We start from the raw sequence: 144,179 nt of genomic DNA, 5'->3' as shown, positions 1-144,179 counted from the left end.
TTTCGCGTATTCATGCCCAAGGAGAAAAAGGTATCCCAGAGACACCGCCCTGTTTACACAGTTCACTTTGATTCGATTTGCATTTCTGAGTAAAAAAATACGCAAATACGCGCGGTTGAACTAACAAACACAAAAAAAAAAAAAAAAAAAAGAGTGCATCGAAGGGAGGGAGCACGAAAACAGCGCTCTTACGATAAAAGTCGTCTCAGTAATTACGAGACGCAAACCAGCGATCTCGAGTGCAGAGCTCAAAGAGAGCCTTGGCTGAATGGAAAAAAAGGCAAGTGCCACAAGTGGCGCACTTCCAAGCTGACAGTCACAATGCTCAAGTTTTCTCTCTTCCCTTTGGCATGCGTTTGCTCGAAAAAAAAGTCCCGTGTGGGGCAAGGCTCGTCTTCCGCAAGACGTTAGAGCTTCTTTATCACGTTTTATCGGCTGTACTGACAAGAGTTGCATGACGCGTGAAAAAACAATCGTGGCTACCGTCGAGCTTCGATTTCATCTTACCTCGACAATCAACGCGTTTCTATTTTTTTTAATCCATTTATTTTTTTTATCACTACCATTGTTATTTTCGTTTTACTAATCGGTGATAAAAGTTTTTCATTAAAACTATTTTATGTTCATTGAACACTGAATGATAAATTTCACAAAATACAGGTCAATGGACACCCGGAGGATGAATTAATGAACAAATTAAACAAAAAAAAAAAAAAAAAAAAAAAAACGTAAAATATGGAGCACAGCAACCAGTCATGCGTACAGAACGCCATGTACGTATACGTACGCACACGCGATAAAAAACATTCTAATTTAATTAAATTTCCGGCATGATTTCAAGCGTGCGTGAAATTCGTCTTTCGCGTACCTCCTGCCCTCGGTATTAATGTCGGGTCTTTTCTCAGCAGCTACGCCCGTACAAGCGAGACGCGCGCTCCAAAGAAGGCGCACAAAGCCCGGCTGTTTTCGCGAGCGAGTGTTTTTCACGCGGTAATGAAAATCATCGGCTCCTCGCGTGTGTTGCACAAATCTCGTCTCGCAATCACTTGAGAGCAGAGGGCACGCCTCGTTTAAAAAATGAACCGACTGGCTCAACAATATTTTTTTACTCCACGTATATCGGTGGCAGAACCACGGCTCGCACGAGCGAACTGTGCTTCAACAATGGCCTTTTCTCTCAGCCGTTGGTAAATTTTTTCCATTGACTCGGCATTGAGAAATACCAGTGAATCAATGCGTGCGCGCTTCGCAAATCTATTTTAATAAATACAGGCCGCGCGACAAAGTTCCGGAGAATAAGTAGTACGAGTCGGCGTGCAGTCAGACACGCGTGGGAATCGAGCAGGGGGCGGCTCAACGAGAACGCGGGTGGGTGGTTTTTTTTTCAAGGGAGCCCGCAGTTGTGCGTCACCGAAGGATACTTTGGAACTTTGGTGTCGACGCCGTCAAGGGGAAATTCGACGCGAAGCCGCTGCGTCACAGCACGTCTCGTACAAGCAAGTGCTTCGAGTTGTAAGAGCATTAGTTTGGGTTACGGATTTCGATAGACCCTCCAGTCGTTCTCGTTCGATAGTTAACCTGTTTTGGCAATTAATTTCATGCTGCGCGCGTCAGTGGGATCAATTTTATTCGAAGAGAGGGTAGGGTTTAAAATCCCACAAACTTGTTCAATCACTTTAGGCCGGGCCTCGATTGGGATTCGGAGGAAAAACACGAAAGCAGCACGCGACAGAGGCTTCACGAGAGCCAAGTCTGGACGCTGGAGAATATATTTTTCAATTTGAATTTCAAAGCAGCCCGGGAGATTAGTTGCCCGCACGAGAGATAACGGACGAGAGCGGCGAAAATTTTTCAAGCCGCCACGCGTAATCCGTGGACATGAACGATTAATCGTCACGGGCGATTGCAACGCAACGAAGCGGTAAAACAAATCAGGCGTAATGACTCGAGCTGCTTTAGCTCTGGAAAACAGTCTCGCGGTGCGAAAAGTTCGAGCCAACCGAGGGGGGGAAACGTAAAAGGATGCTTCTCCAACCACCTCGAGATCGATGTGCGAGTTTTCTAGCAGAGTGACGCGGCAGGCAGGAAGGGATTCTTTCTGCATATCACGTGTACAATGGTATCACGCGTGGGGTGCGAGTGCGGTGCGTATACTTTTTTTTTGCCCTCCATCCCCTCGCTTTTTTTTTCTCGCCCGTCATTGTTTGGCCGTTGCGGGCGAGAACAGTTGTGCACACAACCTTTCAAGGATACTCCCGATAATGGCTATTTCATTGTTGTCTCTGGAGTAATGGAAAAAAAACAAAAGGAACAAAAAGCCAACAATATTTTACACTCTTGGTCTAAATATACTTTTCACTGTATGGAGCGAACATTAAATTATTACTGTCAATTGACGGCAATCTTATTTCTCTCCCTTTTTTCCGACCGAATGGAGATGGATAGTAATTTCTAAGGTCCCTCGAGGGACTCGGCCTCGGCACTTGACGAAGAAACGGGAGTAATCACCCGAGAAACATTGATAATTTTTCCAAAGAGCACTAAATAACGGAAAAGAGAAGAGAGCGAACCTCTTGAAACTCTGGCCCCTTTTTCGACTCTCAGTCATTTCTTGCACTCGAAAAAGAATCTCAGCCGAAAGATAACGGAGGCACAAAAGCGTAAAGAAATAGCGAGTGCAGGGGAAATCTATACACGAGGTAATGCAACAGGATAAAAAAGAGGATGGTAGGAATACAAACGAGAAAAAGTCAACGATGACAACTATAACTTTTGCACGTGAATCCTTGCGCTTCCCAAGGACTGCACTCATTCGTACTGACACACAGTTCATCCAATGATCACCGCACCACAGGGATTCGCAGAATGCCAATTGTCTCCTCGACAAAGGACTCTGTTTCTCATGGCACTCCCGCAGAAGCTCGCGTACGTACGAGTGTACACGCAAGTTGTTTTTTCCATAGACGGCGCATTCGCTGAAAAGGTGCTCTCTCTCTCTCTATGCATTCAAAACTCGGCGCTCTACCTCTCGTGCCTTTCATCTGGGCTTTCACAGACGTCATCAAGGGAAACGCGGAATAAGCTCGCCGTGCCCGCCCGTCAAATGGCTAAGCCCGCTCTTCTCCGGTGATGCGCCCTCTTAATTACTTGAGGAGCAGTTCGAGCCACAGGACGTGCTGGAGCCAGCATTCGTGACATCATCAGCCAAGCTTCATTTAACGGGGAAGTCGAGTCAATGAGAGGCTTCCTCCTGACATCAAACTACTGCGCCCCTCTGAAAAATCAAGAGCCTCCTCTCTACATAGCGGAGGGTTAGTACCATTGCGTACTTGAACATTGAGGCGCATGTACTTACTTACTGACTCTGTACAGTCGACACTGCGTCCATCATCAATCACGTTTCGCACGTCCGGTCAAATCAACAAAACCACGAGCAATCCGGTGTATTAATAAACCAAGCGCTCTTTGTCCCGTGGCATTCGCCAGATGCGAGTGTGTGCACAAAGCGCGGATTATTTAGTTTCAAAGTTGTTTCACGAGCCTGGAGTTTCAGCCAACTGCCAGCCACGGCGCTTCCCGATAAAATTTACAGTTCTCGGGGATAGCGTAAGAGAGCTGCTTTCCTTTCAGCGATGAGAGATAGAGCTGGGATAATTACTGGGCTATTTGGGTTACGTTGGTTTTTTTTTTTTCTTTACCTTCGGTCGCCAGTCCACGTTTCGACCAGGAAGTTGGTTAAGAGGCGTTTAATCAGCCAACCGTTGGTTCCCTTTGCTTTCGATGGCTGAGTATTTCGTTGACAGAGACATAACTAGCGTATATAGCAGAGGTCTGGTACATTTTTTTTAAGTTTGTATAATTTGTGCACTCCTCGAATAATCTGTTGCATTTTGCAAATTATTGGTAGTTTTTGAAAAATAGAATTCGTCGTAGCTCCGTAGTAGTTTGTATTTTTTGAAAATTGAAATTTAAATGTACATTTGTAATGAACCGTGCATTAAAAGATAAATTAAATTAAGTTTATTTCTCATTTTGCAGATCTAAAGGTATTTCAAACGGTTTTACATCGAATTCTAAAATTTTGTTTTTGACAATTTGTGGTTAATTTTATCAAAATGCTCGTTGGATTTTTTTTTGTACGTGATAAATTTTTCATGACTAATTGCGTTTATAAATTATAATTCGATACAGTTTAGTATATAAGTTGTTAAGGTAATTGAAATTATTCAACGGGAAAGTAAAAAAATGCGAGAGATAATGCAAAATCTAATTACGTCGTATGTAATAATTTATGATCAATTTTTGTAATTTCGATGAATAATATAATACATGATGATTCGTATTATGTATACTGTACTACATTATTGAGTAATCAGTCGATTAAACTTTCAAAAACATAGGAAAATTTGTTGGCAAGTTGATTAAATGATAAAAAATGGAGACAATGTAACTTCACAATGGAGTCACCAAAACCCGTATGAATGACCATTATTAGCTATGCAAAGCTCAATTTATTTAAGTAAAAATCGCTCTCCAACGGTATCGAGTGACAAAGTCAACACTGTTTTTCATCAGTGTCAGTATTTGCATCGTAATTGAGTCCTTTGAAGACCGCACCATCAGAAAAATAGCCCGACAATTACGAAATCGAGAGAAATTATTTTTAAATTTAATTTCTTATTTTTATCCTTCCGTATTAAACCTTTCCTTAACTATTCGAGCATAACAAAGCGTAATTCATATATAAAGGAGTATAGGCTCTGTTTATAACAACATCAGATAAACAATAAACAGGTTGTACAGCGTCTTGTTTCAGTTAACATGAAAATTGTGGAAAAGCTTCGTGATTAATCGGAACAATGCATTCGTTCACGTAACGTTAGCCATTCAGACGTTGATGCTCTTCTCAAAGCTCAAACAATAACGAGTTCACCCGAGGGAAAAGAAAGATCTAGAGTAAAAAAAAAAAAAATATATACGTGGATGCAGTACACCACTGCCTGTATACTCATCCAAACTCTACAGCGTTACGGTCGTTTTCCTCTTGCTGGCTTTCAGTATTTCAGTATACCTATTTTCCATTTTAATTATGATCGAAATTTGATGAAAAAACAAAAAAAAATAAATAAATAAAAGATTACATTCCGTTTTGTTAAAGTATTCGAAAACACATTTTTTCGATGAGGTAGATGTCACTTAAAAAAGTCGGATTTTTTGAAATACGAAACTTCGAAAAAAAATAATTTAATGAAAATTACCAGCTGCGTCATCGAAAATACCTCACGTTTTCATGCGTATCGAGTGTGTAATCACCTACTTGACGAAATAAAAAATTACCAAGTACTCGCTTGATCGTAGTAGAGATGAAAATTCTCATACTCCCCTGAATCGTTCCGATGATAAAAACGCGTGGGCTCGAATCTACGGGATCTAGGAGAAAATAAAAACAAGCTCACCAGAGCCGCGATTGAACCCGAGATTATCATTGGCACCCCGTGACAAGTGTCACCGATAGGAAGGCGGAGAGACAATAGGGCGTAGGAAAAAAAATAGACAGTAAAAGCTTAGGAAGGAGAGCACGGAACGTCGCCCCACTGTAGGAAAGCACGTAAAAAATTAACGAAGCGTCGTCCATCCGCTGGGACGCGCAGTTCCATTGTCCTCAAGTTCGGAAGAAAGAAACAGAGGGATAAGAATCTTTCAAGCTCGCGATACCTGTGCTCGGGATTTTCACCTTCTTTTTTCTACCCCGAGAGAGCGCGCGTCACCGATGCGTTACCAGTAACTGCCTTGGCTCAGCGGCCCGTACAGCTGTAGAAAAAGAGCTCCTCGTGAAACGATTCGTCTTGGCTACGGTGTGTATTGACTTGTTGAAAGCAAAAACAATGTTCCGACCTGGTTGCTTCCTTTGATGTATCACTGCGTTAGATAAATGGAAACACTGCAATCGTGTTTTTTTTTTGAAGTTGCCAAAACGTATCGTCTTGCGTTGAGCCACGATTTCTCCACCAGAGGCACCCTCATCCTTATGGAAGAGCGAAAAGCGCAATAACCCAAGAATTTCTATTTCGCCAGTGACAGTAAAAACAATAGACGCCCTGTAACAAAATGCTAAATAAAAAAAACTTGTACTCATCAAATGTTTTTTTTTTGTAATGAAATTTTGCTTCGTGACGTAATGTCAGTTGATCAAAAAACTTTTTGGCAGCAGCTGATTGAGGAAAAGGACAAAGCTCGCAAGTTCGAAAAAACACATCAGTTTTTTACGTGGTACGGGTATGTCGCGTGGACACAACTACGCTTATTGCTCTGGTGATAAATGTTTATCTGTCGAGCCTCCACTGCCACTAGTTGAATTTCGAAGAAATACGTTTCATCTTATTTTTTGCATTTAAAAATGCAACGCTTCGAACGTCAGGTTTTCAGACGAAAACCCATTATTTTTCTCCGTTTGCAAGTTGAAAGAGCGAAAGAAAAATAAAACTATACACACACTAACAAAGCGGGATGAAGAAAAGGCAAAAAAAAAAAAAAAAAACCGTAAAAACTGACTCGTTAGGCGCCGTAACGTCTCGCAAAATGTGCCGCTCAACCCAAAGCTCTCCCGCACCAACGAGTACACGCGGCTTGTCGCTCTCACCCCTTCCCTTAGGATGGAAGGATGAATGGATGGATTACACAGTGCAAAGGCACGACAGAAGCCAAGCTAAACATGCCCCTACTTAGTGGATGACGTAGATCGCGCGGAGCCTCGAAATCAATCCACCATATACTACCCCTCATCTCTGCCAATGTAACGGTCCCGACGCCCGAGTTTGCCAGCTCTAGTTGTGCGCGCAGTTCATTAGGGAATTTATTGAAATCTGTAGCTTTGGACATGTTCGGTCGAGCGTTTGGGATCGGCGCGTGATTATGTTACTCGAGGAGAGGTGGTACATGGATACATTATACCGACGAACCCGAGCTCGGGGGTGTCGTGGGTCGGGGATCGAGGGGGCCCACTTGAAATTCGGTATGCGCGCGCGAGACCTTGTTACGCGCGATAAGACGGATCGGTTCTTTGAGAGTCGGGGCTTTACGGCCCACTGGTAACCAAATGCCGCTTGGTACCAGAGGGGGGGATAAGGGTGACTCGGTGAAGGCGACGTTTCCTGGATATCTCCTGGAGATGCCTATCTGATGATGTATATTCGTGCACGGGCTTAGGATGGGTTGTTTTGTGCACCGGCCCTAGGGCTGGATGCACTTTTGTGTCACTTACCGGAAAATTTATTCCATCGAAGTAGATTTTTTTCTCCTTTGGGGCTCGTGCTTTCTTTTCTTCGTTTCTTTTACTTTTAGGCGAGGGAGAAAGTTCGAACGAAGGGGACGCAAGTTTACATGCAGGACTGATTTTTCGTGATTTCGTTGCTATCAAGGATTTTTCCCGCTTCCATTCCCTCTAGTCTCAGTTTCACGTAAATGATACTCGTTTTTCTGGTTCATCGGAGCAAATCTCTGGATTTCATCTAGTTGGCCTATCCATGTGACAATGCTGTTGAACAAAACTCGCTGTTTTTTTTTTTTTTTTTTTTTTTTTGTAATCAACTGATGGTACATAAAAATGCAGTAACATGAGAGAATATTGTTTTTTGCTGTCAAATTATTAAAATAATTTTTTGCCACGTTCCACTTCTTCAACTATTAAGTATAAGTTCATAGTAGTGAGTAGAGCCAAAATTTCCATGTCATGCTGCATATATATGTTTTTGAAAATTTTTCCTCGACATTTGTGACTTATACAAAATTTTCCCTCGCGCATCTTCATTTGAATATTTAAAATTTTTCTTCCCGCCAAATCATTGTGATCACTCACGCTGCGTTTTCATTTGGAATAGAAAAACGGGAGGGTAAAGGAGGGGAGAGTTGGCATGCATTTTTTATAAATCACGCAGTGGAAGGAAGCGAAATAACAAGACCTGGTACGAATTTTACACAGTCGCATACATTCCGAGGAATTAAAAAAAAAAATAATAATAATAATAAGGAATGCACTGTAGGAATAGTAATTTATGGTAATCCAAGCACTGAAAATAAAGAGTAGAAACTGAAAAACTAAAACACATTGTTGATCACCACGAAATGAGAGTAAATAATTGTTTTGAAAAAATACGAAAAATACCCAAGATAAAAGCACTAGGGCCATAAGTTTTGCACTTACCCCCACCGCAGTATTTCACGGGATGGGGTGGAGCTCGTTGCAAGCATTTACCGAAAATTTCGAGCAGACGAAGAGAGTCCAGTCCAATTTTCGGTACGTAATAAAAGGAAAGAGGAAAGGGTCACTCATCTCCCGCGGCGAGTCCAGTACACGTATACAACTGCAAGTACACGGCCGGGTGACTCGGGCGTATATGTATATAATTCCCGGCGCATATTCGCGTGTCAGGTCTCGAGGCGGAGACCCTAACGCGGGGCTCGACTTATTACTCCTGGCTGAAGCGGGGGTAATCGTTGGCCGGGGCTAAACGAGCGACCCGTTAACCGCGCACGTACATACAAATCCCAAAGAAGGTATGACCCACTCGCGCGACTAATTTGCATAAATAACACGGACCAGCGTGCAGCTGGTGAAACTTGGCGCTCGTCTCCTCGAAACTGTATAAATGGCACAGGTGTACGCGCGTGTACGTCCGATACTTCGTTGTCGTTCATTGAACTCAAGGGACGCACAACCAACCAAGCGTAGATGCAGGTATGCATTGGCGCTACCCTCGAGCGAAACCTGGTAGGTCGTTTTTTTTTTCCCTCTCCTCTTGCCAGGAGCAATTTCAAAGAGGCGAGCTTCCAGAGTGAATACAGTTTCAGTGGTAGATCACACGTACACCCGAGCGAGGGGGAGCAAAAGAGCCGCTCTTGGCTCATTGATCGCGACGGGGCAGGTTAAATCAGAGGGGAATCTATTCATGATGGGTACTCCACGAAATTGTCTCTCTTTTTCGCGACTCCTTTTTTCGACAGCTGATACACCCGTACAACGTGTTTGCTCTACATTCGCAGTTTCGGGTCGCACCGCTTGACCGACGGACAGAGTAATCCTTCGGGGAAGGTATTGAGCGCCACGCGTGTTGGGTGGCAAATTACACAAGAGGCCGGGGAAAAACAAGCGTAAAAGGCTCATCATCGACAACGAGTCGAGGTAATATTTTCCTCTTCCTGAAAAGCACCCACGCACGATACTCTCGATCCACCCGTAGCGAGAGGACCGCCCCTCGTGTATCATCCTGCCACAACGGCAAGGCATTCGTCTTCATCTTGTACCTCCGATAACTCATCACACGCCCCAGACGGAGAGCCAGCCAGTATAGGTACGCAAGCACTCAGTGACACATAATACATAGCAGCACACGTTTTATCGGATCATTAGTTGTACGCGCTCATTACCACCACTCGTTCTCTCTCTCTCTCTGTCTTTCTGTGGAGCCGAGGTGAGTATGACGAGGGATTGGATGCCTGTCAGGGAGAAACTGCCGTTTGGCGTCAGCATCGCGCAAAATCTCGTACCCCCGGACCATTGCTCGATACTACTTCTGCAGATCACGTTTTGTTTGTTTGGTTGTTTGGCACCAGAGTCCCCTCGAAATTAATTATGCCGCTCATGCCTCTCGAGCTTTCTTTTGCCGAGTTCGAAGCGTGAGAATTGGGAGTGCAAAGAAGAGCTTAATGAATAATATTTTCGAGGGGGCGAGTAGGACGGAGGGGATTGGATGTAATTAACACGGGGGCGCGTGCTAGGCGTGTAACTAGGTTGTCGCGACGCGCCAGGGGCATGATATTCTTTTTGACGCGTGCCCCGAGTTTTTGAAAGTAGTTATCCGGACGCTGTGCGTTATATTATGCTTCCTCTTGGAGCTTTTTTGCAGGACACGAGTTTTGCGTGCATACGTGCACACACGTGCGCGGATATTTTGGTACGGAAAAAGTTTTTAATTCAAAGGAATTCTCGTGCGAGCGACCAGGGAACTTTTAACGGGGAGTATCGTGTTTCGTATGCGCATTTTTGCTTTAAATACCTAATGGGCGCAGGCTACAAGTGTTGCTAAAAATGAGAGCCCTCTGGGACGCTTTTTTGCTCTCCCCCCGTTTTTTTTTTTTTTTTTTTTTTTTTTCTACACTCGTACCGTACACATTTATACTCGGTACTTCTTGTTTTTTTTTTTTTTTTTTTTTTTTTTTTGTAATCGTAGGTATGTTTAATGACCTACTTGTTAATTAATTTGTATTTTCGTTTCTACGGTACAAAGTGTTTGGAATAAATATTCTTCATTATTTGCTAATACACGCTTTGTTTTCAATCAATGTCCACCGGTCGATCGACTCCTACAAGCTAAGCTCTGGCACAATAGTGAAAAAACACATATTGGCAATTAACGAGCAATATCTGTAGTGAAAGCACTTTCTCTTTGAAGTTGCTACTTTTCATCGGTACTAATTGCTTATTCAAAGGGGAAAAAGTAGAATGGCACTGGCAACGACAAATATACATTTCAATCAGAGCCTCGCTGGTAGAGGAAAACAGAGCCGTGATTTTGTTTGCTTCACGCAGTCAAATTACGATTCCTCAATAGCGAAGCTTATCGGAGCCTCCAAGTTGCCGAGAGCAAATTCGTGACGATAAACTTAATGGTTTACACTACTGGCTCTCTTTCCCTACCTCTTCCACGTGAGCGTTTCTCGTGCTAAATTTTCCGATCCGACTTTCCAGCCGGAACTACCATCTCGTATTTTCTTCAACCTAGTCTGCTCGTACGGAAGACGAGCAATCGCTCGCGCGTTCGATTCGTCTTAATAAAGGTTTGTTTGTTTTGCGTGTGTTTCGCGCTAGAGGCAAGGCTTACATACGGTAACGTTGATGTTGGTTGATTTCGTTTTTTCAAAACTTTTTCCAAACATTTTCCAGCAAAGCTTCTTTACTGACAATAAAAATATTACTTTCGAGCGCAATACCAATAAAAATAGCTATGATGAGATCTACGCTCATAATTTCTTTGAGTTCACGAGCAAATCCATTGATTGACAAAAATAATATAAATCAAATGACAAGTAATAAACAGAACGGAAATATCGTGTGGATTTAAAATCAAATTCGTACGAATTCAATCACGCTTCTTACAACTTTACAATATTTTTACGAGTTCATTTAAAAAAGGAAGTTTTTTAATGCTGTGATTAGTGCTAACGTAGTTGTGACATTACCATTTTTTCAAAAACTTTTACCTCGTTAGCTTCATTTTTTCCCACAACGACGACGACGTGGTCACACAATTGAGAAAATTATGCCAATTACTAGGCACTAGCTAATTGAGCAGCCGTAATATTATAACGTGTGATTCGTTTCATTGGACAAAAAAGCGTAATACGGGAGCAAATGACTATTTCCTCCGAAAAAGCAATTTTTCTAAAATAATTGTCGACGAAAAAGGAGAAAAAGCCACTTTGCTTTTACCATACCCCACGCCAATAAATTGACTGCTCTTTTGCATTCTCGTGACAGTTACTTTATTATACTTTCGTGTAAACGAGCTTGTCATCTTTCACCGAGATCAATCGAGCGAGTCCCAGTAGTTCAAGTCAACGCTTAGTCGGACAACGTAACGATCCCTATTCTCGGCTCTTGAGCTCCATGGAGAGTCAACGTGGGTGCGCGATCGCTTTTTTTTGCACGACAAACACTGAAAGGACCTTCATTTATCTTCATTGAGAGGCTTATACGTGAATTCTTTTTTTTTCGGGACCGGCACATTACGGATAAATATGACCCTACCGAGGGGTCTACTTTATTTTTACAATATTCGTTCTAATAATGCTTTTGTGGTTATCTATTTCTCACTTGATCCTTATTACTTGAGCTGTTAAAATTAGATCGGGCAGCACAAAGAACGTTCGTTATTAAAAACTTTATTTTTGAAAATTTCTGTATTCATTCTTCGGTTATGATACGTAGGTCTCGGACTTGAATGAATGTACCCATCCTACAAGGCTAATGAGAGTTTAATACTTGCAGAAAATAATATAAAGTGAGTAAGCTCGCAAATCATGACTTTTCGCTACTTGAAAAGCTACCCTCTAATTCTACATCTTCCAATTAAACTTAAATTTTCCTGTGCATAATTTTATACATTACCTGAAAGCAAGTGATTGAGCTCCCATTGAGATTTAGCCTCGTACCCACACAGATTTCTTACCGTATTTTCTTTGCACCTTGGCCCATAGCTTTTTATCATTTTGAATCATGGGAAGGCTACATTCGCTGATTTACTATCTTCGATCGAACTACATACGTGCACCTCGAAATGCACTGTTTTTATCGCACCCTTGGAGTTCTCATATTTACGACGGAGATTACAAGTCGAGGACGTTGGCGTAGCTCAAATTTTTTATCCACACGTACTGTACCGTGTATAGCTGTTCAACACGTGCCTTCTCTTTCTCGTTGATGGGATTGCCCCCCCCCTACCGTGGCCTAAAAGATAAAACCGATGTAAGCAATTGTTTACGCCCTTACCCCACAACAAGTACAAGCCTTTCGCTTGTTTTTTTTTTTTTTTTTCATTTAATTGTAGGTCATCCACCCTACGAGTGACCTTTTACCTAATTACTTGGCACTCGTAAAAGATCAGTTAAGAATATCCGAGCCTAATTGACCAACGAGAACTTTGACACGCTGGCGATTAATATAATTCACCCTTACCACACTTTTAATCGATATTGCATGACGAAGCTCAACCCATCCCTGCGATGCACGTACCGCTGTTGACAAGAGAAACAAGGGAGGACAAAGGGAACGGCCGGTCAGATCGGATATTATCTGCCCCATCGAGGGACGTTGTCGAGTTTTTAATTAAAAAGCTCCGCTCGGCCAGCTGTACAGGGGGTGAGAGGGTGTACACACGTAGGTAGGCCAGCTTTTATCCTCTCGATGACGCAGTAATACACAAGAGGCCGAGGCCAAAGAGAAGCGTGCCAAGCTTAACTAGAAAAAGCATAACTACCGCTCTCGCTGTACACCGGAATGATCGTGAAAGCTCACGGTTGCACGCGGGAAGTTGGTTTTTCCGCCGATTTTCTCGCTTGTTTTTCGCATCGACGAAAGACTGGATCGCGCAAAATCTCGAGTTGAGTCGAGATATTTTTTTTTTCTCTATCGCCCGTAGCGCGGAAAAGTGACAATTTTTCACCAAAGACAGAGAAAGACCGTGGGACTAATTGAGCCACGAATACAAATCCTATTCTTTATACTTTTCCAACAATCTCAAGATCACCTCCTCTGACTGTACAGCAGATCTCCTTGTAACGCTTATTTTCGCAGAGCACCTTTTCCATTCCATCCGACCTTTCGATTATTTTTCGTCGACAAACCTGCGCTAAACAATTTCCCTCTCAATCTACATGAAAAAAAAACCCCTCCTTATCCTCCCAAGGGTCTGGAGGTGAAAAAGGGGGGATATATCTTGCAAACAGTAGCGTTCAGAAGAAAAATATAAAAACCGCGTCGACGAATGACGAACACGCCGAGCCCGGATCATTCGATATTGCCTCTTTTCCAAGGCATTTATGAGCTCCGTCTGTGCACTTGTTGTTTTATCAACGGCACGATCGATCGGACCTACTCTCCCTCTTTCCTTTCTTCCCTCAATATGTGTGCCACAGCCTAGCCAATAAACTGTCTACTCGAGGGCAGTCCCTTCGGCTTTAATTATAAGTTCTCGAAAGGAGCGTGAGCTGTTTGCCTAACTCTACAGCGGTCCGATAAATATAACCGAATTCAAGTGTGGGTGTTTGGCCGCGTGGGTTGAAGTGAAATAATCGACTTCATTAACGGAGTTCAATCGGTGATGGGTATGATCACCGCAAAGGAAAGAGATAAATTGCGTAACTATTTTTTTTCTTTTTTTTTATGGAAACACAATTTAGATAAATTAATGACCAAAGATGCGAGGCTCATAGTTTGAATTGTACTTGATCCGTTTTAGATGAAAGGCAAATATGCACCGCACTTATATGCATCATGATCAATCCATTTGAATGATGATATATAGCGTTACATCCTCTCGTCGTAATCACACCGAATAAGATAACCTTCCCTCATCCCCCTTTTACCACTGAGTTCCTATCTATGGATTACCTTCCATTTGCTTCTGTCAGTTTGGTTACCGGAAATTAACCACGACCCGCGGGTTCGATCTCATGCGTGTAGAACAGAGTTTTACGAGGAACCCAACACCGATTTGGTATTTGCACTCCAACGCTGACAATGATTTCCAACTGTGCGAGTTGATGAGCGACATTCAATATCAACTGACGCGGTCAATTTCGCATTGGATCTACAGCGATGCGTACGAGTGTCTTGGTTAATGAAATCTAATATTAATTTCGAGCTTTTAACAGGTACCGTTCTTATTTTAGGTTTGAAAAAAGTACAATTGTAGGGGTGAGTCTTTTGACTTTCGTGTATTATAGATAATCACAACTTGTTTTACCCAATTAAAATATTGAACAAACACACAACTACGAGGCTGAAAACTACAAGTTAATAACATTATACGTGTGGACGTAGTACCATCAATTTTTATGAACAATCGGGACAGTACTCTTTTTACTCAACAGTATAGAGATATAACTTTTCGTGTGTTTTCAAACAATCGTTTTGCTCAGTTGATGAGAGCGTGTTACCTTACACCCTGACGAAACTTGGAGTACATATTCATTGAGGGTTCATTTCAAAAACAAGTGCAAAATCATCCCTCCTTTAAGTCTACGATATGAACTTACTTATTACCCTTGAGCATTGATACATTATATCTTGGCGTAATACTCCCGAGCGCTAATCAGCCCGAGTGCGCCAATAGACGCAGAGAAGCTCCGAGCTTTAGTTTACCGATGCGTGCGTCTAAACCCTTCAAGCTCTGTCTAGTTCCTCCACCTCGTGGGATGAGGCACAATGGACGCTAAGACGCCCACTGGGATGCTTGTGTATGTATTGTACGTTTGTTTGTTCGTTTGCTCACGGATGGGATGATTACAGGGACTCGCTATATTTGCATGTGCAGAAAATAAATGACATAGACCAAGGCACTTGTTTTATCAGTTGAGTAGGTGGTGGCGATTACTACTGGTAATCGGTATTTAAAGACTGCTCGAATCATATACATTTTTTTTCAATATCAAAAACTAAGGGTAACAAAGTTTTTGAAGATATTGTTATCGTATTTTCATTGGTTAATTCGATAGAGTAACTCCCTTTTTCCGTCGCCATACAAAATTTGCCTGGCTCGTTGATTTCAATGAAAGATTCGTCAAACGGCCCGTCCAATCAAACAGCTACGAGCAACAATCAGAGGTAACGGCGGAAAAAGCCCGACTGATTGGACTAATAAAATTCCCGAGCGCGTACGTTTCGCCACCCGTTTTAATTCGGTCACAATAGTACAGTGGCTATCTCGTTACCAACGGGCTAGCTGCCGTTGCGAAAGGAACCACGAACGCGGGAAACCCCCCGTCCTCCTCTTCCCGCTGTTTCAATCGCGCGTGAGTAGCTCATGACTACCAATTTGACCTAGTGACTGGATATCACTCGTTGGTTTGTATTTACTACCACGAGGATACACACGCACGTCTAGGATCGAGAGTTACTGTTTTCTAAGTTGACGAAAAATGTGTTTCAAAGGCCGCGTTGTTCACCAAATCAAAAATACATGCACTCGATTTACCTTGCCTCATTTTACAGGCCGTATGCTGGGTATTAATTTTAGTGCCCCCTTTAACCCGAAGAGCAGTTACTTCGGAGGTGCATGAATTACCAGCGCAGTTCTCCATGTCTGTCCAAAATTATGCACATCCAATTCCCGACCCAAGACACGTAGCCCGTTTCTACTTGAGACGCGTGCGCGGCGAAGTCGCGTACAATCGAGTCGGCCGATTAGGAGCGATTATCGTGGTAACGGTGCGCGCTGCGGCTCTCTCGTTACCCCCCCCCCTTGTTCTTCTTCATTCTCCATCTAGCTTTTCCGCGCTAGAGGTGAAACATTTCGGGCTCATCAGCCGGATCCTTGTTGCGAATTTGGACTCATTAGATTTGCCCAGGGAATCGTGGGCAAGGGGGGGTGGGAGCTGTGGGGCGCCGAGTTCGCGCTTTAAGTGCGAAATTTTGTTACTCCATCCGGGCGACTCTTAACGCGCTTAGCTAATTGCAGAGGAGCCGGGTGCCGAGTTCTTGAATGGCAACCCAATCGAGTTGCCGCGGTCCGTGTGTTCGTGCAACGGGGTCGCCCCACGTGGATGGGTAAATTTTTTTTTCAAAGGGCTTTTTTTTGCAAACGTCATCCAAATCTTCCTCGGACGAGAGAATAGGAGTGAAAGCTGTGCCCAATGGTTGAGGTCATTTGGAACTTTCCACTTTTCGTTGACTCATTGAAGATTCATCCGAGTGCTGTAGAGAGTCGGGGCCACAGCTATGTTGAACCATCGGAAAACCTCCAAGGTGTCCAACTACTTGAATTATTTAGAGAGGTTCGAGAAATTTATGTAAGTTTGGTCTGAAAAAAAACTTGACGGCTACAAAACTTTTATTCTATAATGGCCCTGTTATAATATTCAGAAGAGATCACGACAAAGTAGCGGAAGGTCCTCGTTACGTCTGACCAAGCGTTGACTCGAACTACTAGGGTTTTTTACGTGCGCTTACAAACACATTATTTCGTAAATTGTAGGATTATTTTTTGGTTTAGAAGACACTGCCTTGGATGTTCTCAGCTGGTGAAACTTATTCATATGCGCTCAACAACCTGATGTAGTGTAGAATCAATAAAAAACGAAAAGTTACGGTACCCTCGAGGCGGGATGTAAAAATTGACGGCAGCAGGCTTTCTTTCCAGCGGAAACAAATTCTGAAAAACGGTAAATTTCAAAGGCAAACCAAACAGAGAGTCAAAAATATAGTCGTCCTGTGAGGATGGGGGGGGGGGAAGAATACGACCGTGAAAGCATAACGAAAAGAGCCAGGCTGCTGTAAGCAGTAGCGAGTCAACTTCGCCCCGCAGAAAAAAATGTGTAACGCTGAAAAGAAATTCCCAAAGACCCCTCGTATACCTTTGCATTGCAAATTCGGTTTCGTTTTATTATCCGTAGAGTCAGCTGTATTATTCGCACGGAGTTGTACATTTCACGGCCTCTGTGTGTGCCCCTCCCCCCAACTCAATGCACCGAAGCGCTGTTTTTTCTCGTTTCTCCGGTTTTACTGTTGCGGCTCGTAGCTTATTTTTTTTTTTTTTTTTTTTTTTTTTCAAGCAACTGTTTCACTCTTCCACTCGTGGTGCTTTGAAAATGAAAATCATCCAAGGCTACTGTGGGTTATTGGCTTTTATTTCCAGCTCTTTCGAAAGGAACGGAAATATCCCGCAAGAAATGAAAAATTTCATTAGTTTTTCATGAAATATCTAGTTTGAAAGGTTAGCTGCACGCAAACAGCACACGTATGTACAGTTGTACTGGAAAAAAAAAAAAAAAAAAAAGAGTAAAGGGTCACGTGAAAATATGAAATTTCCGAGGTAAAATAAAAAGGAGATGAAACAGCGCGTACCGACCGCCTTGCCACTGAGGGCGAGCCCACTTTGCCCGAAACATAAAAAATAAAGCAAAGCAGCAGCTAGACAGTGGCAACGACTGGGTGGCTTATGTGTGCAGGGGACAGCTTGCAGATTTAACGTTAAGACGAAACCCGGTTGCCACTCGGCTGGACAGCTTCGCCGAGCTGTGCTCATTAGCATGAAAACTTTAACGCAGAGGAAACCGCCATTGCAACCGCGTGCCTTGCATTTTCTCCGACACTGGCGCATACATTTTTTACAAACATTTTTCTCCCGCTGCATTCTTTTTCTTCGGGTGCAAAGGATATCTTTGACGAGCAAGCTGCCCATTCTCTGCTGAAAATGACCGTGTGGGATAGAGGGTGCCTATTTTTTTTTTTCTTTGCCCGTGTATTTTTACATTTTTCACAAGATCCATCATATTATATGCGCGTTTCCGTGAGTTTTTATCTCAAAAATGCATATAACTCCAATTGATTCTGGTCCCCTGTAACGTGTAAAGATTTATTTTTAGTTTGCCTGCACGAATGTTTCATAGCAAAGAGCCAACATTGAAATGCAGGTGGTGCAAACAACATATTTATAGCCATGCATTCGCAAATTTTTGATTATAAATTACAAATTGGGGTGGATCAAGATTTCTGGGTGGTACGCTTAGGGTACGCAATATAAATGTACATTAAATTATCATTGTATCGCCTATTTCGGGCGCTCTCATTTCATCAAAATTTGATGAGAATTCGTATTGAAATTTTATCCAATAACCCAACTTTGATGTCACTTTTCGCCGAATCATAATCCCCATCCTTCTGCATGTTTATAAAAAAGTTATACCCATCTCGAAGTGAACACAGAACCAGTGTCACTCTGAAAATTGTCTCCCGGAGAACTTTGAGACCTCAAGGTGCACACTGCCAACACGACGAGGCAGCATCGGAGTCTTGGTTTGTGCAGTTGGAAGGGCACCACTGCTCGTCCGACGGACGGATTTTCGTCGTACAAAATCAAACCGCGTCGATGGGAAATGGAAATTTCGACAACGTCAGAGCTGAGGAAGCCCATTGGCAAATCACCGGTTGAACCGAGAATCGAGTATGTGCACTACGTTGCAACGTACGAGTTGCCACTGATTTTCTCTCGGCTCAACAATTCAATTGACACAAGTTACACTTTACCACTGCCAGATGCACTTTACCATCCCGGTTATACTGTTACAAAAGAAGCACTCGTTTCAACGACTCGTCACATCCTTTCCAATGACCTATTGTAGGGTGTGTGGCCCTTCCTTTGGCAAACTGAGTGCTAACTGCACCCTCGCGTAAACAGCGTTAATCCGCATCTAAAAATAAACTCGTGCAACTTGAGGGCCACAGGATCAAAGGTACCCTGGTTTAATTAACAGGTTTCAATGACATCTCTACTGGGTTTACGTCTCCTTATTAATCAGTTTATTAACTTCTGTATGCCGATGAGGCAAAAAAATTTCATACCGTGCCAAACTCTATATCCCAAACATTTGCGATAAAAAAAAAAAAAAAAAAAAAAAAAAAAAAAAAAAAAAAGAAAGAACATTTATTCGGAAAGCTAGGACAAATTAACGAGGTGAAGTTTCAAACTAAACAACTGGCACAAAACGATTAGTGGGCAAAGGGTGTCGTTCGCCGAGAAGTGAGTCAAAAAACCCACGGGAAGGCGCGCTCTATGAACTCTTTGATCAGCGACTCAGCAGTGCCGCGTTTTTCTCGCTTCCTCTTTTTTTTTTTTTTTTTTTTTTTTTTTTTTTTCTTTGAGACTTTGGAGGAAAAAAAAAAGAGAGGGCTCAGGTCGGCGTTCGTAGTAGAGCCCAAGTGGGCGTAATTAAGGCAAAGCTCGCGCGCGTTTCCTCTGCCTCGGTTAAGTGCTAAGCAAGAGTCATGCTTCGGGATAAACGCTCGGCACGTTTAGCCGCGAGAAAGAGGGAGGCCGTTTGAAAAAGACGGGTCAAAAAGCATTGGAAGCTAGACGCGAGCCGATGCCGCGCACACGTGTGTCCTCGAGCGCGGTCCAAGGATATCGAATTCATGCCGCGCGCGAGTCTTGCCTTTTCTCTTCGACCCAGCTTTTGTTTTGTCCTGCCGTTTGTTTGACGCCGAGCGAACGCAGCGTAACTGGGCAACGAACCTATCGCCGACTTTCACGTGGAAACTCATTGGCTTCCCCGCGAGCGCGCCCCTTTTGTTCCGCAGTCTTGGCTTTTTTTTTACATCCATGCGCTTGGAAAATCTTTGTAACTTCCTCCTCATGTACGTTGATTGTTTTTTTCCTCTTCAATTTGATTAAACTTGTTTTTATTGTTTGTAAAAATATAACGGGGCGAGCAAAGGAAGAAAGCTGCTCGAGGGAGGATCGGAGGACAAGCGCGAGTCCGGGCGAGTTTCTCTTCAAACTCTAGCTGGGCATACGAGCTAAAAGGGAGATGGAAAAAAATTAACGAGCTCGGGCATTTTTTCGCCGGATAACGAGTTCATCGCGCGCATTATTACCCTCCCCCAACGAGCTAGCTTTGAGGATGCTTTCAGTCGGGGAATTTTTTTTTTTCCCCTTACCGTGGTACACTTCTTTGCATACGCTCTCGACTATTGCGCAACACCGCGCTCGTTCGTTAATCTCCATCGTCCAAAGAGGCGCACATCCGTAGTACGATAATACTCGTGCAAATGTAAATTTTTTCGACGCTGCGCGTGAGTGGCTTATTGTTTTTGGGGAAAAAAGTCATCGCTCAAAGTACCGAGACACGCGGTATATGTTTAAAAGGATGGAATTAACAAGTGGTCACCCAATGTGTGACACACCAGTCAGCCACGAAGGCGTTTCTGTAAAACTGCTCAGCCGTAAGAAAACAGCGATATAACGGCTTGCAGCGCGGCAACGCGGAAAGATCATTGAAAAAATGGCTCCCCCGCTCGTAAATTAACGCGTCGTCGGCGGAATCTTTAGGGCCCGAGGAAAAAATACGTCCCTTGCAACGTTGATACCCCACGTCATTGTACCCACGAGCGATACGCGCCCTTCCCCCTATATTTACTCTTCTTTCAAACCCTCTATATGCATTCAGCCACGAGTTTTTCGTATCGGCTCCCGTTCGACTTTCATCCCTTTGAGGATCGCGAACGTTCGCCCGGCGCATTTATGCACGAACGCACTCGCGAGATACGCGTCCGCGCGCGGGTGCATCCGTACGAGGGTGCGCGGATATGCTAAGCACCAAAGGCGTACGAGTTTTCACCCCCCGTGTGGCTGTGTTGATGCGTTTTTTCCTCTGTTTTTCCGAATTTTTTTTCCATTCCCGCGAAAATCGAGCGTGGGGTGGATTACCTTGGAGCGTATGGGGCTGGTGGGACAGATAATCATCGTGGGATCGACGGGGGAAATGCCTAAACTTCCGGATTGAATAAAAATATTATTGGCATCTGTAAATATTTTCAGACTAGCCCAGGAGCTCGAAAAATACGTTTGTACGCGTGGGTGGGTATCTATGATATCACTGTTACTTCAGCTTTTACTGATTTAATCCTTTTGCAGGTGCAACAGTACGCGGGTAGGTCGGTGGGTCGTTGAACCAGCCATGAGTAACAACCCACGCAGACTTGGGATGACTGATGGTGGTAGATACGTCTTTTGACAGTAAATGTCACAAAATCTCTTGGTACACGTGATTTACCAAGTTTTCATGTTTTTATAATATTGACTTTGAGCCCATCCTGCGTGGTAATCGCTGGTGTTAAAGTCATAAACAAAATTTATCAGCAAAAAAAAGTAGTATGTAGATGCTGTGAAAAATTTCTACTGTAAACGAAGAAACTATTGTGTTTATGAATGGCTAATTTTTGGTAAAATTTTGATAGCACCTTTAATCTATGTGTAACTCAAAGCTGACACGCCTCGAACTTTTAATACAACTTGGAAATATAATTATTTTTTTCCACAATAGTTACTTGTGCGGATGAAAAATGGGTAGCCAATTATAATGTTTCGAGGAAGTACTGAAATTAAAAGAGATTAAGCCAGTCAAGATTTGTGCATGACTCCAGAGTAGGGGATGACGGCAACTTAAAACCACCACTGCAACATCCAAAACCACGCCGATCTCTCTCTCTTTTTTTTATCCACCAAGACTTAAAAAAGTTCCACTTTGCAAACATTTATTCGAGCCAAATAAAGAAAGAAAGAAAGAATCCCACTTAAAGAGCGTAATAGCCCAAGTAAAGAAGATCGCGCTAATCAACAGTCCGCACGAAGAGTGCCATCATCCACGGAACTAAAGTATACTGAAACTGCTGATGGAATCCAACAGCCACCAAAGCCTACATACACCGCTGGCAAACTTTCGCTTTCCCTGTATCCCATTCCCCCACCTCCTGCCGTACCTATATACATCCGGTCGGCATTGGAGAAGTGACTCCCAGAACCACAAATGTCTACAATAGTCTGATTTCGCATCGTTCCCCCTTGGAAGGGGGGGCATACATACATATAAATGCAAATCGATGATTGAGGCTTAGCGCGTGCCTAGAAACGCGAGTTTGGTGCGGCGTGAGGCGTAGAGGTATAATCGTGAGTGCCGGAAACGCGGATCCCACGAGGACTATAAAGTATTTTTTTTCTCGAAAGGAAGTTTGTGTAATTAGCGAAATCGCAAGTGGAAACAAAGGTCCCTCGTCAAAACTGAATGAATGGCTTGCAGTCGAAAAAGTCCACGAAAGCAAGTTGACGACTGTACAAGCGGGAAGCATCGTGTTGTTTCGAATTTTCGCAACGTAGTGGATGCTCTTGTGGAACGAGTAACAAGTTTAACTTGACGTTGACGCCGTGAGTGGGAGGTGCTTGAACAATATCTGCTGTAGGGTGTATCGCCGTGGTGTAGGACCATTGACGGCTCATGAAAACTTTGTATACAGTGGATTTTTGAAGTTTCAAAATTGCTTGTTTGTTGGTGACTGTTGGTTTTTTCGAACAGTGTTTCAAAGTCACGTTAATTTGACATTTTGAAATTTTACGTGAATTCGAGTTTTTCTTTGTCCATTCTCAGCTCTCCTCGTTGTGGAATCGATGGATTTTGCAAAGTTGATTTCACCAGGAGCCAAAATTACGCTTCATTAACCGGTACTCATCGAAAATTTAGATCTAAAATTATCGAGGGTAATCGCGTTCAGATTCCGCTAAGATAACCAACACCAACCAGGGAAGAAGTTAAATTTACCAGCTCTATTTGTACCACCTCTAATTTTACTTGTCATCTCGGTTACTTTCGAGTACTCGTGTATGATTATAAAATTTTGCATATTTCACGTTACTTCGAATTATGTCAAGAGCCGCGTGCGACGCTTTTTAAGCAACAAATTGAGTTAATGAGAAAATTCTTTCCACCCGAGGTACTGAGCAGGCATTCCGTGTTTTTTTTTTTTCTTCTTTTTACATAGACCCACGTGATTTTATTCAAGCATCACCTCAATTTTTTAATTCGAATCAGATAATTTTCAGCCACACTTGGTCTAGTTGTTGTAGTCAGATAGACTCGGTAAACATACGAGATACGTTTATTAAAATTGCACACACATCTGAATTAAAATAAATAACGAGTACTAACGAGGTGCAAAATTATTAGTACAGACCAAAGGAGCGAGAGCACAAAGTGGGGGAGTGAAATGTTCGGGCTGCCATTGCAATTTGACGTACATGTAGTAGCGCTTACTATCAACGACACATGAATATTCGCACGTGATACGCATCTTCAATTTTCATCGTCTTGCACGAGCACGCTCTAACAACCAGTTAGGTTCCAGGCTATTGAGCCAAAACTATAAAATTACATTTTAAATGAATTAAACTCGCTCCCACTTTTTCATTATTCGAATTCACTGATGGATGTTATTAATAAAATGTAAATGTCGGGATCTGTCAAAATAATAATACGCGACGAAAATCGAGTTTCATGTACAGGAATAACCTTTGGAGCTCTTTGCCGATGACACAACGTAATTTAATTAATAATCATAATCCGTTACATATAATGAAAAAAAAAAAAAAAAAAAAAAAAAAAAAAAAAAAAAAAATTAAAAACCTTTTTATCCGTACTCATAGCCTACTGTGCACGTATCCAAACACAAACAGAGCGAGGTAAATCGTAATACCCGGAGAGCTTGTTTTCCATGCCACCAGGACACGAATATGTTTGCGCGCGGGATAATAAAATCCTGGAGCCTTATTTTCTTGATATAACTCATCCACGAGCAGCGACAACAGTAGGTACACACAGACCTCGAGTGTTTCGTATCTGCTTTGGCTCGCCGAGTAGGTGTGCTCCCAACCTTTTTCCTTTCATCCACTCGCTCCACTCAACGGGAAATGCACTCCGAGTCCGAAGGAGCGGTAGTTCCGGCTTTACGAGAGGGACATAACGAGAAATCGGCCCAACGAAGCCACGCGGCGATTCGATATCTCTTCTTCCGCTGCTCTTCCACTATTTTTTTTTTTTTTTTTTTACCTTCCCTTCTTCGACGCAACGACCACTGCTCGACGCTATGGACTCGGAAAGAAAAGTCTGAGAAAGGGACGGCGGAGGAAAAAAAGCTACTCGCTGAAATGTCCGATCCGAGGGGATGTCGAACAAATGAACATTGTTTTTCGGAGTGTCGCACTTGAATTATAAAAAAAAACGAAACAAAAAAAGGGGGGGGGGGCAAAAGTTGAGTAGCAATAGCCGGCAGTGTAGTAGTTGCAGCCTAGAGCTTAATTGTAGGTCGAGAGGGGCCCCCTGCGTATTACACATACACACGGGGGGTGGAGAGCACGTATACGTATACGAGTTATCATATGTACTCCAGAGCGAGGATGAAAATTACGTATCCGATGCACGTCTCCGGCAGTTATGGTCGAGCGCTTTGCAGCATTTGGCTTTTGAGAGTTACGTACGGGCACGCGTAGATGGAGTGCGCAAAGGATCTCCCTGGAACTCTCGTTGATAAATTGCACGTGCTGTGGCGAGAGGCACGCAAATTGATATGAGAAAGGGAGAGCGAAAGCAGCCGAGTTTCAAAACTCCTTCTCCCGCCTATAGCGCACCGCGTTTGGTTAATACAGCAGCAATGTACACGAGTTTGCTTTGCGAGAGCGGGGAGAGCTTGTGTATTTGCAGCAAACTTTTTTGTTTTGAATCCCAACGAGCTCAGCTTTTTCGTATGAACGGAGCATCGTTTGATAAAATCAGCATTGGTGAGTGTACGTACCTGTAACGCTTGGGTGTCTTTGCAGAGAAAACAGCAGTGGATAAGGTGCGTCTCCTTGTATTGCGGTCGAATCGAGTCTGAGCCACGGGGGATGCGAGTGGCTGAGAGAGGATGTCTTTGGGCCGAGCTTGGGGGTCGCGGCTATTCTTGACTTTGGTCACCGCCACGCTTGTCATAGCCAACAACAACTACCACCAGCAACACCACCACCGGTCCTCGTACTTCCACGGCGATGACGACGACCACACCCGCAAGCTGTCCAACAACATTACTCGTTTTCATGGTGAGTGTGATTTTCTTTTTTTTTTTTCTGTATATTTACTTGTTCATCGTGTCCTATTTTTTTAATGAATCGATCGATGGGCGCCTCTAGGCTACTGGCATTTCAGTACTCGCTGCGGTTGCGTTTCATCGAATCATTGAAGAATTTTTGCTTTCCATGTCCCTTATTTCATGTAATAGGAATGGCATTTGGGGTATTTCAATGTTGGATTCCTTTAATGTACGTGTTTTAACAATTTCATCGGTGATCGGTGTGCGCTTGATTGAAAATTAAAAATTCACTAGTGCCGAGCGTTAATTAAAAATTGATACATGATATTGTGCTTTTACATGGTATCATGTACATATTTACAGCAACCGAGATATCGGATACATTTTTATGTAAAAAAAAAAAAAGAAAAAAAAAAAGAGTTTGGTATCGATTTCTTGATTGGGTGTACAGAGTCAGGAAACTTTAGTTGCGTGTAGAAAAATACAGCAGGTACATAATTGGCAAAAAAGCTTTTTCCAACTGTTTCAAACTAAGATTTTTGCAACTTTTTGCGACGAAGGTTAAATTTTGATTTAATTTTATTTTCACTCCATTACTTATTTCGGGTGATGCTACGAATACCCAACAGCAACAAAAATTTCAAGCCTCAAATCATGAACATCTTGAATTAGCACCAAAAGGCCCGACGTTATTTTTTAAACTTTTTCCACGGTGCAGCAAAGTAATAATTGAAGTGGCTCACGGTAAGCTACTTAAAAAAAGGTAGGAAATAAGACGCAAAAAAAAAAAAAAAAAAAAAAAAAAAGAAAATGCAGTACCATTGGATTTCTTTTGGACACTGAAATTGAAACTCGTTGGCGGAGCCATCGATAAAGCAATACCGCCTGCGTATATGTACGTCAAGGCCCTTGCGACCCACGAGTAGCTAGTCTATAGAATATTCCAGGAGACTCGAGAGTCAATTTGCCCGACTGAAGGGCCTCTGCCGTGCGCTACCCTCCATCTCTCAATCAGAGCCCGGGCACGTGAATGTATAGACATATACTAATAGACCCCCAGGATGGTCTGGTAAAAACTGTATTCACGCCGTCTAGATGCGTCTCGTGGAAATAACGAACGTGTGCTCCATTGGAACGAATTAACAAGTAGATACTGTCGATTTACCTGATGGCAAAATTCTGTAGGGGAATCCCCCACTTGTGTGCTCAGCTGCGCCACAAGAATATGGTCACGAAGGGGAGCCCGAGAAATGGGGTAACGTTGAAGCACGTTCGGGGTAATTTGTAGTCGAGTCAACGAGACGGGCGATCGCGAACCTTTTACACGGGATCTTCACATTTATCGCAGGTTTAAGTAAGAAGCTCGCCAAATGTGACAAACCCGACGGAAAAAAAAAATCGGAGCGTGAATGAGCTCCGGAGAGGTGTAACTTTCGAGGGCTTTTTTTGCCCCTCCCTATCGGCACCTGGGAGGACAAAAACCACAAGTCAAACGAAGCGATCGATCAGCCGCTCCAGTTGGGGTCGTTTGGGAGGAGGTGACACGTCGGAAGGTAAGATAGAAAAAGCACGCGTGATCAGAGAATTGGAGCTGACGAAATGGGGGCTAATTGAAAAAGCGCGACGCGTCAACGCCCGGCACACGGAAAGAGTTATCGATCAGTCGTTAGCCAGAGAACGGAAGAAAAATCCCACCTATAGCGCTGTACGTACAAAAAAAAAAAAAAAAAAAAAAAAAAAAAAAATCCAAGTCAGAAGGAGGTTGAAACTTTATGAGCTGGAATAATGCATGCGCGTAATCCTTTGAGTGGAATAAAATTCCACGGGAATCCGGGGGGCTTTGAAAATAAAATTAGAATCGACAGCCCCGGTATTACCTTATACTGTGCCGTGCTCTTGCCATCGTAATCTGCTTATGCCCGCGTACGCGAGGTACGTAGGTTAGGTGCCTAATTTAAAGCTGATCCTTTGGTCTCTACTTGCTCAGCGTTTGAGGGGACACTCGAGATTTTTCCTTATAAACCTCATGCTTGCCCTTCCCGTCTCTGCGAGAGACTCTGCAGAAAAGAAAAAAACTCCGGCATCAAAGCTATTTTTGATTGCTTGTCAATATTGGTACTTTTCAATGGAAAAACAAAAAAGAAGAATTTATTGCATCGCCAGGGGCAAAAAAAAAAAAAAAAAAAAAGGAATAAGGCATCGATCCCAGCCAGCTGACAGTATCACCGTGGAGCTGACTTTAACGCCACGCAGCTTCGGTATCCAGGTTACATGCGCGGAGATACACACGTACACGGCGACAGTCTCATCGCGGCTCTTTGCGCGAATGAAATCGTAAAACTCGTCGCTGGGGCTTTCGCAGCCATCACTTTCTTTTTCCCTATCTTCTTTTTCCTTCGGCGGGCGGAAGCAATACTACGTGCCTACTGTTGAAAACGTGACTGGGACGTAGTACCTTGTAAAACCTTCTTTTTTTTTTTTTTTTTCTTGGTGCGGAGAAGGATAGGAACCACGGGAGGAGCGACGGCAAGATAGAGTATAATGATCCGCACTTATCTATCAACGTCGGTCTTTGGATCTTAGCGCGACGTTTTTCCTTCGAGTGTGTGGTGGGTGGTGATAAAAATGTTAATCTTGCGGAGAAGAGTTTCTTATTCGTCCAACTGTTCGGTAGCCGATTGTACTGTGATGAAAATTTGATAATCTCTATGTTCGTGGATTCTATACGCGTGCAGCAAATGTAAATTGTAAATTGTAAAAATTCTAGCCTGTTTTTTCTCTTTGAAATGTGCTTACGAGGAAGGAAAGAGAGTCTCATGGAGAACTGAAAAATAAACTCGTCCATCGGATGTTTTTCCATGGGCTAAAATAAACAGAGCAGGCAGCAATTGAGCTCCAAAATCAAACAGCTGGCTTCTGGTATAATTTATTGATACTTTTTTAAAATTTTAAAATAAAAAAATTTTTACATTGCTTCAGGGTTTTTTAAAATTTGAAAATAATTATAATAACGGTTCACATGGCGCAGCAAAAGATTGGACAATTAGTCGTAAGTTTTCGTTGAAACTTTGAGCTGAATTTAAGTCATCGGGCAAGTTTTCCTTCAACAAAGTTCCTCGCACATCAACGCCGTGTGGAAAATACCGACCTAAATTGAGACTTTTACCGAAAGATAGTTTTCAAATGAATCCTTTCTTATCTCTAATATCAATTTACTTACGAATATTCCGATCGTATTTGAAAATTCAGCTTCCACACGCATACCGGTCCATGTATGTATGAAAATAAAAATGCCAATGTAAGAAAATCTATGGGAACGGATGATGATCGAAAGGGAATTTCAAGCTTAGCTTTTCCATCGGAGTATTTTTATCCCGACCTAAATTTAAATTTTTCACGAGACGCGGGGTACCGAGTACCGACTCAACCCACGCTTAGCTCAGGCAGCAGGCTTGAGAGAGTAAGGATTACCAGAAATGTACGTACACGCCCACAAAACCAATGTATTACGAGCAAGTATAGTAAAGCTCAAGCTACGGTCGGACGACGCGTGCGAACATTTGCATTTTCTCGGTAAAACACAATAAATGAACGGGGCTCTGGTTTAATTTTTCTTGCATGTATCGTATAAAAAATTCAAAGCTTATGCAACCCCGGTTTGTTGTTACTGTTTAAGCCTCGGAGTTCCCGTAGACCTAATAGCAGAGTATCAATCAGCAAACCGATACCAGAAGCCCCTCCGACCAGAGCTGCTTTTTTCTCTTTTCAAATTACTCCCCTCGCCGTGCCTTCGCGAAAATACCAAGGCACGTTGCTCAGCTTTATTTACGCTCTCGAGGCTTGGCCTTAACAAATCTCTCCTGCCTGCTCCCGCAGGCGCAGCTCGGCCCCACGAAAACTTAGCTCTTGGAATTTATTTTCCGCTCCTTTCATCAATTTCACGAGAGACCCGTCCGATTTTGCTGAAACAATAAGGCTCGGGTCTTGGCCTTTTTTTCACAGTGAGCACCACCCAAAAGTCATCAATAGGGCGCTTGGCTAGTCAGCCACAAAAACAACGACGCTGGTAAAAAAAAAAAAAAAAAAAAAAAAAAACACGCGTTGTAAATCAGCTTCTAATGCATGGCTTTTTCCGTGTCTCTTTCACGCGCGACAGCACCCGAAGGGGGTTGGGGGTTAGGCTCGGCCGAAGCGCGTTTCAGATCCGCATAAACGTCACGCGCATTTACGCGCGACAGACAGCAGTTTATACACAATCCGGACGTCATGCTGGTTGGATGCGAAACGGCCACTCGACTCGCCTCCTCTTGTGAAATATGGCCGGTGCTCTTCGTGACAGCCCCGACTATGGGCAACCTGTGCGCACCGAGTTCGGACGGACGAGCGCTCAACTTTTTTTCGGGACCAAATGAACCTTGCGCGCTTTTACCTTTTTTTTTCCTATTGGATACTCTAGTAACACATCAATCTAAGCCCTAATGCTTGTTACATTATACCCCATTTGACGGGGTTTGTTGACTATGATTAAAAACAAAAAAAGTTTTATCGATCACCCAATGTCGTATAGAGCAAACGTGTCAAACCTTTCCCCCCCCCACGTAAATAACTCGATGAAAATTTTACGTCGACAAAAAGCCCGCGTTTATCGAAGCACCGCCAAAAATCGAGCCCCTATCGCGTGGCGTCGATCGATTGCACGGAGTAGCCAGACAAAAGCCGGAGAGCGGAGTCGCCAGTGACAATGGGCAGATCATAAAGCCGATCGCTACTAATTGGCCTGAAAGGAAGCAAATTTCGCGGTCGATGCGCAACACCCCGATCATCCGATGCATATTTCATTTTTTTCTTTTTAATTTAACGATCCAAAATTATCCCCGAGTACGCGTACGCGTCCGACTTTTTTAACGACTCACGAATATTTTCCCAATCAACTTTTCATCCGGCGAAGCGCTGATTATTCGTTCGATGGCTCATTACGTACTTTTCCAGCTTGAGCGGCAAAGGCAGTTTCGCGACACGCCAATAAAAGTTGGCATCGATAAAAGGGCACTAATCGGCCGTGCAAGTGACCACTTAAACTCCAACTCGGCGAGCGAGATGCTGGGTCGTCTCTAGAGATTTCTCGGGACACGTAGAGGCCGTCAGCCGTGCTGTCTTTCCCGCACAGGGGATATATAGATGCTAAAAGTCATAAGGGCGTCGTGCGCGGACCGCTAAAGCTTCACAGACATCAGGGCAAACGAAAGGCCGTGTACATTCGCGGCGAAAGGGGAGTCTTGAATTTTTCAAGCGGATGAAATCCCTCCGAGCCGGAATTATTGCGAAAGATCGAGTACGCGCGATGCGCCGGGAGTTGCCGTATTCAATTTAAAGTTCGCAAGCTCAGGGTGCATGACTGTGTCGGGCGTGGAAAAAGTGAGGCGATACAGGCAAGGGAAAAACCATTAGAAATTTGTGTGCATGATCGAGAGTGCGTATACGGTAGAGGGATACGTGGATAGAAGGCGGGTAGGTACGTATGGCGCGAGAAAAAGAAATCAAAGTCCTCAAAGAAAACATCAATTTATTTCTCTCTGCCCGTAGTGCGGTACAAACACGGCGTACCAACGACTCGCAGGGGGGGTCGGTGCTTTCATCCCCGAGCGATGGAGCTTATGGATCCTGCACCACGTATTTGCCGTTGGTTTTTTGTTTATCTCGTCGTGCGCGATCCGCGATACACATGCAAACTGTACTGTTCACCAATGCTCTCTTCAAATTTTGATGGGTCGAACTTAAGGATGTTCGGTAGAGATAGCGGGGGGGAACCAATTGCGGGGCAAGGGGGAAGTAGCGATGAGTGAAGACTTGGCATCGCCGCACAGGTCTCCAATGTGTGAGTGTTCATGTACATACAATTATATTCGTAGCTAATGTAAATAAAATTCTTGAATTTCTATGTGACTTGAAAAGTCTCATTGAAAGTGATATGTGAAATAATTAGGACAGACTCTAGTCTCTGCGATTACTACAAGCATGTGATTTTGTTTTCTCGTGTAAAAAAATTGTATTGTATAAAAATTACAAATTAAAAATTTTATAAAGAAAAATAAATATGTGTTATTATAATACGGTTATTAAGGTACGGGTGGAACCTATGTACATACACTCACACACATACATAAGCTTATGTTTTATACAGAAATACATAAATATCTACCATGATATTTAAATATTTACTGATTTACGTCCTGGAACATTTTGAATTTCCCGTTTCTTGCGACGTTGCCGTTGCGTTTCGTCGAACTATTATTTAATTTTTCTATTTATAAACTAATCAGACAATCATCGCGAAACTTTGTGTACATATAGTTAATAACATTATCTATGACATATAAAAAAATTCGAGACATTCATCACACCATTTTTTTTTAAACTGAGTTCTTATAAGTTTCCCCATAAACGACCGTGTTAAAATAACTGAACTTTGAAATTCAATATCTTGGAAACGAAACAGACGAACCTCTTGAAATTTTAACAGCTTCATTGTAACAACAATAAGAACGTCTGGTTAAAATTTCAAAAAGATTCATCACAGGATTCTATCTCTACCGAACGTCCTTAAAGCTGTTGTACCACAAGGAAGCTCTTTTGTACTGTTTCATCTGTAAGGACACGTACAGATCGCAATGACAGCAAGTAAGGCAACGTCATACTGCAATTTTACTCGCAATTCATAAAACGTTTATAAAAAACAACTTTAATCTAAAAAAAAAAACCAAATTAACTTTGTCAGTTTTGTTATTATTAACGAGCATATGTGGCATTGTTCCATTGCTATTTCACTGCTTCGATCGTATCTTGAACTGGACGAGTCTTACCGAAACCCATACTCTAACGACTAAATGGTGTATGAAAACATGTATTCAAAGTGATATTTTTCCGCATGAGAATCCCAACTTTTCAAGAAATTCGCGCATTATTTGAATACGTGAAAGGAAAACCTTGAGAGAAAAAAAAGCACCGCGAGTTAGGTGTTTGTATTAGACTTGCCACCGAAAAACTTCCCTTTCGAAAACAGCATCAGACAGAGCAATACCCGACTGATTAAGGCCGACGATCGAGCCTCACCTCATTAAAGAGCATCGAGAACTTTGCTCAGTCTCGATTGCTCAACACCAGCCACTGGCAGAGCACACGTGCAGCCTTCGCTCGAATGTAAAATTAAATACTCCTCAATTAGCATCCAACTGGATTTGCATCAATAGCACGCGCCTATGCACGTGCGCGCGCGTCACTGACTCTCAGTCGGGCCAAACTAATTAAAGTTCCGCCACCTGGATCTTGTCCCTTTCCCACCTACTGCTGTGTAAACACACGTGTTTCCGCGACTGTACACCTTTCAAAAACAGGACTGGCTGCCAATACGTTACTCCGCCTTTCAGTCCTTGCATTCCAAGTAAGTTCAAGTGATGGCAAATCGCACCTACCGAGAAATGCGTCTCGTGCTAGTGAGTATGTATAAATAGCCCATTTGCAAGGAGGGGGAGGAAAGTCTGTATCTCGTCAAACTCCATTACGCATACAATGACCCGCGACCAGGCCTCTCTCTCATTTGCTTCTTGTTCTTCCCCATCCTCTTATCGACGATTCGAGAGCAAAGTTTGCCCAGAGATAGAAAGGGAGACAGAGGTATAAAGTCCGTCCCTGATGTGAACTCGCGGGGGCACTGGTTGTACGCGCTCTCCGATAAATAACTCGGCTGCGTTTGGCGGATCGTTCTTTTCTCTTCACTGCCCACCTGACCCCCCCTAAGGAAAGAGGAATAACACGCGGGGAGAGGTTTCACAAGGCGCGGTCGGTTCACCATCAGTCTATTGGTCGGAGGCAACGGAGCCACCACCGAGTCGATGGGGAGGAAAAGTTTTAAGAGTTTTGGCTTTTGATGCCCCGCGCAGGACGGCAAAGCGGAAGGGAGAGAGAACATGGGCCAAGTTTCTCTGTACTTGTAGGCACTGGTGACAAAGTCCTCACGGCTTGACCGACTTATTCTCGGCCCTGGGCTTGTAAACTTCCGCAATTTTTAATCGCACGGAGAAAGATAAATGGGGCACGTCGGACGCAGGGATTTTGTTTAATGTCCACGCTTTGCTCCTTCCGGGACATCAGTCAAGCAAAGTCGAGGCTGCGGGAGTTGGAAATTGAAAATCACTGATTTATCATGGAAACGGTGGTACTGCCTTTAGCGAACTTACTTTTACGTCTTGTTGCGGGGTGTGGTGGACGGGTTTATTTATTTATTATCTCTAGGCTAAAATTTGGGAATATTCTGGTATCAGTTGGATTGAAATGCGAAATAATTATTAGTTCATAATGGTGTCATGGCATCGAAATGTCAGTAATTGAATGGCGTTGTTGAATTGATGGATATAGTATTTGGATCTTGTTAAAAATAACTACATGGGCATGACTGGTCGTTGTAAAACTTGCACGCGTACCTGGTCAGTTCAGCGACGAATAAGAAAAAGAGTTACTTTTTCCTCGTGAATTATATATAAGACAGTCTGTATTTCTAACCATAGCACGAATGGGAGAATAATATTATTTTTCAGCGTCTTTTGAAGAGCCATGTGCGAGAATTCCAGGAAAAGATGTCGAAAAATACTTTGACAATAATAACTTGTTAAAGAGTATATGAGAAATAATTTCTTTTCTTCGAAATTAACAAATAATCCTTGGTCTTTTTACTCTAAATTCACGTGGAAAGAGATACTTTTTATTTTAGCATAAATTTAAACGCACCTTGTACTTGACATAAGAGCTCTTTCTACGAGGAAAAAGTGAAACAAAGTGAAAATGAAAATGTCGAGAAATTCTAAATTAATGGTTTTTCATCAAGCATACAAATTTTAAGGTAGTGTTATAGGTAAACTATTAGGATATTACTCCTAAAAATATTATATTTATGCACAATAAATAAAAAAATGTTGAAAGCGTACTATTTTTAACGTACTTTTCTACGATCATGACTTTCTACATAAAACACTTTTAAAGCTCCTTTATGATTCAGTTACGAAACAAAGCTTCTGTAGCTCTATGATTCACGTGAGAATTCATTTTTGGTTAAATTCTTTTTTAGCGTAACATCCATATTCTTTGAATGAAATAAATGAAAGGATTGAACAAAATCTTTTTTAGAGAATAAATCATCTTTCATCTTCGGGCCGACTAAAACACTATTCACAATTTTTTTTTTAATCACCCCTACGATCAAAATAAATAAGTTATTTTTGAAATGCTCTGATCACATGTTTAACACGTTTTAACAACTTTTCTATGAAAAAATGCGACTAGAGGTTCACGCTTCGTTGATTATAAGTTAAAAGTAAACCACTCCACATACTTGGTCTTAAACTTACCTAAGAATCGTGTATGGGCCAACACATTATTTAGTAACGACGTCTAATTTGCATGAGGTCAACGTCTACCTAACGAAGGGGCGTTATGCAAAAGAAAAAAAAAAAATTCACAATCACGCTCTCAAATATTCTTTCAGAGGATACTCGATTCACAAGCACCCAGCCGCACTACTGCCCGCCTGAAGTATTTACGCTACGTACCGGATTACGACGAGTGGGGCTTGTTGCCTTTACTCGATTACCATGGCAATTTTAATTGCACGAGCAGAAATACTGCAACGTGCATGAAAATTTACAAAAAAAAATTCTTTGAAGCCATCACGTCGTTTGTAAAAAAATTTACAGAGTCTCGTATGCGCTGCTCTTTTGTATCCCAGCCTCGGAGAAAAGTTTTCGTCGTTGGCGTCAAGAATCCGAGGTAGGGGGATCAAAAGGCCGCGTCAGGGTGGTATTAACGCGTCGTCTCGTCTCTCCGTTGTCTTTTCCCACGAGAGACACGTGGGAGCAAACTTTTCGGCCCCGATGAATTTCCCCGCGAATGACCCATACTCACCTCGGCAAAAGGGCTTCGCAGAGAGTAGGCTGGCGAGTCGTACGTCCGAAAACTTTCTCCCCGCGAAATCCAAGCTATACGGGGTGCAAAGGTGGTTGCACCCCTACTATAGTTTTCGAGGCCCGCAGTGCTTATTATTCGTCGAAATTAACGGCCGAGCGTCTTGAGACCGCTACAACTTTTATTATTATTTGCACTTAGCGACGAGACGCTGGCGATGTTTTTGAGCACACCTTTGAATAATTCGAGCCAAACTTTCGACCGCATTCGCTCACTTTGGAAATTTAATTAAAAGTACCCCATTATAAAGCAGTGGGTGGAGCATTTTATATTAAGATTAGATTTTCCATTAAAGTTGATAACTCGCGAATGTATGAATTAACTTTCGAGTACAATCCAGATGAATAATTTACCCGCGAAATGGAGCCGCATTACTTCTACTGCTGAAAAAGTGAGTACCTATACGTTTGCAGGTTAAAATTGAATTTACTCGCGTTTAGCACTCCCGAAATCACTTTAGAAATAAAACATCTGAAAACCAGTAATTTACTTCCCGAGAGGTAATTTATCGAATCGGAACTCAATTATTCAAGCTGTAACCCACTCCGTTTGAAAAAAAACTGCATGAAGCGATTACAGGGTTAGCGACGCGTGGAGCCGTTGTTCGTGTTCGAGGCTGCATTTCCAATAAAACGCGTCGCGCGTCGTTAAAAAAGGATATAAAACAAAAGAGATCGGCTACAGTAGCCCCCACCCCCCTTTTTCCGTGCGATTTGTCGTCCGATTGAAAAACTTTCAACGCCACCGAGTCCCGGCCTTTGTGCGCATCCGGAAGAGAGGACGGACAAAGCAGCAGTAGTAGGGCGGCGTGTGACGGAAGTTTCGATGGTACTATTTGCCAGCCGGAATATCAAAGCGAAGAATATATTAGGCTGGTTGTGCAGCTTTGATCAGCCGTGCGTCCGTTCGCTGAAGTTGTTGTCCTCTACGGCTCGTTTAGAACCGAGGAAGCCGTCGTTGTGTTGCTCCGCTGCGATGGGCGTTCGTGCACGAAGCGTCCGGCCGCGTGTTGACTTTATTTTTTCGGCTCGAACTTTCCTCAAAATTGCTTCTATTGGAGTCAGGCTGCGAAGCGGAGGGGACTCGCTTCTTCAGTTGGCGCGAAAACTTTCCTGACGTCTGTATTTAATTAAAACTTGATTACCGTTGCCATTGTTGGTTTCGAAGTTTAAAAAATATGCTTCGCTAGCCGATGTTACAACATCTCATGAGTCGAAGCGGATGCGCTACGGACACGACAATGACGAGAAAAGATGACGTATTTAGCGTGCACTTATTTTTCTCTGGCGCGTTTCGCTTCCTCGATCTCTGCGGGAAAACTCAACCTCCATTCTTTTTCTTTCTTCTGCCAGAGACGCGAGACGAAGAACAGGCGATTCTTTTTTTTTTTTTTTTTTTTTTTCAGGAACACTTTTTTCAACTCCGCTCTTCTTACGTTTTACTTCTCTCTCGGCTAGCTCGACGGATAATTTTTGCATTCAATGCCGACGATTGGACCCATCGGGGCATGCACCAAAAGTTGGGCCTGGATTTTGAGTAATTTCCAAACAAAAGTTTTTTCCCGATTCTGTTGGCTCTTCTTGGGTGACTTTTCAACGCGATCGCACGAAATTCCAAAATTTAAAACCAAACGTAAAATTTTGCTTGTGCTGTAAAACACTTTTAAGTTCTTATGACAAATAGTCAGTAGAATAAGCTCGATTACATCGGGCATGACTTTTGGGTGCTAATTCGACAAAAGGGTTAAACATCAGAGAACGTTTCTTTAACATTTTTAAGCTCGTGTGAAATTTTAAGTAGAATAAACTTTATTTGGTCAGACATGACGATTGAGTACCATTCTGAAAAACATCAAAGTAAAAAAAAAAGAAAAAACGTTTGAATAGAAATCCATGTGATTATATTATTTTTTCGCCAATAACCGATATTTTCAAGCTCTTTTGAAATCTTCAGTAAAAAAACCTTAGTTTGGTCAGGCATGTCGATTATAGGCTATTTCAACGCTAGCAAAATATCAAAGTAAAAAAAAAAAGAAGAAGAAAAAATACGTTTTGATCCATAAACTCATACGAAATTTCCAGTAGAACAACCTTGATTTAAGTCAGACATGACCACGTAAAAATTGAGAAAATTAATCCAAATTAATAGCGCTAATATATTAATAATTACACGATAAATTTTCAGTGGAACAGCTTCGACTTTGTTGTAAACAACCATTATTATGCACTGTTTTGACGTTGGAAAAGCGCTAAGCCTGAAAATAGTTGACAAAAGTACAAGACGAATGGGAATAGTCGCGCACCGTTGCGCTTAACGTATGGTTTTCTTGCGACATGCACATTTATTACCATCACCCCCAAAGACAAACCTTAAACACCCCTGGCACTCGTGGAACACAAACGCAGAATATCATATGCAAGTGCGAATTTTCATTCACTTCTTTCCATGCCCCATCATCAGAACGCGATACGGAACAGATGATCCAACTCACTTGTTCGCGCTGTCGCCTCCTCTCTTGGGAAGACGCTTCTGAAAGGGATGGCGTGGAGTTGCGCGTCAGCTTGAACTTTTATTCCCCCGGACGCGCTCGGCGAGTGATGTACGGCCGAGAATTTCGCTCCATGGCATTTGTATTCGCGGCAAGGTTCAGGGAAAAGTTGAGTACGGCGCAACTGTGAAATATCGCCACTGATGGCCCGACTGATGGATTAATTATTTTTTTCACCCACACCTTATCTACTGTTTGCGCACTTCTCCTTGGTAGTGTCACTGGGGTGGGCGGATGTACGAACTGGAAGAGGAATTTTTCGATTACGACCACGTGCTCTCCTCCGGATTTCTCTTTGCGCTTCCTCGCGATGAGGTTGACCGACGGAAGCGAGACATCGAGTCTCTTGAGAAGTCCAGGAACAGCCATTCCATTGTCGGCGAGAAAAAGAGAATGGGGTTTTAATCGAGAAATCTTATAACAGCTCGCATTTATAAATTATAAATCACGCTTTTTAATACCAGTTTTGTGGCAGAGGAGGAATAAAAAGTAGGGCATTCCTTGTTTCTTCGAAAAATGAAGCAGCGTGACTGCGTATTTGTTCCTTTCGAGGAGGGGAATGGCAGGGGTCATTTTTCAGAGCTCCCAGTCACTGGTGCACGTGAAATAGGATTTATCAATTTTTTTTTTGTTTCGTGCACTTCCACACATCCCATCCAGCGATAAAGGGGAGGGTTGGCTGCGCAAAAATCCCAATGGCTTGTCGCTGGTTTACGGTTTTGCCGTAAAATGGGAATAGCAGGAAAATTCTTGACGCAAGAAGTAAGCTTGTTTGTATGGTATACCCACGTACGTAAGAAGGGTGCGTAGCTCACTGGTTCACGTATCACGTCTTAATGTTCCCTTGGCTTTTTTAATTGTATAAATAAGCTTTGTTTGTTGGTTACGAGTTTTGTTGTTTTTATTTATTTTACGATCCTACTTGGGATGTTTTGGCGTCCATTTCTCTATCCTAGCTCTAATAAATTTTGTCTCCCGTGGTATTATTTACATGAATGGTTATTTTCATCGTATTTTTGGAAAAGAAAAGAAAATAACGTACAGGAGACATGTAACTGCTTTACAGCAGTCCAACTGCACGTACAAATATATTTTCTAATTAGCGTAGAGTTCAAGATAAAAATTACCACTTACTCCATCTTCGAAAACCCAAATAATCCCAAAACCCCGGCCTCTGAACTTTTATCACCCGCACTTACCTACCTTCCCCTATTAATTGAGATTTTTTTCGTTCAAGTGCTGTGGGAACCTTCTCCCGCTCATAAATTATCTCGGATAATTCCGAAGATAAAATTTTCCAAAGATGCTCCCACTGCAGAGATAAATAAAGGAGAACGTGGAAGAGGGCGAGGGAAATGCTGGTGGCACATGATTATCTCTTCAGTCTGCCAATTACCACTAGTATTTCATGGCCGCTTTTAGATCCCTCAAGTCTGACCTTTTCTCGTGGATTTTCCAAAACTCTCTCGACAGATGAGTGACTTGCTTGCAGTGGGTCACTCGATCAATGCTAGATCAGTGTCTCGCAACTGCGCGATGTAACTTGAAAAATGGATACAGGATTTTTTTTTCAGCTCGGCATCTCGAAAAAAATATTTTTCCCTTTTGCGCTTTGAAAATCCACGCATCAAATTTTATTTCAACTTTTGACTCCTCAACTTTACAAATAATAAAATTTATTTGTTTCCCCTACCACGAATGAAACTTCCATTGTTGCCCCGCGGCAGAATTAACCGCCCCAAATGTCATCCATTAGCAGAGGTCAATATCAATAATGAGCAAAAATATTTGCCTTCCTCGGTTTTACAGTAAACGATGAATAGCCCGAAATCAAGCGGGGAAATAATAGAGGCGCACCACCGGCCTCCGCATGAAATGCTAACCGAGTATTGAGAATTCAGAGGCACGCCCGCCCACTCGCTTCGGTTGTAGGGGGGGGGAGCTACGCCTACTGTTTCGCATCGGTTATGACGCAGAGGGATTGCTCGGGTATTGCTCGTTTTATCGCTGTATGTACCATAACTTTGAATGCCACAGAGTTCAACCTAATCTCCAGATCTCGCGCTCAATAACTCCACCGTCGGAGTCACTTAATGGCGCCCTTGGTTGTCAATCGCAACACGCTTAATTCGATTGCTCGTCGCTCGCCCTCCGATTGCCGCGCCGTGGAAGTAAATTGCGTCGGGGTTTTTGTAATTACCGGAGTGCTAGCGAGGAGAATCGATTCGCAATCTCTATACGCGCCGGCTCCGTATATGTATTTGTGGTCGACAATTGGCCGGCGATTTGAAAGGGGTAAAAATACTGCATGGGCGGGAGAAAAGCGTGCTTGGAATACGTGAAAAATGCAGTACAACACCGCTCAAAATCTACGCGGCAATTTGGGGCCGTTACAGACGCCGGTTCGGACGGAGAAAGGAAAATTGCTGGGCGTGTACACTGAGCGTTGGGAAAAAAAAAAACTGACAATTGACGTCGGGATGTTTAATGTAGGTCAGCGTGTTTTGTTTTGAGGGTTGGGCGCATACACATACTCCGACGATCGAAGGCGGGGAGGAAGCAATAAAAAACGCCAAATGACGTTATTCGACAACGACGAGTCATGGTGGTATTTAGGAAAAAGTATCCAAAATCTACCGTTTCAAAGTTCACCTCAAGAGTAAAGAGAACAACAAAGTAAAGAGCGTGCAAAACAACACTCCCCAAAAAAGAGCTTAAGTTTCTTGGAAGAGACGACGACGGTGATGTGCTTATTCAATAAGAATCCAGCAGCACTTTAATGAGCTGTCTTTTATGCATTCTCCTCTTTTCTCAGTGTAAGTATAACTTCACGTTGTGAAAGCGTATAAAGTTTCTCCGCGTCTTCCGCGACTGTTGCTTTTTTGCGTGGTGGCTGAGGTAAAATTTTATGCCGTGAAATATCATCTAACACCGCTATAACCCCTCCAACGTTGTGCGTTGCCTTTTGTCTTTTGCATTAATATACCTACCTTGAAGAGATAATTTTGTAATGATATGCAAGTCGTGTTAATTAGTTGAATCGGAATTATATGCTTTCGAATAAACAGCTACGAATGTCATTTGCGTGTGGTAAGGAACAGTGAACCTTTGTACCACACTTGAATAACGTTTAACCTATGGTGGATGAGATTAAAGCCTCGCTTAACTAGTTTTATACATTATTTTACAGGTTTTTTTTTCTTTATTACTGAGATTCTACAGAATTCTTTATCTCGTATTTCTATGTTTCTTTGTATGGAAATATATGACTTGGAGCATTATTTAACAGTAATCTTTTCTTTTTATCCCAAGCATGAAGTATTACGAAATGCCATGAGTCTTCTGATACATCCATAAAACCTATCTGATTCAAGACTTGTCGTAAACTTTATTATTTATGCGATCTCCTCGTCGATTGTCGATTTCAGTAGTAAAACCTTGATACAGTCAGACATCTCCCGTACAGCCTTACAGGCGTGAAACAAATATTCAAAGCATAATAGGATATCATCGATCAATGACAATAGACATAAGAAAACGGAAAGCAAAGCAAGAAATACTCGGGTAACTGGTAAAGCAACTCGGTCAGAGAGCCATCTCGAAGAAACGAGTCTCAAACTGATTTCTCTCACCCAGCGAGCCACTCGTCCGCCCTTGTTCCGTCTCGCCCGGGCTCACGCCTCTCCTAGTTCTATTCATTACGTCCACGACAATCCCTTCCTTATCCCGTTCCTTTTTTTTCTCAGTGCCCCCTTTTCCCCAACCTTTTCTTCCTCCTCGCGCACGTGACCCCTCCGCCACCGCATATACAGTCCCGACCACAATCGAATCAGCAGCCCCGTAATCGGCCCCTTTTTGTGCTCCCCAGAGAAAAAAAAGGACACGACATGGGGACGATGGACGCACAACCTCGGCGCAAAAAGTCGTAATTACGTCACGGGACAACCGAGATCGTCGTCGCTTTGACGATAAAACTATCACAACCGTGTGTTGTTGCTCGGTACTGCTGATACCACGCATTCCAGGGCTGAAAATGCGACCGAGCGTCTTGAGCTCCTGTAGGGAAGGAAAGGCGAAATTACGGGCTGCCGGGCTGCATTTTTAGCGGGCCGCGTGTACCGATACTTTTCTCTCTCCTCTTTCTTTTTCCATCGGTCCGCTTCGAGAGACGCCAGAGTCCTGATTTCGCGCATTCGAGGATGCAGTTGAGCCTTTTTTCCGACGAAGCGTTGCACTACCCGTGGCTGAAGACGGCGAGAGAGAGAGAGAGAAAGAATTCGAGTGTTTACATTCGCAACAGATTGGATTCTTACTATTTTTTTCCCGCTTCATTAAACCCGATACCTTTCCCCTATTTCCTTTTCTTCTCCCCTTTTTTTCCGATTTCTTTCGAGTAAATTTAATTTCGATCCTCGTGAAAACTGACGGTACTCGTCTGCGCCGTTTGACTTTCTCTTCGATCAGTTTCATTGGATGGATGCGTTTAATCGGGGCGTTCGTGTAATACACAAGTCTCGCGTATGAAAAGGATGAAAAGCACCGAGAGGAAATGAGAAATCCTCGTGCCATTCGTTATGTTTAATTACACGTGAAATGAGAATCCGCGGGCTGGATAATTTCATCGAGATACAGCCCATAACTCTTTGGGATTTTATAAATGCTAATTGCGTAAGAAGTTTTCAGTTGTTGATTAAACTCTAACGAGAACGAATTACCTTTTTAATCAGCCCTGATGCGCAACTTTCTTATCTCCCGTTTTAAATGCATATCGTACACTACAATTAATCATCGGTTGATGTTATTCCACGAATAATAAAACTTCAATTAAAGTTTCCCACATCATCCGACCGATCGACGTACGAACTCATCTGCCGATGGGCAAACGAGCGTCAACTGAGCCCCAAAGTCTCGAAAACCATAATGAAAATCACGGGTTCGCTTGACTCTATCTATACTTACCGAGCAGGATAACAAAGTCTCGCCACATCGCCGCTGCATCGCCAATGACGTCAGGAGCTCGTACGATGATTGAAGAAAACGGAGCAGATAGGGCGGATTAAAGAGGAGGAGCGGGACGAAGTTTTGGAGGTTCGCGCGTGATTGATAGCCCGAAAGTTCTAGCTGCTGATACTCCGTGTCGTCTTGGCGTTTTGCTCCCGGGAAACTGAAGGGCCAAGACGCGCCTCGAGCGAAAACGATGACGACAACAGTGGGGAGTGTAATACGAGAGGCTTTGTCGAGAGTTTGGCCGATTTTTCCCCGCTTGGCCCGATCGGATTTGCCTCCCTTCCACAACGAATGCTCCATTTTGTCGCCAGCAAACGTTGTCAGCTCCGTTTTCGGTCTCGACCAAACGTTTTGTTGCGGAGCATTATGTTTGGCCGAGAATAACGGCACTTTGAGTGCAGCGCAGGTTAGGCTTTTGCTAAGTGCTCTAATGGATTGCTCTCGACTCGCTGCCAAATTTTAATGTTTGCTCCTGGGAAACGACGGGATGCGTGTGCGCCCGAGTGATGTATGCTTCGAACAATAAGTTAACATTCCGCACGGCTCACGAGAATACGTGCAGTTTAAAGCACGAGAGTTCAATGGTTTGATGATAAGTGGCGCCGATAAGTCCCTCTATTTTCACTCACGAATTTTAATACGCCTTAATATTTGGTCGATCAAACGGCCATGATATAACTTCTTGATTATTACATTTAACCCTATTTGAATATAATCCTCCATGGAGCCCTCAACTTTATCGTGCAAGGGCGAAAAAATGTTTTTTTTTCCTCCAACCGGTCGAAAGCTTCAGTATACACACATACACACCCGCATACGAAATAAAAGAAAATGACGGCAATGTTCATTCCTAGCATGGAGTCAAGGTACGCATCGAGTTTCACCTCTCAGAGTTATACTTTCGGAAATCACCTCGAAGCGCCACCATCACGACCCTCCATGAAATATGCATAAGAGCCGTTTGTCGTAAATAGGTGGCTCATTTTTTCGCGTCTTCCTCTTTCCATCCCCTCTACTCTCTCCTCCGTTATCCAGAGTGAGGAAGCCAACTTACTTTCCTTCGCCCCCTCCTCCACCGAAAAAAAGGCACGCCCTCGCACACTTAAACAACAGATAATGCACAATAGGGCCAGCCATGCATAATTCATGAGCACCTCTCACGATCGCCTCGATCTCTCTCACCAGCGCCTCCTCCTTACTTCCACTGAGCCGCGGCTGAATTGCTGCGCGCATAAATTTACCATCCCATTGACTTATTGTCCCCGGTGACGATCCTTAATTGAGAGATTTTGATCTAAATCGCTCGAGCGGAGCTACGGCCCTGGAAGCCGTTTGTTTACGACCGTAGGACCTTTTCTGCGTATACTTGTAGCTTATATTCGTATACAGTACAACGTGACCTGCCACGCTATGGATACTCCCCATTAGCGCCAATTCGGGCTGATAACTTTTTTAATCGGGATGCGTTTCGGTAAAGTGTATCACCCATCACCTGTATAATTTGCTCTCGCTTTGACGTTTAGACGTACTCTTAGGTCAAAGTTAAATTATGACAGGAGTGGCAAATCAAACTCAAGCGCCTCTGTATATGTTTCATGTGGTTTTCGTCATTTTTTTTTTTTAATCAAAAGTACGGAGCTTATCCCGTACATTTTAACTAAATTAGTCAACGATGCGTGATGAACAAAAATAAACAATGTAAACGAGCTCCTGTCGAAATTGTTGGAGCGAAAATCAACGCAACACAAGGTCAAAAGACCACACACCTGCCCGATCGAGGAAATCCTGAGTTCGGCTATTATTCGGAGGGGACGCGAGGAAAGCGTGACCCAAGTTTGTTGCAAACATTACCACGTGATGGCTCGTTTGAACCAATAATCCGGAGAAAGAAACGCGAGATCGATCCTTTTTGGGCAGCATTAGTGAACTGTGGCGAGCCGTCGATGGAACACCACACAAGCGGGAGCCAACGTGGTAATCGAGTGAGAGGAAAATGAGCCAAAGTTCCGCTCGTGTATACGTAGTCGAGATGACCTAGTTTTAGTCGTGAAACGGGGAGCAAAGAGCACGGGGGTCCCCTTCCTCTTTTATCGTCCGGAAGTTGGGGGGGGGGAGGCAATTGGAATCGGCTGGGAACGAAAAATTCAAAGGAGCAGCAGTCGCGACGACCAATAAGCCGGGAATTTTCCACGTACGCGTCGGCTTTTCCCTCCTCGCCCTCCACCTTCTTGATTATACGTGTCCCTGTACGGGGCGGTATCTATACCAGAACGGCCGGATCCTCGAAAATCCCTTGGCTCTCTTGCGGGTGTGGCCTCTCTCGGTGCCGGATATTGCCTCTATTTGACTCGAAAGAGCGGTGAGATCATGCCGCTCTCGTACCCACGGCTGCTCCGAATCCGCAAAATCTCTACGAGAACTTGGCTAACGCATTTACGAAACTGCTCGGGGATCGTACGCGCCGATCATTTTCGCTATCTATGCTGTACAAAAGTCTACATTTGTGTATCTTATTTTTGCAAAAGGATGCATTTACAACAGGACCGGCTCGTCCTTTGGTGTTTATTGTACAGAGATGTTTTGGTTCTTGACGAATAAAAACTGTGACATAGAAGTGGGTGTCTTGATAAAGCCTTACTTAATAAAGCGGAAGTCAATCCAATGATAACGAAGGGAAAAAAAAATTGGTGTTCTAGTTTTAATTGAATGAAAGTTGAAGGGTGCAATTACAAATAGCGGCTCTCAACGGCGGTAGAGCCAATTTCGCGAAAAGCCGGAAAACTTTGTTTTCGAAAGTACAAACAACTTGAAACGCCGTCATCGACATACGAAAACGTGCTATCCGTGGGTAGACGAGAGAGACCCAAATACCCGTGATCAAAAGACGCTAGGAGGAATCTTTAATTATTATTATCATTGTTGTTGCTGTTATTCGTGGCAAGATTTTTCCAAATGATCGACTCGGCAGACGGGTGTCCTAGAAAGTGTGAAATTCGGCAAATGACTCGAAAAAAACGAGAGCGAAAAAACGGGCTGGAATGAAAAAAAAAAAAAAAAAAAAAAAAAAAAAATGTACATCAGAGACATCGGCAGTAGGCAAAACAACCACGGTATGTGCGCGAGCACTTAGCCGAATCAAAAGAGCCCAGGGGTCCGCAGAGAAGAGAGCCCGAAAACTGGGTTACTCAGTCGACAGCCCTACTCCAATCCATACTCCTGCAAGACCGAGAAATGCCCGAGGACGACGATATACATTACAAAACCACCCCTTTCTTTCTACTTTTTTTTTTTTTTTTTTTTGTGCAGCAGAGACTAGCAGCAGCCACCACCACCACCACCAGTACCATCAGAAGCACGAGCAGTCACCTCTGAGGGTTCCGCACCTGAGGCATCACCACGTCGCGCACAGGGGCCCTTACTTTGAGAACACCGAGGGCCAAGAGATCAATGGCTCTCAGAGCAACGTGCACCTCGGCGACACCGCCCTGCTCGACTGCCGCGTCGTCATGCTATCCGGAAAGACGGTAATTATGCGAGCCTCTCTTCCACTCTCCTCCCCTCCTTCGCGGACAGGAATGCCGTCGCTCCTGCATTCCTCGTTGCTATACCACGCTCCATCTGCCCCTCCCGAGCACTTTGTGCACACCAAGGTATCCACCTCGCACTGAATTTTATGCCACAATTGTCAACAGCGGCACTCGCGTTTGCTTTTCAGGTGCTTTGGATCAGACAGAGCCCGGATCGTGCTCTGCTCACCGTCGGCGAGGCCACCCACATAGCCGACCCGCGCTACTCGGTCAGGTTCAAGTACCCGAACAACTGGCGGCTCGCGATCTCGGCCGTTCAAAAGGACGACCGGGGCCTGTACGTCTGCCAAGTGAACACGCACCCGCCCAGGATGCTCGTGACTAACGTCACTATTCTCGGTAAATCGAGCGTGAGCCTTGCCTTTTACTCGCCAAGGGGGAACTAATGGCCAAACTCGTACCCGCGGAGTCTGCAATCAAGTGCGACGGACCCCCCCCCCTTTCCTTTCTTTTCTTTTTTTTTTTTCCACTCAGATTTTCTTGAAATTCAATGGCTCGAAAATATTTTAAAAATTGTTTTTTTACTCGCTGGCTTTCTCCAGCTGGAAATACACTTTTTGCCTGTAGGTCAGTATTGTTGCAAGGATCTACAAGTCCTGGTTGCTACAAGAACACTGATCACCAATGCGAATAAATAATAACAAAGTTGCAAGCTTATACCTTTATCCGAGTCCGAGTTGGGCTGTAGTCGTGAGGTAGTCAAACAAAACGAAAGCCAGACAAGCAGGTATTTGTCGAATGCGCGGCAGAGCTGTCGCATCGATGTACGGGAAAAACAAGGTTTTTGCCGAAAGAGTCGTTGGAAGTTACCCGTACCGACAGCACGTAAGTAGGTACGGAGCCGAAGCTCCATCCCGAGTCTTATTTGCGTCAACTTTCCCCTCATCGCTTAGTTCCCGGAACTTGCAAGTCCTCAGACGTCGCCGGTGGCAGGATATATACCCATCTGGCCCTTGGGAGTTGGGAAAATAAAAGTTTCCCTGTTAATCTATTTAGATCCGCTCGAACTTTCTCCTTTCGGCCCATTTGAAAGGCAAAATTCACCCTTACTTTTGACTCGTCCGATCTTTTGCCGTACACCTGTGTGTATTTACAGCGATACTTTTGAAACGATATACAATTCTCGTGGGTAACGTAAAAAGGCTTACAATCTCGGTGAGCTTGTTCGTGATGTACCTACTTTCTCGTGCATTCAAGTATACGCATCCATTTGCTGGACAATGTAGCCTGATGTACACGTTTTGCCTCTCCGTCGATATCCATACACACGCCGGTTTTTTCCTCACTGTCTATTCGTGTAAGTAGAAAAAACGCGTTTCGCTGCACACTTCGTCGAGCTTTGCATCAGACGAGTACGCCCATTGTCGGCCTCGTCGTTTGCCGTGTTTTTATACTTGGTACACCTCGCGCCTATGACATTTTTCGACGGAGAAGCGCTACTACTTCTTTAACCTCCCGCTTTGATTACTTTCTTTTCGTTTGCAGTGAGAAATTACAGTAACGCCGCCTCCAATGAATGCCGAAATACCCGGGGATTACCGGCCTCGACGTTGTCTCGAAAGTTTTAATTTTACGCTACTTACACCGTGCGGTAATTAAAAAACTTTTTAATCCCGCTGCAAAGCCAAATTATCCTTTGACCACGATTATTTGATTACAGCGCTCATGGACAACGTGTACGAGTGCTGGCCCTATAGTTGTTGCACTTGCGTTTATCTTTCATCCGATGACATTAACGTGGCTTAATTTATGTACCCTCAAGGCTTAAAATCTAACTTTGTCTGTTATTTTGTACGATTGAAATCACGAGCGTAGGTTTCACGAATATCATATTGAATTGTTTTCCAGCATCCAAGAAATGACAGAAACATCTAGAGCGAGAAGTAACGAGAAAGAAAAAAAATTTCTGGGAAAATCTGGTCTGAAAATTATCGATCGGCGCGGCGAAAGAGCTCCTCAACGTATCCCCCTACTCTTGGCCCTCCAGTTTAAAGTCTCATTCTCCCCATATACATCGCACACAGACTGAAAAATTTCGCTTACATGTGTATACATGTAAAAAATACACACAAGGTGGCCCTTGATTAAAATTCCGCGTGCGTGAGGATTCAATTATACAGCACAGTTTCTCCTTCCAAGCTATTCTGTTCCCACGCCCATACCAAAGCTATCGCGTAATCCCTAAAAAAGGCAGGGGCCGTGTGTATGTATTTTTCGAGGCTCTGTGCCCTTTAAATACCGGCTAAAACGCTCCCAGGTGCTTACTTTTTCGGGCCACCTCGTTTTCATGCGCTGACGGCTTCTGAGCATTTAACATGTCACCACTATTTCCTGCGCCTGTCACCTTTTTTTCACTAGAACTGGATAAAAATTGTCAAAATTGTAAGTGTCGGCTTCGGTGGTGATTGTGACACAAAGAATAGCTGTCTGTGTATAGCTGTGTGTCCTACGTGCAGCTGTGTTTGCTTTAGTATCCACGTGTTTTTTCCAACAATAGCACCCGTACATATTCTAAGATACGTTGCTCACGTGGTAACTGGGAATTACCAGGAATAAGGGAAACTGTTTTAGCCAACATGATATTTCATTTTGGCAGAAAAATATGAACCATCCAAAGACTCGATTTATTATTTTAATACAGCAGAAATTGCATCGGTAAGCCAAAAGCTCGATTATCAAGTGTTTAAAGATTAATATCTAAAACAACAAGACAATACATACTGTCGTTTGGTAGATGAAAAATATTTGAAACTCATAAGTTGGTACTTTGGTGCTGTAAAACAGCGCGTGTAAAAACCATACCGATTTATTCGAACAGTGACGTATCGGAGCGTCAAAAAAAAATTTATGGATGAGTCAAAGATCCGATTTTGCGATAAGCGCGTGCTACCTGATGAGCTTATGAAATGGCCTTTTTGAAAGATATAATGGCTCTCGAGCGCCATGGATCATTACAACCACCTAAAAACGCATTTGACGTTTCGATCGAAAAGATCTCGAGCTCTCCCACGCGCGTACAGCTACTAAGCGTCGCAGCACTTTTTTCGACGGTATCTCCCTCGACAAATCGCTCGCTTGTATTTTCCCTTGGCAAACGTGCTGCCACGCACAATTTATTCGACCCTCGGCGTGGCAGACACTGTTTGTCCAACCGCACGACTATTGAGACGCTTGAACAATCAATAATAAACGCACCAACACTTTTTCCCCCTCTTGGAGCCTTTATGGATTAGTTTTTTTATCTCGTCCACGTTACCACAGGTAGCTCCTCCGTGAGAGCCGTGTGGTAAGATTAATCAAAAGAAAGACGAGATAAAATACGGGGACACCCACCCAAACACTCACTCTTTCATATTTAAACGCGGTTTCTTTGAGGGTGGCGTCAAAGCTTTTCGTAAAGTTATTTTGTAAAACCTTAATTTCACCTGTTGCCTCGATCGATCCTTTCTGTTTTCTCGTATTTCTCGCACTCAGGTATACTTTCATGTCAAAAGTAAATGGTAATCGATAATACAGCTTGCTCATACAATAAGCTATTATAACATTCGTCAGAATTATGCTTCTGCATTATTAACAAATGCTTTATTAGTTATCGTGTAATTGATACGGGATGATTGTATTTCAAAACAACAATCATCCGAAATTCGATGATACAAACGATTCGCGTATTTCTATGGTACGGTAGAAGCCCACGCTCTCACTTACCAATGAATTAATTATCCATTTGTGAATTTTAATGTATTAAATTATAATGTATTTGTGATGTATGAAACAGAATTAACTTTAGCGCGTTGTCACACAATGTGTATTGAACGAATGAAAAAAAATCAGTAGTACAGCTGTATATTAGGTCAGCCGGCCTTGCCCAACAAGCATAGACTTAAAAAATTTTATTTCAAATAAAAATAATAACTGTTAGCGTACATTGGTAGATACAATTAAATACAAAATGTTTAACGACAATAATAATAATAATAAAATAAATTATAACTTTGCTCCACCAGCACCAGAGATAAAAATCGTGGACGAGGCGAACCACGAGCTGCGCGACCGCTACTACAAAACGGGAAGCGTCATCGAGTTGACGTGCAAAGTCCGGCCGTCGCAGCCTGGCTCGAAAGTTCCCCATCCGGTGTGGAAGAAAAATGGGGAAACGCTCCCGGATCACATCGACGTTTATCATAGCAACGGGTGAGTTCGACCGACGCAAAATGCTCTCGGTGTTTTGTTCTACCTGTATTTCCGTTTTCACTTATATATCAGAACATATACGGCCAACCCTCCCTCTCGAGCTGCAGCTGCAGTTTGACACCGGTACACTAACAAATTGTGTCTTTAGAGAGCTTGCGATGGATCACCTTTCAAGATGTCGATACACGCGAGCACATTTTTATTTTTCTCCTTTGACCGTGAGATGGGCAAACTGTATATTTCCATCGGTCAATTCCAATGTATGGTACCTACTGGTCATGAGGAAAAAAAATAGATCGCGAGTTAAGCATGCATAAAATTACTCTTTTGGTTGAAGGAGTCAAAGGAAAAAAAAAAAACAAAAGATTCTTAATTTCTACTTTGCCAATTACTACAATCCGTTTGTGGATTGTTTTTCAAAAAAGCCTCCTCGTACTCCCTTTTCGAGCTACTCGATTAATCTGCGTTTGTTTTGAATTCCGTTTCTGCATCGAGCAGATAAAGTTCAACGAAAGAGCAAAAAAATTGTGACTGACTCCCTAAAAAAAAAAACCTACGCGATACTAAAGTTGAAAAAATAGCAATAGGGACAACAACAGCAAAATGTTTCGGACGCTTGACATCATGCATTAACGGCTACTACGCGTGTATACAATATGTACAATGATCGTTATTATTATTGTTATTATTATTATTATTATTATTATTATTGTTATTATTATTATTATTACCATGATGATTTCGTTTTGTTGCAGTAGCAGCATTAGCAGCAGCAGCGGACCGGGCCATGAATTATTGACGAAGCTGCGGATCGAGCACGCGAAGAAGAGCGACACTGGCGAGTTCAGCTGCACCATAAGCCAGTTCAGCACGACGGCAGTTAATATTCACGTGGTCAACGGTAAATAATGCATATAACCCCGAGGTCCCACGGCTCAAAAACCTACTCTTACATTCCTCCTCCCTGCGTCATATGCACTGCCGTTGTTTTACCGTCCTCGTCGTTAAGAAGCATTAACTCATTCCGGTGGAACGATTAACCAAGGATGAGCCGAGACGAGCCAACAAGCGAGCGAGAGAGAGTTTTGATCGAAACCCCGTCGTCGCGCCATTTGGGTCAATTTTGCCGGGGGATGCATTACAAGCTTTATAGGCCTGGCGCGTAAATTTGGGCGCGATGTCGTCGCTCCTTCGCGTTTGGACGTGTCGAGTACATTCTCACGTTTTCAACGAAAAGCGGAGATAGAAAAAAACGTGTGCGACTTGCAAGAGGTCGCGTAGAGATAGCAGTTCTTTTTACGCGGAGCTTGAGCTTGCATGCAAGCATACTGGCTATGTATACCTGAGCATACGCGGTGGGTGGCTTTAAGCCGGGTTGCGTTATCGCGCAAGAAGGCGTTAAATTTTCGATAAGAGACTTCGCAGCGAGCTTATTATCCTTGCTCGTCCTTGCATGTATATGTTCGAGCCCTCGATACATGCCTTCTACGGGAAATTTACGTGCACCTATGTACAGCTTATTCTAGATCTTCCAATGGGCACTTTGCTTATTTGGATTTATCATACGCTAGTGATGTTAGGTATGTTTATTCTTTTTTTTTTTTTTTCAACAATTTTATACGCTAATCTATTCGAGTTTAATATCTCCGAGTTTAGATTTTTCACAGGACATCATATCGGTAGAGTTAGGCCAGGTCAAAGATTCGCCTGGAAGCGTCGTACGACTGCACATTTTTTGACAACCGGCTGTTTGAATATAAAAAAAACTGCGATTCTCTGGATAAAGCGTGATTTCATTGTGGACAACCCCTAGCCATCTTGAAAACACTTCAGTGGCCGGAAATTAAAGAATCTAGCGATCGGGAAGTTCTTCCAGAGATTTGCTCGTAATGCTCAGCTCCTCCTTAACTTCCAACAATTTCACACTTGAAAACTTCGGCCCTGCGATGGAAGTTCGGTCAGACGGAAAAACGAAATTTTTCCCGGGACCTCTTCGAAACAGCGAGGATATTAGAGTAGAACTGAGTTTTTTATACTCAAAATCGGCTTGTATTTTATCCCAAAAAAAATAAATAATAATAATAATAAATAAATAAATAAAAGCCAATTTCTTCGTACACCTTATTTGCACGAGCCACTCTATGCAGTACAATTTCTTTTCAATGGTAAAACAAAGCATCCGCGATTCCTCAGACAAATCAATAGAATAAAAAATAAAGAATCTCATCTTCGAACCGAACGCCGATGGGTCGATTAAATCATCCTTGTACATTCATTTTTTTTTTTCACCCCGATGTTCGCTCCAATTTCAATGGAACAAGGAATCGCCTATTCATCCCGCGGAAAAATACTTGACCTCGTTTCGAGTTTATTTTTATTCTTTAATTGCTAGAACGAGAATACGTCGACTGCGGTGAGGTGTCCCCTGTGTTTGTTATCCAAACGCCAATCAATTATCGCGGGTAGAGCTCGGCTGACGAGACAAAAAAAAAAAAAAAAAAAAAAAGCATCCCAATGAAGACCGATCGTAACGTCAATTATTTTTGTCCGCAGGAGAAAAGCAGGCGGCGGTGCATCACGACCAGTGGAACGCGGCGGGCCAGCCGAGAAGCAGCAGCATCAGCGTATTGGCCGGTCTCCTGCCCCTCGTCCAGCTACTCCGCTACGCCGGTCAGCTGTGGCTCGTCTCTCGACGGGCATGAAAATTCATAGATGCGAGGGAGCACAGGGGCGATGGGGGCTGTGATTACGAATCGCTCCGCTGAACGATTTGTGTACGGGGTGGTGATGACGCCCCCCCCCCTGCATCGCTATGTGTACGTACATTGTGAGCGGTATCGCTAACAAAAGCGATGGTGGGCTATGGTTACGTGTAATCGTGGCTATCGTAGCGTTAAGCTTTATATTGTACGTGTTTGAGATGAGACGGCGAGTATTGTTTATCGCTGACGATGATAATAATCTGTACGTTGTTGTTGAAACGACGAGTGGTTGATTCACGTTACTTCGAGGATGTGTGTTTGTAAAATTAATTGAAAATGTTTTTTTTTTTTTTTTTTTTTTTTTTTTCTGTTAAGAGGTATATTATTGTCTCCACAACGAATACAGACGGTGTTTTTGTGTTTCGACTGATTTGATGCTTTTCACAATGAGTAGCGCCTAAAATGACAATGTATCGATTGAATAATATTAATATCGTCGATCGAAAGAATTTAACACGTCTGTGCTACATTTCAATGGAACCAAATGAATTATCTGTATAATGAACTGTAAATATAAAAATTAAGAATCGCCAGTAATGACACTGTGCTGAGCTCAAAAGTGTTCGAACTTTATGTAACACATTTTCTCGGTGCACACGTATACACACACACACACACACACACACACATACATACACACCTTGTCCGGCCAAATTGGCCTGTTTATAAATATGTAAACATTAAGATAAACAATAAAATATTAATAATTACGATACAGCTTCTCTTTCTTTAGTTTTTCGAGCATAAATTTTCTGGTTTCCTCGAGTATCCACTAATCCTTAACAAAATCAATATTTTTAAAGAATTCAGTATCATTTGCTTCATTGCAAAACCTTTCGAATTATTTTGAGGAAAAAACTAAATATTTGCCTGCAAGGTATGCCTGATACAACTTCTGCCTGAGAACAGATTTTTAACAGCATCATAAATTTACTAATTAATAAAAAATGTCCACGCTGTCTGGTCGCGCCCAATATTTTGTTATGTTTTATAGTTAATTTTTTATCCCTATTGCTCTCAAAACAATCAAATACGTACAACTTTTATCATAACATTGTGATGTCAAAGGGGCCCAATCCTTTGTGTTAGTAAAGATTATCATTTTTTTTAATTTTAGTACAAAAGAAAAATTGTCCAATTAAATCAATCGTAGGTCAAATCGGATAACTTTTTAGGGTAACTCTACATTTATACCATCTGAAATACATTAATAGAGGGTACTACTACCCCTACCATCCTCGATTTTAACTATTCATTCATTTTATACCAAAGATGGGTGAAATATACGATTTACCGTCTTTGCTCTAGGAAAATATAAATACAACAGTCGTCTTTAACAATACGTACTGCTTAACATACAAAAGACTTAATTTTTACATTTTTTCCACCTTTAGTCTACTTACCCTGTGTAAACTACAAGGAAACTGATTACGTACATATATTTATGTGCATGTGCACTATATCGACCATCGATTCTTATACCACTAGAGGGTAAATCCCGATTTCACTCGTACCCATCGAGTTCCAACCTCCAACCCTTTTCATACCGTAGTAGGGTACCAAGGGGTTTTTTGCTTTTCTTACGATCGATGCAAGGATTCGTACCATCAGTCAGTAATAAAAACTATCGGAAGTCACTTGCGACAAAAACCACCGTACATACCGATAGTCTCTCCACGGCAAAAGAAATAGCAACTTTCCCCATGCAAATCGCACGTGTACGCCACATATAGCCCACATTTTGGGATCATCATCCCCTAAGTCTAGTACAAAGCTACATGGAAGGAGAACGAATGAGATTTAGCGTTTACAGCAGTAATTTTAGAAGCAGTAAAGCCTCTGAAAATAATATCTCTATGCAGACAATGGATAAGCCCTTAGCAATCCTCTATAAATGCTGATGGGTCTCTCAGCTGTAATTGATGCTTCGACTGTGACGAACGATCGGCCTACAGAACAATAATGGATAACTTTACGCTTACACAATGCTATATACGGACGGTGCTGCACACGCACCGAGTAAAATGGCCTTGTATGTTTGGGATGCGTAAATCAACAGGCTGCGATAAATGAGACAGACTGTTTTTTTTTATTTTTTTATTTTTTGCAGCTCTTTTATACGAAAATTCTGATGAATGGTTGTACTGCTGGCGTTGCCGTTGATTTATGGATGTTTTATTTTATTTTATTTATTTTTCCACCCTTTATCTTTCATGCTCGCGAGGGAAAGGGAAAATATTCATATAATGCGCGCTGCCACCAATAATTTAATTGTCACGCCCGACATTTACGACCGGACGTACGGATATATATATACTTATTTCACTTGGTCGTGACATCGATGAAAATCAATGTTTATCCTCTACTGGCGTAACGAAATTACTCGAGTGAATGAATGCATCGTGTATAACGTAAAACAACTCACACCAGTTGTAGATAATTGTGCTATTCACACTGTACCATTAGCTGCTCTCGGCTAAATCTAAGAACAGATAACGGCAGCTCGGCCTCAAAGGAAGGACTACACAGTGGCCAGGGTTTGTCGAAAACGTCCGTTCGACCGTGCGCGAACGTCAGTTACACGGCTACCTCTCTTTTCTCTTTATTTCTCTCTGGATTTTTTTTTTTCTTCTTCTCAGCCGACCTGCTTTCGACCTGATAAGTCGTGCTTTCACGTGCTCTATCACAATTTGTTGGAGAAAAAAGATCTCTGCCTTTCTCCCCTTTCCTTTCAAATTACAGGGCTCGCGTCGCCCGCAACGGCTTCTTCGTTCCGATAACAGTTGGTCTTAATAACCAGCCATTGGAAATCTTATCTCTCTCTCTCTCCCCTGATAATTACTCTCTGCCTCCCCCCCTTACGTGGAGTTTTATTCTCGGCTCGTGCTTCCCTGTCCTTATTTTTACCTTTCCTTCTCGGGATTAATTGGGTCACCTGTACACGTATCGCGAGGTACACACCCATACGAGTCTGTATCGGCAATGCGATCTGTTAATAGGATAACCCAAGTTGAACGTGTCAACGGTGCACGCCCTTTTTTTTAAATGGCCGATCGATGTACGATAAACCGATCCCTCGTATAGCTCGCTCGCGTGAAAACAAAATCCAACGCCCAATGATTCCGAGGGAAAGCTATCACACGCATCCACGGTTGTCAATCAATCACCAATGGAACGCAGACTTTTGCGCGCTAGGGATGAGCCGTCAGAAATTCCTCGATCGCACCTAGACGTGGAAATTGCTCAATATCGTCGGACGCAAATGGTTTACGCAGGGGAAAAGGGAGGCTCCATTAACGAGATAGCGCCCGGTCGTCGTGTATAACTGGCAATCAACCGGAGCTGATATAATCGGGGAGCTCCGCGTGAGATGCTCCGATACACGGCGCTTCGTGTTTATGGGTATGGAGATACACAGCGGCTCCTGAAAAGCGGGTGGGGGCACATCCTGTCTGTGTGTTGTGCGCCAAGGTGAGTGGATCGGTGCCGTAGAGCTGGACGCGATTGCACTCTGGTTACTCTATTTTGAAAATTACGTGCAACAAAAAAGGAGAGATTTTGCATACGTGAGGTGTAAAGCGTGGATGAGACTCGGAGGAATGGTACTAGACAGCTCTCGAAATCGGGTCAGCGCGAATATGAGAGAACAGTTGCTGTATATTCCTCCTCTCTTCCTTTCCTAAACGTTTTGTCAGCTCGTTTTCTCGTGCCGTTGGTACCAGCGAGTAGCAAAACTGGCTGCCTTTTCACCAGCGGGGGCCTAGAAACTGCGTCCGCACTGTCGTAGCTGGTAGAGAACATTCGGGAAAATAGAAGCAAAGAATGGGCAGTGTGTTGGAAAATGGACGAGGAAACAATTTGAATGGTACGCTGAAGAGCTTGCAAAAAATGTTAAAAAATATACATACGTGCTTGTACAGAAAATTGTGTAAATGGTTAAAATAAATAATGTGGAATCGTCGTAACATGGTCTATGAAGTGTGGGCAATTTTTTTTTCATGCGCATATGTACCTTTTGTCTCAAACTTCAGTTAAGATAAACTTTGTAGATTTTCGCAATGTGTTTTCAATATGGGTTTACGGAGCACAGTGACAAACAGTTACAACTTTAACAATATGTTTAACGAATTTATCTACACATATAAGAAATAAAATTGTTATAATAAATTCGTGCAGTACCTACTGAATTTAGTTATTTACCAGAGAACGTAAAAACTATAAACCTCATTGGTCATACATAGAAAGAATCATCGAATGTGTTGAATAAGCTCAACATGATACATCAAACAATGGCACAAAACTTCACGGGTCGCCTTCCTTGTTTTTTTTTTTCTCCATTCAGACAAACAGCCGGAAAAAGAGTAGAGTTGTATAAAAAAGGGGCACGAGGCACAATCACCGTGAAAGAGATACAGGGCAAAGCGGAAAGGGAAGAGACGGAAAAGAGCGGATCGCCATAAAAGAGTGAGAGAGGGGGAAGGGGGGAGAGGAAAAGTCGGCAGCCGGGCAATCGTCGTCGACACCCCTTTGTCCGTGTCTTTTATTAAGCACCATTTTTCAGGCTTTTTCTTTAATAAGACGATTTTCTTACTCTGAGGACTCACCTTATACCTTGAAATCCGACGGATGTGCTTAGCCACTGCTTCAGCGGCACACAGAGGCTCAAAAGTTCTCTCTCTCCCTCTCTCTCTACTTTCCCCTTTCTTTCTCAGAGTGCAGTGTCAGTGACTCTAGTCCCTTTCCTTCCGCATTCTGCACAGTTCCATTGTAAATTGGCACTCTGCTCGAGAAGGGGGATAGGAAAAAAACAAAATGCGCCAGTAGTATAATCGACGCATAGTCAGCCGAGCAGAGGGAGGCGCGCCGTGTGCGCTTACTAGAATTGCTCGTCGAGTCGGTAAACAACGACGGCTAAAGAGCTTCGAATGTGCATTTCAGTCGAGCCTTACGTTTCCCCACCTACTCCCACGTGCTTTGTTATTAGAGCTTCTGACAAGAGTAACGCTAAACTTTACTTTCGTTAATTGAAAGAGTCACTGAGCTCTAATTACTTCATTATCGTGTCTTTAGTCACGAGGGACAGAAAAAAAGGGGAGGTATTCTCCTTGACGTCGAGAAGGACAATTAATTATTTGCTTCTTACTTTAGCTAATGAACTAGTTGGGATGGGTGTGTTCATGAAATATGATTATCAATGTGATTCTGACCCTCTAAGAGAAGAGTCGTACCAGTTAATTAAGCAAGTTGATCGAGACAGAGCACCCGGAAGGCACGTAGTTGATTTGCAAGCTCAATCGAACAACTCGATCCCAGTAATTGATGACAAGCCTACGGTCAACAATGCCATGCCCTAGATGCTCTCTGCCATCGGTTATCGGCTTGTTGGATGATCAACTGACACGTCTTCTATTTTAATGGTGCACCACTAGGTTGGCAGTTTTATTGTAAATCAAGTATCTACTCGATTATGCAGATGTAAAGTGAATATTCGACTTTTCCAATGTTTTGTCCTTGGCATTTCAGAGACCTATATGTGTGTATGTACAAAAATTGTTTGTTTTCTACTATAATCATGCAAATTTTTAGTGAAAAATTATTCGATCCTTGTTTCATTTAACTTGCCTCGATGATTTAAAAACGTTTTTTCAAAAGTGAAACTCAAAAATACTTCAACTGATGTTGATTTTTTCTAAAACAGTGTTTTGGGTTGTATTAATAAATTTTAGCTCAACGATTCCAAAAGAAATTTCTACGTGTGCTCTAAAGTTGTTCAACAGGCTCGTTGATTTTCCAGGTAAGAGAAAGCAAAGCTCGGCATTTCAAACAAACGAATAGTTCAGATAGTTCTCATGTACACATGGGTGTGTGAGCGGAAAACTTTAATCCTCAGATCTGCAACTTTTAGCCTCGGGTGGAGCCCAAAAAATGTAGCTTACCACGAAAGAGAGTAACTGCGCGGGACTGGTGGGCACAAAAAAAAGAAAAAAAAAAAAAAAAATGAGCCGCGAGATAATGGAGCGTCAAGCGAGAGTCCGAAAGAGGAAAACAAAATAAACGGGAAACAGGAGGGTTGGGCCGGGGGAGAGAAAAACGGCGCGCGGAAGCCTCTCTGAAACTCGCCTCGTACTCTCTCCTTCTCTCCTTCCGAAACAACGCCCTCGAAAAAAAGGAAGGAGAGAAAAACAGTTCGCTCGAAAGGAGGAGCTCCTCTCTTTTCCAACCAGTGCCCGGTATTATTCAAATTTTCGCGATGCCGCAAGATAATGAATAACAAAGCTCAGTAAACACAAAGTACATGATTCGGATAACTTTATTTATTTATTTATTTTTTTTTTTTTCTGAGAACCAGCGAGGACACAAAAGGTGGCCAAGGGAGGGAGGAAGATAATCCCGTAGAGTTATTTACAACGGTGCGCTAGAAAATCCGCTCGACAAACAGAGCAGCTGATTTTTGTCCTTCATCCCTTTGAGCTATGTACATGTTTGCCGAGTAAATTACTACGTTTCAGAGGAGAAATGAAAGCAGGGATTTTTCACGCGATCCAGTCTCAAGTAACAAATCACGACGTTCTACCCACATCATGTGTTTAGGTAACACAGTTCACACAGTCTCAGTGCACAGCGAAATAACAAAATAGATCCCAAAACAGGAATCTCCATCATTTACCGATTAGCAGCAGATAGATCCTGTTGTTTTTGTTTTTTTTTCTCTGTCCCACACGTTTTTGTCCACCACAAGCAAAATCTGCATATACAAACGCGTACCTTTGTGCACGTGAAATCAAAGCTCGTCGATCCGGCCTCTCTCACAGCCAACCCTCGCTCCGACGGAGTCTCTGACGAAATCAAATGCAAATTCTCTAATGCTCGGGCAGGACCAACTCCATCTCTCTCTCTGTGGGCAAACTGGTTCTCTCGCAAAGTTCATCCCTCCCTCGCTGGAGATGCCCAATTTCCATACTTAAAATATCTATATATATATATAAGCTCTGACCCGCAACAACCACGAGTCCCGGTGTGCGTGCACGCGTGCGTTTCGCGTATAACAACGCGACAGCTCGGAAATGTATTGCCAATTTGTCGCCACGTATTGCTTTGCTAAACTTCTTAACCAGATGCGTACCTGCAGAGAGATGAATGGATGAACAAAGAGACATAGCTATTGGACAGTCTCATGCTGTTGGTTGGATGACATTTTTAACCAGACCTCTCGGGCTTGCGGAGAAAAATTGTTTCCAGCTGGGCGATGGCTCCCTAGCTGCCGTTAAACTTGCATTTGGATTTTTTTTCCGCAACGCGATTCCAAGGGTGGGGTGGGGAGTGGGTATTGGTGTCTCAGAAGTGACGAAACTCCGACGTGGTACGTTTCGAAAGTTTCCGTGGTGGATAAATACCTCGGCCTCGAAGCGACAGCGAGCACACACAGAGCGGCAAAGAGAGGGAGAGAGAGGGCAAACTAGTTAACTCGCGGTTCACTCCGAAGCAAGTAGAACATCGGAAGCAAAACTAACGAATGCAACAAACATCGAGAATTCTCTCAAGGAGATGGGGCTGGGGGATGGTTAAGTAAAGAGGAGGAGAAACCGCCCAGGTGAAGTAGAAGCAAACAAAAACAGTAGCAGCTGACTGGCTGGAGAGAGAGAGAGAGAGGGGAAAGGAAAAACAGAGAGCCTGAAAAGGCATAAGGTTGGTTGATTATTTAAATTGAGAGTAAACAACAGCCACCCAGCTGATGGTGTGTGTGCCCGATGACTCTGCCACATATTGCCTTTGTGAAATGCAAATTTTCTTCCAACCACTTTTACAATGGCTCGTATACTTTAAAGCTATAAATTTTTCGTCATTTTGATCTTCGGAAGGTGTTGTTGGTTACTATTGGAGCTTGATGGAGATCCCGAGCTAAAAACTAAAAAATAGGAGCACCACGCCTGGAAGTATGCATGTGTGCTTGGAGAAAGTTCCGGGAAGAGGTAAACTGGAGGTCGAGCGGATTTATTATAAAGAATACGTTAGGGTGCTTTTAATTAAACTTTACACGAGCAAAGTGTTTACTGCACGAGCTTCGTTCTGAAGTGACTCAGCATCAACTACTGTGCAAGGGGGGACACTCTTCGGCACAGGGGAGATGGAAAATAGAACTTTGTAATATTATTCGTATTTATTGTTTCCAAATCGACTTTTTTTTGAGACTCGTGCTTATTACGGACTGAGGAGCCGGCATCTTGCTTCATAGATTATACAAGAAACCATCTTTAAGTGAAAAAGACTGCTCTTAGTCAGACACCACACCGAAAGTGATTTTTATCGCATTAACTTTTTCCAAAACGATTTTGAGCCTTTTCTCTTGTTTTAAGAGCCGCGCATATTATTCGTGTTTACTTTTTTTAAAACAATTTTTTGTTGAGACTCGTACTTATTACGAACAGAGCAGCATGTACCTTGCTTTTTTAAATACATGAAAAATCTTGTCAAGTAGAAACAGCTGTGTTTGGTCAGACAACGTATCGAAGTGATCTTTTTTTATCACCTTTTCTACGCTTAAAAGGTCGCTCTCAGTACGGGACAGAGTAGCTAAATTAAGTATGCGAAGGCCCATTTGTAAGTAGAACAGGCCAAGTTTGGTCAGACATGACACAAAACGTGATATCATTCGCATATAAACAGTATCATAATGATTGTAGCAGCGAATTGCGAAATTCTCAGAAAATTTGAAAGAGGGATAAAGAGAAAAAAAACGCTCTGGAAATCTGAAGGGTCGAAGTTAAAAAAGCTCGCCTGTAGGGAAGCGTGCATAATATCTGCGCAGTAAAATGATCCCTTGTGTTCTTCCGTTACACTCACCTTTACAATGCCAAATCCAAACGGCAAACAGTTCGGCGTCACCTGGGGAGACTGAGTCCGTTAAACCGAGTACGATATCTCTCACTCCGCTCGGCAAAGACTGCGAAAACTGCACTCTGAAAGGATCACTCCGCTCTGCTTGCTCTTTGAAATTCATTTCAATACTTATACGCGCTCGGAGCACGAGATAAAAGACGCGCATCCATCCACGGACTTGTGAATTAATGAGAAAGATGGTCAGCTCTTCGAGGAAAGGAAAAAGAGGAGAAACGGTATGCGCCCGTATGCGCGGAGTTGACGAGGTAAAGCGAATCCGTGAATTAAACATGAGACCGAGTTCAATATAAACTGGCGTATGAAGCACAAAGCCCCGATGGAAGCAAGAAAAATTCCAAAGGCGAGGAGTAAAGGGAATACCTCGTGGAAAATTGTTTTTCAACGCTGCTACTGGCTCTGGCCCTCCGACATACCTGTGGGGTGAATTATTTACTTACATATTTGTTTGTTGTTCTTATTTACACTTGCAAAGAAAAAAAAAGTTACAAATACTTGTTTGTGCGTATTATACTCACAAATATTTTTCATTTTGTCGTATTACTGATAAAACGAGTGGTAACAGTTCATTAAAGGATTGTATTATATGTCTACTTACCTAGCAACATCATGGCAAAATGATGATTAAAATAACAAATAATTTGAATGAACCAACGGTAACTTTCAATTACTTATAATGCAAAACACAAAATTGAAATTTTATTAAAATTTATGCATGACTACGAAATAAATTATTTCAAAAATAATATGAAAAATTTAATGTATTTCAAATGAAGTCTAATGAAATTCAAATCAATTTTATGTTAATTTCTTTTTTTGCAAAAGGATTTTATTTCATATTTGTTTATTCATCACATGAATTTTATACAAGTCAATATTTCATTTGGGATTATTATGAGAAATAACGCCCGCTAACCACAAGTGAGCCAATTGAAATTTTTCTCGGATAATTATAATGTATCTATAAATAAATCGATTAACGCCATTTCTCCAACAAAAGTAAAGGATTCCTGGCTTACAGCATTTTTATTATTTGTACCTCTTATAACCTGCCATTCGCTTGAATATTTTCGCGCTCATTCTCGTATACACATATAACGACTACAATCATGAACATGTAGGGACGAGCTGTGCGTGGACATCCTTGCAATGCACCTCTCACTCTCCACTGTTGCAAGAATCATTTCACGACGCAGCATTTTATCCCAAGTGGATCGGAAAAACATTAATAATCATTCATCATTCGTATCTTGTCACTTTTAATAAATTGCGCAACAACTTGTGGTACATAACAAATTTTTTTTTTCCTTATTCAACATTTTAAAAAAACGCATTTGCGTCGGTAAAACAAATTTTTGAATCTCAAATACAAAATGCCAAGCTTACGCTGCAGCTGATAATCGTTTTAAATAATCTTTTTTGTATCCTCGGAACACATTTACATAACCATTCTAAACTCTTCATAAAATGTTAATGCTACCATCTTAGGAATTTTTCTTTACTTTTATTATTTGTGAAGGGGATATTTGTCTCGATATAAAAATTTTCTTATCTCGTTAAACTCTTGAACAACTGCTTGAGTATGTGCTGAATTAGATTAATTTATATTTATACTTATTATGCGACGCCTTGAAATATTGTTTGTGGCTCAATCTCACAGTAGTCCTGAAATAACGTTGTTCAAACGATAATGCGAGGCTGGATGGAGTACAAACATCTCCGAAAATAAAATTCTCGAGCGTATATTATATTTATGCACGAGGACATGTAAATGATCAAATTTCATTCAAATTCTTTTTTCGGCTCACTTCCATCCATTTCAATGAATGCCTTGTAATGATAAAACTTTCACGTCTAAGCTGATGAATTTTAAACATTTTTTCGACGGCTAAAAAAAAAAGTCCGAGCAACGTTTGTAGATCCTGACTCCCGGTGCAACTCAACGAGCACGTTTTATTAAACTATGTAATAATATATACATCTATATGTTCGAAGCGATGGTGCTAAAATAGTGTAGCGTCCGCGATGAATAAAACGTCGACTGTTATATAAATCGCCAGGCTGGAGTATTAAATTACTGCGCATCCCACTTCGCTACACTGCTAATCGCTTAAAAAGTGCATTATTCAAGGGGACGCGGGAAAAAATAACTCTTGAGAATACATTGAATCGTTTGCCTCGCAGCGCCCACTGTTCTGTCCTCAAATAAGTTTCAATCAGTTGTAAATTCAATTGAAAGAAAAGGTGCGCGCGGCAAGGGGTGAAGGTCGTTGTGTTTGCACCAAACATTGGACAGCGAAATCGAGGCGAAATGATACACGTATAGGAGGAGGAAAGAAAGAATCGCATTAGGTTGGCGTGTCGCGACCGCTGGTCCCTTTTGTCCATAAAAGAGTCCGAAGATCCGTGGGAATTCTAAAGAACGATTAATTTCGCTGGGAAACTTATTTACATCGAAATGAAAAAGAGTACGCGCTGCTTCAAAGCCCTCCGCACACATACCGCTTCTCTTCTCTCCCCCCCCCCTCTTTTATCTCTTTTAACTATACTTTCTTTCTTCTTTTCTCCCCCCCACCCCACCCTTTCCGTTTCTGATCCTTCTCTTTCCTCGCTTCCTCGCACATTTATCAATGAAAAATCTAATTTACGTCCGTCTTTCTTACTGCACAGGTTTGCCCGTCTCGCATTTTATTACCTATACGTATTAACACACTGCACTTGATTATTTACACTTTGTACACCATTAATGTGCTAACTCGTGTATTTTATTTCATATTCCCTTAACCATAGATATACTCGTAAATTATCATCTTTACTATAATAATCATTATTATTCATATGTTATTTTATTTTTTTTTTTCCTCTTCCATTTCGGTATTGGTTGTCGGCATGACAGTGTAGCGTCTCCATCCACTACTACAAGTATATATGCGCAGCTACGAACGTCGTTGAACACATTCACCATACCCATACATTCATACATACGACAAAACTTTTGATCCCAAACAAAACAACCAAGTTCGCAAAGACAATTTACAGGAAAAAAAATTAAACCTTCAAATACCGTAATCTCGCGACCCAGAGCTCATAAGCCAATGGTACAAGTATAGAGACTTTATTGGCTGGCTAAGAGAAGTACGAACAATCGCCGTTTATTCTGCCCCTGTGTGTGCGTTCCTTCTCCGATTATCGTTTCACCAATCAAACGAGGGAAATACAAATCAATAAAATCTAGTCTCAGACGCTAACAAAAAAAAAAAAAAGAAAAAAAAAAAAAAAGAAAAAAAAACGAAATGATCAGATTGAGGTATCCGAGTCATTGTTCGACATTGAGCTCCAAGGAATCAAAAGCTTTTCTCGTGTCTTTGCTCGGCGCACATCCTCCACAGCTCCGTGACCGCGACCAAGTGTGTACGAGATGCAGCGAACACGTGAGCTCCCCATGTATTCCCATTCGATGGCGGAGGAGACAAATTGGTTTCCTTGTCACGGGACCCCTCGCGCGCCCCTCCTCGACCACCCATATATTTCTTCCTTCTCCCCTCCTTCGGGAGCGAAGCAGGGCCTCCGTCAATATTATCGAGACTCGAGCCCCAGATTTATTTACAATGAGCTTGACAATGAATTATACGACTCCCCCCCCCTCGTATCTCGGCCCCACCTCTGATTGCGTGCTCGTGCGTTTGTTCGACAGAGGGGGAGACCACGTCGATAAATAATAGAGATTAATCCGAGCTCATTGAAACGGTACCGTTTAATTTCGCGGGAGGGATTTAATTCAAAGGAAAAAGGCCCGCGTGTAATTAAAACTGCGTCCCAAAAGTCTTTGCGCGATATTTCAGCGCGGAGAAGAGTAAAAAATCAGACAACGCGGCTAAACAGTGCCGTCATTCTCGGTCGCTCGTTCGACTTGTCAACACTTTTTTTTTTTCTTTTCATCCACCGCTCAAGGTTTTGCGAAATAATTTTAAATTAGACGTGGTTTCATCCAGCGTTGGGGAAGAATGGGGGAAAAAAAGCACGACAAAAGAATCCAATAACAGGCTCGCTCCCCGGGAACGGAATTACGCGGTTGCTCGCACCCCCTCGAGAAAGAAAGAAACGGCCAAACACAGTCTCTCTCGCTCGCGCGCACACAGCACCCGAACTCATTATCTCCAAATCCTTTTTACGACGGCGACGACGATGCGGACACACACACACACATGCACACCTAAGCACTCGCCCGCACCACTCGGCCTCTTTGATGCCGTCCCTCACACGAGTACTCGCGCGCACGTGTGCCACAAGAGACAGTGGAGGCTCCTTCCTCGCCTTTGACACTCCCCGCGCTGTCTCCCTCGAAAACCTCCTTTTGTCGGCGTGTTTACGGGAGAGCCTGCACCACCTCGGCTCGACACGACTCCTCGGTAGCAGCGGCACCAGTAGTAGTTGGGTTGAGCTGGTCGTCGTCCGTGGGCGGTTCTTCACCTCCTCACGAGCCAGCCGAGGACGAAGCCGAGGAGCGGCAGGAGGGCCGGACTGCTCGGACCCAGGCCAAGTCGCGGGTGGTTCTGGCTACTCGCCCTGCCGTGGTGCAGCTCCGCTAGGCTTTCTCCTGGAACATAGAGCCCCACTGAAACGGACACCGAACGTCTGGACCAACGACGTTATAGTCACACCGTTGGCAGACAACGGGAGGGGGGGAGGGAACGATTTGGTTTTTCGAAAGGAATTTTCAAGCCCGAGCTTTTACCAAAGTTGGGTGCTTTTGTTTCCCTCTCCTCGGCGCCACTTTTGCGTGATGTACCGCTTTTATCTGTTTGCTCTTTGCACTCTCGTACATGTATCGGTTTTCGTACACGTACACCCATGTAAGTTCGTTGGCCAAGAGGAGGAGGAACAAAAAGGGGGAGGGGGGGCAACGAGTAGTTGCGCTCTTTTCGGAAGAAAAGCTTTTTCTCTTTGCAGCTGAAATTACTTCGTAGCTCCTTGCTCTTTGTTGGTTCGTTTTACCAGTGTAATTAAACAATTAATTTTTTTTTGTCCCGCCTCGTACATGCAGGGATTAATTATTAATCAATTGTCGTTGCGAGTGAAGGGAGCAAATTTATCAGGATTAAGTCACCCAACGTGTAACTCGATCGAGCAAGTGATGGGGGGGACCGAACCAAGCCAAGCTTTGATTTGATTTCCAGCCTCGAATCGAAGGATCCCAAGGAATTAATCGAGGATACGTACCAAAGCGCTTGATTTATCCTCTCATTTGTTTTTCCGCCCTTTTCGTCCCTGTGTGTTTGCACCGTTGCTTCAATCAAACGCGGTGTATTTTTACGCTCGAGTTTGGGACGGACGCGAGCTTAGCTCGGAACCCAATAGGAAGTAGGAAGGGACACTATTTCCTCGACATTGACTGTAATTGACTTGTGTGATTGAAGATGTCTTATTTTTATTATATAAATCCCTTACGTTGAAGCACAGGTGATACGTATTATAGGTGCAAAAATAAGCCCGAGAAAGTTTATTAGTATTAGCTTGTACATTGGAGTTACCGAAAGGTTGCGTGTGTCAAATTTTTCAAACGATCATGGAATTTTAAAAATACTCGGGTCGATAAATGATCACTCACCATTCAGGACGTGGACGTGCACGGTGGCCGGCTGCTCGGGCATGGTCGTCAGGACGCACGTGTAGTTGCCGCTGTCGGACGGGCTGACCCTCGCGATGCTCAGGGTCGAGTTGGCTCCCTCCTCCATTAGGTTCGTTTTGACGCTGTGAACACACCAGACCCACGAAACGTTTACATTTATATGTATATATAGCTCTCCATCGCGTGAAATAAAAAGCGTGGAATTGCGTGAACACGCGACTCTATCGTTACACTAGAGTTCAAGGGCCATTGTTTTGGAGCGTTATTTTTACTACCCCACGCGTGTAGTAATATTTACTTTTTTTTTTGGTCTTTTCAAGCCTCCCACCGTGCGTAATGATGTTTGAAAACTCGACGCGAGAAGCGCGTGTAGTCCGGAGCAACAAGTGGCGGTGGGTATTTTTGGTGAGCTCTTTTTTTTTTCCGGTTCGCCGAGTTCTTCCGCGAGCCGATGAAATAATGCAGGGCACTTTTATCGCCAACTATTTTTACAGGCCGAAAAAGAAAGAGGTCGGGAATCAGCTCTTTTCGAACTTTACGAGGAATCCCCTCTGCCCACCGACGCGGTCGTGGAGAAAAAGTTTCTGGTTTCCGCTGACTCCAAAGAGACCGTAAATACTTTACAGACCAGGTGGGGGGGCAAAGGAATTACCAATTCGGGAGCGTCCCTGCAGGGGTCCACGCGAATCAAGGGAGACATTCATTTCCCGCTGATTGGCACACTGAGACTCGATGAAACCACTTTCAGGTACAACTGCGATGAAAAGTTTCGGACTCGACAGTTTTGGAGGGGCGCACCATCTCGGACGCGCTGATGAACCACAGAAGATTCGTAATGATCTTACAAGGAGGGGGGATAATAAGACTTTTTGTCCGAGCGCGCCAAGCGAGAAGTTGTCAAAAAGAACGGGGATGAGCCTTTTTTTATTCTTTTCTTTTCTTTTTTCTCACCCCGACAGCTACAACGTTATTGGGCCAGCTGGGAGGCCTTTGCTTGCCGTACACTCAAAAGAACTTTAATTGAAAAAGTTCGCCGAGCAATTTGTGTTCGTTCATTATCTCGGCCGCAAGGCGCCGGCTCGAGGACACAGCTACAACCAAGAGCTCGGCCAAGGTGTTACATATCGAAGCAGCCGGCTGTTTTTTTCAACTTCACCGGCTACACGGATACGCCAAGGGAGGAAGTATATACCTCTGTGCCTCCCCTACTTGGACGCGAGCGGCGAGACTTGTTTATCCACTTGACTCGAGTGCCAGCTAATTAAGTTGAGATGCCCGCGTCGCGATAAACGTTGCGAAGTATATATATATATATATATGTACCTACGTACACAGTAAAGCCCACAAATGGCCCCGAGCGTCCTGGGTCGTAATAGTGCACCGAAGGCAGGCGGCTGTATATATACATGTACGCGCGTGAGGGCGGTCCGTCGTCGTCCCCGTTGGCCGGGCCATTGAAATAATTTAACGGCGATAGCCCATACGAAGTGGGCCGCAATTACACTTTTATGTATGGAAATTGTCGAGTGTGGCCCGCCGAGGGGCTTTATTTACGGTTTTTAATTATGCATGCACGCACACACACACACACACGTCTTCCCATTTCGTCCACGACTTTGCGACGTAGGGTCCTTGGAGGAAACGAGGCGGGGCGGTCCTGTTGCGAGTGCACTCGCTCGGGGAGATAGACATCAGCGAGGGGGAGACTGATGGAGTGTGCCTCGGGTAGTGTATCACTCGGAAGATCTCCGGGGCCGGAAACGACGCGGGGATCTTGTTTTGCGCGAGAGTTTGTCTCAAGTGGCGGGATTAGCGGGAAAGTTTGGAGATCGTTCCGGCAGCAGCCTTTGGAAAACTTTGCCGGAAAAAAGGGACCGCGCGGATGATACACTGCTCGAGCTGTGTACCGGAGGGGGCTGCGACTTTCACTGCTACCTATGTGAATTAACGAGCCAAAAGCTAAACTTTGTCCAGAGCAAATGGAGGATTGTTTCGCGACACTTTACTTTTTTTTTCCATGGAAAAAGATTTTTATAATTTCCCTGAGTTGCAAGGAAACTCGATATACCTTTAAAGAGAGGCCCAATGAATTTTCCTTCCATTACCGCTGCGTAAACGTCTTGGCGAGTCCTTGCAGGGCTTAGCTCACGGGTTTGTATACGAGCGCGTGTATCGGAGAGGTTCGTATATCCTGTTTCCTTGTTGCATACACTTGTTGTTGTATACGTTGACGTTGAAAGAGGAGGAAGCACGTATAGAGTACCTACTTAATCTGCTCCTCGTTAAAAATGTAAATTGAATATTACTTCGGAGGGACGCGTGATTGAAGCTTCACTTTTCAAGGTGTTGGAAAGTTTTCTGAGAAGTTGTCTAAAGAATTTTTGTAGTCAAGTCCTTTTTTTCATCCTGTGGAACGTGCATGGCGGATTTGTTGTTGTTGCTGACAACATTGGGGAAATTGGCGAGCGAGGATAAATTAGTGCCTCCTCGTCTCCCGAAGTGCTTAGAGAAAAAGAAAAAAGCTGAAGAAAACTGTCTCGTTCGATAGAGCGAGCGATAACGAATTTTCGAAAAAGATGTAAGACAACGAAGAAGAAGAAGAGGGAAGTAACATCAGCCGGGGAAGGGTAGGGAGGAGATGGAGCACTAATCCTACTTAGCACCATCGTCGGCTCCTTAGCTGCTAACTTTACTCCCAACCGCACTTATCCGACTCCCACGGCCAATTCCGTCTTGTCCCTTTTTCCATCGCACTTTCATCTTGTACAAACGCCCTCTATTTTCCTTCCATCCCTTCCATCCCTCCTCGGGCGTTTACGACCAAACTCGGGGCGCGAGAGCCGTTGACACTGGATTATAACTTTGGTAGATCCAGCCGAGTATTTTAACGAATCGCTAATCGAGTAAAAACGAGTGTAAATATACCCACGTTCCCCCCACTGAAGCCGTACTCAAAAGTTGGGAGCGCCGAGGCGCTTCGATCAAGAGAAGTAATTCACCTCGGCTCGCTCGCCCTCTATTTCCCCACGGAGCGCAAGCTTCTCCCCCCACCCGAGCATGTGTGGGTGCGTGCGTGTTTCAAACTAGCGTAGCAGATGTATATATATACATTTTCAAGCGCCAAGGCTCTCGCGTGTCGCGATCAAAGGCACGCTCCCCATCACAAGCAGCCTGCAGAGAGAGAGAGAGGCTGAATTTTGCAATACTCGTCCTCCGTGCGTACATACGTGTATTGAGATGGCTTACCTGATTCCACCCCTGGTCGTGTCGTAATTCAAGGTCCGGTTGCCGTGGAGCCACTGGACGACGCTGTACTGCATTTGCATGGCCATGTGCCGCACGACGCACAGCAGCTCTATGGTGCTGTCGGCCTCGTAGTACTTGTCCCTCAGTGGCTCGCCCATACCGTCTATCACCCTCACCGAGGGAGCTGCAAACATGATACGGGACCACGTTGCTTTTTTACTCTTATCGTGCGTATACGGAGAAATTTAGAAGGAAAAAAAAAAAAAACGCCACATCTCGGGCTCTAAATGAAGGAAACGTTGGCCGGCTTTGTCCTGCTTGCAGGTAAATCGTGATGTTGGTTCGATTCACTCCTTACTAAGATATGGTACCGATTTTCGAGAGGTAGTGTTCGGTCCGTCCGTCGATCGCAACGGATACGCTAACCCAGTGGCCAAAAAGTTCCCTCGGCAAGGGGATGGGGTTTCGAAATCCTTCGGCGCTGGAAAACTTTGGCAAATCGGTTCGCGCATGTTTGCGAGAGTTTCCGTCGCTCGTGTATAGCTTTCCCGATGGACCGACTATTCGAAGAAGCGCATACCCGCGGGTCGGATTTTTCACATGTGCACAAGATCACGCGTAAATAAGCGATTTTTTTTTTTTTTTTTTTCTATAGCATTAGCAACCGAGTAGTGTAACCGATCGGTATTCCAGCAAAAGTTATGAACAGTACGACCAAACGGGCACAGCTTAATCAAATCAAGCGAAAAAACAGATAAAGAGCCTTTGGACGGGTACGGAGGGGAGTAGACAGGAAAAGCGCATTAACTTAATTGATACGGCGTTGCACGCATTCGTTTGCAAATGCGCGCGAGGCAGCAGTGGGGATGAGTAAAATATTTAGGGGTTAATTTAAAATCGTCGCGTGCGTGGCGCTGCATAAATTCAACTCTTGCTCGCGCCCGTTGGTGAAGTATAAATTTCGCGAGTTTCGTTCTTTGTATCGACCCCGTAACGTGTACGAAACAACCAAAGGAGGAAAGAGCGCGGGTTGTTGTTGTTGTTGCGTCGTTATACGTTCGCCAAATTTTATTTCGATCGCGAGCGAGTGCGGAATTTACGTTCGTTAGTGAGGGCCACTCGATTATTTACCTGATTCGTTATGCGCTTGTGCGTCCCTACTTCCCTTTGTCGCCAAACCGAATGATAATACTTTGCTACACGCGGTAACGGTGGCCGTAACGCTGATTACATTGCACGTACGACTATTATAATTACATGTGTGGCACGTTTATTAAAATGCACACTCCTCCCCTCTTCGAGTCGGGTTAACTGGCCCGATTTCTTTTTTTTTCTCTTCTATATTGTTACGAGGCGCGCTCTCTTCTTCGGTTATACTGCAACTAATGTTTTCTTTTCCGCACGTACAGGGCGCAACGGCTACAATAAACGCGCTCCAGCGCCTCTACTTTCAAGCTCGCGAATGCCGATCTCGTGTCTCCTCATCGGAACAATGTACTGCAGTAAAGCCCAAAACAATGATTTCAACGAAATGTTTCAGAAAGAAGTCGAATCGTTAATTCATTCAACTACATGACACTAACTTTCGCGCACTAGTTCTTACCATTCGCGGTCGTAAGACTCGACGGAGCTGGTTAAACACAGTAAAAGTATGACTTCGTTACTTCTCAAATGCCGTAACGCGCTTCACAAACGTCCCGAAAACTGTACTTTGAAAAGAACGAGCATTTTTCATATCCCCTTCGATATTGGTAAACACGATGTGATACACGTGTCACTGCTGCCTCTGCTTGTGTCCATGCTAATGTCGCCCTCGCGAGCATATTACATTCACTGCCCTGCACGTGTGTGTATACGCGTACAACGTACCGGCGCTTTTACCCCCTGCCATGTAAAATGCAATACAGTGGCGTGTAGGTAGATTAGATTAGACATAAGGTATTACAATAACAATGACAATTTGAAAATATTCGTTGATACAGTAGCAGAGTTGCAGCAGCGCATCTCGAAAAAATTATGCAATCGATCCACCAGCTCTTTCGAATCCTGTATCGTTCCGTGCGGTAATTATTGACGTGAGAAGGCGGAACGTCATCCTGCCAATCATCGTCATCGTGCAAACGTTATTAATCCGTGGACAGGACCCGTTCATTGATTTTTGAAGGAAAAAAAAATTGCTCGACTCGATGCACCCGGTTAACTGATGAATGAACCGTATGGATTCGATTATTTTTGCACAAACGTATTGTCCACCCTGCAGCGATGTCAACCACTCGCTCGAACCGCGTGTGATTCCAAAGGCACCCTTGTTAACACCGGCCGTGCGACTTCGAGCCAGGGAGCGCGAGTAAAACGTCACACGCCAAAAAAGGCAATGGGTCGCTCCACTGACGCGTGCGATGCACAATTTCCACCGATACTCCAATAGCTTTTACCCCGATGAAAATGCCTTTTTAAAATCGTCGCACCAATCTCCTCCGCGGTAATTTGACGCTTCTCTCGGCTCACGGGTGAAAAAAAACCCCGTCATCAATCGCTGCTTTGGACACACTTACAATCCTTACAACCTCGTACAATCACTTACGCGTAGGTATGTATGTATATTGTACCTCTTTGCAACGACAACGCGGACAGTGTACAAAAGCTCCCGCTGTTCTCCGAAGATGTCTCTCGCCCCTTTTTTCCCCCGCGATCCATCCCATCGCGAGAGCAAAATCAGCAGCCCCGTAATCGACGACCAGGGCCGCGCGACATCGATCGGACCGAGTGCTTTTTCCCGGACATTACGGTCCCCGCGAGAGCATCTTTCCCCCCAGCGCATCCAGCCACAGCACGCGCTCATACACCATCAGCCGAATGAAGCGCTTTTACCCGCTCCCCTGTGGCGGTGTTGTTATTCCGTTCTCCTCGGCGCTTTTGCCTCTTTTAATGACCCAGCGCCGAGGAAATTTCCCTCCCTATACTTTGACGTTAATAAGACGTGGGCAATTTACCGTCCGCCATCCACCGGAATTCGCTTGGGCTGTCTCTCTTTTGCCCTCGTTTCCCCATCAATTTGGCTCAAATGAGCCCACTGTGTCGTCAACAGGTGTATATATACATTTGAACGGGTATACGGATGCAGTTTGGAAAATCAAGGGAAAAGAGCGTAATACTATATATATATACTACCGTTGATGTGCAGATTCACGTGGATGAACTTTGGCGGGTGGGTGCTGATCTGGCACTCGTACTGGCCCTCGTCGCTGCTGTTGGCGCTCTTTATCCGCAGCCGCCAATTGTCCGGGTACTGAAATTCCACGGTGTACCGCGAGTCGCCGGTGTACGTTTGCTGCCCGACCGTCAGTAGGTTCATCTTCTCGCCGTTGTCCTGCCGACGCACCCACGACACCTGCGAACAACACCGACGCGTCGGCTTTTTTTATTGTCCGGGGGGGGTGAACAAGTTTTCTCGCGAGGACTCGAGAGAGAGAGAGAGAATTCTCCTAATGAGAGTTGGCAATTTGTCGCGAGGGGCTTTGCTGCTGTAACCAGTGGAATTGGGAATTAGCTTGCTCCTCTGTTTTGCTGTTTCTCGAAGCAAATGGAATTTCGAGCCCCGCGGGCTTCCCGTTATTTATTTAAGCGGGTGCTTTGTGTACCGCGAGGGAAAGTTTGCGCCCGGTGTATCACCGCAGACGCGGCAGTGCTTGGCTTTTTTTTTTTTTCCGAAATTTTCGTGGTTTTATCAAACACTTTAATCGTACGATTTCACAATTACAAATACGGCGATGCCAAACTATTTTATCGTTGGTCGGAAATCGATGAGCGCTAATTTCAACCCTTTTCCGTCCGTCATTACTGAAAATGCCGACTTCGTTACGAGAGAGGCGGTTCTTTTTACTTTCGAGCAAATAATCCAACTCGTATTTTCAATTAGAAGCGCTTGCACGGGGCTGTTTATTTTTTCTCTTTTGCCGAAACAAATACGACGAGCCAGTACAAATACACCCTATCATTTCCGCGGTAGGGATTGATCGGGGGGAGGCTGCCGTCACACCCCCCGAAAAGATATGTGCACACCTCGATGCGTCACTTGACGCTGCGTGTATTTATTTTGGGCAGAATCGCGGAACGAAGAGATAACGAAATTTCATAAATACGCGAATTTTGAAACGAGGACAAAAGAACGACCCCCGCGCGCTCGTCATTGCCACGCGACACAATGCGTCGATATATATGTCCCCCCGCACGTGCATCAAATGATACGACAATAGTGATTTTTTTTTTCCGCTTTCACTTTGAACTTTGTGCCTGTAATAATCGGTAGGCCTGATTGGACGAAACTTACAAAGGGAGGTATGGCGAAACGTGTCGAGGCATGTATTTTAATATTCCCTGAAACTCGAGTGAAAAGAGATAACAAAAATATACCGAGGAAACTTTTGACGTTTCAGTCATTTAATAAAGAAACTTGGAATGAAAAAAAAGAAGGGGGCGAAAAATAAACTTGTTATAGAGACTCGCGATTCCTCTGTCGATTTTAACGGTTTATTTCACTTGCAAAGTCGATAATTAGTTTGAAGCACCGAGCCGAGATGCGAAAACTTGTCTCGGTATCGTATCTCAATGAATGAAAAAAAAAAAAAAAAAAAAAAAAAAAGAGGGTTACTCACAGTTTTGTCCTGCAAAAGGGATATCCGGCAGTCGAGCATGACGTTGGCGCCAGCTTGAGCCGTGATATTGGTGCTCTTGCCCTCAAAGTGCGGCCCCCAGCGATGGTCGTGATAATGCTGGTGCTTGTTGTGGCTGTTGTGCGCGTCGAATATGTAGTTCAGCATCGGCGCCACGGTCAAGCCCACCCGTTGCGTCCTCCCTCCTCCTGCCGTCGTACTCGGCCCTTTGGTCACCACTATCGTTTCCACCCTGGCCGCTGCTGTCGTTGTTACATTCTCCGTGGCCGCGGTCACATCTGAAAGCCGAGTTTTTGGGGGTTGAGATCTTTCCAAAGTGCCGAATCAAGCTGTACGAGGGCGGAAACCACGAGGTCGGGAAACCGGCCTTTCACGTTTCGCTTTTCTTTCGATGGAAAAAAAGAAGAGAAAAAAAAAAGGAGCCAAGACTTGGAATTCTCGAAATGCCCTTTCACGTGTCCCGACACCGAGTATATACGTGCGCGGTCCAGTCAGCAGGAACGCCGTACTTTCGGTCGCGTAATTTTTTCCTCCCCTTTCACGGACACGCGAGTGCACGCGTGAACCGACTGGCGAGCGAAACGTGTTCCGACCGAGCGCAGTGGTCTGTTCTTTGTAACATCGGGTGAAAGCCGCGGGGGAGAATACTTCGTTACGAATCTTCGTCGACGTAAGGTAGAGCAGAAACGTGAGAAGCTTTTTCCCTTTTTTTTTTTTTTTTTTTTTTTTGTTTGCTCTCTCTCTCTCTCACCCAAGTTTTTAGCTAAAAGCGTCGATGTTGCGGGTTTTACCTCTTTTTCATACCATACTAAAAGGGACCTATTCGCCTGTGGAAGCCAGATCAATTTGACGTATCGATTCTTCATTTCGGGAGTATCGAATTAACATTCGGTGTAGTTTGAAACTGGTATTAAATCTACATTGGCCCTCATGTGAAGCCAAATAACGGCAATTCACGCCAAAATTCCGTCTCCGTACGGTTATAATGTACGTAATGTATACACATGCCATGGCGTAAAATTGTCCGTCCAAATTAATCAAGCGTCAGTCTCGCGTATCGGCGTCTCTCGTGTGTGTCGCTCCATCGATTATTCCACCCATTTGAATTTCAACGAGATTAAATATTACAAGTTAAAATTATTCAATCGCGATGAACAAGGGCCGTACACAACGTGGACGAAATTAATAATTTTGCAAGTTAATCGCACTGGCGTGGCTTTTGCACGGCAAAGTGTTTGTAAAAATAAAAAAGGAGGGGGGAAATTTGCCCGATAGGATCAAACAGTGTCGTGTGCGGCGCGATGTACACATACATCACAAACAGTGGACGGGCTACACACGACAGAGAGAAAAAATAGCTCGGGGGAGGAAGGAAACTAGGATAAAAGTCTGCGAGCACGAAAGGTGTATCGTCGGCGATTTTTTACTCGGAATCACACGCGCGAGAACCAAACCTTTACATAGTACGTACTTTGGCCCTCCATCCTCCATCTGTTTTTTCATTCCCCAAGGAGTTTTCGGGCATTGTGCCGTTCGACAATACCCGTACGAAACGTAAGTTGACGGCCGTGTCCATTTTGGATAGAAAAAAAAAATCCCTAGCTTCTTTCCTCTCGACACTGGCATTCACCTGCTCGAACGCCCAAGACGATTTTAACGAGTCGCGAAATTGGAGTTTACTTTTACGGATGAGCTCGTTAACCACGACTGAGAGTAAATACTATTTTTTTTCCTTCTTCGAATAACTACATACGGTGCACAGCGGTTGAAGCGACTTTTCAAATTATTTTTCCTTTCCCCCTTCGAATTCATACTCGCACAAAGAGCTCGTTTTATCGTGCAGCGATCCCCCGCCTGTTCCACCCTGTCTTTTCGTTACTCGGTAGCTTTCAATTGAACCTCTCTCATTTCCATCGGACGCGAAACATCTTTACACCGCGTGTTCCTATTGTACCCGGTGCAAGTTGCTCGTGCAGAAGTCCATTATGCATTCATCAGCTCGAAGACCGGAAATTCTGAAAGATACGAGAGTGGAAGAAGTCGCGGGAGGGGTTGGGGGGGGCACGCAAAGTTGTGCGGCGATAAGAACGGATCGTTTGCAGGTAGAATGGTTTCGCGGGCGGCCGAATAAGATTTTCAACCGGCTCCTTGAATTCCCATTTCTGGCGCCCAACTTCCTGCAGTTGTAGCCGTACGCGCTCCCCCGCGGGGATTCAGTCCGCATTGTATCGTCATAATATGACGTCTCGCTGCGAGACTCGGTGCATAAGTGTATACGCGTACTTGCGAGTCTTTGGAGGAAAGTTACTCTTTAAATGGCTCCTTGCGAGGGTTTCCCGGGTAATGAGATTTTGCAAAAGACGAGATACATTTCTTGTGTCCGCGAGTGTTTTCAATGATTTTTCTTTGTGCGTCAACTTTGCGTGCCTTGAAAAAAAAGCTGGCCAGATCAGGAGCGGATCTCGAGCGAAAATGGCCAAAGAGAAGCGTTATTTTTTATCCCCGTCAAACGCGATTCCTCGCGAGGCGAGTAGACGAGAAGAAAAAATGAAAAAGCCAACACACAATACATACACTAGCTTCCTTTGTTGAGAAATCTGGGAAAAAAAATTTCCTCTCTTGTATTAAGCGTCGAGGGGAGGGGTATTGGGGGGGGGCTAAGCAATGGAAAATGCATCTCGAAGCAGCTCGCTAAATGAAAAATAATTAAGCAAACAAAACGAAGCCGGCTCCGAGCGCGAGCTGCCACGCGCCTTTCTCCGGAGCTTACTTGGTTTCCTTTTATTTCGGTCGCCACCGCTTTCCCGAGCCTTTTCTCTTTCCACCCCACCCCCTCCTCCTTTCGACCTGCACTTCTCGTCCCCGAGTTGAATTTCCGCCTCGGAAGGAGAGAAAATGAGAGTGTGGGACAGCAGAGGAAAAACTGATCAGAATTCCGGTGCAGGTGTCGGGCACGTGTCCCGCTTACCCGATGTGGAAAATTCCCTCTCCCGGCTGCTCTTTTTTTCCCTCCCTCTGCCCACCTCGTGCACCTAACTGTGTATGTATATGTACATGTACCCCCGTTTACCTTCCTCTCCCCCCTCTTTCACCGGCGCTGCAACGCCTCATTCGAAATGTATGGAAAATTATTGCATTAGCGTTATTACTCCTCTTCCCGGTTGTTCCGTCACTCTTTACCGGGTATCTCCATAATTCCCTCCCACCCCTGTTGGTGCAATGCACGTATAATATATACGGGATTGGCCAAACCTTGAAATCTGATTTTCTGTTTTCTTCGATGTACGCGACAATGTCATTTGGGGAATGGTTTTTTTTTTTTTTCGTTTTTAGGACAGTATTCGGTGCTACAGACACACACGTGTATATGTACACAACGAAATGTGTATACTTTAAAGAGTATGGGCGTATCCTGTGTTTTGTTTGTCCGCAGCTTTGTTTTTCGTTTTCCGGGGATAAAGAATCCATTAGACGAAAGCCAGGGAAAACAAAGATGATGCTACTAATACCCCCTCGCGTGTATAGCGTTTGCAAAAAAAAAAGTTCTCACGCGGAGAATAAATGAAAGAAAGAGAGAGAAAAAATAAAATAAAATAACTGCGCTAACATCAGTGAAACACATTAGCAGAGGAGGTACTTTGGCATCGGCGTCGCGTTTCGCATAGTACAATGACAAAATCATCGAGAGATCGCGCCGAAAGGGATAAAAGCAGCGCTCGTTCATCGAGGAGGGCTCGGGTGCGGATGGCGGGAAATGTCGACGCGATGAATATATATATGTGATTTATACGCTGCGGCTTGTGTTGTTTGTACAACGTAGCCCTGTAAATTTTTACGCGTGCGCCCCTCAACAGTACAATGAGCGCTGCGGTAGCGGCCGATAAAATTGAAAGGACTTTGGCATTAACCAATCACCCCGAGAGGGGAGTCGGCTTTTGCCGTATTATGTTGCACCGCGGTCGCGCGTTCTCGGAATAACACATGGTTTTCCATTTTCTCGCGCACCCCCTCCCCCCCCCCCTGCGCTTTTTTACGTATCGTGTTATTTGAACGCAATGTCGCGAGGATTTGTTTTTTGTTTGCGCCTCTTGCAATCTTGGAAAATCTACGAGCTATGCGGCGCACTGTACGTTTCGCTGTGTCTGTTTTTCTCTTTTGAGCTGCAACTTTTCATACGTGGGTATCGATTTTTCTTTTTCTCCGCCCTTGCTCATACCTCTATTTGTCGCTTTTTGACCTATGGGTTTTTTTTTGTTTTTTTTTTTCGAGGGAACCGGGCTGTATATACCAAAAAGGTCAATTGTCATGAGCGAATTGAGGCATCGAGGGAGGGCTTTGTTCGTTGTTCGTCTCTTTTTCTCTACGACGGGATTTTTCAAGCAAGAGGAGAAGAAAGCCTCTTAGCGATCGGGAAATGAGTTACTCAAAGCGAACGAGCATCGCATTACGCGCGCAAACGCATATAAGAGTAGGACCTCCCTTGGAGAGAGCACTCGACTCGATTTTTCTCTAATCGCGTTGCTCGGATCCAACTTTATTTAGATCGCAGCCATTTCTTTTTTTCCATTGTTTTTTCATTCCCCGCTCGACGTTTCGACGCAATGAGTTTCATGGCAAAGTACCATTTTGCTCTCTGCTTTCAAGGTAATGCATCCCGTCCGCGCCAAAGTTTAAAGACGATTTTGAGAAAGATTTCCCTGGGGAAAATGAAGCCAGCAGGAAACCATTTGCGATTACTCCTCGGAATATTCAAAAGTGACAGAGGTCATTTACGTGGCCGTGCTCGCACATTAGCATATAAAATCACAATAGCCCGGGGTGACGATCATCCACGTCAAACACGGGATAGCTGGGAAACAAATAAGCGCCCTCGTCGGCCATAACTGCAGGACTCCATTTAAAACCCAAAACTTTGTTTTCCATGTTGGAAGAGCGACTTCAGCCGGTGTGCGGCGATTTTTCATTTCAGTGGAGCACGCTGGCGTCAAAGAGCGCGCGAAGAAGGGGTGCTCGCAATTTCCGTCCGAAGCGTCACGCTGGGCAAACTTTCGAGGAGGGCAAAGACCGTGCCGCCAACACCTGCCGGGGCTGCACGCAAAATCACGATTTGCCGTCGCGGCGCCTTTTTACCGCCGGTACACCCCCTCGTTTCCATTAACTCGAGATTCGATCTTAATTTAATCTCCGCAGCCCACGGGCCCGAGTTGAACAAACTTTTATTTGCGGATCGCGAGATTGCGATACACGCGCACACTTTCGATCGTGTTTTTGCTCCCGCAGTGGTTACACCGTTTGTAAAGTGTGTCCGTACACGCGACCCGTTTCCGAGAACAGAAATGGGTCACTCTTTTGCCGGATAAAGGGTCCCTCTTCCAACCTTTGTCCGAGACAATGATTACGAGTCGTGCTCGAGAGACTCGTCTTTTTCAACCCCCTACCTCTATTTTTTTTTTTTTTTTCTTCGTCCCTTCTTTTCGCTGGTCGACTTGTCTCGAAGCACAACAAATCTCCATCCCCCGGCCACCTCGTAGGGGAAAGGGGTATTCCGCCCCTCTCGTCTCCCTGACGTCTCGGCAATTTCGTTGTCGTAACTTTGCCCTGCTTCCGACTTTGGCTCCTCTACTTTTTTTCCCTTCTTCTTCTTCTTCTTCCCGTTCCCAATGTTTGTGAATCAGGTTAAACTTTATCGTTTCCCTGTTCCGTGGGCCATCATAATTTTTTCGCCGCGTCTACCGAGTGACGTGCCAGTCGGCCAAGGAGTTCCCGCTGCTTTGAAATTCCACGGAGCCAACAGGCAAAGAGAACAAAGTCCGCGGAAAAGGTTACTTGAGTGCGGCGTGATAAATAACGTGGGAGAGGCTGCGTTTTTTGATTGCCCCCGTGGGACAAAAAAAATTAACCGCGAAGATCACTGTTGACTTTGGTAGATTTGTTTCCAAAGGCTACTAGTGTAAAAAGTGTTTCGCAATTGTTGTCGAAAGTTTTCGATGATGACAATAATGAAAAGTGCATAAATCAAGAAAAAGCCACCAGCAAAGCGACGGTGACATTTTGTACGTCCGTAGAAGTGCTCGTAAAGTATGTGTTGTTAAACCCTATCTTTATTTTTAATCAATCGTTACAGCAAAGCTCAACGGCTCGAGTAATACGCATTTTTTATTGTACGAAGGGAACCTTATTTATTAACCCGGCGTCGGACCGAGTTGTGAAACAGCGTCGATTCAACTCAACTCGATCGAGCGCGTGCCCCGAATTTCGGCGGTCGTAGGTAATTTGTTACTCGCGCCGATTCCACGCGAGAAATTAATTTTGCCACCGAACAACGCGAATGTAGGTACGTACTACCTTACTTACAACGAGAAAACTCTGAAAGAAAAGCCGTTGTACAGTTAACTCGGCGGTCGGCGAATCGTATTTCCATTTTTGTGTCCATTACTGTTGGGTCCGTTTGCGCCCGAGCTCGCTCGAACTTTGAAATGCAAATTACAAAAGTTCCGCTCAAATAATGCTTATAATAACAACATTTCCCTTGGCCCTTTCATTCGCCGGGTAATGCCAACAAGACATTAATAGTAATAAGCGAGAACAGAGCGCCGAAGGCGAGAGGGAACAACAACGCCTTCGCTACGCGGGAAGGAAAATTGTTTTGCGCCTCTTCTTCCTCCCCCCCTCCCACACCCCGCGTGCAAGGAAACGGCAAACAACAAACAATATTCCATCTGCGAAAGTAGGGTGGAGCTCTCGCTACCCGTATCTCTATGCGTGAGGTTATACGGTGACGCGCGTGTCCTCCGTTGCACGAGCCAAAGAGAAGGATGCTCGCTCTCAACAGTTGCGAAATTTATCAATGGACGAGCAAAGTGCTTTTTTTCTTTTTTGGAATCACAAGTCCTAATTTAATCGAGATGGGAACGAAAAATCCCGGGCGTCAGGCATACACATATATCCCACTTGAGAAACAATAAAAGTCTAGGTATATGTGAGATTTATACTTCCATCCGGCTTACCCATATACGTACAGGTATACCAGGTCGCGTTGCGAAATACGTTTTGCCGCTGCAGCGACTTGTTACACCCTCCCCACGCATTTATACGAGAGCGCATACACGTAACGCCAGCAGCTTAGTTTTGCACTTTGCCGCTGTACGGTACAGTTGTGCGCCCACTGGCCCGTTTGTTCGCTCGGTAATTCGACGGATTTTCCATACCCGGACCAGAAACGCGAGTCTTGCACTTTATCATTCGGCCTTGCTCGACCACTCGTGCGCACTAGAGAGAAAGAGGTAGAGAGCTCCTTCTCGTTTCGTTTGATCCGGATGGATATGCGCTTGCCCCTGAAAAGTACTTTTTTGTCCCGTGCCAATTCACCAATTTACTAGGATGTGTTTGTTACTATTTAAGACGAGGCCGACGAGCGGTCTATTGAAGATAAATTAAACGCGAGGGAAAAAGAATTCCAATCGAGGTAAAGTGAGATACATAGGGTATCGTGGAACTTGAGCCGTCCATGGGAGGGGTAAGAGGCGGTGAGCCTGAAATGGCAGTGCCGACAGTTTGGAAGGAGATAATGCGCCACGAGGAGGAGTCATCGGGACTCTTAGAACAGAGCATCCGTCGGGCGGGGCGTTCGTGGCACGCCGGAGCCATAAGTCACCGTGAAAAAAAAAAAAGAAAAAGAAAAAAGGAAGAAAGTTACAGAGATACTGGCTCGATTCCAGCGGTCGCTATAGCTATAACTGCTTTTGCGCACACACGCGCGCGCGCTCTGGAGATAAATTTATTACCGCGATGACCTGATAAACGCACGGCCCTTTTCCACTACCGCCTGTCCTCGTGCGTATACTCGGCTTGTCTGTCCCTCGTCTTCTTTCCGTTTCTCTCTATTTGTCCATACGATGTCATCCGCTTGAAATGTTTTTTTTTTTTTTTTTTTTTTTTGCATACACAATGAGTTACGATGCACAACTAACTCCAGCATAAAGTATTTTATCACTCAAGTTTATATAATTAAGATTCGAGAGGCGAGATTAAAGTTATACTTCACCCAGAGTTTGCGCTAGCCGAGTCTGACTATATACTGACTATGACTACTACTACCCCCCCCGCTACTACAAGAGTTTCCAAGAGAGTGGCTTAGCTCTTCATCAGTCAATATGCACGATAATACATTTTGTGTAAATAAAAATTACGAGCAAAGTACTTGGCTCTGTTTGTGAGTGGGGGAAAAAAATCTCGATGTAGTAGAACAAACCGAAAACAGTCAGACGGCCAAGCGAAAACGCGCAAAGGCTCCCGGTACGAGAAAAAGAACGAAAGTAACGCAAGACACGTTTTCAATTGTCATTTCCGTGTTGGTATATATACACGGCACTGCAAATAACGAACTCAAGACTGTGACTGGCGCATCAGCTACACACTACCGTCGGAAGTTTACTCGACGCGACAGTCACTCGATCCGTCCACTCGGGAGTTTGCAGCTCCCCTTCCCCTTTTTTTTTGAGTTCTACAGAGGAGCCAAGGCGTTTCAATTGTACTCTGATCAACGCCAGTGATGCTTCCGATTCGAGGGGAAATTCTCAAGTGCGCGTTTCGATGGGGGAATTTAATTTTACAACCATTTTTGAAATTTCATGGATCTCGTCGTGTACAATAGCAAGAGCTTGCTCGAATATTCATTAATGGATTTGATTTGTTTTAATTAAAAAGCTTCATTGACATGCAAAATTCCCTGGATTACTAAAAGTGGATTAAAAAGGGGCGAGGACGCTCGTACATCATTCGAGCACACTTGAACTGTTGGCGTATCGACGAATAATTTGAACAAACCTGCGTTGTCGGGATAATGCAAAAGTCATCGATGGCCATCGTAATTGAAAAACTACTTTGCCAAGCGTATGTGGGCCCCTACATCACGATAATTACATTAAACCTGTTCGAACAAAGGACGGCATAAAATCGCGTGAATACGTTATAAATTCCACTTTACTTGTAATAAGTGCACTCACAGTCATAAATATCGTAACGATTATTGATCGAGTGGCATACCTGTTTGCGATTGCGACGCCGATAGTAGAGCGAGACAGCTATACATAAGAAGCCACATGGCTGCTGGCCCGGCAGAGAAATCCTCGAGAGCGTCTCTAGCCCCACTCCCAGACTTGCGGTATCCTTGAGGTCATCTGCAACAACCAAAGACAAGCATGTTTTCATTCTCCCTCACAAGTAACAATGCAAATTTTTTTTTTTTTTTTCTCTGCTCGGTAGCTCATCGGTCGTTGAACGCGAGCCCGAAACAGCAGAATTAACATTCGAAAGGTAATTTTTCATGCGAGGTGACATCGAGTCGCAGTGAAAAATGGCTAAAATTACGTAAAACGCCTTTTTACGTAAAAATTCCGTCGAGCCATAAGAGCATGGACGAATGAAGGTTGGTTTGAAAAAAAGAAAAAGGTTGGAGAAAGAGAGATAGAGATGAGGCGATCGTTAAAAATTTCAAAATGATCAAGCATCATTAGTACTGCAGCAGAGCTCGTAAATAACTCGAGCCGAGCTCTTTCGGAATTTCCTGTCCTCACGTGTCGAGAGCTGCTGCCAAAAAAAAAAAAAAAAAAAGGGAAAAAAATGGGAGAAACGAGGTCCCGGTGTGTCATATAGATCCTCCTCAGCCAGACGTCAGCTCGATCCACCGCAGCTGTTACCTGTTCACCTGTGGCCAGCGAAAAAGAGCACAAAACGTCGTCCTTTCAAAAGTACAAAAAAAAAAGGGGGGGTGGGGGTAAAATAAGACAGCTGCAGCACAGGACGGAAGTAAGCCGGCTGGGCTGTCGCAGCGGAAGGTACGCGTCGCACAATGGACGATCTCGGCATAAAAATATGTCGCCACCGAGACGAGGGGGGGTGGTGGTATTTACGAGTCGCAAACCAAGCTCCCTCTGTTTGGCCGTGGAAAACGACACGTCGCATCGCCCCTGGCCAAACCAGCCGTGTGGCTTGAGAAAGCAGAGGCGTACAATAATAACGCCGGCGCACTTGTCGGCCTGTCTGCAGTCGTCTCCTCTCACCCCTCCCCGTTGTTGTAGTCGACAACACCAAGTCGTCCAACGCCTCTCCCTCCCTCCGTAAAACACCATTTTCGACCTCGAGCGGTGCTTGTACTTTCACCCCTTCGTACCCTCAGCCCGAGTTCTCGTCCCACTGCAGCTCTCTCGCAGTTGTTTGCTCGAGTTTTGTACACGAGCGGGACGGGGGGGACTCGTGCGTTCTTGTGTTGCGCCGCGAAAAATGTCTCGGCCTACTTTTCGGCCTAATATGGAGTAACGAGCCTGCGGGGACGGTTCGAGCCATTACGCACAATTACCGGGAAGCCGTTTTGACGCTCACGAGCTCGCCGGCTTCCGTGACGGACGACGGACTGAACTCATAGGTCTGTAGGGCGGGTATTTATTTGGGGTTTTTCCTGCTTTTTTGACCACATACGTTAAATCTCATCGAATCGAAAATCTTATTGTTGCTGCTGTTGTGCAAACATTTTACTTTTTTGACCGTCTCATTCTGCTCTATTCAAGTTTTTCTGTCTTATACGCTGCGCGAAAGTACGACGCAGGTACCAGCACTTCCGACCCGAAAATTTTTAATTTTCCGACCGAGGTACAACAACACCTCTGGAGGTGTTCCGATCTACCATGCGTTTTACCACGCATACTGACACTAGCAGTAGCACCAAAAATTAAGCCCCCTTCGGCCGTGGGCTGGTTTTCCGTCGTCGAAACATCCGCTGACCTCCTTTCTTCTCTCGTTTAATTTTTCTCCTCTCACGAGCAGCCCTTATTCTCTTTTTTTCGCGAAGAGGCTTCGTTGGGAGAAAGTGTGACAACCACCGCTTTTCATCTCTTTCGGCAGCCAAGCATCAGACGAAAAAACTGCGCTAAGGAGCCTTGGTGATGCTTTTGTTTCCGTAATAATTGGAGGGTGGTTACATGTATTTTTAAAATATCCGTTTGACTGCGATTCTCGCGTTCGCAAACTCTGCTCCTCGTAAAACAAAGAATTTCGCGGATTCAGGTATTTCTACGGAAAAAGAGGGAAGAGAAAAAAAAACCCCCCCGAGTTCAAGGTTTTTCCGTTTCCCTACGTTGGAGAGCGAAAAAGAGAGGATCAACAGAACGCAACACCTAATTACACACGTATATATACGTACACATATATTGCGTTATTCCACGCTTATCATCGATTTTTAACGTACGCTGGAGCGAGGGCCAGCAAGCAAGCGTAAAAAGTGCTTTCTCCTCTCGCAGAGTTTTAACGAACCTCCGTCACCTCTACATTACAACCGGACAGCCTTTTGACACGGATATAGTGCGATATCAGCGATGCGCGTGCGAGTCACTACGTAATTTTTCATCGGCCGTCCGCGGAATTAATTGAGCCCACCGTCGGCGAACTGTTTTACGACCGAGTTATTTAATTTGCATACTTTTTCGCGCACAATTTGAAACGGCACGGCTTTCCGGCGCCGGTTGATTAAGCCATACTCCGATGAAAATTGAACGAGCCCCGATATAACTCTCCCGCCGCTCACGTGTAACCCTCTATTATTTGAAATCCCCTCGTGCCGGTGTATTTATTTATTTATTTACGTACGGATCCGATGTTTATTTATATAGAGAGGATAAAATAGAGGCGCTCTGTCTTCGTAAATAACGCGAATGTGCCATCCGTGCCATGGGCTGTTTTGTCTATTTTTTATCCTCTGGGCAAAGAGCACATTTACATGCCGTGTGACGCGCATATTTTCGTGTTTTGAAAATAGTGACGACAAGCTCCTTTGACAATTTGAAGAAAAAAAAAAGCAAAAGAAAAAAACACATACGTTTTTAGATCAGTTTTTCAATATCGAAGAACACGGTATTCATTTGATGCTCAAGGTGTGTACGTAAGTATAGATAGGGGAGGGTGGTCGTGTCCCCCGTGGCCATCTCTTGGCGCAACCTATTTTTCGGGGCCGTCCGCTGAGTCTGGCTTTTTTTGTCCCATTCAGTGTCTCTCAAAACGCCGTCAAGAAGAAGAAGGGGGAGGAAAAAAAAGAAGGAGGAAACGAGCCCGCTGACAAGTGGATAACCAAAAGTACACCTCCTCCCGACTCTCTCCAGATATACCTACTCCGCGCGCATACCGCCGGCAGCCAAGCCTCGTTACACTTCTTGAATTTCCACTCTAGGACGCCCGAACTAATTCGCCACGCAGCGCTGCACTGTACAGCTGTACACGCTTCTTGCCGAGCTCGCTGCTCCATCCCATTTTTCATTTCGCTAGTGTTTTTTTTTTTTTTTTTTTTTTTTTAACCACACGTGAAATTAGCGTGCAACGATGCTCCACAGCTTCTTTTTTTTAAGTTTTTGAAACAGAGAGGTGCTGCGAGTATTTTAGTATGGGAGTGTTGGGATTTCCCAGTAAAATCTGTTTTTTCTTGGATAAGAGTTTCCGTGAAAGGGCATTGCATTCGTGAAGTTGGTACGTTACATCTTAAAAGTTCTCGTAAACGTTAATATTTTTGTTCCCCCCACTACGATAACTACATACGGATTCAATATTTTTATAAGAAAAAATTGCAAAAACTTTAAACGCCCGTATCACCGTAAATAATGGAGATATCGCAAAAAGGGCGTTAATTTGGAATCATTAAAAATTAAAAATTCTTTTTTTTTAATATACGTAAACTAAGCATTAGCCATTGCCTTGAAAATTCTTTTAACAACTAAATAATCTTCTGAGAGCGTCTAGAATACCATTAAGATCGAGTACAATGCTGTAGGACTGCTAATAATTCAAAACATTTATAAGAAAAAATTGCCAAAACTTCAAACGCCCGTATCTTCGTAAATAATGGACATATGGCAAAAAGGGCGTTAATTTGGAATCACGAAAAATTAAAAAATTTTTTTTTTAATTTATGTAGACTAAGCCTTGGCCATTGCTTCAAAAATTCTTTTAACAACTGGATAATCTTCTGAGAGCGTCCAGAATACTATTAAAACCGAGTACAAAGCCGTAGGGCTGCTAATAATTCAAAATATTTATAAGAAAAAATTGCCAAAACTTTAACCGCCCGTATCTCCGTAAATAATGGAGATATGGCAAAAAGGACGTTCATTTGGAATCACGAATAATTAAAATTTTTTTTTTTAATTTACGTAGGCTAAGCCTTGGCCATTGCTTTACAAATTCTTTTAACAACTGTATAATCTTCTAAGAGCGTCGAGAATACCATTAAGAGCAGGTACAAAGCTGTAGGGCTGCTAATAATTCAAAATATTTATAAGAAAAAATTGCCAAAACTTCAAACGCCCGTATCTTCGTAAATAATGGACATTAGCAAAAAGGGCGTTAATTTGGAATCACGAAAAATTAAAAAATTTTTTTTTTATTTATGTAGACTAAGCCTTGGCCATTGCTTCAAAAATTCTTTTAACAACTGGATAATCTTCTGAGAGCGTCCAGAATACTATTAAAACCGAGTACAAAGCCGTAGGGCTGCTAATAATTCAAAATATTTATAAGAAAAAATTGCCAAAACTTTAAACGCCCGTATCTCCGTAAATAATGGGGATATGGCAAAAAAGGCGTTAATTTGGAATCAGTAAAAATTGAAAATTTTTTTTTTTAAATTTACGTAGACTAACCCCTAGCCATTGCTTTAAAAATTTTTCTAACAACTAAATAATCTTCTGAGAGCGTCCAGAATACTATTAAAACCGAGTACAAAGCTGTAGGGCTGCTAATAATTCAAAATATTTATAAGAAAAAATTGCCAAAACTTAAAACGCTTGTATCTCCGTTAATAATAGAGATATGGCAAAAAGGGCGTTAATTTGAGATCATTAAAATCTAAAAATTCTTTATTTTTCATTTACGTAGACTAAGCCTTGGCCATTGCTTTAAAGATTCTTTCAACAACTGAATAATCTTCTAAGTGCGTCCAGAATACCATTAAAAGCGAGTACAAAGCTGTAGGACTGCTAATAATTCAAAATTTCTACAAGAAAAAATTGCCAAAACTTTAAACGCTTGTATCTCCGTAAATAATAGAGATATGGCAAAAAGGGCGTTAATTTGGAATCATTAAAAATTAAAAATTTTTTTTTTCAATATACGTAGACTAAGCATTAGCCATTGCTTTAAAAATTCTTTTAACAACTGTACAATCTTCTAAGAGCGTCGAGAATACCATTAAAAGCGAGTACAAAGCTGTAGGGCTGCTAATAATTCAAAATATTTATAAGAAAAAATTGCCAAAACTTCAAACGCCCGTATCTTCGTAAATAATGGAGATATGGCAAAAAAGGCGTTAATTTGGAATCAGTAAAAATAAAAAATTCTTTTTTTTTACTTTACGTAGACTAAGCCTTAGCCATTGCTTTACAAATTCTTTTAACAACTAAATAATCTTCTAAGAGCGTCCAGAATACTATTAAAAGCGAGTACAAAGCTGTAGGGCTGCTAATAATTCAAAATATTTATAAGAAAAAATTGCCAAAACTTTAAACGCCCGTATCTCCGTAAATAATGGAGATATGGCAAAAAAGGCGTTAATTTGGAATCAGTAAAAATAAAAAATTCTTTTTTTTTACTTTACGTAGACTAAGCCTTAGCCATTGCTTTACAAATTCTTTTAACAACTGAATAATCTTCTAAGTGCGTCCAGAATACCATTAGGAGCAGGTACAAAGCTGTAGGACTGCTAATAATTCAAAATTTCTATAAGAAAAAATTGCCAAACCTTTAAACGCTTGTATCTCCGTTAATAATAGAGATATGGCAAAAAGGGCGTTAATTTGGAATCATTAAAAATTGAAAATTCTTTTTTTTTAATATACGTAGACTTAGCATTAGCCATTGCCTTGAAAATTCTTTTAACAACTAAATAATCTTCTGAGAGCGTCTAGAATACCATTAAGATCGAGTACAAAGCTGTAGGACTGCTAATAATTCAAAATTTTTATAAGAAAAAATTCCCAAAACTTTAACCACCCGTATCTCCGTAAATAATGGAGATATGGCAAAAAGGGCGTTAATTTGGAATCAGTAAAAGTTGAAAATTCTTTATTTTTAATTTACTTAGACTAAGCCTTAGCCGTTGCTTTACAAATTCTTATAACAACTGAATAATCTTCTAAGAGCGTCGAGAATACCATTAAGAGCAGGTACAAAGCTGTAGGACTGCTAATAATTCAAAATTTATATAAGAAAAAATTGCCAAAACTTTAAACGCCCGTATCTCCGTAAATAATGGAGATATGGCAAAAAAGGCGTTAATTTGGAATCAGTAAAAGTTGAAAATTCTTTATTTTTAATTTACTTAGACTAAGCCTTAGCCGTTGCTTTACAAATTCTTATAACAACTGAAAAATCTTCTAAGTGCGTCCAGAATACCATTAAAAGCGAGTACAAAGCTGTAGGACTGCTAATAATTCAAAATTTCTATAAGAAAAAATTGCCAAACCTTTAAACGCTTGTATCTCCGTTAATAATAGAGATATGGCAAAAAGGGCGTTAATTTGGAATCATTAAAAATTAAAAATTCTTTTTTTTTAATATACGTAGACTTAGCATTAGCCATTGCCTTGAAAATTCTTTTAACAACTAAATAATCTTCTGAGAGCGTCTAGAATACCATTAAGATCGAGTACAAAGCTGTAGGACTGCTAATAATTCAAAATTTTTATAAGAAAAAATTCCCAAAACTTTAACCACCCGTATCTCCGTAAATAATGGAGATATGGCAAAAAGGGCGTTAATTTGGAATCAGTAAAAATAAAAAATTCTTATTCTTTAATTTACGTAGACTAAACCTTAGCCATTGCCTTAAAAATTGAGCTAACAACTGGATAATTTTCTGTGAGCGTCCAGAATACCAATAATAGTGATTACAATGTTGTAGAACTGCGAATAAGTCTAAAGTTTTATAAGAAAAAATTGCCAAACCTTTAAACACTTGTATCTCCGTTATTAATAGAGATATGGCAAAAAGGGCGTTAATTTGGAATCATTAAAAATTAAAAATTCTTTTTTTTTAATATACGTAGACTAAGCATTAGCCATTGCCTTGAAAATTCTTTTAACAACTAAATAATCTTTTGAGAGCGTCTAGAATACCATTAAGATCGAGTACAAAGCTGTAGGACTGCTAATAATTCAAAATTTCTATAAGAAAAAATTGCCAAAACTAAAATCGCCCGTATCTCCGTAAATAATGGAGATATGGCAAAAAGGACGTTAATTTGGAATCACGAATAATTAAAAATTTTTTTTTTTGTATTTACGTAGACTAAGCCTTGGTCATTGCTTTAAAAATTCTTTTAACAACTGTATAATCTTCTAAGAGCGTCGAGATCACCATTAATGGCGAGTACAAAGCTGTAGGACTGCTAATAATTCAAAATTTCTACGAGAAAAAATTGCCAAAACTTTAAACGCTTGTATCTCCGTAAATAATAGAGATATGGCAAAAAGGGCGTTAATTTGAAATCATTAAAAATGAAATTTTTTTTTTTTTAATTTACATAGATTCAGCCTTGGCCATTGCCTTGAAAATCCTTTTAACAACTAAATAATTTTCTGAGAGCGTCTAGAATACCATTAAGATCGAGTACAAAGCTGTAGGACTGCTTATAATTCAAAATTTCTATAAGAAAAAATGGCCAAAACAAAAATCGCCCGTATCTTCGGAAATAATGGAGATACGGCAAAAAGGACGTTAATTTAGAATCACGAATGATTAATATTTTTTTTTTTTTAATTTACGTAGACTAAGCCTTGGTCATTGCTTTAAAATTTCTTTTAACAACTGTATAATCTTCTAAGAGCGTCGAGAATACCATTAAAAGCGAGTACAAAGCTGTAGGGCTGCTAATAATTCAAAATATTTATGAGAAAAAATTGCCAAAACTTTAAACGCCCGTATCTCCGTAAATAATGGGGATATGGCAAAAAAGGCGTTAATTTGGAATCAGTAAAAATTAAAAATTTTTTTTTTTAAATTCACGTAGACTAAGCCTTGGCCATTGCTTTAAAAATTTTTCTAACAACTAAATAATCTTCTGAGCGCGTATAGAATACCAATAAGAGAGAGAACAATGCTGTAGGACTGCTAATAATTCAAAATTTTTATAAGAAAAAATTCCCAAAACTTTAACCGCCCGTATCTCCGTAAATAATGGAGATATGGCAAAAAGGACGTTAATTTGGAATCACGAATAATTAAAAATTTTTTTTTTTAATTTACGTAGACTAAGCCTTGGCCATTGCTTTAAAAATTCTTTTAACAACTCTTTAATCTTCTAAGAGCGTCGAGAATACCATTAAGAGCAGGTACAAAGCTGTAGGACTGCTAATAATTCAACATTTTTATAAGAAAAAATTCCCAAAACTTTAACCGCACGTATCTCCGTAAATAATGAAGATATGGCAAAAAGGACGTTAATTTGGAATCACGAATAATTAAAAATTTTTTTTTTTCAATTTACGTAGACTAAACCTTGGCCATTGCCTTAAAAATTCTTTTAACAACTGTATAATCTTCTGAGAGCGTCCAGAATACCATTAAAAGCGAGTACAAAGCTGTAGGACTGCTAATAATTCAAAATTTCTATAAGAAAAAATGCCAAACCTTTAAACACTTGTATCTCCGTTATTAATAGAGATATGGCAAAAAGGGCGTTAATTTGGAATCATTAAAAATTAAAAATTCTTTTTTTTTAATATACGTAGACTAAGCATTAGCCATTGCCTTGAAAATTCTTTTAACAACTAAATAATCTTTTGAGAGCGTCTAGAATACCATTAAGATCGAGTACAAAGCTGTAGGACTGCTAATAATTCAAAATTTCTATAAGAAAAAATTGCCAAAACTAAAATCGCCCGTATCTCCGTAAATAATGGAGATATGGCAAAAAGGACGTTAATTTGGAATCACGAATAATTAAAAATTTTTTTTTTTGTATTTACGTAGACTAAGCCTTGGTCATTGCTTTAAAAATTCTTTTAACAACTGTATAATCTTCTAAGAGCGTCGAGATCACCATTAATGGCGAGTACAAAGCTGTAGGACTGCTAATAATTCAAAATTTCTACGAGAAAAAATTGCCAAAACTTTAAACGCTTGTATCTCCGTAAATAATAGAGATATGGCAAAAAGGGCGTTAATTTGAAATCATTAAAAATGAAATTTTTTTTTTTTTAATTTACATAGATTCAGCCTTGGCCATTGCCTTGAAAATCCTTTTAACAACTAAATAATTTTCTGAGAGCGTCTAGAATACCATTAAGATCGAGTACAAAGCTGTAGGACTGCTTATAATTCAAAATTTCTATGAGAAAAAATGGCCAAAACAAAAATCGCCCGTATCTTCGGAAATAATGGAGATACGGCAAAAAGGACGTTAATTTAGAATCACGAATGATTAATATTTTTTTTTTTTTAATTTACGTAGACTAAGCCTTGGTCATTGCTTTAAAATTTCTTTTAACAACTGTATAATCTTCTAAGAGCGTCGAGAATACCATTAAAAGCGAGTACAAAGCTGTAGGGCTGCTAATAATTCAAAATATTTATGAGAAAAAATTGCCAAAACTTTAAACGCCCGTATCTCCGTAAATAATGGGGATATGGCAAAAAAGGCGTTAATTTGGAATCAGTAAAAATTAAAAATTTTTTTTTTTAAATTCACGTAGACTAAGCCTTGGCCATTGCTTTAAAAATTTTTCTAACAACTAAATAATCTTCTGAGCGCGTATAGAATACCAATAAGAGAGAGTACAATGCTGTAGGACTGCTAATAAGTCTAAAGTTTTATAAGAAAACATTGCCAAATCTTAAATCGCCCGTATCTCCGTAAATAATGGAGATATGGCAAAAAGGGCGTTAATTTGGAATCACGAAAAATTAAAAATTCTTTTTTTTTAATGTACGTAGACTAAGCCTTAGCCATTGCTTTACAAATTCTTTTAACAACTAAATAATGTTCTAAGAGCGTCCAGAATACCATTAAGAGTGATTACAATGCTGTAGAACTGCTAAACAGTCTAAATTTTTATGAGAAAAAATTGCCAAAACTTAAAACGCCCGTATCCCCGTAAATAATGGAGATATGGCAAAAAGGGCGTTAATTTGGAATCAGTAAAAATTAAAAATTTTTTTTTTAAATTTACGTAGACTAACCCCTAGCCATTGCTTTAAAAATTTTTCTAACAACTAAATAATCTTCTGAGCGAGTCTAGAATACCAATAAGAGAGAGTACAATGCTGTAGGACTGCTAATAAGTCTAAAGTTTTATAAGAAAACATTGCCAAATCTTCAATCGCCCGTATCTCCGTAAATAATGGAGATATGGCAAAAAGGGCGTTAATTTGGAATTAGTTAAAATTAAAAATTGTTTTTCTTAAATTTACGTAGACTAAGCCATAGCCAATGCTTAAAAAATTGAGCTAACAATTGGATAATCTTCTAAGAGCGTCTAGAATACCATTAAAAGCAAGAACAAAGCTGTAAGACTGCTAATAATTCAAAATTTGTATAAGAAAAAATTGCCAAAACTTTAAACGCTTGTATCTCCGTAAATAATAGAGATATGGCAAAAAGGGCGTTAATTTGGAATCATTAAAAATTAAAAATTTTTTTTTTCAATATACGTAGACTAAGCATTAGCCATTGCTTTAAAAATTCTTTTAACACCTGTACAATCTTCTAAGAGCATCGAGAATACCATTAAAAGCGAGTACAAAGCTGTAGGGCTGCTAATAATTCAAAATATTTATAAAAAAAAATTGCCAAAACTTCAAACGCCCGTATCTTCGGAAATAATGGAGATATGGCAAAAAAGGCGTTAATTTGGAATCAGTAAAAATAAAAAATTCTTTTTTTTTACTTTACGTAGACTAAGCCTTAGCCATTGCTTTACAAATTCTTTTAACAACTAAATAATCTTCTAAGAGCGTCCAGAATACTATTAAAAGCGAGTACAAAGCTGTAGGGCTGCTAATAATTCAAAATATTTATAAGAAAAAATTGCCAAAACTTTAAACGCCCGTATCTCCGTAAATAATGGAGATATGGCAAAAAAGGCGTTAATTTGGAATCAGTAAAAATAAAAAATTCTTTTTTTTTACTTTACGTAGACTAAGCCTTAGCCATTGCTTTACAAATTCTTTTAACAACTGAATAATCTTCTAAGTGCGTCCAGAATACCATTAGGAGCAGGTACAAAGCTGTAGGACTGCTAATAATTCAAAATTTCTATAAGAAAAAATTGCCAAACCTTTAAACGCTTGTATCTCCGTTAATAATAGAGATATGGCAAAAAGGGCGTTAATTTGGAATCATTAAAAATTGAAAATTCTTTTTTTTTAATATACGTAGACTTAGCATTAGCCATTGCCTTGAAAATTCTTTTAACAACTAAATAATCTTCTGAGAGCGTCTAGAATACCATTAAGATCGAGTACAAAGCTGTAGGACTGCTAATAATTCAAAATTTTTATAAGAAAAAATTCCCAAAACTTTAACCACCCGTATCTCCGTAAATAATGGAGATATGGCAAAAAGGGCGTTAATTTGGAATCAGTAAAAGTTGAAAATTCTTTATTTTTAATTTACTTAGACTAAGCCTTAGCCGTTGCTTTACAAATTCTTATAACAACTGAATAATCTTCTAAGAGCGTCGAGAATACCATTAAGAGCAGGTACAAAGCTGTAGGACTGCTAATAATTCAAAATTTATATAAGAAAAAATTGCCAAAACTTTAAACGCCCGTATCTCCGTAAATAATGGAGATATGGCAAAAAAGGCGTTAATTTGGAATCAGTAAAAGTTGAAAATTCTTTATTTTTAATTTACTTAGACTAAGCCTTAGCCGTTGCTTTACAAATTCTTATAACAACTGAATAATCTTCTAAGTGCGTCCAGAATACCATTAGGAGCAGGTACAAAGCTGTAGGACTGCTAATAATTCAAAATTTCTATAAGAAAAAATTGCCAAACCTTTAAACGCTTGTATCTCCGTTAATAATAGAGATATGGCAAAAAGGGCGTTAATTTGGAATCATTAAAAATTGAAAATTCTTTTTTTTTAATATACGTAGACTTAGCATTAGCCATTGCCTTGAAAATTCTTTTAACAACTAAATAATCTTCTGAGAGCGTCTAGAATACCATTAAGATCGAGTACAAAGCTGTAGGACTGCTAATAATTCAAAATTTTTATAAGAAAAAATTCCCAAAACTTTAACCACCCGTATCTCCGTAAATAATGGAGATATGGCAAAAAGGGCGTTAATTTGGAATCAGTAAAAATAAAAAATTCTTATTCTTTAATTTACGTAGACTAAACCTTAGCCATTGCCTTAAAAATTGAGCTAACAACTGGATAATTTTCTGTGAGCGTCCAGAATACCAATAATAGTGATTACAATGTTGTAGAACTGCTAATAAGTCTAAAGTTTTATAAGAAAAAATTGCCAAACCTTTAAACGCTTGTATCTCCGTAAATAATAGAGATATGGCAAAAAGGGCGTTAATTTGGAATCACAAAAAATTAAAAATTTTTTTTTATTAATTTACGTAGACTAAGCCTTAGCCATTGCTTTACAAATTCTTTTAACAACTAAATAATCTTCTGAGAGCGTCTAGAATACCAATAAGAGTGAGTACAATGCTGTAGGACTGCTAATAATTCAAAATTTTTATAAGAAAAAATTCCCAAAACTTTAACCGCCCGTATCTCCGTAAATAATGGAGATATGGCAAAAAGGACGTTAATTTGGAATCACGAATAATTAAAAATTTTTTTTTTTAATTTACGTAGACTAAGCCTTGGTCATTGCTTTAAAATTTCTTTTAACAACTGTATAATCTTCTAAGAGCGTCGAGAATACCATTAAAAGCGAGTACAAAGCTGTAGGGCTGCTAATAATTCAAAATATTTATGAGAAAAAATTGCCAAAACTTTAAACGCCCGTATCTCCGTAAATAATGGGGATATGGCAAAAAGGACGTTAATTTGGAATCACGAATAATTAAAAATTTTTTTTTTTAATTTACGTAGACTAAGCCTTGGCCATTGCTTTAAAAATTCTTTTAACAACTCTATAATCTTCTAAGAGCGTCCAGAATACCATTAAAAGCGAGAACAAAGCTGTAGGACTGCTAATAATTCAAAATTTCTATAAGAAAAAATGCCAAACCTTTAAACACTTGTATCTCCGTTATTAATAGAGATATGGCAAAAAGGGCGTTAATTTGGAATCATTAAAAATTAAAAATTCTTTTTTTTTAATATACGTAGACTAAGCATTAGCCATTGCCTTGAAAATTCTTTTAACAACTAAATAATCTTTTGAGAGCGTCTAGAATACCATTAAGATCGAGTACAAAGCTGTAGGACTGCTAATAATTCAAAATTTCTATAAGAAAAAATTGCCAAAACTAAAATCGCCCGTATCTCCGTAAATAATGGAGATATGGCAAAAAGGACGTTAATTTGGAATCACGAATAATTAAAAATTTTTTTTTTTGTATTTACGTAGACTAAGCCTTGGTCATTGCTTTAAAAATTCTTTTAACAACTGTATAATCTTCTAAGAGCGTCGAGATCACCATTAATGGCGAGTACAAAGCTGTAGGACTGCTAATAATTCAAAATTTCTACGAGAAAAAATTGCCAAAACTTTAAACGCTTGTATCTCCGTAAATAATAGAGATATGGCAAAAAGGGCGTTAATTTGAAATCATTAAAAATGAAATTTTTTTTTTTTTAATTTACATAGATTCAGCCTTGGCCATTGCCTTGAAAATCCTTTTAACAACTAAATAATTTTCTGAGAGCGTCTAGAATACCATTAAGATCGAGTACAAAGCTGTAGGACTGCTTATAATTCAAAATTTCTATAAGAAAAAATGGCCAAAACAAAAATCGCCCGTATCTTCGGAAATAATGGAGATACGGCAAAAAGGACGTTAATTTAGAATCACGAATGATTAATATTTTTTTTTTTTTAATTTACGTAGACTAAGCCTTGGTCATTGCTTTAAAATTTCTTTTAACAACTGTATAATCTTCTAAGAGCGTCGAGAATACCATTAAAAGCGAGTACAAAGCTGTAGGGCTGCTAATAATTCAAAATATTTATGAGAAAAAATTGCCAAAACTTTAAACGCCCGTATCTCCGTAAATAATGGGGATATGGCAAAAAAGGCGTTAATTTGGAATCAGTAAACATTAAAAATTTTTTTTTTTAAATTCACGTAGACTAAGCCTTGGCCATTGCTTTAAAAATTTTTCTAACAACTAAATAATCTTCTGAGCGCGTATAGAATACCAATAAGAGAGAGTACAATGCTGTAGGACTGCTAATAATTCAAAATTTTTATAAGAAAAAATTCCCAAAACTTTAACCGCCCGTATCTCCGTAAATAATGGAGATATGGCAAAAAGGACGTTAATTTGGAATCACGAATAATTAAAAATTTTTTTTTTTAATTTACGTAGACTAAGCCTTGGCCATTGCTTTAAAAATTCTTTTAACAACTCTATAATCTTCTAAGAGCGTCGAGAATACCATTAAGATCGAGTACAAAGCTGTAGGACTGCTTATAATTCAAAATTTCTGTAAGAAAAAATGGCCAAAACAAAAATCGCCCGTATCTTCGGAAATAATGGAGATACGGCAAAAAGGACGTTAATTTAGAATCACGAATGATTAATATTTTTTTTTTTTTAATTTACGTAGACTAAGCCTTGGTCATTGCTTTAAAATTTCTTTTAACAACTAAATAATCTTCTGAGAGCGTCTAGAATACCAATAAGAGTGAGTACAATGCTGTAGGACTGCTAATAATTCAAAATTTTTATAAGAAAAAATTCCCAAAACTTTAACCGCCCGTATCTCCGTAAATAATGGAGATATGGCAAAAAGGACGTTAATTTGGAATCACGAATAATTAAAAATTTTTTTTTTTAATTTACGTAGACTAAGCCTTGGCCATTGCTTTAAAAATTCTTTTAACAACTCTATAATCTTCTGAGAGCGTCCAGAATACCATTAAAAGCGAGTACAAAGCTGTAGGACTGCTAATAATTCAAAATTTCTATAAGAAAAAATGCCAAACCTTTAAACACTTGTATCTCCGTTATTAATAGAGATATGGCAAAAAGGGCGTTAATTTGGAATCATTAAAAATTAAAAATTCTTTTTTTTTAATATACGTAGACTAAGCATTAGCCATTGCCTTGAAAATTCTTTTAACAACTAAATAATCTTTTGAGAGCGTCTAGAATACCATTAAGATCGAGTACAAAGCTGTAGGACTGCTAATAATTCAAAATTTCTATAAGAAAAAATTGCCAAAACTAAAATCGCCCGTATCTCCGTAAATAATGGAGATATGGCAAAAAGGACGTTAATTTGGAATCACGAATAATTAAAAATTTTTTTTTTTGTATTTACGTAGACTAAGCCTTGGTCATTGCTTTAAAAATTCTTTTAACAACTGTATAATCTTCTAAGAGCGTCGAGATCACCATTAATGGCGAGTACAAAGCTGTAGGACTGCTAATAATTCAAAATTTCTACGAGAAAAAATTGCCAAAACTTTAAACGCTTGTATCTCCGTAAATAATAGAGATATGGCAAAAAGGGCGTTAATTTGAAATCATTAAAAATGAAATTTTTTTTTTTTTAATTTACATAGATTCAGCCTTGGCCATTGCCTTGAAAATCCTTTTAACAACTAAATAATTTTCTGAGAGCGTCTAGAATACCATTAAGATCGAGTACAAAGCTGTAGGACTGCTTATAATTCAAAATTTCTATAAGAAAAAATGGCCAAAACAAAAATCGCCCGTATCTTCGGAAATAATGGAGATACGGCAAAAAGGACGTTAATTTAGAATCACGAATGATTAATATTTTTTTTTTTTTAATTTACGTAGACTAAGCCTTGGTCATTGCTTTAAAATTTCTTTTAACAACTGTATAATCTTCTAAGAGCGTCGAGAATACCATTAAAAGCGAGTACAAAGCTGTAGGGCTGCTAATAATTCAAAATATTTATGAGAAAAAATTGCCAAAACTTTAAACGCCCGTATCTCCGTAAATAATGGGGATATGGCAAAAAAGGCGTTAATTTGGAATCAGTAAAAATTAAAAATTTTTTTTTTTAAATTCACGTAGACTAAGCCTTGGCCATTGCTTTAAAAATTTTTCTAACAACTAAATAATCTTCTGAGCGCGTATAGAATACCAATAAGAGAGAGTACAATGCTGTAGGACTGCTAATAATTCAAAATTTTTATAAGAAAAAATTCCCAAAACTTTAACCGCCCGTATCTCCGTAAATAATGGAGATATGGCAAAAAGGACGTTAATTTGGAATCACGAATAATTAAAAATTTTTTTTTTTAATTTACGTAGACTAAGCCTTGGCCATTGCTTTAAAAATTCTTTTAACAACTCTATAATCTTCTAAGAGCGTCGAGAATACCATTAAGAGCAGGTACAAAGCTGTAGGACTGCTAATAATTCAACATTTTTTAAGAAAAAATTCCCAAAACTTTAACCGCACGTATCTCCGTAAATAATGAAGATATGGCAAAAAGGACGTTAATTTGGAATCACGAATAATTAAAAATTTTTTTTTTTCAATTTACGTAGACTAAACCTTGGCCATTGCCTTAAAAATTCTTTTAACAACTGTATAATCTTCTGAGAGCGTCCAGAATACCATTAAAAGCGAGTACAAAGCTGTAGGACTGCTAATAATTCAAAATTTCTATAAGAAAAAATGCCAAACCTTTAAACACTTGTATCTCCGTTATTAATAGAGATATGGCAAAAAGGGCGTTAATTTGGAATCATTAAAAATTAAAAATTCTTTTTTTTTAATATACGTAGACTAAGCATTAGCCATTGCCTTGAAAATTCTTTTAACAACTAAATAATCTTTTGAGAGCGTCTAGAATACCATTAAGATCGAGTACAAAGCTGTAGGACTGCTAATAATTCAAAATTTCTATAAGAAAAAATTGCCAAAACTAAAATCGCCCGTATCTCCGTAAATAATGGAGATATGGCAAAAAGGACGTTAATTTGGAATCACGAATAATTAAAAATTTTTTTTTTTGTATTTACGTAGACTAAGCCTTGGTCATTGCTTTAAAAATTCTTTTAACAACTGTATAATCTTCTAAGAGCGTCGAGATCACCATTAATGGCGAGTACAAAGCTGTAGGACTGCTAATAATTCAAAATTTCTACGAGAAAAAATTGCCAAAACTTTAAACGCTTGTATCTCCGTAAATAATAGAGATATGGCAAAAAGGGCGTTAATTTGAAATCATTAAAAATGAAATTTTTTTTTTTTTAATTTACATAGATTCAGCCTTGGCCATTGCCTTGAAAATCCTTTTAACAACTAAATAATTTTCTGAGAGCGTCTAGAATACCATTAAGATCGAGTACAAAGCTGTAGGACTGCTTATAATTCAAAATTTCTATAAGAAAAAATGGCCAAAACAAAAATCGCCCGTATCTTCGGAAATAATGGAGATACGGCAAAAAGGACGTTAATTTAGAATCACGAATGATTAATATTTTTTTTTTTTTAATTTACGTAGACTAAGCCTTGGTCATTGCTTTAAAATTTCTTTTAACAACTGTATAATCTTCTAAGAGCGTCGAGAATACCATTAAAAGCGAGTACAAAGCTGTAGGGCTGCTAATAATTCAAAATATTTATGAGAAAAAATTGCCAAAACTTTAAACGCCCGTATTTCCGTAAATAATGGGGATATGGCAAAAAAGGCGTTAATTTGGAATCAGTAAAAATTAAAAATTTTTTTTTTTAAATTCACGTAGACTAAGCCTTGGCCATTGCTTTAAAAATTTTTCTAACAACTAAATAATCTTCTGAGCGCGTATAGAATACCAATAAGAGAGAGTACAATGCTGTAGGACTGCTAATAAGTCTAAAGTTTTATAAGAAAACATTGCCAAATCTTAAATCGCCCGTATCTCCGTAAATAATGGAGATATGGCAAAAAGGGCGTTAATTTGGAATCACGAAAAATTAAAAATTCTTTTTTTTTAATGTACGTAGACTAAGCCTTAGCCATTGCTTTACAAATTCTTTTAACAACTAAATAATGTTCTAAGAGCGTCCAGAATACTATTAAAAGCGAGTACAAAGCTGTAGGGCTGCTAATAATTCAAAATATTTATAAGAAAAAATTGCCAAAACTTTAAATGCCCGCATCTCCGTAAATAATGGGGATATGGCAAAAAAGGCGTTAATTTTGAATTAGTAAAAATAAAAAATTCTTTTTTTTTAATTTGCGTAGACTAAGCATTAGCCATTGCCTCGAAAATTCTTTTAACAACTAAATAATCTTCTGAGAGCGTCGAGAATACCATTAAGAGCAGGTACAAAGCTGTAGGACTGCTAATAATTCAAAATATTTATAAGGAAAAATTGCCAAAACTTTAAACGCCCGTATCTCCGTAAATAATGGAGATATGGCAAAAAGGGCGTTAATTTGGAATTAGTTAAAATTAAAAATTGTTTTTCTTAAATTTACGTAGACTAAGCCATAGCCAATGCTTAAAAAATTGAGCTAACAATTGGATAATCTTCTAAGAGCGTCTAGAATACCATTAAAAGCAAGAACAAAGCTGTAAGACTGCTAATAATTCAAAATTTATATAAGAAAAAATTGCCAAAACTTTAAACGCCCGTATCTCCGTAAATAATGGAGATATGGCAAAAAGGGCGTTAATTTGGAATCACGAATAATTGAAAATTCTTTATTTTTAATTTACGTAGACTAAGCCTTAGCCATTGCTTTACAAATTCTTATAACATCTAAATAATCTTCTAAGTGCGTCCAGAATACCATTAAAAGCGAGTACAAAGCTGTAGGACTGCTAATAATTCAAAATTTCTATAAGAAAAACTTGCCAAACCTTTAAAAAATTGTATCTCCGTTAATAATAGAGATATGGCAAAAAGAGCGTTAATTTGGAATCATTAAAAATTGAAAATTCTTTTTTTTTAATATACGTAGACTTAGCATTAGCCATTGCCTTGAAAATTCTATTAACAACTAAATAATCTTCTGAGAGCGTCTAGAATACCATTAAGATTAGTACAAAGCTGTAGGACTGCTAATAATTCAAAATTTCTATAAGAAAAAATTGCCAAAACTTTGAACGCCCGTATCTCCGTAAATAATGGAGGTATGGCAACAAGGACGTTAATTTGGAATCAGTAAAAATTAAAAATTCTTTTTTTTTAATTTACGTAAACAAAGCCTTAGCCATTGCTTTACAAATTCTTTTAACAACTAAATAATCTTCTAAGAGCGTCCAGAATACCATTAAAAGCGAGTACAAAGCTGTGGGGCTGCTAATAATTCAAAATATTTATGAGAAAAAATTGTCAAAACTTAAAACGCCCGTATCTCCATAAATAATGGGGATATGGCTAAAAAGGCGTTAATTTGAAATCAGTAAAAATTAAAGATTTTTTTTTTTTAATTTACGTAAACAAAGCCTTAGCTATTGCTTTACAAATTCTTTTAACAACTAAATAATCTTCTAAGAGCGTCCAGAATACCATTAAAAGCGAGTACAAAGCAGTGGGACTGCTAATAATTTAAAATTTATATAAGGAAAAATTTCTTAACTTTTAAACGCCCGTAAATAACATCTTGATTATGATGACACTTTTAACGAAACAAACATCAATGATAATGATAATGGCGATGGTGAGCGTACCGATGGGAGTCGATGCTCGCGTAATTCACCTGTTTCGCGAAAATCATAAGCATAGAGCATAGACCTACCATTTTTCAAGAATTTAATTTTCAGGAAAAGATCCGTTTGTCCCTCATGCTAATTTGAGAGTGCCCGGAATGTTGCCCAGCTGAAATTTCAACGACACAAGAGCACACTCGGTTTACAGTGGTCTTTGCCAGTATGTTCCTATATGAGCAAAAATGGCTGAGCAGAGCTAGCTAGCTGTACAATTTGTAAATTAAATCCTCGGGCTGTCCTGCTGAAAAACCACTGGCATCCTCTCGATGCATCACTGGGCACGAGTGACTAATGTCAGCATCCCCTGGAGGCACCTTTTGACCCGTGCCCTTCCAAGATGAAATGGATATAAGTCTCTCGGCTGAATTTACTATCAACTTTTTTTTCGTCTCCGTGCTTTTTTCCGTTTAAAAGGATCACCGAGGACGAGAGTCTGCTGATCCTCTTTCACGATTATTTCGTAGCTCGATCTTTCGCGTCCACCCCATCCGTGTTTCAACAGGCTGTTATTTTTATTCCCTCCGGCCACGAGTAACTCCTAGCCCGGAAAATTGACTGGATTCTGGAGGAGAACTGAGGTTGGACGGATTTGACGTTTTGGGGGGCGGGGAATACGCCCCTTCCTCGCGATATTCAGTGGACAGGCATTAGCATGTAGAACAAGAGGCGAGCGGAGGATACGCCCAATGCTATATGGTTGGAACTTTGTCTCTGCTCCGCGTGTACTCGGGAAGGTTGATGTCATCTCGCAGCTGCTCGTGCAAAAAGGTCTGAGAATTTTTTCGTGCTAAAAAACTGAGATTTTTCATCTCGTGCACGTCATACTCTTTGTTCAACCTTCGAAAGTAAAAACGCACGAGAGTACGAAGAAATACCAAGCTCTTTTTTTTGCGATTCCTGGAATATTTCTATGAACGCGCGCGTTAAGGGATTTTTGTGTTTTGGATAAAACGACTCTGCAGTAGCGTATTTGAAAGCCCGATAGGAGGAGCGGCATTTTCTTTCGGATGTAAAAATGAGTGTAAATTTTTTGGTGGCGTGAAATTTTTCCTTTCCTTCGCTCCTATTTAATAGGTCCAATGACTTGAATTTTCTAAATATTCTGAAAAAGGAGAGGACGGGAATTCCCGAGTAAATTAATCCATTGACGCATTGAGGAAGCGATCGAGAAAATATCATCTCCATAAATTATACGCGTTTTTAAATCCCTGAAAGAAAAATTCGAGGTGTTTATGCAAAGAAAAGGGTAATGTTGTTTTTTCCGACGTAAATTTCAATTTGAGACGTAAATGAAAAATGCCACCACCTAAAATCCTATGCTCTCCGGTGTAAACTAAAAACCAGCACAGAACTAGATTACAGCTCCCGTAAAAATTTTCACCATCAACTTTTGTATACGTCAAAAATAAAAAGGTCGAAGGACGAAAATTTACTCAACTCGCGATTTCACTCGCTCGCAGCGGAGGAGAGAGCTTTGGAGAGCAAACACGATGGTAAAACAACGGCCAGCGAGCTGGCTCGGCTATTTTCGCTCCCAACGATGGCTCGTAAAAATAATAATAATTATTATTCTTACGCGTGCTGATTCCCACCGGGTATGAAAAGCACTGAGCGTTGGACTTTATACGTCGGGTCGGAAACAAAAAAAAAGAGCCTCTACTCGCTTCTAATTGTCCAGAGGAAACAAGGGACCGATAAGAGAGCACCTCCGCATTATTCTCTCTGTCCGCATAGTGGAAGCGGTAGCCACCAGCGATGGAAAGGAAAGTGAAAAAATGCACACTCGACGTCCATCTCTTCCGAGCAGTTGGTCACAATTATTGTACATCGATATTGGCCCCCCCCTCACACGTGACGATTATTTATCATGGCAAAAGATGATAATAACTACGGGCTCGAGTAAGTAACTGCGAGGAAAAATCCAGGGAGTAACAGCGACGCGCGAGAGATTAACGACTGTCGGGACTTACATTCCTCAACACCGTACACATACCGTCCCAGGGCGTGTCGCGTAACGCCGATCGCCGAGTGATTTTCAATTTTCGCCATACACACCGAGAGCACGACTGCTGTGTATTTCACGCGTTAAATGGAGCAGAACTCCACCCGATAGGATAATGTTTCACCGGCCCTCTCGGGAGAGCATAAAACTTACTCCTCCACCTATACGTATAATAATACACATACATACGTGTACGAGGAAACGGAAACTCGCGAACGGAGAGAAGAGAGAAAGGACTCGAAGCGAGCGACGACCTCCACTCGTAAAAGTCTCCCTGTTAATTATTCTAATTTCCCACTGCGAGCTATATATGGCACCTACACGCATACACCCACCGTCTCGATTTACCACCCAACCTGCGAATGATTCGAAAAGGGGCTAATCAGCATTGGCGAGCTGTTAATGAGATTTATTCGACTCTGTAGTTTCGAGTCCTCTTTGGAAAAGTGACAATCGCCTTGAGTGCGAGAATTTATCGAGGAAAGTGCGTTTCCCCTCGTCCTCTACTTTTCTGCAGTTTCCTCGCGCACGGTATAATATATATAATATCGTCTTGTTGGGGAAAAAGCAATTTCTCGAGCAAGATGACGTTAAAATTTTATTTCACCGGTGACGGAACCTTCGACGCCACGGGACAGGGTTGTCGTGAACATCGGTACACGAAAGTATACCGTGTGGCCTTACAGAGAAGGAAGAGCCGAATCGGCACTTGTCACACACCGGGAGATTATAAGCTCGCGCATCAACTAAAAACCAATAGGTCAAGCGATGAAAGAACAACGGGGTCCTTCCCGTCCGCGATGGAGATATCGTCCGCGCAAAAAGTCATTGGGAGCGGGGTAATGAAAAAACGAGAGGATAATGGGATCGTCAAACACAACCAAATTGAACGGCCGAGCGAAGCGAAGGAAGAGGTGGTGGTATCCCATGGGTGGCGCTACGCGGAGAGACTGTTCAAGCACGTCGAGAGGGAAGAGTTAGCCGAGAACCAGGAGAGAGTGGGAGATTTCTCACTGGTGGGTGGGAATGGTTACGTCGTCCTGTGCAAACTCTCCTGCGTATATGCATCCCCTCTGTATACCCCTCGTGTTCTTGTCAGCGAAGGAGAGTTGGCTGCGGCGGCCGTTGATTACATTTGACGCGGCGAGGGCTGATCTAACTTGATTAGAGAAATCGACCCCTGACTCACGCCGAACAATCAAGAACAATGTTTGTCCTTGGCGCGGATACCTGTGTCGCCTGGTTTTATTAGCCACCGTTTGCAGGAAATAAAAGGACCAGTAGTGGGTAGCTTTGTTTCTTTTCTTTTTTTCTTTTCTCCATCGTGAAAGTAAAACGATGGATGCATACAATACTCCGACCGAGGGAGTAAGAGCTGATGGAAAAGCTCTTTGGGTGTCATTAGGCTCGCGTCTTTCAGAGCGTACAATTTTCTTTTGTTACTTTTAGGATTACGGAAAAAGAGAAAAAAAAATGTGACAAATGGACGGTTCTTCTTCTTTTTCTTCATTGTTAAACAAAACCACGAGTATTTCGGAAAAATCTTCATTAACAAGACATCCCGCTGCTCGAGAGCGATTAATCAATACCGCGAAGAAGACGCGGTGGTATACAGGGCGTTGGCGTGAAAAAAAGAAATGCACAAACAACGCCACGCTCATCCATTTGGTTAATTAGCGTGCGAGTTCGCGTCGCGACTCGCTGATCAAACATGTCATGGATATTCATTCCGTTATGTAAATGAAAGCCCCTTTGGGAGGGTTGGGTGCACACGCGACATCGGCTGCACGGAATGCATTTTATAAACTGAGACTCCCTTGCACGAGCTCCTTTTTTCCTCACCCGCCGATAACGCAATTTTACCGCGACGCCCGCCAGATGTCATTTTTTTCTCACATTGGAACTCCAGCGATTTGAAATTCCAACCGACAGCCACCCCATGTAACTTGCAAGAAAAAAACTCCGGTTGTACAACAGCCTGCGATAAAATCTCTATTTTTATTGGAATCCAGCCAATTATCCGGATTAAATTGCAGCAACACAAGTTTATCGGCAGCAACTACAGCGTCCCAATTATGAGCGAAACTCACGAGGGACGGTTGTGTCCCGAAGCGCCGTATGCATTTACGCGCGACAAGTAAAGTTCGAGCACTGCTCGACCGGCATCCACGGATGCGTATAACGACGAGCGTAAAAGGGGGGCACGTTCACGCGAGTTGTCGAGCTAATGGGCCACGCGCGAGACAGACAATGAATCGCAATCGGACGAATGATTAGCTGCTATCGCGAATGGGAGGAAGCTACCCGTTGTTGTTGTTGTCGTCTTCGTATATATATGCTCGCTATATAAATACACCGCGGGGATTCACCTTATTCCCACGTGTTATCTCGACGCGCAATTTAACGCACATAATCCTCGTTAAATATCATCTGGCGTTTCGACCGGTGAACATGCGACCATCGTATAGTTTCAGGGGGGCATCACCGAAACTCCTTCGGTATTCCGAGCTCGCGACGCGACTATGCATAATGTATTTTCTATTACACTCTGCACGCCTCCCCCACGCTCGAATGCCATGTAATATTAGCACAGAGTACACTGATATAGTAGCGAGGTACAGAGTTTATAGAGCCGATAGAGCGTGAACGATTAATGACGATCACTGTAACGCGTATACAGCGAAGTAAGTCTCAAAAGCCCTTCTCGGCGCACACCTGATGGACCAACAACACTCGCGTGTGGTAACTCGTCCACGGGCAATAACGCCAGTGGGGTAGTAACGCCACTCGATACACGTCTAGCGCCGGCATGCATTAAGCCGAAACAGCCCCGAGCGCCGGGGATCTGTGTACCTTGGGCCGTGAATCATGCCATCCTCTCTCAACGTGCCCGAACAATGCACACCCAGAGAGGAGTAGGAGTTGAGCGAAAATGCACCCTCGCGAATTTCTCGTAGCGAGACGGAGTGGCTGGTACATTGACGCGGCAACTGTATACCACGGCTAATACGTCCTGACGAACGTTTCACCGAAACTACGCGCGCCGAGGTGCGAGAACAATACCAGAAGGGTGGGGGTGGGGGCAAGGAGAAAGGACAGGTTGTCGATCGCGCCTTTGGCAAAGTGGAGAATGAAGAGGTTGCGGAAGAGGAGAAAAGAAATTGATTCGACTCGCGGAAAGAGGGTTAAATATTTGATTTTCGGAAGTGCACCTCCTCCTGCCATACAATAGAATCCAAGGGCTGGTAGAGTGAAAAGAGAGAGAGAAAAAAAAATTATTTTCGAATAAGCACGAGTGTACTCGAAGAGACACAGGAAAAAAAAGGGGGGCGGGGGGAGGAAGGGTGGATTGTTTTTGTTTTCCGCTCATCTAGTTTTCAAGGCGATAGCTCCGTTCGATTTGCAAATAAACGAGCGGCACTCGAGCCCATTGTCTTTGGGCGTGTAGCAGCGGCACGAAACCGTAGAAAGAAGCGGCAAGAGGGAAAAAGCAGGTGGTGGGAGAATCGCCGGTCTGAGAGAACTTTTAGGAAGTAGATAGAGACGCTGCATTGGTTGGCGCTCGCGCGTGACTGGAATTCCAACGACTACCCCCCTTCTATACTGCAACCTTCGCCGACTCGATCCGATCTTCCGCTTGTACGTCTCCATTCCCAGCCTCTTTTTCGCTCTCCTCCCTCTTCGCCGGATAGGTGCGTATACCTACCGCTTTACTTCGGCGCGCGCGAGGAAATCAGTACTCGAGCTCTCTTTCATTATTAAAACTTTCGTGCTCTCGTTGCTGTTGTTGTTTTTTTTTTTTTTTTTTTTTCTTTCTTTTCATTTCTCTATCATTACCCGCGGTCCGTATGAATTATTCAATGCCGGTTTATCGGCCCGACAATCAGCAGCCTGTGCATCGTTGATGCGCAAAAAAGACAACCACTCCAAATTCATCAGCTCAAAAGTACCTATTTTAACTCTGGCACTACTACCACTACTACTATGTTCGTGTGCCCGATGGGCGAGAGGTTTAAAATCAAGACCTCCGGTGTGGCACAAAGTTATACGCGACTCCGCTCCTTGTGGCCTCAAACGACCGTCAAGCAGCTTTCGAAAAGACGATCAACCGAAACAGCGACGCTCAAGCATACAGGGCAGGACGCTGAATCCTGCTTGATTGTGCGAGCACTGGTGAACCGTGAAAGCGTATTTTCGCGTGTGTGTCTTCCTTGAACGTCGTCGAACTGGTCGGCAAAAAGCCAATAGTCGAGACGGCAAGAGTAAGAGCGTCGCCAAAGTGTTGCCAGGGGGACAAAAGGATGAGAAAAAGATGCTGGAATGAAACGACGATGGCGTTATAAATACACGTATATGCTTTAGCCAAATGCGCCATCAATAGAGATATTCTGGATATAACCAACGGTGGATAATAATATGCGGGGGGTAGTCCAAGTGCTCAACCAGATTGGGTTGAATAGGTGTGTCTCTGCAGCTGTACGATCGGTGTACCACCAGCGTACGGGACGTTACATTGGTACGAGTAAATACTGCTGTGGAACGAGGATCACGCGCCTCGTGAGAGAAAGACGTCGCTGCACTGAATATAACGAAAAAGGAAGGAAAAAACCCGAGATCACGTGCGATTCTCCCCTATAGTGAACAAAACAACAATAGAGACGTGCTGAGAGAGAGAGAAAATCCGTTATACTCCCACGCGCACGGTATCTATGGTTTCTTTCTCCATTAGCGACTACAAACCGGCTATTCAGGCGCTGCTGCGTGCACGTATACATGATGTGTTTCTATAAAAAGAAGTTTGTCTCGCTGCGTCGTCCCAACGTGGATTTATTTTTTACGAGGTTTGACGATACTTGTATACTCACGTTGCGTGATCTCGTAATTAAATCGCCCTCGAACATTAGGGTCAAAGCGTGTAGCGGTGGAAAATTATGTTATCCAGTCATTAAATAGTATAGATCGAGATACGGTCAGACGTTGGATCAATTCGCCAGTAACGACGAAAAACGAAAGGAACGGCGTTCGTGCGAGATCATGGCTATTTGTAAGGACTACTGGAGGGAAATATTAAGCCTTGTATACATAAAAAAAAAAAAAGGAGAAAAAAAGAGAAAAAAAAACGACGAGGAAGTAGTACAGAGTCGAGAATGTACATCACGAGAGCCGATGAAAACGTGCTCATTATTCACGCCATGCCAGTGTATAATGTAAGCACGGCCGACAGCAGCTACGTGACCACGAGCCAACGTAATTGTCGGGGTGATCTCAAAATGATACGGTAGTTTCATTATTTTGACGACGTGTACCGGAGTGGTACAATGCTTACTAATGAAAAAATCAATGTCACGTCCCAACGAACACTGCGCGTGGGACTATCAAATATCCAAATGACCTCGATGGAAATAATTTGTTTCACTCCTCGGATTTTGGGGAGTAAAAAATAACGTTTGGCCGTTGACTTTGTTGCTCGTAAAACGAGTGTAGGGGTTTTTCGTGTCGGAGGGGTTAACACGATGAGAGAAAAACCACGCAAACAAGGGGACGAAAGTAAAGACTCGCCGGAGTAAAAAGAGCCAACAGCAGAGTCGGTTTCTCCAATTCGAGGACGACCGGCGAAATATAATAAGGAAGGCGGCGAGTGTGAAAGGGACGCGCGAAATCTGGGGCGCCGTAAGAGAGCCGGGGTAGAAAAATAATGGTCACGCGAGGGAGTTCTTTTGTGCGGACTCTTGGATCCCACGAGTCTTGCTGTACACGAGCTACGCTTGCTTGTGGCTAGCTGGCGCGTTTCCACGTGGGACCAAGGATTCCATTAATAACCTCCAGTGCAGATAAATCAGCCGCGCTCGAGTGTTTTATCGAAGCTCGGGAGTGCGTGGGAACTTCGTGGGTGTGTGCTTGTACTATTTTGTGGAGTGCACGTCGAAAGCGGAAGCTCGGGTATCTGGATATAAAATTAAAAGGGTGAGCGGCCGCGGGGAGGAGACAAGTGACCAAGTAATACGAGAAAGCGACAAAGCAAGTCGAGCGAGGTACGAGGAATTTGAGCTGAACCGCAGGAATACGTTTCTTTTTACGAACCGTGCCATCAACCAGCTGTTGGGGTGTTACTTAATTCTTACGCGAGGTATTATGGGACAAACGAAACGCTTCGATACTATATCAATCGATGTTACCAAACTCTTACATCCAAACCCCATCTGGAGTGTTTATTTTCATTCGTGGAGAGAAGTTAACAGTAAAAAAGATTACCATTTCAATGAGATCTGCAAGAACTCATGTACAAGATAATTTGCAAGTTGCAAAGAAAACGTATTATTTTCTTATTTGTAACTCTGTTGTGGAAACGCTTGAAATTCTTTTTGCTTTTCTGGAATCTTTTCAATTGCAAGCAGTAACATTACAGTAGTACAATGAAGCAATCTACCTTTGAGCTCAATCGGAAGAAAATTTCTCGAGTTAGTCCGAAAACTTGATTACGCACTTACAGACTTGATTGCGATTTCTGAAAAACCAATGGTTCTCTTTTTCAGCACTGCAAATTATTCCATCGGAAAAAAGTGGATGTTTCACATGGTATCCAACGATCATATGATAGGTGATTACTTTTTTTGCTCCAGTGAAAATGCAGTACGACTGTTACACATAAGTGCTTAAAAGAAGAGGTAAATAAGTTATCCACTGGCTATCCCTTATTTAACAGTAGTCTTGGAAATTGAAACGCACAATTCAGTGACAAGTACATTTGTCAATATTATAAACAATCATTCCATACCCAATAGCCAAAATGGTCCTCGTGGCCTGGAAACGAACAATGATACCCTTCTCTCTCTCTCTCGCTCTCAATGCGCCGACACTCATCAACAACCCGCCCCATCTCTTGCACTTTCCATCTACGTTTGTTTCACTTAACAATAAAAATGTACCATGGAGAGAGGAAACGCGCCGACTCTTTCATTTTCCGTCGACAATGATGCCCCTTTGTGAACAACCTACATATACCTATATGTACGCCTCCCTCCCTCGTGCTCTTCTCATTTTTCCATATCACGACTTGACACTTCGGGGAGAAAAAAAAATTTTCCACCCACCCCTGCGATTCTGCTGCGGTTGTGTGAGCCTTTGTTTTTATTTGAAAACTACGGGTTTATCGTCCTCGTGAAACTCTGCTCTGGTATATCGACGAGTTTTTATTGGTTTTTTTTTTCCCCTCCTCTCTCTTTCTCTCTTCTCGAGGACTTTGTGTATACCGATGCTACGATTAATACCCGTTTCCACGAAGCGCGTGAGATTTTACTGGATGACGATAATCGAAAAAGTTTTTTTTCAATGGTACAAAAGACTGATCGACGAAATTGATTGAACGTATACAATGATCATCAGGTGCGTGAAAAAAAAAAAAAAAAAAAAAAAAAAAAAATGTACACAAACAAGTAAGAGACAGCGATGAGGTATTCATTGCAATTCCACGCCCTCCTCCTTGCGGTGCCCATTCCACCCGTACACATCACGATTACTCGCATTACAACAGCTAGTCATTAGCCGGCAGGAGGAAGAAGGGCTCCAGTCGCCGCAGAGTCCGACGCTAACGACGGCTAATGCCTTGCTGTAGCGGCAAAGAAACTACGCTGCAATATCGCCGAGTTGCATTCGCTCTAGCCACCGGCTCATCACGCGTTCATGTAGCCCCTCCTCCCTTCTCTATACCGTAAACGAGCGCGTGGGAGTGTGTGTTTACGCGCAACCTACTTGCCACCCCCAACGCTTACAGTATATACACACAACGCTGCAGCCGCGTAAAATTTTAATCAACCCCCTGAATCTTCGAGCCGCCGAGTTTCAGCGGAGAAAGAGAGAGATATATAGAAGGGCTCTCGGGCTCTTACCACCTATTCGCGTCGGCGTCCGTCTTTTTACAGGGCACGGCTCGCTAGCCTCCGCCCTCTCGGCCCCATGAATATTTACACGGCCACTCGGGGATCTCTCTTTTTTTTTTTTTTTTCACCCTCTCTAGTTATACGCGTACCCCCTCCCTGTGTATACTCTTGTGTACTCTCGGGCACGTTTTTACATATTTACATCCCCCTGATGATAAAGTGCTTTTATTCAACACCTTAGACCTGCTGCTTCTACCACTGACCGGCGCTTCTTTCTTTTTTCTTTTTTCTTTTTTTTTTTTTTTTTTTTAGGCTTGCGTTGCTGCTGTTTATTTTCAGGAAAATTAAAAAGCACAGGCAGCTCTGATGCTGGAGGGTAATTTTCTTTTTTCTTTCCCTCCCCCCCCTCTATGCTTCTTTGGGTTTCGAGACGACGGTCTCGGTAATTACCGGCAGATAACGCGTGATGGATTAAATGGGTCAAAGGCACAAAAAGTGGGTGATCAGTCTTGCCCTCGAATATCGGCATATATTCACCGGAGCCGCGTCTCTTTGTTAAGGGATCAAAGGGCCAGCTCGACCATTTCTATTTGTATGACCAGCGATTTACATTTTTCACGTCGTTCGCCGAAAAGGGGGTGGAGGGAAAAAAAAACGTCTGCGATTAATCGAACTTTTTTTTTTTTTTTCATCTTATCTCTCGCGAGTGTTACCGCGGTGGTAAAAAGGGAGGAGAGAGTGGGTCCAAAGGGTGGATTTATCGCGCCCTGCTGCTCAAGCGATTCGAAAAACGTAAAAGAACCATCGACGTCTTTGCCATTCCACCCCCCCCCCCAAGTGCGGCCCTGCAGAGATTAATCATCGCCCTTTGGCCTTTCGGAGCTCCCGGTCGGCAGCCCATTAAACTGCGTCAATCTCTCGATAGACCTTGGAATTCGTCTTAACACGCGTTAAAAGTCGTGTTTTCCTTTTTGCCCCTCATCCCCGTCTCGATCGGGCAACAGCTCTTAACGACCCCCTTTCAGGCGCTCAACGACGTCATCGCTACTTACAACGACTGACGGTGGTTTTGCGCGACTTTCCAGTTGAATCGTTTTAATTATTTCGCACTCGGACGATTTTCATTACGCTTCCGTTCATTCGTACGGTAAATTGAAAAAAAAAAAAAAAAAAAAAACTACATTTTTTTCATATTTTCGTCAAAGACCAGTTGAAGTCACAAATCCAGCAGAGGGAACTAAATGCGCTCGGGTTATTTAATTTACGAGGAAAATTTTTTCCAAGACTCTAGATCGTAATTATAGCGAGGCAAGTAAAGGTGGGCCAGCCAAGTAAAGAAGCTCAAATTAATACGCTCTAGAGAGAGAAGTTGACTGCGACAACGGTAAATCTCCCTAATGTCTTGATTCCATTACAAAAGACTGAAAGTTGAATCCTTTTTTTTCTTCTTTTCCTCCAAAAAAAAAAAAAAAAAACTCATCTCGGAGCGCTCGGCTGCTGTTCTTTGTCCTTTCAAAGACATCAGCTCCCGCACGCGTGCCCATCCTTGCCCCGCGCACTGTTTACCCTCCCGGCGTACACGGCGGATGAATATTCAACGCGCACTCTCTCTATCAAATTTCATCAAGCTGACTTTTACGCGCAACAACTTTTTAAAACGTTTTCCCCCAGCTGTTTGTACTTCCAGAGACGAGGCCGCTGGAAGAAGCTCCGGAGGAATTTCCAGCCAAAAATTGCTCACCCTAATTCGAAACAAAACGGATTTGCGAAGCTTTTAGGCCGTAGCGACCAATCTCCATATACTCTATACAATTAATATCGCTATAGCCCTCGAGAATCCCCCACGTCACAATTAACCCCTCGAAATCACCACTTCGGATTTTGGAAGGGGAGGAGGGCCCAATTTTTATCGACGCATCAAACCGAGCCTTGACAATTGCATGGACACCTGCACCACCGGGGAGTTGATCCAGTCTTTCTTTTAATCAGGACGCCCGGTTTGTTTTTATCGCGCAAACGAGCAATACCTTTGAGGTGTGTAAGGTTAACGGAGGGCAATTAAAGCCAGCCCCCCCGATGGCACGTTTGCGCGTGGGGGCAAAGTAACGGCAGGAAAATTTTTAGCTGCTTCTCTTTTATTTCCTCGGCGCGAGCGCGTGGAATTAAAAATCTTGGGTACACGGGGGGGGGGGAGAAAAACGCAGGAGAAAACGCGAGAAATGAAACTTAGAAGCAGTTTAATCATCGTAATTCTAATTGGGGCTGGGGTACTGTGTACCCCCCCTCATCTCTCGGAGAGCGTCTTTCGCGCGGGGCCGACGTTAGGACTAAAATTTTCATTCGGTCGAGCATTTGCATTTTAATCATCGCCTCGTCGGACTTTACTGCTTTTGATTATGACACCCGACGTGATTCCGGCGCCGCTGCTGCGTCGTAAACATTTACTGCGTGAGCCAGTACTCCTGCGCTTCTCGAACTTAATTTGTTATAAAAAATCAAAAAATCTCACAGACGTTGTTTCCAAAGAGGACTTTTGCCCCCTACAAGTCCCGAAAAACCAATTTCATATTCGCACGAGGGAGGAAGAGGAGACGAATCCCCGATTCCCGCGTATTTGCATTTGTCGAGGTTCCAGGTTGAAAAAGACGGAGGAGGTCGAAAAAGATGCAGCAGCAACTGATCACATAAAAAAAGGAAGGAAGTGGAAACATCGACGACGAAAAAGGGGGGGAAGAGTATAAAATCGGATGGGACGGCACACACGCGAGCACAGAAACATACCGCTGGCCTTTTATTTCAAGCGACGGAAGATCCTTTGTCGACGTGCATAGAAGAAGAAACAGACAGGGAATCGATCCCGAGCCGCAGTGAGTATAGCGGTACGGGCAGACCCGGGAAGCGGGGGCTGGGCTATCGGAGATATCCCGCAACACAATACTTATGCGCTTGTACATCTGTCCCAAATGGATGACCCGTTATGTACCGAGTATATACTCTGCACACGCGGTGGGGTGTAGGCTTTTTGTTTGCCCTTGTTTTTTCGAGGACGCGAGTCACGCGCCCCCGTTATGATACTTTGGCTCGGTCAAATTAAGGTCACGCGTACCTCGCGAGGGTTACTCATAAAGTCGCGGTTACTCAAGCGAGGAAAATTAAATGAACAAACGAACGAGCTGTCGTATCAACAACGGAAACGAAATAAAGTGCGCAATCGCCCAACTCGTTTTGCAATTTCGCGAGTAACGAGATGTGTGGCTTGCTTATTATCCTTCGGTTGCTCCTGAAACGCAATAAACGCGAAAACATCCGGCATTTGAGGCCGGGCAATTTGATTAAGCTGGAAATACCGAAAGTCATCGTCGAGAGATTACAACGGGGCAAAGTTTCGGCAGTTGTTGTATTTGTGTGCCTTTCCCGTGTACTTTGCTAACGCGGTGCACAAACTTTGATGTTAAGTTAAAACAGAGGGAAGCTACGATGGGCTCGAGTGCGTATAGTCTCGGTTATTGTTACCCCCAAATGACTTATGGTTGTACCCACCGAGTAATTTTTTCACTCAGAGCACCGATCCGGTTTGGGTGTAATTGCACGGGCGCGCGTTATTTCCATCGAGACGAATGGAAGGAAGGCAGAACGGATTACCCTAGAGTAATCCCCGAAAAAACTGCCTACCCGCGTACCGATCTCGCCGAGAGGAGGGAGTAGCGCGGGGAAAAAACATAGCCACGCAGAGGGGAAGGAGCCGAGAAACGGGGCGAAAAAAGACAGCGCATAAATCCGGCAGCGAGGCCGAGCCGAAGGGATGGAAATGTTGTGATACGGAATATGGGGTATCAGTGTCGCCGGGGTCGGAAAATCTCCGGGGGAATCTGCAGATCTGTCCCTTAAATCTCACGCACCTGCCGGAGGAGGAGAAAGGGCCGTGCGACTTCATTTGACTTTTTTTCACCCTCGGCGTCTCTCTCCTTGGCTCCAGCGAGAAAAGTAGCAATGCGATAGTTGCAGGAACACGAGTGGCATTTAAATGCTAAGGAGCAGTCGTCGTCGCCGCCGGCTCGTGAATAATGGCCGTGACGATCACTGGGAGTGTTCCCTCGAATCCGGCTTGAAATCTCTTTTCGATCGGCCCCTCCCCTCGCACTCTGTTTCTCGTGCCCAACTCCCCCCCCCCTACTACTAAAGATGTGCAAGTGAATTTACGCGACTTGAGAGAAACGCAGAGCTACTTTGGCCAAGACCCCGAACCATCGATTTTCGCTACCGATTCCCGCGTCCCGGATCACACACTTGCACGGAGCCTGCGTATAATTGAAGCTACGTTAGCTCGTTAACCGATAATGACGTTTGCTCCCGTAACCGTAATCCTTTAAACGACGTAGCTCCGTGCGAGCGTGTTATTATATGACAATGTTTCGCTGCAGATGGCAACGATGGGGATCAGATTACGATGGTCTTAAACGTTGAGCCGGCACCTGAAATGGGGCGCGTGGGGGGTGTCGATTTCATTCTCGAAGCAAAACTAAATGTGGTGGGGAACAGTGAGGGTTTTGGTCAAACTTTGGAATCACAAGTTTTTTTTCTTTTTTTTTTTTTTTTTTTGTAGGTTGATGCTTCGCGGCGAAAACTCGGTTTTTTGGAGTGGGAAGTGGGCAAACTCGTGCGGTCGAATTAAGGTGTCAGTGTCGGGAGGGACAAGCGGTGGGAACGAAATTATGCAAAGTTTATTAAAACCGACCCTTTCGCAGCGACGACACGTGTGCTGCAACTACTATACATTTCCTTTTTTATCTTTTTTTAATCTCGCCAAACGATTCACACTATCTTTTCGACTTTTTAGATTATACAACGGTACCCTTTTTTTCATCAAATACGCGTTATTTTTGTTGTTGCAGCTACTTTGGTCCATACGCGTGAACCATTCAATACCCCCCGTTGAGTCACGGTTCAACGGCCAACAAAGTCGATTACCCTCAAGGCAACCACGACTCCTTCGAGTTTCTCGAAGCGATGATGAAGTTACTATAATAAACGGGCTCACTTTACATACTTTGCCACCCCCCAGGTGGATGGTTGTCATTATTTTAGATTTTTGTGTTTAAACTGTCGGGGGTATGAAACAATACTCGTGTCTTGGGAGAGCTTCAAGGAAATTGCTTTCGTGTGAAACAATGATTTTTACATGATTAATCCGGGGCTCTCGCTCGAGCCCTCCAATCCGAAAGAAAAAGAGCCGTATCGATTTGCAATATACAGCTTTTGACTTTAACGTTTCCGATCCCATCGATTTTTTACGTTATCAAACGATGCCATTCGTGACTTTTTCCCATTTTACGGATTGCAAAAGAAAAAAAAAAAAATTGTTTTCAATATTACGAGAAAAAGAAAATTCAGGCCAGCCATCGGTATGTATCGGAGGTAAGTGAAACAAAACAAACGTAATAAAAAAAAAAATTAAACTTTTTGAAGCCTATTAAAAAATCGATACATTTTGACGAAGCCTCGCGGGACGTCGTTATACATCGGCCGAAATCCGTTTCCAATATTTACATTACCAATTCAAAATCGGCTCTCAGCTCTTAAGCATGCAAATTCGTACACGTCGCGCGTCCCCCTTGAAAAACTCCTCCAACTTCTCCACTTTGGTGAGCTGTGCGATGTATAACGCTTTTCTTAAGCGTTAGAAGGCGACGGAGCTCCCCCTATACAGCTCTCGAGCAGCGAAAATTCATGCGGTGCGCGAGAGGAATTTCGCAACGAAAGCAAAAGACGAAGAGGCCCGAGCTAAGATCCATCCCCGTCTCTCTATTTTTTTTTTTTTTTTTCCTTCCGAGCCTGTCTCTCCGGAAGCCCCTGCTGCACAATGTGTGCATTGATATTCCAGCATCCACCGCACTTTGCATATTTCCCCTATTTTGCCAGCTTTTTTCACGAGCACCGTTCTGTGGACACCGTTTTTTTTTTCAAACAAGTCGAGGTCGAAGCACCTTTAGATTTTTTGAGCATTAATTTTCCTTTCGTGCTTCCCCATAGTTGTGTCACAGGCTGTATACTTTTACGTAGGGTAAGCCATTGCTCAAGGTATTTCCAGTTGGTATTGGTTTTACGGGCCCACTAAGATGAGGAGAAAAAAAAAAAAAAAGACAAAATGAAGGTATACTTGACGAAAAATTAATGACCTATCGAAAATGAATTTCACAAAATTGCCCAACTCGATTGCAATCGACTTTAACACGATACAGAAGCACGTGACAAACTAAGACGAGCGAGGTGGGGAGGGGGAAAAAACGTAATTACGCTCTCGCTGTTTTTATACGTCTTGCTCCATTTTATTTTCCGACGTGCCTGTACAGTTCAACTTGGATGTCGGATAAAAATTGCAATTAGCAGAGACGCGAGTGACGAGCCAAACTACTCTGCGCGTCCTTCCCTCTGTTTGCTTTTGGCAGGTTCTCCCACATTCTTTTCTTTCAATGTATCGCGTACACTGCAGCTAACGATTTATTTTGTCGCGTGATCGAACAAACTGTCAAACATTTACAGTATGGATTTTTATATTTCGCGCATCCCCCTCGATTCGTCGGAGCTAAGGTGATTCGTGGTAATGGCTTTCTTTTTTCTTCTTTTTACCGAGACAGTCGAAGGAATGCAATTAAACGCCCGAGCGTGTCCCGATTGTTTTTCATTAGCCCCCAAACACGCGTCCCCGTCTCCTGTCTCGGCGAGTCCGTGAAGCGTGAAAAGCCCGCGCGCAGGTATACACACGAGCTATACGTAAACGAATTTCCAGGTCCAGTTGTCCCGTTCCTTTTGCTAAAGACCCGAGAGCCCTTTCCGGGTTGACCGAGTCACGCTCCGCCAGTGACCGACGCGAGTGCGATTTTTCTTGTTTGCAGCACTGTACGAGCCGCGCAGCAGTTGCCAGGTATACCCTACACGTGACGTCCCCCCGTACGACGCTGCCGGGGTTTTCCCGGGACGACGCGTGACGCTCCCGATACACCGACCATTTCGCCCGTCTGTCTCGTTGCCCACTGAGTTTCTACCTCCCCCCCCCTTTTTTTTTCTCTTGCGGGGGTGAAAAAAAAAATAGGTGACGCGGCTGAAACTTTAAAACAAGATTTATACACATTAAAGTTTTCCTACCGCGCGTCATTGGGTGTCATAATGCGCGAGTCTCGTAACGAGGTTTCTTCGGCGTTTTTTCTCCCTCCGGCAGCCAATGATCCTGATCCCGGTGTATCAGCAAAGTTTTAAAAATTGCCTTTTTCCAAGCCGGGCTTGTCATTCGGCTGGGGGAAAATCAAAAGAGCCCCCCGCCACCACGGGTGGATTCTGAAAAGGTGCTCTGGCGCGGGATGTGACGCGCATTCCAGCGCCCTCGTACTCTCTCAACGAGTGTTTCAATGGGCGAGCTGCGTATATAATACAAGAGAGCTGCCGCCGTTGTTGCCACTCGAAAAATACGCGCCACGTCGATTCCGTTGGCGGAAAGTTTTTGCCGGCAGAGACGCGCGCGTTTTGGATTTCGCGCAAAGTTGGCCCCGCGAACCGAACCGAAATGGTTCCTTATACTTATCCTCTTTGGTGCACCTCCGGAAACTTTCAATGCCGGTGAATAATTCATTCGACGCTTTTTTTTCTTTTTTTTTTTTTTTTTGTTCAACACCATCGCCGTTTTTTTGTGTTAACATGGCGCGCTGCTTCACTTCCACAGTTTGGATGCCCCAAATGCTCCTGGAAATCATTATTTACGAGTGAGGTGGTGTTCCTTACGCACGACCAATAAATGCCCTATCCCATCGATTTAGCCATTCCGTTGAATTGTGTAGGCCATTGTAAGAAGGAGAAAACGTTTATTCTCTGTTTGCAGGTGAAACAAAGAGGGGCAGTATCGATCGATCGTCGAAAGAAGATACTTTACTGACGTATCGCCTCGTCTTTCCGAAAGAGGATTAAATACGACAAAGCCATTACCAGGGACCAAGGGGAGTAGAGAGTATATCTACAGCGATTCGGAAAATAACCCATTTCCACTTTTGGTGAGTACAGCGCGGCCGACTGTAGACCCGATCCTTTTCCGAAGTGGTGCACAGTCGTCGAGCAAACAGCTCGTCTCGGAATGGCGCGTTTACAGTGCACACACACACCGGCACGTGGGAATGTAACCGGCGCAACAACGCGATTGGAAATCAACGAGCAGCTCGGCGCTTTACTTTACAGAGCTTGTGCGTCAAATGCTTTAAATTCCCTTGGGCATTCGTTCCCCGACGAGTCGTTGTGAAATTCATTTTTTTTTTTTTTTTTTTCACATTGATATGGATCTACATTTCATTAAAAAAAAAACCCAATTTCATGTAAAGTTATTAGATGAGGCAAGATGTGGACTTTGATGTATTCTCGATGAGCTCAAAGGGCAGATGTCAATACTCGGTCTTGTAGATAAATATAAGCGGGTGCATTTTACGAGGCGCACAAGCTAATCGTAATCAATATCGTTTCAAACGTAGATATATACGAAACGAGAGGGGAAATACAGCTGGTGAACTAGCACAGATTTTATTACGGCGTATGAATTATTTATTTCGCTCACGTTCATGAATCTTATGACTTTCTCGTTGGGTAATAGTGTATCATTTGTCACGCTAAATAGATTCTAACGTCTATGTGCAGGGGTAGGCGAGCAAACTCGTGCATGACTAATACAATGGGATTTTGCCCAATCGATTGATCTTTCAATTGGATCTGGAATTATTTTAATGATTGGCATAACTCCTCGAAGACAAGGGAAAATTTATAAGTACTGTAGCGAGCCAGTTTATGTTTTACAATGAAAAAATGTGTGTGTTTCCACCCAACGATTGCAAGACGGGGTGAACGTACAAAAACAGGGGTTAAAGCTGAAGTACCAAAATTTGATTGGGCAGTCGAACTGTTGGTAATACTTGTGTATCCAAGAACTCAATGGTTTTTATGGACTAACAATATATATTGTATAGTGTGAAATTTCCATCTACTCTACCGTTATTTTCTACGTAGATATTTACCTAGGGGACCCAAATTTGTACCCTAAAAAAAAAAAAAAGGTTATTTAATTTCAAATGGTTCAGTCATCGACCTCTGCGATAACAACATAATTCAGGACGAAGCTAAAAAAATAAAGGTTGTCTTTTCGATTAAACGAGTGGGGCTTAAGTCGAGCACATTACGACCATATATGTATATGTCGGGTGCATGGTATTAGCAAAAGTACTACAACAAAAATTTGAAGTCTCGATTATTCACTCAAAAGTCCGTTTGCTCAATTTGCCTTTACAGCCTCGCTGGCTTAGCCACCCCAGGGTATATATACATGTTTACGACGAGCGAACGCCGGGCTCTTTACGAGTCGAAACAGCTCCATACAACCGGTCATTACCCTCCGATATCTCCCGTTGCTCCGACAGTCGAGCGCTTTCCTGATTTTCCATTTTTACGAACAATCCACAATAGCCGGCCATCCGCGCGACGCCAAATGCATTATCCCCGATTACAGAGCCCGATACGCTAATGCGTCGGCCCGATGGTTTTACGAGCCTCGCGCGTAATGCATTCGTTCGAACTGCCTGTCGATAAAACGGGTAAAAATTAACACCCCCTCTTCTATCGGAGTGGTAGTGCGTGATTTTAAATGCAACTCATCTCTGATACCATATCGAGGGAAGAGGAAGCTCAACGGGGACCAGCATCTCCCCCCCCCCTTTCGACGAGTAATTTTCCTTGCCCTTGAAGAGGAGGAGGCAATTACGTGCCCGGGAATCCTAATATACCAGCCCCATCCCCCTCAGCTCCCACGCTCGGGAATCTGCTGCTGGAATTTGGACGCGTATAGCTAGCGGGATACCAAGTACTACTTATACCTGGGATATCTTCTTGATAAGTCGTTAAAAGGACCCGCGCACATACACACCCACCCCTTGATTTTTAAATACATTTCGTCAGTTTAACATAAATACAGGATGTACGAGAGATTAATAAATATGATGACGAACAAAGGTGTTCTCTGAGAGAGGTGTACAAGAAGCGTCTCTTGAAAATAAATACTTAATCCCAGGAGGCGGTAAAGCCTCGAATTTTCTCGCAAGCCTACAGCCACGACTAGTCCCCGCGACTGCAACACCTCCCGCGGACCCGTACAATTAATTTTCCATCTAATTCCAACGCAATTATAGTTTAATTAAAATTCTCCCCATCGCGGGAAAGTTCGGGATTAGTTGATCCCCGGCCCAGACCACTGCGACTCGGCGATGCATTCCTGTTAGGGGCACACCTGCTGAGCCTCCTGATTTTTTGCCTCGACCTCTGCTATCTGTACTCTACAAGTGTAAGGCCTCTCTTTCACGGTAAAATTTAACACCAGCTATTTTGGTAACTTTATGGTTTGCATTGAAATTTTTCTTTTTTCCCCCCAATAATCCATGCTACGAGGCTCGAGCAACTGTCAAATAGACATGAACCTCGCGTTGTCGAGTTTCGTATTAACTCTCAAATCGAGCCGCGTCATCGCGTGCCGTTTTTAAACTTTGTTATCCAGAAGTAATTCGATGAATCCGAATTTCATCGCTGCCACGACTGTGACGCTGGACTCGCGACCGCAACTGCGCAATCGACGCCACCTGTTACGAATTTCGCCGAGTCCGAGTTTTATCGTCATTGTTATTATCATCATCGTGTGTCGTCACTGTTTCCGCGTCGCTTCTGACAAGGCAACACGCGTACAGCAACAAACGCTACGAGCGATTTTCCAGCTTGGCCGTTATTTACCCGTTGTCCCCGTGACCTTTTTTCTCCTTTCTTCGTCGACTGTAGCTCCGGGCGCCGCTCCCCCACGCGGAGAAAGAAACGGCGCTAAACGGGTTGGGGCTGAAGTTTTAATTAAATTTCGCACGCCCGATGCCCCGGCGCGACCATCCCCCTCCGGGACAGGCTGTTCCGCGCGTACAATACAGTGAGGAAAAAGTTGGACGGATTCGCCTTTCGCTGGTACAGTGCCGTTTTCTCTCGCTCCTTTCTTGCATTGCTGGCGCCTCGCTAAGAGCATCGCAGGAATCGCGACTAATCCACGGAAACATTTTTCATGGCACGGGTGGCTCGATTTTCAGATGGGGCTGGACGAAGACGATTTCCGTCGCGAACGATGAGCTCACAAAGTGGCGTTTATCACACCGCAAAAGTGCCATTGTTCGCAGGTTGGTGCCCTCGTGGTTAACGAAACGGTGCACGTGAGCATAGGACAAAAAAGCTGTTGCCCGTGTCCGAGCTCGAGCAAAAAAAAAAAAAAAAAAAAAAAAAAAAAAGATTGGTGGGTCAGACTGCACTTACCGAGATCGAGATAGCGTCCGGCAGCTGCGGCGGCGGTGGTGGTCGGGGCATTAAATCAAAGGACTTCACGGCCCCGGGGCTTTCATCCTCCCCCCCCCCTCCCGGCCCCTGTCGTCGTGCAGTCGATGATGCAGAGCCTCCGGGTTGATCGGCCCCGATATTCGTGTCCGCAGCTATCGAGCTCCGGTGCGCCGCTACACGGGCAGCAGTTGTTGTACCAGTAGCGTATAGCAGTGGTATAGGCTACACGCGCCGGGAGAGTTATTGCCCGCGATATCCACCGGCCTCGGCCTGTAATTAAATTGCCTTTGTCATGCGCGCACAGGTACCACGTGTCACTTTGTACATCCTTGGATTTTAATTTTATTTACGCTGTATGGCCGCTACAACTTTTGTTAAGCGTGTGGCGCGAACTGTGCGACACGGGCCATATTGTTGGGAATTTGTACTGAGTGCCAATAATCGTCCGGTGGAAATTTTCATTCGTTAATTAATTATCCACGCGTATCTATTTGTTGTTGGGCATCATTTGTTACGCAAAATCGGTAACTGCGTCGTAATTACCGTGCATACCGATAACCCTAATAGTTTCAATTTCCACGAGCACGTTGATTGGGATCTCGGAGATGCGGGTACGGTACAACTGTTATACCTACACCGGCAAAGTAAGCCGCGCCGAGCCCGTACCTAATGCAAATTACAACCCACGTGTGCATGTATACCTCTGTCCGAAATCCTCGTTGCGAAGCAGGCCAATTTAATTTCCAGAGTTACGCGAATACGAGTTTACCCGACGCTGTGCTCAAAAATGAGCAAACGAAAAAAATGTCCATCGCGAGGGTGCAGCGCTTGGTTTCGAAAAAAAAAAAAAAAAAAAAACCCTCTGCTCGACGCGTAAAAATATATCGGCAGAGATACCCCACTTGAAGGCGAAATCTCGGGGCTTGAAAATTATGAAAACCATCGGGGAGGCATTTCAAAGTCAAATGCACAGCTCGAGCGGGAGGGCTCGCGTGCGATGAGATTTTATCTCCCTCCCCTGGCTTTCATCAAAACGGGGGCTGGCCAACGTACGAGAAGTCACTGCTCGATAGCATCTCGGTAATAGCCCGCCGAATATCTCTCACCACCTGTAATTTGGCGCGTCCTCCCGTGCCGAGGAGTTTCCGATCTCTGATGTTTCTCGCTTCCTCTGTCTCTCCGCCACCCTCCAAATGGCTCGCAGGTAACGCCCGGGTGCTATCCTCACCTTGTACACTCAAATAACGGAACTTGGTGCATCGATTGCGTAAAGACCCGGTGAAACTATACACTTGGAGAATAAAAATTATGCATAGGAGGGAGGGGGGGGGGAAATCGCTCTTGAGGGAGTATTAAAATTCTTCAGTTGGTGTTGAAAATTCCTCTGCTACCTGTATTCAATTAGGTTGCAAACCACGAGAGTCGAGCAACGCCTATGCCCAGGCTCTTTATCGATGAAATTCCTGCGAGGAGGGGCCGCGAAGATTTCACGGTAGCTCGCGCGAAAATCACCAACGCCGGCGTTCCGAGAGTGGATTTTATGGCCCTCAACTTGCAAGGCGTGCCTCGGAAAATTTTCCAAATTTATGGAATTCTCAAGACTCTTGGCCCCGCTGCCGCTGTTAATCAGCTCGTTTGATCGATACAGCTCCTTGCATCTCGCGAACAAGCAAGTCACCCGATTATGCGCGGCTCGACTGGCTGGTCCCTGGGGATTTTTTTTTTAATAAACGCCCAAAGGGGTGCACACCGAACTTGAGGGCCACCGGATCCAGCGCTTGTGATGTCTTTCGTGTTTAACGAAACGAGAGAGAGTGGGGGGGGGGGTGGAGGAGCGCGAAGCTCTTGTTCGGCGAGTGAAACTCCGTTGAACTCGTTGCGGAGAGAGCTGCTTCTTGGTGTGTGTCCGTCAAAATGTATAGGGAATACACGGAACCTACCCTTCCGGCCCCTTTGAGAGAGGGAGCCGAGGAGTGGCATCCGTTTTCCCGGAGGAAGATACGAGAGGGAGCGCCGAGGCAAGAAATTTCATTTGTCGCCGCGCCCCGTCGCCTCGAGAGCTACACATAGGCCAACTACCAACGGTTTAAACGAGCACGCGCGCGCCCGCGCCAAAGTGGAACGCCGGTACGAAAACTAAATGCAAGCTTTTGTTTTGCAGTCTAAGAGGCGCGCCGGTGATGGGCTTTTTAAGCCAAACAACATACAGCATCTGATTATCGGTTAATACAGTGCAACCGTTCATTCGTCGTGTTTCATGTTGTTTGTACAATGTTGTCAGAGGCACGCTAAGACATTCAACTTGTTGAGTATTACATTTGTTCATCTCTACAGAACATCCACTGTAAACATTCGCCAAGCCACGAGGGACTCGGTGCATCGTTTGTACCGTGTATACCCGCACACGTAGTTTTAATCAACAAAAAATTTCCTTCGTTTCACGTGGTTTTAAATTTATGGATATATTGGACAGAAATATCGTGGCAAACTTTGTTCGGCACATATTTCACCTCCAACGTTTGTGAGCCGCGTAACAGAAATTAATATTCTAGCTCTGTGCACGCACGGGGTATCCCGCACTTTTAATTGAGATGGCGTATACAGTGCACACGGCAAATCGACATCGGACGCTGTTCATTCGAGTATATTCATCGTTGCTACATTAAAAAAGCAAAAATGAAGCGCCAAACGCCGTATATCGATCACACAAAGCGATACCCTCACGCCGACCTAAAAACTCGCTTCCTCCGCGTACGGAACAGTTATACTACGTGTGGCAAAAGTTGTTCGTGCTCCGGGAGTCCCAAAAACGTCAGTCAATCTCCAAGAGGCGAGAGAGAGAGAGAGAGAGCGCGCGCGTTAAAGCGTCAAACAGTCGTCAAACAACGTAGCTCGCACGCCAACCCGAGCCTATAAGCTTGTGTTTAGGTGCACGCACGGGAGGTGGCCAGCCCGCCTCGGGGAACCGATGTATTTGCGCCCGAGCGTCTCATTACCGATGCACCCGAAACGATTGTCTCTCCGGCACCTATACGCCCCCGTTCTCTCGAGCACGACGCAATCCGTCACACGCCTCGGCAAATGTATACACGACCCGCGCAAACACAGCCGTGTCCGGTGCATCAGTTGCACAACCTAATGCGTGACCCGTCCATCCCTCCCTTGGGAGCAGCGAGTGTGTACAGTCTATCGCTCGTCTTATCTCACCCCCTACGCTTACGTCCCTCGGAAGGAGCTGTACCGTAAACATATGGCAAACATATGTACCTCCCATATTTCAAAGCAGCAATACCACGCGTTGTATACACAGCAGCCACTGACACACTCTTACGACAATCCACGTTGTATCGACCCGCGTGTGAACGTGTGCAAATTGACGAGTAGTCTCGAAGACGAAGTTTCGTAGCTGCGGCTGACCAAGCGCTGACTCGTACTACTGCTACAGCCGACGAGTATAGAGCCATCGGGATATATCGAGCTGTTCTCACCCCCCTGTATATACACAACCCATAAGGGGGTGGACGGTGGCGCGTGTAAGCACCCACTAATCGAGATTTACGCTCGTGAGTTTGTGGGCGAGAGCCTGCTCGACCTGTTTTCCAAAGTGAGTCCCCGCGTGTACCCGACTCGAGGGCCATTGCGAGTCGGTGTTGTTGGCCGAACCGTTGCGCGGCGACCCGACAATCCCTGCACAAGTATGGACTGTAATCGAGACATATCGGCATCAAGTTACGTTGATATGGTTTCCAAAGTACTTGCTGCTCCCCCATCTGATTCAACTTACGAAGCGTAATTTGTTGAAATATTGGCTATCGCGCGAACAAGTACAAGCAGCGAGCACGTTTTTTTTTTTTTTTTTTTTTTTTTACAGCACTGTAGACCAGTTTCACCGTATGACTGGATCCCACGAGGAAAAATGACACAACGTCGACAAGTGTATATAATTTATATGGATGCAGCTCTGCGTAATTTGTACCCACGTGGGCACATATGTGCCAAAGAAACAAATTGTTACCAGCGCCACTATTGCTGCTGTGGTTTTTGAAAATTACGACGGAGCTACTTTAAACGTCCGACATGTATGTGTGTGGGTGTGTGAGCCATGTATCGGTACGCGATTGCTTGGATAATTGGTTGGTACAGCATCTTGCTTGGTAAAGTGACATTTCGCGGGGAAAGATTGCTCTCTTTTAGCCCACGCAGTTACCGAAAAGCCTCTCCTTGGGTTCGCGAGAAATTGTGCGTCCACGCGAGCGGGAGAATGAAGACGAATGCAAGAAGAAATTCCGCTCGCGTTGTTCGAGACAACAGGTGAATGAAGCTCGCTTTGACGCCGGCAGCCGAGTTTTCCAAAGAACAACGCGAGTGTGGAAACAATAGCCGAGACAGGTGTGCATTACTCGCGGAGCAAAGAGCGACGTATCCGCGTACACTCGCGACAGCTGCGCTCTTTGCTTTACCGAGGTAAATGGGAACGTAGAGGCGCACTGTATTCGCTTGCAAAACATTATTACACTCTAAATACGCTGACTTGCTCCCTCTCCGCTCTCTTTTCCGACACTTTGATCGCGCTCTTCGTTGCTTTTGACCTTTTTTTTTTTTTTTTTTTTTTTTTTTCTTTTCAATCGCTGAGTTTTCAATTGCTCGTCTCTTCCCTTCCGGTCTCTTTTCTCGCTGCGACAAACAATGGCACTTGATAAGGAGCGCTTTTCTTTAATCAGGCTAATGTTCTGCGGAAATTGCCGGTACTCCTCTCGCTGTCCGCTCGTTTTGTCTGTTTTGTCCTTTTGTACCGTTTCATCCCGATGACGGTGAATTTTCTCAAGTGGCTCATCGCGACAGAGGCTTCGTTACATGAATAGCGACAAGTACGAATTATTGTTTAATACGCAGTAAGTGCGTTTGATTAATTTTTTCCGTTTTAATCCGTTGAGCCTCTTGAACGTTAAAAATACAAGTTAACGCCGAAATCAATTAATAATTTAAACAAAATAATTCCGTATGGCTTTAACGATATGTGATATCGGACTAAAATACATATATTAGAGCACGTTGGAAATTAATGCCACATTTTGAGTGTAATGCAATGAAGCGCGATTGGATTATCGGGACGTAAACCCATAATTAAGAAACACGGCACAATACGTTTGGTGGACATTTCGAAAATTCCAGCTGATTTGTTGGAATAGTTTAGCCTCGATAAATGTAAAATGGAGAAATTGAGTTGGTTGGTATTATTTTCCTAGAGTTTATTGAGTTTTGTGAGATATAGGCAGAAAACAATTACGTTAGATTGGAATGACTCTTGTGTCCTCGAGTCAGCTGTAATATAAATAATGTTCATCTTATTTTTTTCCTGCAGTTTTTTTTATTGACGAGAAAAATTGAGAATTCCGGGAGTGAGATGACCAAAGGTCAAGTATTTCGGAGTGAGAAGCCGTAAAAACTTGATACGCCACGTCTCGGCGAATAAGGGGCTTTTTTCTGAAATCGTTCATCCGGAAGTAATTTACGCTCATAACGTTTCCATGAAAGCTAACGCGAGTTTCACACTCCACTCACCCAACGACCCAATGACCTCCCGTGAATATCGGCGTGTTCCCAGAATACCACGGATGCCGTGAGCATTACGTCCCTCCCCCTGCGAGGGAAAAAATGAAAACCGTGGTATATTAAAAGCAATGAAGAATTGCCCATCTTCGGGGACCATTAGTTTCCCTTGCGGAATGTCATGGTTCCCAAATTACATTTTTACCTAATGAAACGGGAAACATCAGTTTCCAAATGGTGTCGACTATTCTTGTCGCCATGTTGATCAAAGTTCCATACGAACCTGCGCTCCGCGATAAAAACAAAAATATCCCACGCAGATACGAGTGCGGATATATATATGTCCAACGACCGCAAATCGGCGCTCCCCATCACGTACCTACACACGTTTGTGCCCCTCGTGCAGTAATGATCCGGCATACCGCGATGCAATTCCCAGAAAATACAACCACTTCGACCCCTCGTTCGATTTTACGATCCATCTAAAAATTCTTCCTATCGGGTATACGCGCATCGGCGAGACCTCCTCGGAAAATTCTCTCTCCGGTGGATAAAACCAAACGACTTGAGAATTTTTTTTTTTCCCCCCCAATCAAACTTATCTTTCTATCGTCGTATGCAAATAGCTCTTTCGGCTCTTAGGACTCGCGCCGAAAGCTCCTTGTGACATTTATGTACTTGTTTACAAACTTTAGCCTGAAACTTATTTGTACGAGCCACGGATCGATGGGCTCGGCATTTTTTCGTCAATTAATGAAAAAAGCCAAATCAAACGAGTTGAAAGAAGAATCGGGCTCTTTGGGGAAGCTAAAGGAAAAAACTATTCTTCGATAGGAAAAAAAAAACCAAGTTCATTGAGCTTCGTCTTCATCGCGTCCAAAATAAAGTTAACTCAGCCACGTGTGCGTACACGTTCACTCCGGGAATCCACGGAATTCGAAGACATCGGATGGGCCTTTTTATTTGTTTCGTGCATCTCGCGTGCCACACCACGTACATACACAGGTGAGGCTGCCCAGAAAGAAAGCACAAGAGACAAGAGAAGGAAAAAAAAAAAAAAAAAAAATAGAAAACAAAAGGGAGAAGGGAAACGAATAAAGTTGGCTGGTGTATTGTAGCACAGCGAAAGTTTCTCAGTCACGGAGCTCTCGAGGCTTATCTTATTCGCGGCGATGTTTCCTCGCGCTCGCGAGCAGCCCTATCGTGCCACCCGAGCTTTTTTTCAGAGCCCTCCCTCCCGGGGCATTAGGGTAATTGAAATTTCACCTTTTCATGCCCGCCGCTTCTTCATCCTCGGATGTTTTCGTTCTGACGAGCGCCACCACCCTCCACCCCCGGTTTCGTGCGCGCACGAGTTTTATTATGTAAGCCGCTCGAATTGTAACAATCGCGGCTCCCTTACTCCCATTGTCCGCGCGAACCGAGAGATAGACTTCCCTCCCGCCGTCTTACACCTTTTTGTACGTGTATCTATATATCGCTTGCTCTCTCTCGTCGCAGCAGATTCATGACGCTGCACCGCGTTTGTCCGCGTTAAAGCGTTAGAACCGATGTTTGCGGGGCAAAAAAAAATCTATTACCGATTTATTGTTCTTTTCTCTCTCTTTTGAAACGTAAGTGTTAAACTTGTATGCGGTAGCGTTAGAGCGCGCCATCGTTTTCTAGAATAAATTTCATCAGCGCGAGGCAGCAGCAGATGGAATACTTAAATTCCTGCTCCCCTGGCGGGCGATCTCATCCCAGGACGCGAACTCTCTGCGCGGCGTATCGGCGTTTTCCGCGCGCCTTGCGATTCTCGCTCCTCGTAGCGTACAAGTTCGTTAATCGAGTGGCAGCTGTTCCGTACACACTCGCAACTCGAGCAGGGGGGGGGGGGGGTAGGGTGCTATAGAGAGACAGGGTCGCCGAGGCTCGACGCGGAATGCGAAACACCGCTGACACCACGTTTGCCGTAAGTCCGTGCGCATGCGTGGCTCACTGGATGGGCAAACTGATCGCGATACAGGTTTCTCATCCTCCAGGGCTCCGTTGTTTTTTTTGTTTTTTTTTTTTGGAAAATTTGCGGGACAGGGGATTACAGCGTTCGCGAATGCGTTAAGCTCGTTGCTGTCGCCCCGTTGGGATGGCTTTCGTTGTAGCGACAGCGCCCCTGCCGATACGTTTCGCGCGAAAAGTGGTGTGTACGTGCGAGCTTTCGTTCGGAGGTCCGTTTTTTTTCTTTTTGGAGTTTCGCTGGAGAGAAGAAATTTCAAAGCCGAGAGTTGGTGGAGAAGTTTGAGGCATTTTGAAGCTGTTTGCAGGATTCTCTTGAGGCTTGCGTGGCGAGAAAAATCGTGCGTGCAAAGTCGTTTTTGACTTGGAAGCTACTTATGATAGCCATTATGATTTTTAAAAAGTTTCTTGCGTGGCCAGTGTGAAAATCCAGGAAATCGGTAAGTAGGGCTCGCGTTATTGCCGTTGAAATGAAAAACTGAGCAACTGATTTTGACTTGACTTCCCGCGAAGCCCACGAATGGCTCAAAGTAGTTGCAACGACAGAAGATTCAGTTCCCCATTTAGCCCGCAACCAGTCGAGTTTTCGTCTAAAAATACAATTCGATGAAAGCCGAAAGCGACCGAAAGAAAGAGGGAGGACACGTGACCGTCGCGGACGACTTAGCAGCTTTTCCACGGGTAAACCTGAATGTCAGTGAGTGGTGTCGACGATATTACACGTGTATGGCGTTCTCACTGGGGGAGGGGGGGGGTGCTTTGACGTTTTTCGGATGAGGTTGTCGCTCGAGCGAACGAGAAAAGAGGGAGGGGACAGCTATACGACCGGGGCCAAAGTAATACCTGTGATCCTCGGATCAGTGGCTTGGAAAGGTGCCACTCCGGTTCGGCGCCCCTCAAGTTCCCTGTGCACGTATATATCCTCCTCCTCTCGCTTTTCCGCCCCATTTATGTATACATATACACAGACACGCTATACATATTTTCCATACCCCGTGAAAACTGTACGTCTCGCTCTATTTTATCATTGTCTTCTACGTTGTGCGACGGGCAAACAGACAGAAGGGGTCGTTTTATTATATTCACCATCACCATCGACCGTTTGATATCATTACCCAATTCGTGCACAAATGATGTTCCAACAGAGCCCTCCACGAGCGGGGGGGGAGGGATGAAAAATCCCGCACCGTTTCATTTAACCGGGGAATATTCGAGGAATCTCTCGAAACGATGCCCAATTAACTTTGCCCGAAGCCTAATAACCGTAAAAATCGACCTGCGCCCTGGGGCTCGCTGGAGCGTCAAAAGTACGGAGCAGAGGGAGCTGTGCCAGTTACGATTAAAATTTCACACCAGCTCTGTATATACGTCGGCTGCTGCAGTACAGTCGAGGGCTCCGGCGCCCACTTCTGCTAACGAAGGACGCATTTAGGGCGCGGAAGATGCATGCCGTATACATATACAAAACTCCCTTTCTCGTGTAAGTGTTACATGTATACATACATACATATATATATACACGTTTCTTAAAAATACTGGCTGGGAAATCGACGGCACTCGATCGGCGCGATAAAGGGCCTCTTGTATCCGTCCACTTGAGTGTAAGAGTGTCGCAGGGATGACGACCGATTTCAGGATGTTTCCTCGATGGCTCTTGAATGAAGAAAGAAAAAAAAAGAAAAAAAAAAAAAACGGAAAACGATATCGCTCGAGTTGGCATTTTTTTCCAGACGATCGACGATATCCTTTGCTCTTCTTTCATTCCAGCCGTGTGTATACCTATCCCCGTGGATTATTTCACTCTACCGAGATAAGTTGCCCTCCCTCTTTATAATTTAAAATCCTCTTTCTCATTCGCGTATATTTCCCCCGCACACGAGCCGTTTGTACTTTTTTTCTCCCCCCACCCCCTGGCCCTTATTTAACGCCTTTTGCAGAAAAGTTTTCCCTCCTGCAAAGTTTTTTCCGGTTCATCCCCGGCAAAGAGCTCCACGGCATCCCGAGTGGGAAAAAAAAAATCTTTTTAATCTCCTCTTTCGAAATGGCCTTTCTTTTTTTGGCGTGTTTTTTGGTTTTTCTCTACCCAACGCCCCTCCGTTCTTGCACCTCGTCTGGATTACGCTGAGCCGGATACCGCGTGGCGAGACAACGGTATTTCCTCGAACCGAGTTAAGGATAGGCCGGAGGAGGAAAAGAAAAACAAGCTTGGTATTTCGAGATCCTCTTTACGAGCTGTACGAAGAGAGACCTCCTCCTCCTCCTCTACTATTTACTGCCGGTGTATTCAATGCCGAGGCGAAATCTCCGCGCTCATGTTCATCGGTGCGACTTTATGGTCTCGGGGAAAGACGAGATTCCCCCTTCAACGCGAGACGTGCAATTTTATTTTCGGCTCCCCTTGCGTGGTGTGGACAAAAAAAAAAGAATTTCCCTTCTTCGAATTGAAGGGGGTCGAACGCCATCTCTAATCCGCGAATAATGACGGACTACCTACGTCGGCATTATTTCCTCCCTGCTCGTCCGATGATGAAAAATCTCATTTCCCACCGAGTGGAGAAAAAACAAAGAAAAAACAAGCCAGCCAGTCGAAGGTTAATTCCGCCGGGTCAGCAGCGAGGAGTACACAGTAGGAACGATTAATGAGATTTCTTGGAAAGTGATTAAACTTTTTTATTTTCGATGCCATCACCTTTGGCAAACTATTTACAACGGAAGTTTCGCGGCAGCTGATCACGCGTAATTTAATAACCCCCCCTGCCTTTGCGGTTAACTTTGTCTTCTTCACTTTTTTCTTTTTTTTTTTTTTTTTTTAATCTCGCACTGGTGCTTTTTAATTTTCTGCGTGCCCGTCGCCGTGAACTTTGCACGTCTCAACTTTGCGTCGTTTCGCACGTGCAGGGAGACCTCAGCAGTGCCTCGCTGAGGTAATTTCTCATCGGATCAGAAAAGTAATTTTTTTTCTTCTTCTTCTTTTTTCCCCTCCGTAATATAGTTTGAGCGAGTGTTTTTTCGCGGCATTTTCAAATCCCCGGTGGCCCCGGGTAAACCGGCTCGGGGAGCAATTAAGCCCTCTTCTCGCGCAGGTGGCCGTAATATACACACACGCGCGACTCATGATTATACGCGATCGCGGACATTTTCCGGCCCACCGAATCGATTTTCATTTATTAGCATTATGAGATTTAATCGCGACGTAATATATAATATATGCGCGACCTCTAGCGAAACCCACCATCGAAACGGAAATAGAGCACCACGCGTACGGGGGGGGGGTGAGAACGAAAAGAAGAGGCGCGACTAGACCTATAACTACACAGCGAGGGAGCGTAAGCCGTATACTTACGACGCGGCGTTTATTAAAGGAGGCATATATATGCGTGGGTATCCTCTCCCCTCATGAGAAAGGAAGTTCCTCACAGCTCTCGAAATAACTTTCGAAAAAATAGTTTTCCGCCGTTTATAATCCCCCCCGCGCGGGGGTTACAACTAATCCGGTCGCGGTGAGCTCGAAAATGGAGGCCCCCCCTGACTCGGCGAAACTCGTACAACAGAATCCCCGACCCTCCCGCGAGATGAATTTCGTTCTCCCGTGAATTGTCACTGTTGCTCGTTTAGAATGTAACGTGCGCGTATTGGAGGGAAAACGTGTACACGCATGCGCTTCGATATCCCAGGGGTGGTTTTTCGCGTTCGTCACGCGTTTCGGGATGATTTACGCCAGAGTGCCGTAACAACAACCACTCCGGGCCACTCCACAGCGTCTTCCTGGCGGGAGTTCAATTTTCTTGTTCTCAAATGTGTGTATGGGCGCCGGGGGAGTCTCCCGGCGTTCAGGTATATATAGAGAAGACGCGCGTCGTCCATCACTCATATTGTAAGTAAGGACGGGGTGTATTTATTAGAACCGAGTATACTGGGATGTAGAAAAAAAAAAACGACAAGGAGCAGGAGGAGGAAGAAAAACCACTTTAACAAATATCAGCCAATTAATGTCACGCGCGGGGAAGCGTGAAATCAGCCAAGTATAGGTATAGGGGCAGGTTGGAACGGGCGCAAAACAACTTACAGTGGAGCACCGGCAGAAACAGCGGACCGCGCGAGTCGTGCAGGGGAGGAGGGGTAACCTTTGGCCCCACGGAAGTGGGCAATGCGTTACAAGTGGAGAGGCAGTGGCGGGGCCGAGGCTGGTCGGCCGTGGCTGATTTTGCGTTTAACGGTCGCTCGCTTGAAAGCTCGGCAGAGTGGCACAACGATGTGATCAAAGCTTTTATCGGATTCCTCTGTTACAATCGTTTGGACGGTTCTCGATGGGGAGTTGGCGAATTTGCCGTTGAAATGGAAACCTTGTGATCCATACGGTGATCAACGAATGTTACACGGCCTTTAGATGCGTGGATATAATTATACATGATGAAAACTGATCGAGTGACAACCTTATGTGAATGAAAAAAAAAAAAATACCCTTTATCATCTTTACGGAGGAGTAAAAGAAAAAAAAGAAATCCAATCAAGGGTTCTTTTGGATGATAGCGGCTAGTCGGAGACCAGAAGCACGAGCTCTCCTGAAGCAGAAATGGGCAATCGGACGCTCGTAAAGTCGTGCCAAACGAACGGCTCGCCAGCGTCGATAAATCCAAAGCTCGCGCTCGCGTGGGTTGCAGCCTCTGCTCGCGTTTGATTTAGGATGTATATACTTGCCGGCGCGAGTTTGATTTTTCGCCTCTGGTGCAGTGGATCTGATAAAACTGTGTCTTTGTGCACTATGGGGCTACCCGAGGGTGTGGACCAGCTTTTCTTGTTTGTTTCTTTGATTGCGTTCGTACTATGATGTTGAGAAATTGCTGCGAAAAACTTTTAATGACCATCAAGGAAACTGGGAGAGCTAAAAAAAAAAAAAAAAAATTAAATAAATGGAGAACAAAATACAGAGAGAAACGAGCACTGTTTGAGATTATTTGTATCCATTTGTTGTATGCTCTGTTCAATTTAGGTACAATTTGTTTCGATTTGAAGTGTCTATAGTCGATGATATAAGCCACGAGAAAGCACGTGCTCGCAAATAAACAAAAAATCAATTGTCCCAGTTTTTCACAGGTTCCTCGAGTTGTTGTTATCATTATTTTTTTTTGTTTCTCCATTCACCAAGCAAATGCGTCGTCGAATAAAAAATGCGGCCTCCAAGCGACTCCGAGAATAAAGTTTCCCTAAATAAAAAGTCGCTCAAACGCTCATACAGAGAGAGAGTTTCGTCCGACCCCATCGCAGCGAGCCTTACCTCTCGAAGGAAAGTTTTCGGGCTCGAGAAAAAAGAACTAGCGGCCCTTTCCGCGCGCACACCCCCTCGTGCACATAGACTCTCGCGTATCAGTTCCCTAGCAGCACTGGGTTGGGGTAACGGGGGAAGCTTCCAGCGAGGAGCGAATAAATAAATTCGTCGGATGAAAAGTAAGCCCCCGGCGCGATGCATCACTGTAGCTCCTCGCTCCTGGCTACCGCTACTGCGTTTGTCACGTGTGTGCATACACTCCCTTTTACGTGTACGTTTGTGTACACTCGGGCGCGCCCACACTCACCCCACCGCCTGTACTTTATCGCGGGGGCTGCTCTTTCTTTTTTCCAACCGCGTTTTTGACTCCTGCCGCGCTTCCATACCAGTAGTGGCGATAGTAGTTGAAACAAAGGGTGGGGGAGCGAATTTGCTAGCTAGCCCTGCTGCCGCGAGATATTGTGCAGTAGGCCAGCGTTTTTCACCCCTCTCTCTCTCTCTCTGTCCCTTTTCTTTTTTTTTTTTTTATTCTTACGGCGTGTACGCGTGTGTGATTTTACGCGCGCACGTGTGTTAGATAATGACGATGTATGGTCAAAGCACTCGTACGGAATTTTTTTTGCGAGTGCTTTTCAAACCCCCGCGCGAGAAATATTATTGCGCGCGTTTTAAAAATATGGAAATAAGCAGTATATAGAAATGTGCTTGGTGAAATACGTCCGGAGCATGCGAGTGCTCGTGTCGATGCTGGATCGTGCCTTCCAACGGAGGAGGTATACACATCTTTGCACCGAACGAAATCCAACGTAAATTATCGTTTTTTTTTTTCTTATATTCAACGTGATGAAGCGTGAAAACGGTCGCTTTTTTTTTGTGGCTCCAAAACCCCAACAATTATCCCCGCGCTGCTCGCATCCGTCCATGTCCATCGCAAAGCTTTTTGGCGAACATTATATCGAGATACTTTGGTAAGCCGGAGGATGAGTATCGAGCAAAGTTGCCGGCAACACATACGCGGGGCTAAACGGTGTCCCGCCTCGCCTCTCGAGTTGCGGCTCGCTTTGCCAGAACTGCACGGATTCGTGCTTTGGTGTTCCAGTGCCACTACACGGAGGGCTTTTCTGGGTCTATACCTTGCAGGGTCTCGGATTAAAATTCCCTCGCTTTCGCTGAATGAGTCATCAGTCGCCGGCAGTCGTTTGGGCGTGCTCGAAATTTCGAGGTGCGTGCTTTGGGGTCAAAGCAAAACTGAAAATGCTGAGTCAAAGGCAAGTGGGATGAGAGTTTGAAAAAAAAAAAATAAAAACAATGATAAGCATGTGAAAGTACAAAAAAAAAGAAAGTACAGGGTGTGTTTTACTCACTTTTTTTACGGCAGTGCGCGTACAAATGTGTACGTCAGAGTCCTGAAACAAAAAGAAACAACGAGGCATCGTTAACGAATATTTTCTTACAACTTGCCCAAAAATGATGGGCCAAAGTAATGATAACTTGCGCGTTTCTCATCAGTCGGCGCGCGTCCCTCGTAAATACGAGTCTTGTGCACACAAAGTGGCCGAAAAACTTGGCGTCTCGGTCGTAAAGAATACGCGTTCGGGGAGCCCAAAGCGTCCCCATTAAAAAGTTTTCGAATACAATTTTCGACGATAAGTCACACCCGCCCTCGCAGGTACTCTGCTTTACGTTCCAAACGACAATAATCCCTCCAATTTTCTTGCCGCGCTCTCCGCCTCGATAAATCAAAAACTCCCAAGGAGACGAGGTCGAAAAAAGGGCACGCGCCTCGTACGTGCATTCATCCCTTTTCCCGATACACCGATATCGCGACAGGGAGGGCACGCCCGCTTTTTTTTTACTCCGCGCACACATTACCCGTATCGACCATTCCTTTTCCGTTCCCCGTCCCGGTCGAAGCGGGGAAAAAGGTATGCGCGCTTTTCTCCCTCCGCCACGCCTTCTTTCGCCACGTTTGCTTCATCTTTCGCTCGTCTCGACCGATGATGAAGTGCATCGGACAAAAGAAATAATGGGTCCCAATAACCCCAAAAATTGCAGGACCACAACGGCTCAGTGCAGTGCAAGAGGAACTCGTCCCATCGAGGGCGCTGGCGATGATTTTTCCGGTGAAGATCAATGATGCAAATGAATTTCCTCGGTAACCGAGTCGGGGAGGAGTCGGGCCCGCGGGAGTGTTACAAGGGGGACCCAATCATTCATTTGACGGATGGGCTTATCGACGAGAATGGGGCGGGTTAGAGCATTGACGCTTCGACGAAGGTATATGCTGATTATACATATCCCCTTCCGAATGACGATGGTCGCTTATTTGCATACAAGGGCCAGGTGGACTGTCTCTCATTTTCGATCCGATTGCGGCCGAATGGGATCATGCTACACAAAAAAGGAACCCATACGTTAGCTGTGAAATTTTCTTTTTTTTTTTCTTTTTTAATCACCACAACCTAGCCCACCGAATGTTCGTTCGCTCCCTCGTTTGTTCTCCAGCAAATGAGCGCAGCTACACACGTGCATTCTTTGATTATTCGCGTTGTTTTCCTGCACAAACGGGAGAGCATCGGCCAAGATAGTCTTTGGAGCCGAGGAAAGGTAGAAAGAAAAGAAATTTCTTTGATCGTCTTTGGAATAATGATCTCGGGGCAAGCTAGGGGGGGGGAGGTCGAGTAATTGAAAGCTCGAGCGTTCACGGTATACACCGGCCTGATTGCGAAATGGCATGCGGGCGGGCGGTTCCTATGTTTATTTCTTACCCTCTCTTTTCTTTCCTCTCGGCAGAGCCATCGTCCACGACCGTATACCCCACCTTCGAGCGGAGAACAGCATGCAATTTCCACTTGTTTCCCCGCCACGTATCCTGTACTTCTCGAAGCCGGTACTTTTGCATCCTACGGTTACATGGTTAAGAGCTCTCGGGAACAACACGAAAAGCGCGTATACATCGACGATCGAATGTTTGGCAACTCGCTCGCCGATACAAGCTAATCGCGCGAAACAACCCCATCACGCGTACAATAAACTCATTGGGCTTGTCATCGATCCTCCCTCTTCCAGCCCCAGTGGCCGCCCGGCGACGTACAGGTACACACCTGTATTTGTGGGGTCCGATCGAACGCTGACTCGTACTACTGCGGTCGGCGACTCTTTGCCACCTCCGCAGAGCGCGCTCTCGCGGTTATGACGGTTGCCCGTGTGGCCCCATGAATATTCACGGGACTGAAAATACTCGGGTAATCGATCGCCATGGAGATATTTCGCGTAGAAAACCAATGACAGCGTGGCTGGAGTTTGGGTTAAAAAAAAAAAAAAGCGAGTCCACAGTCCAGCATTCGTCATCGTTGTATTACCTCGGCACCCGATGAAAAATGATCCTTGGAACGACCGTAGGTAGTAGAGCTAATCCATAAGATTAACGACCGAAGCAACAGATTGAGCGGTGGATATCGATCGGCCCAAGCCCTAAAACACACCCACCAACCTACCCGATGATGATCTACATTGCAACGAGTCATCTTCCCTCGCTTTTGTGACGCGGACACGTATGTACATGCGGGAGAAAGGGCGAAACCATCGGAGCTTCTCCACGCGCGATTTCCTTTCAAGCTCGAGTGGTCGCTCGAAAACCTGGAATTTCACGAATCCCGAAGGGTGGAAGCACCGTGGTCTCCACGCGCGTTGTCGAGCGCTCTGTCAATGCTTTTAAGAACTTGTGTGCGGTATCACATCCGTGTGTGCGTCAATGCATGAAAGTACAATGTACAGGAAAAAAGGAGGAAAAGGAGGGGGGGGGTCGCTCGATGTAAAACCACCAAAAGCACCCGAGCCTACGGGAGCTAGATTGCCCGTGCAGACCCCAGGTGGGCGAGGAACGCGTCAGCTGCGCTAATTAAGAGGGCGTTTACACGAGCTCGACCGATGGTGGTTCAGCTGTTTACGGTTTAGCGATGTTCATCATCGTTGCTGGGGACGGAAAAAATACGGGATGCAATCAGAGGGCCATTCACAGTGGGGCTTGTTGCGGAATCTTTGGCTCCCAATGGCGGTGCTGGTGTTTATCTCCCGCGCCATGAAACGACAGCTGCTGGGTGTATTTGCGTGAGCGCCGAAGTTACAGGTGTGCGGCGTCACATTTGGGTGGACGGATTTCAATGGCGGGGTCACACGAGGCGGTGGAAAATTTTCGAACAGAGGAGTAGGTGGGTTTTTAGGTATATATTACTGTTGTGGTGGTTTGATTTGTGCCGCGGTGTAATTTTCGTGTTTTCAATTTCGATCGTTAATTTGCAGTCGGTAAAAATTTTGCGGCTTTGTAGCAAACGAAAAGTTTTGATTGAATGCAATTTTACCGCTTCCCCGTGATGAAACTTCGACACAGGGGCTGTTTGTGCGCGAATCGAGGGAGTTTACAAAAATTATCAACGAGCGCTCGCGGCTTCAACTTTGTCGGTTGTTAAAAGTTTCGAGTAGCTTTTCATATTTTTTTACGAAAGATCTTTTTTTTTTTTTTTTTCATAACTTTGGTAGTATCATCGAATCGGCAAGGAAAAATTCTCCAAATCTCGTAAAAGATTCGCGAGCATCTTTCGTGAAGTTCTTCCATTCTATTTTACGTGTATCGAATACTTCGTCGACATGTAAGTGGTGTAACTTGAAAGCATCGAGGGAATTTCCAGATCACAAAACTCAAAGATACGGGAACGAGACTTTCTACGCGCAGGCAGGCATTATAGGTGTTTTACTGGAAAAAAAAAAAAAAAAAAAAAAAAAAAAAAAAAAAAAAAAAAAAAATCATGTAAGTGATCCGTTCCAGCCATATAGAAAAATTACACGTAAGTAACGGTCAATTGTTTTTTCCACCGTTGCAGTTGAGATCGCCACGATCTCGCAAGACCGAGAGGAATATTGAAATTCCATCACGAATCCCGGGCACACGCCGATTGGCGGAATTTCAATTTCGATCCCACACCCGCATGGGCGCACAAACAATAAATATCAACAACGGACAACGATGGAAATTTCCAAATTTGCACGACCGTCGGCAATTAACCCAAACAAAGACACCCCGTCCGTAGCACTCGAAAAGCAATCAATCCGGCCGAGATGGACTCCTTATCCCTTGGCACCCGCGCTTAATTAAACCCGTTAATTTCTATTGTAATCGAGAGAGAGATGATCGAGCTATGGATTTCGAGAAGGTATAATTTATCACCTCCCGGCACAACAGACCCTACACGGTATATGATGGTAAGGTGTCACCCGTACGTATACAAACGAGACAGTTCAACGCTCGGTTCGTCGATTCGCATACAAGAGAGTAAGTACAGACCAGCAACTTTCGAGAGGGGGGAGAAGAGACTCGCGACCCAACTACCGCCACACCCAGTCGATATTCAACTCTAGAGAGCCTCCGGTTGTTTTTTTGTTTCTTCGAGGAGCTCCTCCTTCCTTTTCACCTAAGCTGATTGCAGGCGTGCACGTATACTGTGTTCCAGCCGAGGGAAAAGTACCTTTCACCCCAAAGC

The 144,179-nt window shown here is 43.3% G+C and overlaps 2 protein-coding genes across 4 annotated transcripts; one reads left to right on the top strand and one right to left on the bottom strand.

Annotated features, from left to right (window-relative positions):
- The first annotated feature begins 24,919 nt into the window (after positions 1–24,919).
- Positions 24,920–53,509, top strand: LOC106640404 (zwei Ig domain protein zig-8). The gene is made up of 6 exons (XM_089592221.1): positions 24,920–25,172; positions 46,035–46,252; positions 46,444–46,654; positions 50,320–50,506; positions 51,277–51,407; positions 53,060–53,509. Exons 1-6 carry the CDS (start codon positions 25,001–25,003, stop codon positions 53,206–53,208), a joined length of 1,068 nt encoding a protein of 355 aa, XP_089448347.1. The 5' UTR covers positions 24,920–25,000; the 3' UTR covers positions 53,209–53,509.
- A 13,078-nt stretch (positions 53,510–66,587) lies between these two features.
- LOC106640398 (zwei Ig domain protein zig-8) lies at positions 66,588–140,051 on the bottom strand. Of its 3 annotated transcripts, none has more exons than XM_014354425.2 (7): positions 140,007–140,051; positions 84,757–84,890; positions 75,694–75,989; positions 74,210–74,429; positions 71,039–71,222; positions 67,772–67,914; positions 66,588–66,760 (listed from the first exon to the last, which is right to left on the bottom strand). In XM_014354425.2, exons 2-7 carry the CDS (start codon positions 84,812–84,814, stop codon positions 66,630–66,632), a joined length of 1,032 nt encoding a protein of 343 aa, XP_014209911.2. In that variant the 5' UTR covers positions 84,815–84,890; positions 140,007–140,051; the 3' UTR covers positions 66,588–66,629. The 3 variants fall into 3 exon arrangements, with proteins under 3 accessions (XP_014209911.2, XP_014209913.2, XP_014209912.2); XM_014354427.2 differs by having other exon boundaries at positions 66,588–66,757; XM_014354426.2 differs by lacking the exon at positions 140,007–140,051 and adding an exon at positions 125,814–125,899.
- Positions 140,052–144,179: the final 4,128 nt, after the last annotated feature.

This window comes from Copidosoma floridanum, unplaced genomic scaffold (genome assembly GCF_036245765.1).
Source record: "Copidosoma floridanum isolate Cflo_tuat_1 unplaced genomic scaffold, Cflo_Japanese_pri ptg000001l, whole genome shotgun sequence".
Lineage (NCBI taxonomy): Eukaryota > Metazoa > Arthropoda > Insecta > Hymenoptera > Encyrtidae > Copidosoma > Copidosoma floridanum.
This window is presented reverse-complemented; position numbering and strand designations above follow the sequence as displayed.

Excerpts from the sequence above, each read along its gene's own strand:
- LOC106640404 (XM_089592221.1), top strand. The coding sequence starts at position 25,001 with ATGTCTTTGGGCCGAGCTTGGGGGTCGCGGCTATTCTTGACTTTGGTC. Across the intron at positions 25,173-46,034 it reads CAACATTACTCGTTTTCATG|CAGAGACTAGCAGCAGCCAC; the intron begins GTGAGTGTGATT and ends TTTTTTGTGCAG. Across the intron at positions 46,253-46,443 it reads TCATGCTATCCGGAAAGACG|GTGCTTTGGATCAGACAGAG; the intron begins GTAATTATGCGA and ends TTTGCTTTTCAG.
- LOC106640398 (XM_014354425.2), bottom strand. The coding sequence starts at position 84,814 with ATGTGGCTTCTTATGTATAGCTGTCTCGCTCTACTATCGGCGTCGCAA. Across the intron at positions 71,223-74,209 it reads CGTGAATCTGCACATCAACG|CTCCCTCGGTGAGGGTGATA; the intron begins GTAGTATATATA and ends TCATGTTTGCAG. Across the intron at positions 67,915-71,038 it reads ACGACCAGGGGTGGAATCAG|CGTCAAAACGAACCTAATGG; the intron begins GTAAGCCATCTC and ends GTGTGTTCACAG.